Source organism: Cetorhinus maximus, chromosome 11 (assembly GCF_964194155.1).
Source record: "Cetorhinus maximus chromosome 11, sCetMax3.hap1.1, whole genome shotgun sequence".
NCBI classification, from domain to species: domain Eukaryota; kingdom Metazoa; phylum Chordata; class Chondrichthyes; order Lamniformes; family Cetorhinidae; genus Cetorhinus; species Cetorhinus maximus.
Genome location: NC_135889.1, coordinates 14,985,230 through 15,129,408, shown reverse-complemented (window position 1 = coordinate 15,129,408; position 144,179 = coordinate 14,985,230). Strand labels below are relative to the sequence as shown.

The 144,179-nt window shown below is 44.9% G+C and overlaps 1 protein-coding gene across 1 annotated transcript; it reads right to left on the bottom strand.

Moving 5' to 3' along the window:
• Nucleotides 1-83,447: 83,447 nt before the first annotated feature.
• Nucleotides 83,448-142,953, bottom strand: LOC144686254 (melanoregulin-like). Its single transcript, XM_078551347.1, has 5 exons — nucleotides 142,677-142,953; nucleotides 122,323-122,485; nucleotides 116,554-116,644; nucleotides 102,853-103,013; nucleotides 83,448-83,915 (listed from the first exon to the last, which is right to left on the bottom strand). The coding sequence occupies exons 1-5, from the start codon at nucleotides 142,760-142,762 to the stop codon at nucleotides 83,838-83,840; spliced, it is 579 nt and encodes a 192-aa protein (XP_078407473.1). The 5' UTR covers nucleotides 142,763-142,953; the 3' UTR covers nucleotides 83,448-83,837.
• Nucleotides 142,954-144,179: the final 1,226 nt, after the last annotated feature.

Here is a 144,179-nt window from a genome sequence, read left to right as displayed (position 1 = left end):
TTCTACAATTCATGTTTGAATAGGCCTGAATTAAATAATTAAACAGTTGCATAATGAAACTCTGGCCATGCTAAAGACTAATGATTCTAAATGTCACATCATTTGAAATAAATTGCCCACTGGCACTGATATTTTCCACTTAATACGGGTGTTTGGGGACTCAAATGATGAATACATGGGAAGGCAACATCATAGTCGTTTTAGAAATGATATGGCCTACACATTTTCTCACAGCTCCTGCACCTCAAAATTTGTCACTACACACCGATGAATACTCATTAAAAACCCAGCTCACCTGAAATATAACCACCCCCCCACCCCCACCCCTCCCAATCAACTGGCATGCCAGCGGCTAATTATTCCGTTGTGAATCATGACCAGATATAACAGATGTTTACATTGCGGACTGCACTTCACTCGTGACCTTGAGATGCGTGTGCGTGTGCGTGTGTGTGTGCGTGTGTGCGCGCGTGTGCGTGTGTGTGTGTGCACTGCTTGCCCACCTTTCATTGCAGTGTGTTTGCGGCTCCCCCGTGCCAAGGCTGCTCAGGCAAGACCAGCAGGAGGGGGGTGGTGGGGGGGTGAGGGGGCTGGGAGGCAATGCCTTTACTCTGGGGAGGTCAGGCAAGACAGGGGAAAGGGAACGAGCTGGAAAACAAAGTCTTGACAGGGGTGGGAGGCATGGGGACTGGTGCAGGGTCTTGAATGGAGGCCAGGGGGTGGGTTAGGGGAGAACAGATGCACATGACTTGGGGGGGAACGATTGGGGAAAGAGTGGACAGTAACACATGACTGGGGGGAAGGGGGCAATTATTCAGGATCAGAAAGGGGATGCAGTCCTGGGCCATTGCACACCATGTTGCAAGGCTGTGCTTGGCACGCATGTCCGGGTCCCAGACCATGGAGGCGGAAAGCCTGCTTGTCCTGTGTCAGTTGTGCACAGCACGGTGCACAGGGCGTCGTCAGCCCCTCGGTCCTGGGGGCTGTTGGCTTGGTACTGGGCCGCAGGTGGCACGGACACAGTCAGGGGAGGCACCTCCAGCCTGTAGATGGGGAACAGGTAATACAGCGGGGAGCACTCGATGGTCTCATGGGGGGTGGGTGGAGGTGGTGGTGTTCTCGGTATGTGACTGTGCATTGGGCTTCAAGGTGGGGAGGGGTCAGGTCGACATGGGGCATTGGGACATCCACAGAACAGGGATATCTACAATAATCAGGATAGACTCCAGGATTAGAGGGGGTGGAAGGAGAGTAATCGGAGGGAGGGAAGCCTGAGCATGATGCTCCTCCAGCACGACAGGGTGGACTTGGATGGTCACAGGTCCCGGGGTTGGGAGCTGGTCTCATAACAGAAGCAGAGAACCACCATTTTGTCAGTCAATGGAATGACACGGTTGAAAAATAACCTGGGGGAAAAAATTCGCCTTGCGAGGGGAAGGGCTTGCGGGACGAGTCAGCCAGTGCCCTTTTGAAGGACCACCCTAATAACTTCCACTTCAGGACATGGAGAGCAAGGCTTAGCTGAGACATGTTAGGTAGACTCAAATGCCAATTGAATGATTTGGGCATCTTAACTCATGGTGTGCATTCTTGCTAGAATCCATTCCGACTTGGGGTCAAACGTTGACTGGGTTTGAGAGACCATTGGTCCCTCTCAGAGGAATGCACAAAGGTCAGAGAGATCCAAATGTAAAAGGGCAATGGCTAAAGTGCATATGCAAAATCCTCCAAAGGCCCCTACACATTGCAGCTGAGAGGTTCAGGCTTTACACACCCAAACGATTATGGTTGTTACATTAGTGCAAGGCCGGGCTCTGGTCTACTCCAAAGGAGTCAGCCTGACAGTGCCCCGGACTAAGGCCAAGCAGCTTCTGGAGCATGTGACCATTCTGTAGTGGGATAAGAACTCCACCAGCGCACACCATGCAGTCTTTTCAAGCATTGCTGTGACATTTCACTGCCTATGGCAGCCTTCAAGAGGCAGGAGCAGTACTCATGGCAGTCTGCCCGGAGTTTTGCAAGGTGCCTCAAGGAGGATAATCACCAATCACTGGTTATCGTGTGAATGTCTGAGGACTGATCTGAACCCGGACTGCGGCATGTATCCACAGGCCATCCCTTACGCAAGAATAACGTTCTGGCCACATCCTCATACTGAGTGATCTGTCACTCTCAGTCATGCGAGCCAGCGAGTTAGGTCACCTTTGTGTGCACGGAGAGAGCTTCAGCAGCACCATCGCCTGATCATTGACAAGCACTCACGACCCAGCCTCCATAAGGAGCTTCCTATGTTTGTGACCAGCTTTTCCTTGGATCCATGGCCCAGAAAATGTCGACACTGCATTTGGGCATTGCTTAGTAACTTCGCTGATAATAAAAAGCACACATCAGGTGCAGTGCAGCTTCACTCTGATCCCCTTTAAAGCCTCCACGTTTAATTCCAGCATTTCAAATAAACGCAAGGAAACCTGGCACACTGATGGTATTGTGACGATCAGATTACCATGTCCATCTGAAAGCTAGCTCAGGGATTCTGCCAAGCCATCCGAGCCAGACCTTCAGGTCCACAGCTGCATCCTCAAATTTAATAGTCCGGCATCTGGAGCCTCGACACACACCTCTGATCTCACAGAGTCATTGCCAGCGAGCAGGCATCCCGGAGCCACCAAGTCCTACCTAGGTCCATAGTTCAGCATCATGCAGGTGGAGATTGGGAACTATTATAGGGGTGATGTCTGGCTGTACACACGGTCACGAAGTCATGCTACAGGCTGCCAAGAGCGCCAAAGATCCCCGACTATTACTTGAAATGTAACCCACTCTCAAGCCTGACACACATTACATAGAAGCCATTGAAAGATGCACCGAGTTAGATTGACTCCAACGCGGGTCACCATTAAAACCTGCAAGTTCCACACAGACCAGTCTTCAGTACAGCAGCATCAGGAGAATAAATCAGACTGCAAAACCTGTACTCATGAGGCAACATGACATGATCCTCTGACACAAGTCTAAGAAATGCATTGCCCAAACATCACGTCGACAGAGCTACTGGCTTTGCTCATGTTGCTGCTGTGGAGAGAAAGGTGACTCACTGTATTGAGATTGTGCGTGGCACCATAGGCCTGAGGCACATGATGGGAGATGAATGAGGAGGGGGAGGGTATCTGTTAACACTTTTATGGCCTTAAACATTACATCAGATAGAAGAGTCATTCACGAGATGAGAATTTCAGATAAGCAAAATATATTAACAGAAGTGCAAAGTATAAACAGTGAGTAAAACCTCTGCCACCTTTGTGCTTTCAATATTTCTTAATTTTTCTTACTCTACCGTTACGTCTAGGTGCTTCCCTGACATCTGCAACAGAGGTGGAGGCAGCCTGCTGACTGCTAAGCCCTGTCTGTGATGACCTGGGTGGGTGTCCTCTAGAGGGCCGAGGCTGGAGGGCCCCGGCCTGCTTTGGGTGTCCTGCTGTGGGGCAGGTGTGCCTTCCCCAGCCAGAGGAACTGGAGTTGCTGGGGTTACAGGCAGGGGGGGACTTGGTGTGGCTGTATAGCCCAGGAGACTCCTGGGTGGATTATCCAAGGCTGTCCAGCTGACGCTGCTCCTCCCTGTGGGTGACTGAGGGCTCCTCGCTGACTCCTTAAGGAGAAGGGGCTCCTGGAGGGTGAACAAGGTGTCCCATTCCCCACCTTGCCTAGTCACTGTTGGAAAGTTTTCATGCCTATAGCGATGGTGCACAGGTCCAAGCACATAGCCGGCACAAACTGCTGGGCCAAGGTCTCCATGGATGTTGTCACCTTTCCAATGGTGCCCTCGGTGCGTTGGCATGTTGGTGCCATGACACCAGGCAGAACACAGACTGACTCCTCCATTCTCTGTTCTAATCTGCTGATGGCTTCTGACAACTCTGCTTTGTGTGCCCCTGACTGTCTTTGGAGCTCCCACATCTCTCTGAGGTCCGATTCCAGAGGCTCATTATCAGACTCGGACTCAGCAGGAGCCTGGCCTCCAGCAGTCCTCCGAGTGTCGGTGACCTTGGATGTCACTGCCTCCGCCTGCTGTGGACCCGAATCTGTGCGGCGCTCACCGGAGAGTGACACCGAGCCTGCTCTAGAACTAGGTCCCACTGAGGTGTGTGTCTCTGGGTGAACTCAGTGATGGATCGACATCTAGTGGGTCCTCAGCATACGTATCTGAGGTGGTCTGGGGGCTGGGGCTGATGGGCTGGCTGGCACTATGCCTCCTTCTTTTCTTGCTGGTGCCTGTCTGGGATCTCTCCCTGTTGCTGCGGGCGATCTTTCCCTGCGTAAAGACAAGTGAACTGGCTGTGAGCAGAACGGATGCCAGTGCAGATGATAAACATACTTGCCTTCTGTGTGTGCTGACTGGACCTCTGTAAGGGCTGAGGATGCAACTTGTGCAGATGTGACAAGAGTTGAGGTTGTGAAAGCGTGTGTGAGAGAATTAGTGGTGATGTCCCTTGTGTTGGCAATGTGTGAGATCCCTGTGGACTGTAACCTAGCGAATGTCTGTTGGCCTTATGAGAGTGTGAGTAGAGAGTGAGGAGACTGGCTTGCCCTGGAGGTGTGGTTGAAATCATTCATCCTTTTTCTGCACTGGATAGCGGTTCTCTTGTGGAGAGCATTGGTACTGACTGCCTTGGCATCCTCCCAAGCCTTCGTTGTCCTCCAGCCCCCATCACGGGGGAATAGTATCAACCGCTTGGAGGAATGCGGCCAGTTCATTGTAGCTGAGCTTTGGCGCACAGTACTTGTCTCTTCTCAGGGCCATCCTGGTGTTTGCCACGACAAGTCCTGGACTGCAGACAGTGAATGTGTGTGTGGGTGCCCTTTAAATATGGTAATGGGAATAGGAGCCAATGAGGTAAGGGTGGGTGGATGAACCCCAGCTTGCCCACCACGAGATATATGCATACATAATGAGCTTAAAAAGTGAACAGTCCGGCATGGCAACTCACCACACCAGCCGGTGGGAGCCACACTGCCTTTCTCACCTGCCACCACCCTATGTCTGTAACAGGTTTTATTTACAGTGCTTTAAAATATCTGCTCCACGCTTCAGGTTAGACCTCCGTTCTTTCTACAGTTTTGTTTACTTGTCAGAGTCCACACCCAGGCTTAATCAATCAAGCATTGTGAGCATGGATCAATTACCAGAGTCACATAGTCAAACATAGAACAATTGAACACTACGCTGACAGTCCAGTGTAGTACTGCAGGAGAGTTCTCCCTTGTGTCCTGACCAAGATTTATCCCTTAATCAATACCACTGAAACAGATTATGTGGTCACTGTCACATTGCTCTTTGTAGGAGTTTGCGGAGCACAAGTCAGCTGTCACTTTACTTACATTACATCAGTGACTACATTTCGTAAGCATTTAATTGGCTAAAAACGCCCTGAGGCCATGAAAGGTGCTATAGAAATGCAAGTCTTTATTTCTTTTTACTGGACACTTCGGAGTTCTATCTTTCAGGATGAGGTGTTAATCACAGCGTTGTCTGCCCTCTCAGGTGCATGTGAAATATCCCAGCACATTGTTTTGAAGAGGAGCACGGGAGACTTCCCCAGCGTCCCAGCCAATATTTATCCCTCAGCTGAAACCCCTGAATACGGATTATCACATCGTTGCAGCTGTATGCAAACAGAGGGGACTGGGGTGGCCACTTTCTCCACAGCAAAATCCCACCAACTCCACCAAAAGTGGATTCAGCGATCATTCGCCCCACTGCGACTTGTGGGTTATCTCGTACGCCAAATGGCTGCCATGGCCCCCTCCAAAACAACAGAACAATCACGCGCAGTTCTAAATAACTAATTGTCTGTGAAGTACTTTGAACAGTTCCTGAGGGCATAGGAGAGGTGCAGATATGTCAGCTTTTCTTTCCTTTACCACACTCGACTCGACTGCAACAGCAGAGGTATTTGTTAAAAATATAGTGGGTTAACTAACTGGCTCATATCCTCAGGAGGCTTAAAAACAGATGTGTTAATCCCAAGTAGCAACAAGTTTGGAATGAAGATGACCACAGCCTTTAGGAAGCTGGAACAGACAAAACATAACGTCCCCATTTGAATCAAGTGGTGTCCAATACTAACAAAAGCCTTTGGCAATTGTTACCCGATTTCTCCTTTTTTGTCAATGAGTTGCCAAATGAACCCACGCAACAAATGGATAGTGTCAGCCCAGGCTCGGTGGGTAGCTTGTCACTCTGAGTTGTAGGCTCAAGTCCAAGCCCACAGATTTGAGCACAGAATCTAGGCTGACACTGCAGTGCAGCACTGAGGGAGCACTGCACTGTCGGAGATGCCGTCTTTTGGATCAGACGTTAAACGGAAGGCCTGCCTGGCCGCTCAGGTGGATGTAAAAAAATCCCAGGCACCATTTCGAAGAAGAGCAGGGGAGTTCTCCCCAGTTTTCTGGTCAATATTTATCCCTCAACCAACAGATTATCTAATTGCTGTTTGTGGGACATTGCTGTGCACAAATTGACTGAAGCATTCCACTACATTACAACTGTAACAAGACTTCAGAAGTACTTGCTTTGCTATGAAGCACTTTGGGACATCCTGAGGTCATTTATGGTTCATATAAACACAAGTTCTTTCTTTTCCTTAATTTGCAGTTGTCTGAAAACGTCACTCAATGTCTAGAAATCCAGATGTAGCTCTCTTGTAAAACAGCATGCCACCACAGCCCAGCTGTCACATAGGGTGTTTGTCAGGATGGATGCCTTGTTAATGCTGTGTCATTAAACACTATTATACCTCATTTGCTTTGCCTCGGACGCAAAAGCTGGCCCCGTGCCAACTGAACAAAGGATTAGAGGGAGGCTATTGATTCCCTTGAGCCTGTTCCACCATTCAATTAGGTCATGGCTGATCTGTATCTTAACTCTATCTACCTGCCTTGGTTCAGTAACCCTTAAATAGTCTTAACTAATAAAAAAAACCTATCCAACTTGGGTTTGAAATGCTCATTGATGCCCCAGCCTCAACAGCTTTTTGGGGAAGAAAGTTCCAGTTTTCCACCATCCTTTCTGTGAGGGAATACTTCCTGACATCATGAGAGGAGGTTGTGAGATGAGGACCCCGAGCCAGGCAGTCAGCAGCACCTAGAGGAGAGTGTGAGAGGAGGTCCTTGGGACAGGCAGTCAGCAGCACCTAGAGGAAAATGCGAGAGGAGGACTCTGGGACTCTCCTCTAGGTGCTGCTGACTTTTTTTTTATTGTAAAAATATACTTTATTCATAAAAAATCTTCAATCACATTCAAAACCATTTCAAAAACAACATTACAAGGGTACAATCCAGGTTAAACTTTTACAAAATGTATCACCAGGTGCATCAGTACAAACCATATTACAATCATTTACAGCCTTTCATTTTGATCTGTACAGCCCGAGGGGCTCTAAACAGTTCCCAGTCTCTCGGTGCGCTGTGGTAGAAAGGTCTTAGACAGCGACCCTTCCCCATTGCGCCTTTGCGGCAGCTGCCCCAAGCTTTAGTGCGTCCCTCAGCACGTAGTCCTGGACTTTGGATTGTGCCAGTCCGCAACAATCGGTCGGGGACAACTCTTTGTGCTGGAAGACCAACAAGTTTCGGGCAGACCAAAGCGCCTCTTTCACCGAGTTGATGATCCTCCAGCTGCAGTCGATGTTTGTCTCGGTGTGTGTCCCTGGGAACAGCCCGTAGAGCACAGAGTCCTGTGTCACAGAACTGCTCGGGATGAACCTCGACAGCAACCACTGCATCTCTCTCCAGACTTTCTTTGCAAAGGCACAATCCACAAGGAGGTGAACAACGGTCTCTTCCCCACCACAGCCACCTCGAGGGCAACGTGCAGAGGGGGTGAGACTCCTGGCGTGTAGGAAGGATCTGACGGGGAGGGCCTTTCTCACCACCAGCCAAGCTACGTCTTGGTGCTTGTTGGAAAGTTCTGGCGATGAGGCATTCTGCCAAATGACTTTGACAGTCTGCTCGGGGAACCATCCCACAGGGTCCACCCTCTCCTTTTCCCTCAGGGCCTCTAGGACGTTACGTGCTGACCACTGCCTGATGGACTTGTGGTCAAAGGTGTTTTTCTGCATAAATTTTTCCACCAGGGACAGGTGGTACGGCACGGTCCAACTACTTGGAGCGTTCCGCGGCAGCGTGGCCAGACCCATCCTTCGCAACACCGGGGACAGGTAGAACCTCAGCACGTAGTGACACTTGGTGTTTGCGTACTGAGGGTCTACGCACCGCTTGATGCAGCCGCACACAAAGGTGGCCATCAGTATGAGGGCGATGTTGGGCACGTTTTTTCCCCCTTTATCTAGAGGCTTGTACATCGCGTCCCTGCGGACACGATCCATTTTCGACCTCCAGATAAAGCGGAAGATGGCTCGAGTGATCGCCATCGCGCAGGAGTGTGGAATGGGCCAGACCTGCGCCACGTACAGCAACAGCGAGAGTACCTCGCACCTGATGACCAGGTTCTTACCCGCAATGGAGAGGGAGCGTCGCTCCCACATGCCCAGTTTCCTTTTCACCATAGCCACTCGCTCCTTCCAGTTTCTAACGCATGCCCCGGTCCCTCCGAACCATATCCCCAGCACCTTCAGGCCGTCAGCCCTGACAGTGAAGGGGACAAAGGATCGGTCAGCCCAGTTCCCAAAGAACATGGCCTCGCTCTTCCCACGATTTACCTTGGCTCCCGAGGCCAGTTCGAACTGGTCGCAGACGTGCATCAGTCTGCGCACCGACAGCGGATCCGAGCAGAAGACGGCGACGTCGTCCATGTACAGGGAGGCTTTTACCTGAGTGCCTCCACTGCCTGGGATCGTCACTCCTCTTATGCCCGGATCCTTCCTGATGGACTCGGCAAAGGGTTCTATGCAGCACACAAAAAGGACAGGCGAGAGAGGGCAGCCCTGCCTGACTCCAGATTTAATCGGAAAGCTATCTGTTTCCCACCCATTGATTGAGACTGCGCTACTGATGTTAGTGTAGAGCAGTTGGATCCAATTTCGAATTCCCTCCCCAAAGCCCATTTTGGAGAGCACATCCCCCATGTAGGTGTGCGATATTCTGTCAAAGGCCTTCTCCTGATCCAAGCTGATGAGGCAGGTATCCACACCCCTGTCCTGTACATAGGCAATCGTATCCCTGAGCAGCGCCAGGCTGTCAGAGATCTTCCTGCCTGGCACAGAGCAGGTCTGGTCAGGGTGAATCACCAATTCCAGAGCGGATTTGACCCGGTTGGCGATGACCTTGGACAGAATCTTATAGTCCATATTCAACAGTGAAATGGGTCGCCAATTTCTAATTTCCTCCCTTTCCCCCTTGTGCTTGTAGATGAGGGTGATGATGCCTTTCCTCATGGATTCTGACATGCTGCCGGCCAGGAGCATACTCTCGTACACTTCTAGCAGGTCTGGGCCGATCAAGTCCCACAGAGCCGAATACAACTCCGCCGGCAGGCCGTCGCTTCCGGGGGTTTTACTCTTCTCGAAGGACTCGAGGGCCTTAGTCAGTTCGTCAGGAGTTAGCGGTTTGTCTAGGCTCTCCCGCGTACTGTGGTCTAGGACCTCCGTGATAGAGGACAGGAAGGACTGGGAGGCCGTGCTGTCTGTGGGCTTCACGTCATACAGTCCGGCATAAAAGGATTTGCTGATCCTCAGAATGTCGGACCGTGATGACTTTACTGAGCCGTCTTCTTCCTTCAGGCTGCTGATCACAGAGCGCTCTCTGTGTACCTTTTGGAAGAAGAAACGTGAGCACGTCTCATCCTGCTCCACGGAGCGGACTCTGGAACGGAAGATGATCTTGGAGGCCTCCGAGGCAAAGTGCGAGGCTTGCTGGCCCTTCACCTCTTGGAGCTCCTCCTTGACATCGACCCCCATCGACTGCAGCCGGAGCAGATTCTGCATCTTTTCCTGGAGTCGGGACATTTCCCTCTGTTCCTTTCTAGCTTTCTGGGTGCCTTTGAGGATGAAAAACCTCTTGATGCTTCCCTTGATCACTTCCCACCAGTGTGTCAGGGACTCAAAGAGGGGTTTCACGGTTCTCCAACCTTTGTAATCCCTCTTGAGCTCCTCAATGTTCTCTGGGGTCAGCAGTTGCACGTTTAGCTTCCATGCCCCCCTGCCCACCCTCAGGTCTTCCTCCAAGTGGCAGTCCGCCAGTAGGAGGCAGTGGTCAGAGAAGAACACCGGCTTGACGTCGGTGGATCTGACTGTGAATGCACGGGACACAAACAGGAAGTCTATCCTGGAACGAATGGACCCGTCTGGCCGCGACCAGGTGTATCTACGCTGCGCTCCGTCTGCAGGGTTGCTGAAGACGTCGTGCAGCTTGGCATCCTTAACTGTTTCCATCAGGGATCTGGACGTAGCGTCCAATCTGCTTCCGGCCCTGCCGGATCGTCCAGCCGCATCGATGATGCAGTTGAAGTCCCCGCCCAGAATGACCGGCCTGGAGGTCGCCAGCAGCAGTGGGAGCTGCTGAAAAACCTCCAGCCGCTCAGCCCCTTGTGCCGGGCCGTACACGTTAATTAACCGGAGTGGAGCGTTCTTGTACATTACGTCTGCTACCAGGAGTCGCCCGCCCACCACCTCCTTGACCTCGGAGACGGTGAAGTTGCCTCCCCGCAGCAGAATACCCAGGCCGGAGGAACGAGAGTCGTTTCCGCCCGACCAGATCGATGGCCCGTGGGACCACCATCGTGACCATTGCCTGTAGGAGCTGAGGTGCGGTATCGCACACTCCTGCAGAAACAACAGGTCAGCTTTGACCTTGGCTAGGTAGTCCAAGGTCGCAACACATCGCGTAGTAGATTTAATGCTACGCACATTTATGGATACAATCTTTAAACCCATATTAAAGCATTTATTCTCCTACCAAACCCACTGTCTCTGAGAGTCCCAGACCTTTAGTCTGCTCCTTCATACCCGTAGTGAGCTCAAATTCCTTCACTTTGGATGGGCTGAGGTAGATCTCCTTGGCCGTGTTCTGCTCCAGTGGCATCTGGAGGTTCACGTGGTGAGCGGGTTTTGAGATGACCTTTGCTGGAGAAGCTTCTCCAAAACTCACCCCCTCCGGGGGGTTGCTGTTCCCGGCTTCCTGGAGCTGGGGTGCGATGATTGCCTCACTGCTCCCAGATTCCAGGGGCTGTGGTGCACTGGCCTCCTCAGGTTGCAGGCAAAGTTGGGGTGTGTTGGTCTCCTTGTTGTCTCCAATTTTCTGGAGCTCGGGTGTCTCGTCCTCCAACGCCCTGGAGCTTTGCCGCCTCTTCTGTCGGTGCCGCTCTGGCACTTCATCATCCGAAGAGCTGCTGCCCTTGTCATCCGTGTCGGATGGGAGACGCCTCTTGCCGCTTCTCTGGGAAACGCCTTTGCTTCTTCTTCGCTCCCTCTTACTTTTCTTGTTCTTCACCGTCCGCCACTCCCCCTGCTGCTTTCCCACTGCTGCCTCCTCCTCCATTGATTCGCTGTCCTGAGGGCTGGAAGGTTCAGGGGGTAGTGCTGTTGATTGGCTCTCTGTTGCCTCAATCTCTTTCTCCACCTTGTCTCTCTCTGTGTCCTCCTTTGTCCCGTTGAGCTCCCTGGGGGCCTTGGTGGTTGGAGTGACACGGAACCTTTCTTCTGCTTCCCCCTGGTCGGCTTTGGCTGCCTGTGCGTAAGTACGGCAGCGTTTGGGGCAGGTCCTGTAGAGGTGACTTGCCTCGCCACACAGGTTGCAGCACTTGGCCTGTTTGCAGTCTTTTGTCTGGTGCCCTTCCTGTTTGCAGATCTTGCAGAGGGAGGCGCTGCAGTTGGCCGCCACATGGCCAGCCTTGCCGCATGAGCGACAATGCTTGGGTTGCCCAGCGTAGACCAGGTAGCCACGGTTTCCCCCGATTGCGAAACTGGAAGGAGGGTGGAAAATGGCTCCCTTACCATCGGTCTTTAGCGTGACCTTAAACAGGCGTTTGCCTGTCCAGATCCCCAAGTCGTCTCGAATCTCGGTGCCGCTCCCCACCTTATCGAAGTACCTGGTGAGGAAGGTGACCACGTCGGCGACAGGGACGAAGGGGTTGTACACATGCACCATCACCTCACGTTCCCGTTGCAACGGCAGAGAGAAGTGCGGCTCCGCCGTCAGGATCTTCATCTCCGGCAGGTCTCTCTTCTCCTCGAACACCCTCAGGAGCCGGACGCAGTCTGCCACTTGCTTGAAAGTCACGTCGAAATAACCACCTTTGCGGGAGTCGTGCAGGGTGAAGATCTCCGTAGCTTGGAAGCCGCACGCCTTCAACAGGATCCTCCTGGTGAAGAAGCCCCGATCCATAGGTGATCCTCCTTCGTCACTGTGGTTCACCGTGACTCGGACGGTGATAGGTAACCCACGGTATAGATTTGGATTGCGATTGGTTATCGCCCTTCCATCCCGACCTTGCCATGGCAGGACCATGGTGTCGCCCCTGCAACACTACACTTGATCTTAGCCAAGAGGCCGAGAAGGTGCTGCTGACTGCCTAACCCAGGGTCCTCCTCTCACACTCTCCTCTAGGTGCTGCTGACTGCCTAACCCAGGGTCCTCCTCTCACACTCTCCTCTAGGTGCTGCTGACTGCCTAACCCAGGGTCCTCCTCTCACACTCTCCTCTAGGTGCTGCTGATTTGCTGTCAGCTGCAAAAACTTGAGCTCCAGGTTTCAGAGCTTGAGCGGCGGCTGGAGTCACTGTGGCACATCCACGAGGCTGAGAGCTACATGGAAGAGGTGGTCACACCGCAGCTTAAGGGCCTGGAGACAGAGAGGGAATGCGTGACCACCAGGCAGTCCAAGAGAAGTAGGCAGGTAGTGCAGGAGACCCCTGGGGTCCCACTCACAAATCAGTTTCCCGTTTTGGAAGCTAGTGAGGGCGCTGGTTCCTCAGAGCCAAGTTTGTGGCACCACGAGCGGCTCAGCTGTACAGGTGGGGAGGAAGAAGAAAGAGCAATTGTGATAGGGGATTCATTGTTTAGGGGAGCAGACAGACGCTTTTGTGGCTGTGCACGTAACTTCAGGATGGTATGTTGCCTCCCTGGTGCCAGGGTCAAGGATGTCAGAGTAGCTGCAGGACATTCTTCTGGGGGAGGGCAGACTGGGTGTTAAATATTCCCGGGTACAAGGTGTTCAGAAAAGATAGGAAAGGAGGAGGGGTGGCAGTATTGGTTAAGGAGAGCATTGCAGTGCTGGAGAAAGAGGGTGTCCCAGAGGGTTCAAGGACAGAATCAATTTGGCTAGAGCTAAGGAACAAAAAGGGTACAATTACATTGCTCGGTGTAGTCTATAGATGGCTAACTAGTGAGAAGGATATAGAGGAACAAATCTGCAGGGAAATTACAGAGAGATGCAGACATTATAGAGTAGTTATAATGGCGGACTTTAATTAACCGAATGTAGATTGGGGCAGTGGTAGTGTAAAGGGTGGAGAGAGGCAAAAGTTCCAAGATTATGTTCAGGAAAATTTTCTACAGCAGTATGTGTCCAGTCCAACAAGAAAGAACGCACTGCTAGATCTGGCTCTTAGAAATGAGGTGGGCCAAGTAGATCAAGTGTCAGTGGGGGAACATTTGGGAGACAGCAATCATTGTATTGTATGTTTTTGGATGATGATAGAAAAAGGACGCCAAGTAATCCAGAGTAAGAATAATTAACTGGACGAGAGCCGACTTCGATGGGGCAAGAATGGAGCTGGGCCAGATAGACTGGAATGGAAGATTGGCGGGAAAAACTGTAGCTGAACAATGGGCTACTTTCAAAAAAGAATCAGTTTGGGCACAGTCAAGATATATTCCATCGAAAGGGAAAGGTAGGGCAAACAAATCCAGAGCTCCCTGGATGAAAAAGGAGATCGAAATTAAGATAAAAAAGATGACAGGTGTCAGGTAGAAGATACAATTGAGAACCAAAAGGAATACAGAAGGTTCACAGGGGAGGTGAAAAAGCATATTAGAGAAGCAAAGAGGGATTATTTTCCCATCAGTGAGCGGGGGGCAGGGCTCACTCGCCAACGCATAAAATGACATGCGGTGATGTCGGATGGGCGTCCTGACGTCACCACATGTCATGGCTGTGCGCCTGCTGAACTGTCAAAGGCCTATTAAGGCCTATTGAAAAGTAATTAAAGTAATTAACTGAGCTGCCCATCCAACCTTAAGGTTAGTGGGTGGGCGAAGAGCCCAGGCGGACTTCGCATTTTTCATGAAACCTCATCCATGGGCGGGTTGAGGTTTCATGAAGTGTTTATTATTTAAATAAAATTTTTTGAAATAAATAATGGACATGTCCCAGCTCATGTGACAGTTTCACATGAGGGGACATGTCCTTAAATTTTTTTCCCACCTTTATTCAAATTTCCATAAATTAAACAAAGCTCCCTGAGGCACAGAGGTGCCTCATGGAGATCTCTGCCCTCTTTCGCGTGCACAGGGAGCGCTCAGTGCTTAATTGGCCCACCCACGTAAAATAGCGATGTGGACCCGATTGGAGGCACCAATCGGGTTCACGCCTGCCTCTACCCGCCCCCGCACAACTCCCCCCCCTCGCCCCTCCCACCAACCCCGATGGCGGGAAATTTCTGGTCCATTAGAAACGACTGACAGCCAACGTAAATGGGAATCCCAAAGTCTTCTAAATGCCTATAAATAGTAAAAGTGTGGTAAAAGGAGTAGGGCCGATTAGAGGCCTAGAAGGGAATTTACACATAGACGAAGGGGCCATGGCTGAGGTATTAAATGAATACTTTGCATCTGTCTTTGCGAAGGAAGTAGATGCTACCCAGGCCATGGTGACAGATGAGGAAACTAGGACGGTTCAAAATTGATAAGGAGGAAGTGTTGAATAGACTGTTGGTACTTAAAGTTGACAAGGTACTGGGACCAGACGAGATGCATCCAAGAATATTGAGGGAAGTGAGAGTAGAAATTGCAGGGGCACTGGCCAAATTTTTTTCAGTCTTCCTAGACTCAGGGAGGTGCCAGAGGACTGGAGAATTGCAAACCTGTTCAAAAAAGGTTGTAAGGATAAGTCCAGCAATTACAGACCAGTCAATTTAACTTCAGTGGTGGGCAAGGTTCTAGAAACAATTATTTGGGATAGAATTAGTCATCACATGGAAAAATATGGGTTGATTAGGAAGAAACAGCATGGATTTCTAAAGGGGAAATCATGTTTAACTAACTTGCTGGAGTTTTTTGAAGAGGTAACAGAAAAGGTCAATGAGGGTAATGCTGTTGATGTGGTATACGTGGACTTTCAAAAGGCATTTGATACAGTGCCACACAACAGACTTGTGAGAAAAGTTATTGCTGATGGAATAAAAGGGATGCAAAATTGGCTGAGTAATAGGAAACAGAGGGTAATGGTCAATGGATAGTTTTTGGGCTGGAGGAAGGTTTGTAATGGAGTTCCCCAGGGGTCAGAACTAGGACTCTTGCTTTTCCTGATATATATTAATGATCTAGACCTTGATGTGCAGGGCACAATTTCAAAGTTTGCAGATGATATGAAGCTTGGGAGTTTTGTAAACACTCTGAACAGTACAATTCTAATTTTAGGATTATGCCCCCTTGTTCAAGACTTCCCCACCAGAAAGAATAGTTTCTCTCTATCTACCCTATCAAATCCTTTAATCATCTTAAATAATTAGATCACCCCCTTAACTCATAATATTCAAGCCTAGCCTGTGCAACCTGTACTCAAAAACCAACCCTTTTAGCCCCAGTATAATTCTGGTGAATCTGAGCACGAGCCCTGCCAGGGCCAATATATTCTTCCTGAGGTGCTGTGCCTTGAACTGAAAGCTCCAGATGAGGCAACTATATCTCCGTCCCTCCCTTATTTCTAGCGAATTGGCTCTGGAGTTTGCTGAAACAGTTCTCAGGAGGTGGCCTTAGGCTGTATATCTCTGTTAGCTGGGCATGGATGGTTAGCTGGATGCTCTAAGCCTGTCTACATAGGCCCATGTCATAGTTTCCCACTGAGGATCTGCTACCGGCAAATGCAGTTGTTTTTTTTTCTAGAAACATCATCCGCATCGGAATACAAAAACCTCACAGGCTCAAGATGGCTTATCTCCCCATGATGCCTGGAGCAGCCTTGGAATACAGTCCTTGTCCAAGCACTGCCAGGATTCTACCTAACTTGGGCTGGGAGGTCAATCAGTGAATCTTCCACCCACACTCCCCAGCCTTGGAAGGGAGCTTTCTGGGCAGAGTCCCTGAGCTTGCCTGGAAAATTCATCGTTTTAGGCCATTAAAAGGGCTGTGTTGAATTCACACTGGCATAAAATCCCTTCAGACCTTCTATAAGCCGCAGCCCTACACAAGGTGAAGGCAAGGTTGACAACTCAAGTTGGACATAAATCTGGAGGTTATATCACATGACCACCAGCCAAGGCCCAGGAGAGGGGGGTGCACAAGGGGTAAAACGCAGGGGCCCGTGCTCTGGGGAGCCCAGGCTCACTGCCAGGTCAACAGCAATCATTGGCCCAGTAGCCTGTCAATCGGGTTGGTGTATGCGCCAGGTTGGCTGCTTTGGACACAGCCAGAATAACATCAATCATTGGCCGAGTCGGACGTGCCAGATTTCCCCAGTCCCTCCTTTCTTGACTGTCTCGTGTGAGGAGGAGAGTTCTGTTTTGGGTGTTAGTCGCGAGTTTTTTTTGTATTAGAGGTGGAGGGCACTTTCTTCAGACCTGGCGTGCAAGGTAAACGAGGTAAAGAGTTCAGTGAACTGCAGCCACAGCCTTTAGGAAACTGTAAGGGATGGTGGTTGTGCTGAGGCATCATGTGGCCTTACTTTTAAACATTGTTGGTGAGCTGGTTAACCAAGTGATTGCACAATTGAGTGGCTCAGGCATAGCACACTGAGGATGTAGCTCCTGCAGGGTCCAATTGTGCAACTCTAAGCCTTTCTGAACACTGATAGCCATTTTACATACAAAAATCTACAAGTGGATCCCACTAAAGAAAAAACTCATACACAACTCAAAGGTTACACTGAGCATTTAATCAGCAAGGCATTGTACTGAAAAACCCAGAATGTATTACTAGGGCTAGGGGAAAGCAATTAATGTGGTACAATATCCTGCAATGCTCACCTCAGAATACAGGTGCTCTGCTATTCAATGTTTTAATATTAATCCATGCTGTTTTAAAATGCTTGTGTTCCTCCTCTCTCACTCTTCTCAATCTGCTAGAAACTTCCTTTGATGTTAGGCAGGTCGAGGGGGGCGGAACACAGGCATTTTACAACATGCTGCGAATCAAAGACAAACTGCAAATTAAATGTGTAATTATACACAGAAGGATAATAACTAATGTTCTTCCCATTGGCAAACCAATTCTTGGTAATGATACAAGACTCTAATTATAAGAAAGTGGTACAGATAATCTGAACAATTATGAGTAAGAGTTCAGATATACAGACATTCCTTTTCAATCCATGTCCTAAGTATAGCCAGTGTTCAAGTTATTTTTCCCAGAATTAATACAGTTGCTCAGTTGAATACCTTATCGATGTCACTCGATTTGAAGTTGGTACTGTATTTATATAACCTGTTAGATACTTAGCTTACTTTGGTGTCCAAGTGTGTTCTGTAGAAGTTATAAATGACCTTGCATTTATAGAGTGCATGTCACAACTTCACGAAAATACTTTGCAGCTATTGAAGTACTTTTGTAGTCAATGTTGGAATTCTGACGCCCAATATGCACTCAAGATTCACAAAGGGTGGAGGAAGGGGACGGAAACAGGAGAAGCACCAGGGCCCATGATCTCTCTCCCTGGCCTTGCCAACCAGTCTCCAACCGCCCCACACCCACGCTGACAGATCCATCCTTGACCAGAACCAATTGGGAAATGAAGAGGCTCTTCGTTACCCAATTGGAGATTCTTGACTCTCAGTCAAACAATTTTTCCTCCCCCTTTCCAATATTTTATAACTAACAAATCAAAGTGTTCAAAAAATGGGGAGAAATTGACCATCTTTTTTAATAGCGCTATGATTTTTCTCTCTAGTTGTTCTGTCCTAGATATAAGTCCTCAATTAACTTCAGGTCAATCCTGATGAGTTGGCAAAGGTATCTGATCTTGGAGAGCATTGATTTCCTTCTACGGTTGGAATGACTGCAGTGGAAGGCCCAAGTCCTCCAAAAGGCCTCAGGAACTATCCACTCCACCTTACAAAGGCCAAACTTAGGGTGATAAAGAGAAGTCCCGGACATTTCCAGAGCTGTGTTGTGAACATGACCCTGTAGATCAGTAACTGGGGGGATCTGATTAAACGCAAATTTAAGTATTTAAAGATATGTGGAGTCAGAACCGATAAGCAGAAGCACCTTCAAAGGAAAGAAATACTAGGAAGGATACCTTGATAGACCAGAGAGTGGAAAATGCGAACCTACAAACATCTGAATTATGAGCAGAAGTCGGCCATTCAGTCCCTTGAGCCTGCTCTGCAATTCAATAAGATTATGGCTGACCTGTTTGTGTTTTGAATTCCACATTCCCATCGACTCCCGATAACCTTTGATTCTCTTGCCTAACAAGATCTATCTACCTCTTGCCTTAAATATATTCAGTGGCCTGGCCTGCACCGCCTTCTGAGGCAGAGAGCTCCAAAGTCACACAACTCTGAGAGAAAACAATTCTCCTCATCTCTGCCCTAAAAGGGAAACCCCTACTTTAAAACAGTGCCCCCTTGTTCTGGACTCACCCACAAGAGGAAACATCCTTTCCACGTTCACCTTGTCAATACTATTCAGGGTCTTATATACTTCGATCAAATCGCCTCTCACTCTTCTAAACTCTAAAGTGGAAACAAGCTCAGGGTGTCTAACCTTCCCTCATAAGACAACCCACTCATTCCAGATATCTATCTAGTAAACCTCTGAGCTGCCTCCAATGTACTTACATCCATCCTTAAATAAAGAGAACAAAACTGCACATAATATTTGAGCTGTGGAATCACCAATGCCCTGTATAACTGAAGGATAACACCCTTACTTTTATGTTCAATTCCTCTTGTAATAGAGGATAGCATTTCACTAGCCTTCTTAATTACTTGCTGTACCTGCATACTAACTTTTTGTGACTCATGTACGAGAACACCTAGATCCCTCTCCAGCGTGGAATTCTGCAGCCATTCTCTGTTTAAGTAATACTCTGCTTTCTTATTCTTCCTGCCAAAGGGAACAATTTCATATTTTCCCACATTATACCCTATCTGCCAGGTTTTTGCCCACTCATTCAACCCATCTATATCCATCTGCAACCTCCTTGTGTCCTCTTCACAACATACCTTCCTACCTATTTTCGTGTTGTCTGCAAATTTAGCTACCATGCCTTCATTCTACTCATCTAAGTCATTGATATAAATTGTATAGAGTTGAGTCCCCAGCACAGACCCCTACGGGACTCCACTCATCACATTCAGCCAATTGGACAAAGACCCCATTTAGGCATAATCTGTTTTCTGCCAGCCATGCTAATATATTACCCCCTACACCATACTTCTTTTTCCCTAATAACCTTTGATGTGGCACCTTATCAAATGCTTTCTGGAAATCCAAGTACAGCACATCTACAGGCTCCCCTTTATCCACAGCACATGTTACTCCTTCAAAGAACTCCAATAAACTGGTTAAACATGATTTCCCTTTCACAAAACCATGCTGACTCTTCCCAATTACCTTGTGTTTTTCTAAGTGCCTCCTTAATGATTGATCCTGACACTTACCCCATGACAGACATCAAGCTAACTGACCTAAAGTTTCCTGTTTTCTGCCTCCCTCCTTTCTTGAATAGGCGGGTTACATTTGCTCCTTTCCAGTCTGATTGAACCTTTCCAGAATCTAGAGAATTTTGGAAAATTAACACCAATGCATCCACGACCTCATTAGTCACCTCTTTTAAGACCCTAAGATGAAGTTCATCTGGACCCAGAGACTTGTCAGCCTGCAGCTCCATCAGTTTGCTCAGTACCGCTTCCCTAGTGATTGTAATTTCACCAAGTTCCTCTCTCCCTTCCACCTCCTGATTTGCAGCTATTACTGGAATGTTTTTTGTATCCTCTATAGTGAACACAGAAGCAAAATATTTGTTCATTTCATTCACCATTTCCTTATTATTTACTATTAACTCCCCACTGTCACTCTCTAGAGGAGCAACACTCATTTTACTTACTCTTTTCCTTTTTAAATACCTGAAGAAACTCTTGCTATTTATTTTTACATTTCTAGGTAGCTTTTTCTCATAGTTTAATTTCTTTCTCCTGATAAACCTTTTAGTCATTCTCTGCTGTTCTTTATATTCTGACCAATTATCTGACCTGCCATTCATCTTTGCGCAGTTATATGCTTTTTCCTTAAGTCTGATGCTTTACTTAACTTCTTTAGTTAGCTACGGATGGTTGGTCTTCCCCTTAGAATTTTTCTTTATAATAGGAATATACTTATTCTGAATATTCTGAAATATCCCCTTAAATGCCTGCCACTGCTTCTCTACTGATCTATCCTCTAGTCTAGTATCCCAGTTCACTTCAGCTATCTCAGCTTAGTTGCCCTTATTTAAGTTTAAAATACAAGTCTTCTTCTCCCATTCTTCTCTCTTTCAAACTGGATGTAAAATTCAATCATATTGTAGTCACTGCCACCTAGGCGTGACTTTACTCTGAGGCAATTAATTAATCCTGCCACATTACACAATACCAAGTCTAATATATGCTGGTCTCTGGTTGGTTCATACTGCTCTAAGAAACTATCTCAAAAGATTCTATGAACTGCTCATCCAGGCTACTAATGCCAATCTGATTTTTCTAGTTTATATGTAGATTAGAGTCACCCATGATTATTGCTGTCCCTTTATCACAAGCACCCTATATTTCTTCTTGTATACTTTGCCCTGGGAAGACCAGGTCCTGTCTGCCATGGACATTCTCAACCTTTATAAGGCAAACGCAATAGAAATAAGAAAGATGCATTTATATACAAGTTACATAACCTCAGGGCACCCTAAAGTACTTTTTTGAACAACTAAGTACTTCTTGAAGTTAACTAATTCTTTATAATCTGAAAGTGTACATAGTGGGATTCCTGCAGTATTGGCAAAGCCCATCCTCGCTAAAATCACAAAAAATTCCTGTCATGGGCAGACCTGGAGTGGTAGGATAGAGGAGTCATTTTTTACCCTTCCTCATGTGGTTGTAACAAAAGTAACGCTGAAAGTGGCACACAATCCTGGGGAATTTTCCCCAAATCTCTGCCCTCCGTCCATCATCCAGCCTGGCAATAAAGAAATCAAAATCCTTCACTTCATTTCAATGGGTTTGATACAAAAGATAACCAGGACATTGAGAAGTGAGGTAAGTGAACGTTCATTAAGTGGGACAGAAAGGCTGTGAGTGGGGTGATATTTGTTTCTGTCACAGCAACAAAGGTGTTGCCCTTGAATGGTGGCTCAGTTGAAAGGTCTGAGTTGATTGGTCCTTAAGCAGGATTTATGGAGCTTTTCAAATTCACCAGATAAGTCAACTGACTCCTTTACATCCTTTGGAGTCAACTTTCCTTTGGATTCTTCCCATAGCTCATGGTGGACAGACATTACCCACTTGTTATAAAATATGACATGACCTATAATTACACAAATTAAGAATAAGCAGCTTGTCCGGAGCCTCACAGTCGGAGAAACATGTTGTAATATGAAATTATGATTCTGGCAGATGCTACTTGGAAATAATAATACTTATTTTCCCTCTTTATCAAAAAATGGTAACAGATGTTGTACATGGATCCCAATTTTGCATTAACTCTGGTGCAACCACTATTTTTTGATATGAAAGGTTACTCCTACCTGGTGTAGGATTAACTAGGAAAATCCAGTGCAGTGCAATAGTTGGTGAGTGGTTAAGCCTATATAAGTGTTTCGCTCTTTCCATACATGAGGCTGAATTTGATCCCCTACCTCCTAGCTGGGTGGTGAGGAAGTGAGTGAAATGTTCAATGTAGTGATGCATCCTGTATTTAAACGTAGGAATGTAGGACGTGGGAGCAGGGGTAGGCCATTCAGCCCTCACTCTGCTCTCCATTCAATAAGATCATGGCTGATCTGATTGTGGGCTCAACTCCACTTGCCTGTCTACCCGCCATAACCCTTGACTATCAAAAATCTGTCTAGCTCTGCACTGAATAAATTCAATGACCCAGCCTCCACTAGGGGAAGAGAATTCCACATACTAATGACACTCTTGAGAGGAAAATATTATCCTCATCTCCGTCTTCAAAGGGAGACCTCTCATTCTTAAACTGCTTCCCCTAGTTCTAGTAATATCATCCACACTATCAAGTCGCCTCAGGATCTCGTGGGCGGAATTTTACGTTGACAGGATTTTAAGGTCCCGCCAAAGTCAATGAACGTTTGAATGGCTCGCTGCGTTTTACGGCCCCGCTCCCGCCATGACGGGGCTGTAAAACTCCACCCCTGCCTGCTAACTTTTTGCGATTCATGTACCAGGACACCCAGATCCCTCTGTACAGGTTTTGTTCCCTCAGCATAACCATACTGAGGATCAAGCTCCAACACCTCTACATCCATTCCGTATCCCCATCCTCTGTGTTGCTCATAGGGGACTCCAAAACTAGGGGCCATAAATATAAGAGTCACCCTATGTAGAGATAAGGCTCCATCAAAAGCAGTCTATTGTCTTCAGGAGCCGAGGTGACAAACCTCCAGGATCATGTGGATGACTTAATGAAATGTGGGTACTAAGATTTTTGTGAATGAGATAATGGATAGAAATCCATTTGTTTTACAGGATTCCTACTAGGAACCCATAGCTGAGCTTCAAAGTAAGGGTAATAGTCTCCAGGCTCATACTAGTCATGTCCAGATCACAGGAGAGGAGCATCCAAATTACAGGTTCAACATCTGTCTTCAGGAACTTTGTAAAATGAAGAAGTTGCACTTTGTTGACAATTGGGAAGTATTCACTGGATGAGGTGGGTTGTTGAGAAAGGTTAAGGAGACAGGATAATCAACTGGGGTATCATGTCTAATTGTGGGCATTGCACTTTAGGAAGGATATGAATGCTTTAGAGTGGATGCAGAAAAGATTTACTAGAATGGTTCCAGGGATGAGGAATTTCAGTTAAGCGGTTATTTTGGAGACTGGAGAAGCTAGGATTGTTCTCCTTAGAGAAGAGAAGCTTGAGAGGAGAGTTGATAGGGGTGTTCAAGATCATGAGGGATCTAGGCAGAATAGATAGGAAGAATCTGTTCCGAATGGAGGAAAGGTCAAGAACCAGAGGACACCAATGTAAGATGCTTGGCAAAAGAACCAAAAGCAACATGAGGAAACACTTTTTTACGCAGCGATTAGATTGATCTGGAATGCATTGGCTGAGAGTGTGGTTGAGGCAAATTAAAGTAGCTTTCAAATAAATAAGGGAAAAAGGAATGACAGACTATGAGGAAGGAGCCAGGGAGTGGGGCTAGGTAATAAAAACAATAAATGCTGGAAAAACTCAGCAGGTCTGGCAGCATTTGTAGAGATAAACATCGTTAACGTTTTGATCCTGTAGGACTCCATTTCAGAACTAAAGAGCATTAGAAATGTGATGGATTTTATATTGTTTAAGAGGGTGTGGAGCAAGACAGAAGGTCAGGGATAGGTGGGAGCTAAGGAGAGATTGAAAAAGATGTCATGGAGTCAAGACAAAGGGAGTGTTAATGGTAGTGTTAAAGACGAAAGAAGGTGCTGATCATGACGTAAAGGTAATATAGCAGAATGTGTTAATAGCAGAACAAGGGTCAGTGCTCTGTGAAAGCACAACATAAGAACAAGTGGCAGGTAGCCTGGTTGGCAGGTGGCCTGGTTGGGGAAAAAGAATTTTTAAAAAATGAATAAATAAATAAATAAAAATAAATCAATGAATAGTTACACTAGAATTAAAAAAAATACAATTGGATTAAAAAAGGGGTGAGGATGGAGGAGAGAGTTCATGGTCTGAAGTTGTTGAACTCAATGTTAAGTCCGGAAGGCTGTAAAGTGCCTAGTCGGAAGATGAGGTGCTGTTCCTCCAGTTTGCATTGAGCTTCACTGGAACAATGCAGCAGGCCAAGGACGGACATGTGGGCATGAGAGCAGGGTGGAGTGTTGAAATGGCAAGCGACAGGGAGGTCTGGGTCATGCTTGCAGACTGAGTGAAGGTGTTCCGCAAAACGGTCACCCAGTCTGCGTTTAGTCTCCCCAGTGTAGAGGAGACCTCATTGGGAGCAGCGAATACAGTAGACCAAATTAAAGGAGGGGCAAGTGAAGTGCTGCTTCACCTGAAAGGAGTGTTTTGGGCCTTGGATGGTGAGGAAGGAGGAGGTAAGAGTGCTGGCATTGCACCTTCTGCGATTGCATGGGAAGGTGCCAAGGGAAGGGGATGAGGTGTTAAGGGTGATGGAGGAGTGGACCAGAGTGTCCCGGAGGGAACAGTTCCTATGGAATGCTGACAGTGAGGGATGGGTGAGGAGAATTTGTGTTTGGTGGTGGCATTATGCTGGAGTTGGGGAAAATAGCGGAGGATGATCCTTTGAATATGGAGGCTGGTGGGATGAAGAGTGAGGACAAGGGGGACCCTATCATGGTTCTGGGAGGGAGGGGAAGGGGTGAGGGCAGAGGTGCGAGAAATTTGTCAGATATGGTTGAGGGCCCTGTCAACCATTGTGGAAGGACACCTCGGTTAAGGGAAAAAGAAGACATTTCAGACACACTGTTTTGGAAGGTAGCATCATGTGAACAGATGCGGCGGAGGCGAAGGAACTGAGAGAATGGGATGGTGTCTTTATAGGAAGCAGGGTGTGAGGAGCTCTAGTCGAGGTAGCTGTGGGAGTCTGTGGACTTGTAATGAATTTTGGTGGACAGTCTATCACCAGAAATGGGGACATAGAGGTCAAGGAAGGGAAGGGAAGTGTCAGAGATGGACCATGTGAAGGTAAGAAAGGGGTAGAAATTGGAATGATACATTTTTCTAGGTAGAAACAAGAGCATGAAGCATCACCGATACAGTCATCGATGTACTGAAGTAAGAGTTGTGGCAGGAGGACTGAGTAGGTCTAGAACAAGGAATGTTCCATATATCCCACAAAAAGACAGCCATAACTGGGACCCGTGCGGGTACCCATAGCCACACCTTTTATTTGGAGGAAGTGAGACAAATTTAAGGAGAAATTGTTCAGAGAGAGAACAAGCTCAGCCAGACGGAGGAGAGTGGTGGTGAATGGGGCTTGTTCGGGCCTCTGTTCAAGGAAGAAGCAGAGAACCCTCAGATCATCATGGTGGGGGATGGAGGTGTAGAAGGATTGGGCATCCACGGTGAAGAGGAGGCGGTTGGGGCCAGGGAACTGAAAATTGTTGATATGATGTAGAGCATCAGAGGAATCGCGGATGTAGGTGGGAAGAGACTGGACAAGGGGAGAGAGAATGGAGTAAAGATAGCCAGAAATGAGTTCCGTGGGGCAGGAACAGGCTGACAAGATCAGTCTGCCGGGGCAGTCCTGTTTGTGGATTTTGGGGAGGAGGTAGAAGTGGGTTTGAGGTTGGTAGACTATGTGATTGGAAGCTGTGGCGGGAAGATCTCCAGAAGAGATGAGGTCAGTGACAGTCCTGGAAACAATGGCTTGATGTTCGGTGGTGGGGTCATGGTGCAGGGGGAGGTAGGAGGAAGTGTCTGAGAGTTGGCGCTCAGCCTCTGCGAGGTAGAGGTCAGTACACCAGACAACAACAGCACCACCCTTGTTGGGAGGTTTGATAATAAAGTCTGCGTTGGACCTGAGAGAACGGAGTGCAGCAAGTTCAGAGGGAGACAGGTTAGAGTGGGTGAGAGGAGCAGAGAAATTGAGACGGCCGATGTCACCCCGACAGTTCTCAATGAAAAGATCAAGAGCAGGTATGAGGCCAAAGGGAGAAGTCCAGGTGGAGGGAGAATACTGGAGGCGGTGAAAAGTTCCATTGAACAGGGGGAAGACTCCTGGCCAAAGAAGCGAGCACGGAGACGAAGGTGGCAGAAGAAGAGTTCAGCATCGTGCCGAGCCCGGAATTCATTGAGGTGAGGGCACAAGGGTATGAAAGTGAGTCCTTTGCTGCGTACAGAACATTCAGCATCAGAGAGGGGAAGGTCAGAGGATATGGTGAATACACAGCAAGGACTGGGAGTAGAAGATGGGCTGGGGTCAGAGAGACGGGAAGGGGTGGAGGGTCCTGGATGGGCGTTGGTATTAATGAGTTGTTGGAGGTTGCATTCCTTAACACCTGATAGGAAGAGAAAATGTTTCTTGTTAAGGCATCAGATGAGACGAAGAATGAAATGAAACTGGGGACAAGGACAGTTTGAAGCTAGGGTGAGCCAGTGCTGCTGGAGGGAGAGGTCGAGTGTGTACATATGGCGGCGCTTGGCACTGAGTGTGGATCTCAAGATGCGGTAAGAACAGCAGTCCGAGGATTGTTGTATGTCCCGGAGATACCTGTAATCCTGGGTGGGTTCGAAACATGAGGGATGGAACTTCAGTTGGAATCCATGTGGGGTAAGTCAGAGATGGAGACAGTCACTGAGGAAGGAAATGTGGCTGTGAAAGCGGGTTTTGGTAAACACCTTGTCAAACACCAGGAGAGCAGTTGAAAGCATTGACCCTTGTTCTGCTATTAACACATTCTGCTCTTACCTTTATGCCACTATCAGCACCTTCTTTAGTTTTTACCACTATCATTAACACTCCCTTTGTCTTGAGTAAAAGCAAAATACTGCGGATGCTGGAAATCTAGAACAAAAACAAAAATAGCTGGAAAAACTCAGCAGGTCTGACAGCATCTGCAGAGAGGGATACAGTTGATGTTTCAAGTCCGTATGTTCTGATGAAGGGTCATATGGACTTGAAACGTCAACTGCATCCCTCTCCACAGATGCTGTCAGACCTGCTGAGTTTTTCCAGCTATTTTTGTCTTTGTCTTGAGTCCTTGACATCTTTGTCAATCTCTCCTGAGCTCCCACCTATCCCCGGCCTTCCAACTTGCTCCACCTCTTCTTAAACAGAATAAAATCCATCACATTCCTACTTCTCTTTAGCTCTGAAGAAGAGTCATATGGACTCAAAACATTAACTCTGTTTCTCTCTCCACAGATGCTGATAGACCTGCTGAGTTTTTCCAGCATTTTTTGTTTTATTTCAGATTCCCAGAATCCGCAGTATTTTGCTTTCATCTTAGTGGGGCAAGGTAAATTGCTTTTGTAGAGAACTGGCACAGACTCGAAGGGTCGAATGGCCTCCTCTGGAGCTGTAACCAGTCTATGATTCAATGAAAATTGATCAAAGGAGGTGGGGCTGTTATCTTTATCAGTGAGAAAATACCTGGAAGAGAGAGACTTGATTTTGCCTCATTCAGTACAGCTGAGGTTAACTGGACCGAGTTTATAGCAGCAACTAATTATTGGTAATTGTTTATAAAAGCCCGTTCAGATGCCTGAACATGATCAGTTACAATTGAAACGGATTTCTGCCTCTTTTATATTTAACCAATTGAATGTTTCTACTAATAAAAAGATAATTAGCACCGCCTTCTTAAAGGGGCACCACTAATAAATTGCAACAAAAAGCACCATAACTTTAAAAAGCAAACTAAACAAACAAAAGCAAACAAATTAAAATGGCATTCCCAGACATGACAATGCACCCCAGTACCCATGGTCACAGGCGGACTCTGCATGCTGGCAGACACCATGTGCTCCTTTAACAAGGACATACAGGTGCTGATGTAGCCAAGTCCTGAAATGAGTGGGTTGTCTTATGAGGAAAGGTTAGTCAGACTGGGCTTGTTTCCATTGGAGTTTAGAAGAGTGCGGGGTGACTTGTTTGAAGTATAGAAGATCCTGAATGGTGCTGACAAGGCAGACGTGGAAAGGATGTATCCCGTTGTGGGTGAGTCTGGGACTAGGGTTCACTTTTTAAAATTAGCGGTAGCCCTTTTAGGACAGAGATGAGGAGAAATTATTTCTCTCAGAATTGTGCCTCAGGAGTCGGTGGAGGTGGGGCTATTGAATATTTTTAAGGCGGAGGGAGATAGATTCTTGTCAGGCAAGGGAATCAAAGGTTATCAGGGGTTGATGGGAATGTGGAAATCGAAACACAAGCAGATCACCCATGATCTTATTGAATGGTGGAGCAGACTAGGGGGCCAAATGGCCCACTTCTGCTCCTATTTTGTATGTATGTTTACATATTTGTTTCATCCCCTCCATCACTCACTGTCTGACCTATGGATGGGCACCTCGGTCTGATCCAAGACCATAAGACCATAAGAAATAGGAACAGGAGTAGACCATTCGGCCCCTTGAGCCTGCTCCGCCATTCAATAAGATCATAGCTGATCTTCTTGTGTTTCGATTTCCACATTCCCATCCAACCCCGATAACCTTTGATTCCCTTGCCTAAGAATCTATCTACCTCTACCTTAAAAATATTCAATGACCCCGCTTCCACCACCTTCTGAGGCAGAGAATTCCAAAGTCGCACAACTCTCTGAGAGAAAAAAATTCTCCTCGTCTCTGTCCTAAAAGGGTGACCCCTGATTTTAAAACAGTGGCCCCTAGTTCTGGACTCACCCACAAGAGGAAACATCCTTTCCACGTCCACCTTGTCAAGGCCATTCAGGATCTGTATTCTTCAATCAAGTCACCCTCAATCTTCTAAACTCCAGTGGAAACAGACTCAGTGTGTCCAACCTTTCCTCATAATGCAACCCACTCATTCAAGGTATCAATCTAGTAAACCTCCTCTGAACCGCCTCCAATGCATTTATATCCTTCCTTAAATAAGGAGACCAAAACTGCACACAGTATTTGAGGTGCAGTCTCACCAATGCTTTGTATAACTGAAGCATGACATCCTTACTTTTATGTTCAACCTTCTCATAATGAAGGATAACATTCCATTAGCCTTCTTAATTACTTGCTGTACCTGCATACTAACTTTTTGTGACTCATGTACTAGAACACTGAGATCCCTCTGCATCTCAGAATTATGCAGCCGTTCTCCATTTAATTAATACTCTGCTTTTTTATTTTTCCTGCCAAAGTGAACAACTTCACATTTTACCATATTCAACTCCATTTGCCAGTTCTTTGCCCACTCACTCAACCTATCTATACCCATCTGCAACATCCTCATGTCCTCTTCACAACATATTTTCCTACCCAATCTTTGTGTCATCTGCAAATTTAGCTACCATGTCTTCACTCCCCTCATCTAAATCATTGATGTAAATCATAAAAAGTTGAGGCCCCAGCACAGACCCCTGTGGGACTCTACTCGTCACATCCTGCCAATCAGAAAAAAGACCCATGTATGCATACTCTCTGTTTTCTGCCAGCCAGCCAATATTCTAGCCATGCTAATATATTACCCCCTACACCATACTTCTTTTTCCCTAATAACCTTTGATGTGGCACCTTATCAAATGCTTTCTGGAAATCCAAGTACAATATGTCTGCAGGCTTCCCTTTATCCACAGCGAATGCTACTCCTCCAAAAGACTCCAATAAATTGGTTAAACATGATTTTCCTTTCTCAAAACTATGCTGACTCCGATTACCTTGAGCTCTTCTAAGTGCCCAGCTATAACCTCCTTAATGATCGATTCGAACAACATCCCCATGACAGGTGTCAAGCTAACTGGCCTGTAGCTTCCTGCTTTCTGCCTCCCTTCTTGAATAGAGAGGTTACATTTGCTATTTTCCAGTCTGATGGAACCTTTCCAGAATCTAGTGTATTTAAGAAAATTAACATCAGTGAATTGACTACCTCATTAGCCACCACTTTTAAGACCCTAGGATGTAGTCCATCGGGACCCAGAGAGTTGCCAGCCTGCAACTCCATCAATTTGCACAGTACTGTTTCCCTAGCGATTTCAATTTCACCAAGTTCCTTTCTCCTGTTCACCTCCTGATTTGCAGCTATTACTGGAATAGAGTCATAGAGTCATAGAGGTCTACAGCACAGAAAAAGGCCCTTTGGCCCATCGAGTCTGTGCCGGTCAAACAAGTACCTAACTATTCTAATCCCATTTTCCAGCACTAGGCCCATAGCCATGTATGCCATGGCATTGCAAGTGCACATCCAAATACTTCTTAAACGTTATGAGGATTTCTGCCTCTACCACCCTTTCAGGCAGTGAGTTCTAGATTCCCACCACCCTCTGGGTGAAAAAATTCTTCTTCACATCCCCTCTAAGCCTCCTGCCCCCTACCTTAAACCTATGCCCCCTGGTTATTGATTTCTCCACCAAGGGGAAAAGTTCCTTCCTGTCTACCCTATCTATGCCCCTCATAATTATATACACCTCAATCATGTCCCCCCTCAATCTCCTCTGCTCCAGGGAAAATAACCCCAGTCTATCCAATCGCTCCTCATAACTAAAACTCTCCAGCCCAGGCAACATCCTGGTAAATCTCCTCTGCACTCTCTCTAGTGCAATCGCATCCTTCCTATAATGCGGATTCCAGAACTGCACGTAATACTCTAGCTGCGGCCTAACCAGCGTTTAGGTTCCAGCATAACCTCCTTGCTCTTATATTCTATGCCTCGGCTAATAAAGGCGAGTATCCCATATGCCTCCTTAACCACCTTATTGACCTGTCCTGCTACCTTAAGGGACCGGTGGACATGCACACCAGGTCCCTCTGATCCTCGGTATTTCCCAGGGTCCGACCATTCATTGTGTATTCCTGTGCCTTTTTTGTCCTGCCCAAGTGCATCACCTCACACTTATCCAGATTAAACTCTATTTGCCATTGATCAGCCCATCTGACCAGCCCATCTATATCCTCCTGTAATCTAAGGCTATCCTCCTCACTATTTATCACCCCACCAATTTTCGTGTCATCCGCAAACTTACTGATCAACCCTCCTACGTTTATGTCTAAATCGTTTATATATACCACAAACAGCAAGGGACCCAACACTGATCCCTGTGGAACCCTACTGGACACAGGCATCCAGTCACAAAAACACCCCTCGACCATCACTCTCTGCTTCCTGCCACTCAGCCAATTCTGGATCCAATTTGCCAAATTGCCATGGATCCCTTGGATCCCCTTGGAATATTTTTTGTATCCTCCATATGAACACAGAAGCACAATATTTGTTCATATCTTCCATCATTTCCTTATGATCTACTATTAACACCCCACTGTCACTCTCTAGAGGACCAACACTCACTTTACTTACTCTTTTCCTTTTTAAATATCTGTGGACACTCTTGCTATCTGTCTTTACATTTCTAGCTAGTTTACTCACATACTCTAATTTCTTTCTCCTGGTTAATCCTTCAGTCATTCTCTGCCGTTCTTTATATTCTGTTCAATCATCTGCCCTGCTATTCATCCTGGCGGAGTTGTTTGCTTTTTCCTTAAGTTTGATGCTTTCCTTAACATCTTTAATTTATCACAGATGGTGGGTCCTTCCCTTAGAATTTTTCTTTATAATAGGAATGTACTTATTCTAAATATTTTTAAATATCCCCTTAAATGTTTGCACTGCAACTCTATTGATCTATCCTCTAGTCTAGTTTCCCAGTTCACTTCAGCTAGCTCAGCTTTCATCCCCACATAGTTGCCCTTATTTAGGTTTAAGATACTAGTCTTAGACCTACTCTTCTCCCTTCAAGATCAGCCCCATCAAATCATGAAAGATGGGCTGCAACCCCTTGGATTCCGTGGAGATGTGGAACACAAACTCAGCCAGGCTGCACAAGTTACAGGAAGTCTGGGAGTCCATGGAAAACAGACTTGTAACACTTCAAACCACCTTTGTTTGCTGGGTGACTTTAATTTTCCAGGCATTTGAGTGGCATGATGATTTACTCACTGTTGTGATGCAGCTGGTAAGTTTGTTGAGAATAGACTGTTTCTTGACTCAACATGTCAGTAAAGTCACCAGGAAGGATTATATGTTCAATCTAGTATTTTAGCTGTGAGCCTTACTTCATAGCTGCAGGCCTTCATGTGGGGGAGCACCTGGGCAACAGTGACCACAACATTATATGCTTTCAATTAGCTGGCAGAGCTAAAGGTACTGAAAGTCTACAACTCATACCGAATTTCAGAAGGGCAAACTTCACTAAAATAGCAGCTGAGCCAACTAAAATGGAACAGGTTAATTAGATAACCTGACTGGATGATGAATGTGACTGATGTCAAACACAAATGGAAAGTTTTCAAGAACAGGAGAGCAAAAATATATGGAAATCAAATATGTACCCAAGAAGGGAGTGTGCTGAGGGAAAACCAAGGTGGCTGACTAGTTATGTACAAGGTCAAGATATAAACAAAAATGTTTCCATAAATTAAAGGCACCTAATATTCCATTAAATAGAGTTAAGTGCAAGGAATAGCTAAAGAAAATGAAGGCTGCTGTTAGTCTCGCTAAAAGTGTTAGTCGTGGCTCATTTGGTAGCACCATCACCTCTGATTCACAAGGTTCTGGGTTCAAGTCCCGCTTCAGGGCTTGAGCACAAAAATCTATGCTGACATTGCAGTACTGAGGGGTGTTGAATTGTCAGAAGTGCTGTCTTTCAGATGAAATGTTAAATTGAGGCCTCCATCTGCCTTCTTGGGTGGATGTGAAAGGTTCCCTGGCACTATCTGGGAGGAAAATAGTAGAGTTGTCCTCTGTGTCCTGGTTATCAATCAACATCACAAAGCAGATTAACTAGGCATGATCACATTTCTGTTTGTGGAAGCTTGCTGTGCACACATTAGCACATAATGCTTTCTACATTACATCACTTCATTGGCTGTAAAATGCTTTGAGAGTTCAGATGGTTGTGAAAAGCACTACATTAGAAAACTGTCTTTAAAAGGATATTCTTCATGAGGGTTTTGGGAGTAATGGGAAAAGCTTTTTCAGTTATGTGAAGAATCCGAGAACTGTCAAGGATTGCATTGGGCCATAGAAGTTCAAAGACAGGTTACAAATACATAAGGAGTATGATGGGAATGCTAAATGTGTCGTTTGCATCAGTCTTCACTCTTGAAGATAATGCTCGACTGTTAAAATTCAATGATAATTTTAATAATAAAGCTGGTAATATTAATATATTGTTTTTGATAGAACCCTGAACCTGAACATGGATAGAACAGCTGGGTTGGGTAATAGGCGCCTGAGCATCCTCAGGGAGATGGGCTACATGCTGGGTGAGCACTTCGTCCACATTTTTAATGACTGGCTGCACTCAGGAACTGCTCCCAAAGACTGCAAGGAGGTTAATGTGGCCCCACCTTTAAAAAGGTAACAAGAGAGATCTGGCTGCCTAGAGAGCCATTAGTTTAACATCAGTAATAGGAAAGATACATGAAGGAATCATTAAGGATTGCTCAACAAGGCTTTGTAAAAAAAAAAAGGTCATGTCTTACAAATCTGATTGAGGGAAGCCCAGTAGAGGTTGCCTGCTTAGACTTTCAAGTGATGTTATGCATGTGGTTGGGGCTCACATGCATACACCCTTCAGGGAAAAGCATTAAAGAAGATGGCGAAAGTAAGAGATTTGGAGGCTTTGGTGGACACATCGCTAAAGGTGCATGAGCAATGTTGTGAAGATATAACTGGAGCGAGTAGGGTATTGGGGTGTATTCATAGAACAATTGAGTATAAAACAAGATATATCATTTTGTCCCTGTGCATCACCTTGGTCAGGCCTCATTTGATAGTGTGAAGAGGAGGACTACTGGACTAATTCCATCTCTAAAACATCTTAGTCACCAAGATAGGTTAAAAGAGTTGGGATCCTACACATTAGAGAAGCATAGGCTTTGGAGCGATCTGATCAAGGTTTATATGATAATGAAGGGAATTGGTGCTGTTCCATTTGATATTTGTTCCAATCAAATAGATTAAGGAGGATCAGGGCCATAATTAAGGTGTATAAGGTCAGGTTTAGATTAGATATCAGGAGGTGTTTGACTCATGGAACAGGTTGCCATCTTCTTCAGTGAAGACTCTTGTTCTCTGAATTTCTTCAAGTGAGAGCTGGGCCTCTTTCTCTCTGGGTTGGAGTTCACCTATTACAAAAGATCGGCACTGTAAGGGAATTATCAGGGCTGGGATAACCTCCTTCTCTAGTTTCTTGATTTTTTTCCCTAACTGGATATATATATATATATATATATAATATATATATATATTATATATCTATAGTGAGAGGAAAGGTATCACTGGTGTGTGGGACATGCTGAATGGACAAAGAATCTTTTCCTGACTCTCATTGTTTATACGTTTGTAAATCCAAAGGGAGTTCAGGAGCAATTTCTTTATCCAGAGAATGGCAAGAATTTGGAACTCACTGCCAAGTGAAGTAGGTGTGAATAGCATAGATGCATTTAAGGGAAAGCCCAATGAGAGGAATTTGATAGCAATGTTCAAATGGATGGTGGAGGTGCGGGGGGGAAAGGGTGGTGGGTAGCGGGGGGCGGGTTGGGGTTGGTGGGGTCTGGACAGAATAGATAGGGAGGAACTATTCCCATTGGTGGAAGGGTCAAGAACCAGGGGGCACCAATTTAAGGTGATTGGCAAAAGAAGCAAAGGCGGCATGAGAAAAAAACTTTGTTACGCAACGAGTGGTTAGGATCTGGAGTGCGCTGCCTGAGAGTGTGGAGGACGCTGATTCAATTGTGGCCTTCAAAAGGGAATAATAATTATCTGAAGAGAAAAGATTTGCAGAGCTACCCAGGAAAAGGTGGGGGAGTGGGACTGACTGAGTTGCTCTTGCAAAGAGCTAGCACAGACATGGCCTCCTCCCGTACTATAACAACTCTCTGATTCTAAGCATATGAGGGACAAAGAAATAGAAGGGTATGCAGAGGGGGTGAGATGAAGGTGGGTGGAGGCTTGAAGAGAGCATAGATTGTTGGGCTGAATGGCCTATTTTTTGTGCTGTATATTCTGGGTAATCCTATGTGACGTTTGCTTTGACCAATCCATGGATTAACATTAGAAGCAGTACTGTAGCTTGCTTACACAGGTGCTTAACACACCCAAAACTTGGCCACCCATTATACATGTCAGGCAGTTAGACCACAGGTACAAGTGACTCATGTCAGCCCTAAGATTTAGTAATTGCATGGTCTAATAAATAATGCAATCTGTTTGAGACAGGATATTATGTCATTACACTTGGCACTAGGGTTACACATGAACAAAGACTTCACTAGTCATCAAGCCAACAAGTGTTACCAGGCTGTCTCCGAAAGGTTAAGCCATAGGGTGGAGGGCTGATGAGAGCACTGTTGCTGTTCCAATCAATGTCGCAGAATCTTGGGGGAGGCCCATCATGCCTATTTGAAAGCGTTCTCCAATTACTCTCACTCCTCTTTTCTCAAAGCTCTGCAGCAGTCTCCTTTTTAAGTATATATGCAACTCCCTTTCAGGAGCTACTATTGATGGTGTTGAGGAACTGGACTAAGATCTTTAAGCTAGGCACAAAAAAACCCTCCACAGATTCCTCGGCTAATTATGATTGCATATCCTAAAGCCACAAATGTTACTAGGCCAAATACTTCAGTTGTCCAAGGAAGCTTAGTCATTCGAGTTGAAAGGGTGGCACAAACGCTGGGATGAAAACATGTTTCCATTGGCTTTGGGAAAAGTTGGGAGTTAATGTACACTCTCAGCTCTGAGAGCAACTCCCTTTCCACACAAACAAGAAGTCAGCTGAGGATTTTTTGCTTTGTTCTTTTTTCAATGTTCTCCCCTCCTTGCTGGGGTAGTGTATCAGGTGGCAGCAACCCTTTAATACAGCAGACATACTTACTGCATCACCCTAGTTAATGGCCGGAATTTTCCGGCCCAGCTGATGTTGGGTGTCATGGTGGACAGGGGGGACGACAATTTGGTGAGAAGGCCAAAAATCGGCGATACACCATTGTGAAACCAGTTTGCAATCATCTGCTCCATGCGTCAATGGCAGGCCACATTTACCACCATTGAGAATGTAATTTTAATTCATTTGCATCTAATTATAAGCCCTGCTCACCGGAATCATCCCCCCAAGTTGGGTCATCTGGGCGCATTGGCGTGATTGAACACCGACATGTTCCACAACTGAACACAAGCGACGTGCACTTGGCGGGCTGCACTTTGCTCGGGACTTCAAGGTTTGTTTGCCTACGTTGCTCCAGTCAGCACTCACAGTCATCAGCGCCAGACTTCACAGACAGCACCACATCACTTTTAGGGGGGCTCACGGACAGGTCTCTACCTAGCAGACCAGCCGTGAGGTGGGGGTGGCTTTTCAATAGCTGCAGGGCTGGGGCTTGCTGGGGAAGGGAGAGAAGTGGCCTCAGGCAAGGGAAGAGCCTGCAGGGCGAGGGCTGTACTGGGGAAGGAGGGTATCCCAGAGTGTGGGGCGGCACATGTTGAACTGTGTAAGTGGCCTTAAGATGGTAAGGGCTGAGGAGGCAGTCTCCAGAGGAGATGAGGCCAGATGGAGATATGAGAGTGTGTGTGAGAGAGTGAGTGGTGATGTCCCTTGAGCTGGCAGTGAGTGAGATGCCAATGAATGTGTGATTGGCTTGTGAGTGTGTGAGTTTAGAGTGATAAGATCATTCACCTGTTTTCTGCACTGGATGGCCAATCTCTTGTGTGCAGTGTTGGCATTGACCACCTCTGCCACCGCCTCCCATGCCGGAGTGGTGAGACTGCTGAGCCTCACCTCGCCTAACAGCCAACTGGGCCCATCCCCAAAGTTCTTCGCGAGGACCACATCTCTCACCGTGAAAGTTCTTTCGCAACCGTGACCATCAGACCTCGTCTTCTGCACCTCTTGGCTTTTCTCCACCTTCCCCCTAAATTCGGCTGGGTAAGGGTCAGGCGGGTGGAGAGACATCTCTTCATTAGTAGTTCTGCAGGGGCAATGCCAGTTGTTGTGTGTGGCATGGTCTAGTATGTGAACAAGAACCAGGACAATCTTGTGCCTTCCATCTTTTTCATCCCAGATTTAAAGGTTTGGGCTGCTCGGTCAGCCATGCTGTTCGATGCTGGGTGGTAGGGCGAGGTTTTGATATGGGTAATGCTGTCAAGGGTCGTGAACCTGTGGAACTCTCCGCTGGTAAAAGTGGTCCCATTGTCAGACACGGAGACCTCCGGCAACTCTTGCACTGCAAAACTCTGCCACAAATGGTCTATGGTGGCAGCTAACGTGGGCGACCGGACTTCATAGACTTCCATCCATTTGGAGTGGGAGTCAATCAGTAAAAGGAACATTGTGCCCAAGAAGGGTCCCACCTGGGCCATTCCCATGGATGCAATGGAGCTAAGGGGGGGAGCTTTTGCACCTACTGGTGTTGAGAACAGCTTTTGACCAAGGTTTCTAAATCCAAGTCCATGTCTGGCCACCACAAATAGCTGCATGCGAGCATCTTCATTCTGCTAATGACTGGGTGAGTGCTATGTAGCACGGCTAATTACGGTCTTTGCCCCCTCGGGGGCACGATAACCCTTGCTCCCCAGTGTAATATGCCATCCTGGCAGGAGAGTTCATATTTGTGATCAAAACAGGACTTCAGCTGCTCAGATTTAGATCCATCTGACCAACCATTCAAGTCCTGCTCCCGGATGTTAGACAATAGTGGGTCTCGGCTTGGCCACTCGTGGATTTGTCTGCTCTGAACAGGGGAGGAATCCAGAAAATTTAGCACTAAGACCAGATCCTGGGGAATCGGAGCCTCCCTGTTATTAGCTGGCAGGGGAAGGCGGCTTAGTGCGTAAGCATGTGTGATTTGAGTTCCCGACTGGTGAACAAAAGTGTATTCGTAGGCAGATAATATTCGTGCCCATCTCTGGGTGCGAGCTGATGTGATGGGGGGTATCGCTTTATCTTCTCCAAATAATCCCAGTAGGGGTTTGTGGTTGCTTATAACATGGAAATGGTGACCGTGGCGATATTGATGGAACTTCTGGACACGGAGCACATTAGATAAGCCCTCTTTCTCAATCTGGGAATATCGTCGCACTGCAACACTGTGTGTGTGAGATGTATAACCAATGGGTTGTTCAGAGCCATCCACCATCCGATGTGAAAGGACAGCCCCTATTCCACAAGGGGGCACATCACATGTTAAAATTAATTCCTTCTTGGGGTCAAAGTGGACCAACAAGGCCGACGATCTTAACAATCGCTTCACTTTCAGGAAGGCATCCTGTCGCAGGGCTTGCCAACTCCATTGCTGGTTCTTAAGCAGGCTGTACAATGGGGCCAGTACCGTCGGGAAACTTTGGAAGAATCGGCTTTGGTAGTTTACCATGCCTAAGAAGGCCTTAAGCTCTGTGGTATTTCTCAGGGCAGGTGCCTCATGAATGGCCTGGTCTTTTTCTTCCACAGGATGCAGGCCCTGCGCTTCAACCTTATGGCCCAAGTAAACTACCTCCTTAGCTTGGAACACTTCTCTCATTTTAAATATACTCCCACTTGTGCGAAGCGTTTGAGCACCTCTTCTAGATTTGCTAAGTGTTCGTCGTCGGTCAGTCCCATGATCAATACATCATCCAAGCAAACAATAATATGAGGCAATCCTTAGAGCAAGTTTTCCATCATTCTTTGGAAAATAGCACACGCTGAGGAGACCCCAAAGTGTAGACGTGTGTATTGATACAGTCCTTGGTGCGTATTAATGGTGACGAATTCCCTAGAGTCCTTTTCCAACTCAACCTGCTGGTAGGCATGGTTCATGTCTAATTTCCAATATGTGGTGCCCCCTGCCAACTTCAAATACAATTCCTCAATCTTGGGTATCAGGTGTCTATCAAGTTTGGCCACCTTATTGGCAGTTAGCTTATAGTCACTGCACAAACGCACGCTTTGGTCCGGCTTCAGTACAGGTACGATGGGTGCTGCCCACTCAGAAAATTGCACTGGTTGTAGGATGCACAATTTTTCCAGTCTGTCCAGTTCGGTTTCAACTTTGTCCCATAGAGCATAAGGGACTGGTCTGGCTCTTATAAATCTGAGGGTTGCGTTTGGGTCTACATGGATCCTGGCCTGTAGCCTTTGAATCCTTCCTAACTCATCGTTGAAAATGGAAGCATACTTTTGCAACAATTCCTGTAAGTTTTTCGTGGTAATTTGAAAAATTTCGGCCCATTTCAATTTAATCTTTTGGAGCCAGTTGCGGCCTATTAAGCTGGGCCCTCTCCAGCTACCACTAACAAGGGCAACCTTTCAGATTAATCTCCATACGTCACCGAGACTTGACATAACCCTTTCAGTCTTATTTCTTCACCCGTGAATGTTCTCAGTTTAGTGTCCAAAACTTCCAATCTTAAAGGATGGGTTCCTCTATTTAAGTATCTGAATGTATGCTCTCCAATGGCAGCCATCAATGCTCCAGTATCAACTTCCATCTTAATGGGTTGTCCATTGACTATAATGGCTACTTGGATTGGCTCGGTTATTCCCATTTTGAGGTTATATAATGAATGGATGTCTGATTCTATTTCTTCTGGTTCTTCCATGAGACATATGTCATAATTTTTCCCTTTCCCTTTAAAATGCTCTCTCAGCTTATCTCTGTAGTGCCACCTTAAGTGACCATAGCGGTGGCAGAAAAAGCATTGGACTTGTTTGAATTGTCAATCGCCCATTGGATGCCTGGATGCATTTCTCTCATTAATTTGTGGGTTTTCACTGTAGTACTGCTGTTATTTTTTTACTGATCTGTAGATAGGGGCATTTCCTGCCTTTCTGTGGGGTCTGATGTTTTTGTGCCTTTGTTGCTGGTCTGTCCCACCCTACCAGATGGACGGCGCCATTTTGTGCATCTCTTATAGCTTCCGAATTTCTAACAGCATATTCATGACTGTGGCTAATTCTAATGCCTTATTGAAATCTAAATTAGCTTTGGCTAGCAAATGCCTTTGGATAGTATCATCTCCAATCTTACATATCAGTCAGTCTCTCAACATTTTACTAATGGATGTTCCAAATTTGCAATATTCATTTAATGCCTTTAAAACGGCCACATAGTCAGCTATTGTCTCCCCTGGAAGCCTGTTCCTTGAATTAAACTTGAAGCGCTGCATAGTAACTGAGGACTTTGGTCTCAGGTGGCTCTGTACAATTTTTACTAACTCGTCGCAAGTCTTCGAGTCAGGGGTGTTAGGTGACATGAGGCTGCGGATCAGCTCATACATTTTGCTCCCACATGTGGACAAAAGAATCGCCCTCCTCTTCTCCTCCCCCATGATGTCATTAGCGGTAAAAAAAGAATGCTAGACATTCAACATACTGAGACCAGTCATCTGAAATGGGGTCGAATGGATTGACACAACCGAACTGCGGCATCATGAACGACTGCAAGGGGACTGTGCTTCTAATAGGCTTCCCAGTTAATGACTAATTCAGGTGTTTGGCTTACTCTGGCTTTCTTGACTGCTATCAATCGATTCATGTTTTGCCTTCCACAGAGTTGCCTTCTCTCTGGGGTCTCTTAAAGTTTTCTGTCCATGGTCGTTTTTCTTGCATGTAGCCTTTTAAATGTATGGTCACTTTAAGAGCAGTCACTGTGTCTTTTCAACTCTGTCTCTGCAGCTGTCAGCTTTACGGTGCTGGGTTTTGTGCTCTTTTTGAGTTTTGGCAGGATCCCCACGATCGCAATTCTGCAGGTTTTTTTCTTTTCTCTTTTTTAAAACTTTAAAACGGCAGCACTGCCTCCTGCTCTGACCGCTGTCTATTTTACAACATAAGTACAGATTTTCTTGTTAATGTTTTGCTCACTCATCTTGTGGATCCTCACCTAAGGTGCTATTTTCTGCTTTTTTTCCCTCATCACCAGTTTTATGTCTTGAGTCTATGAGTTCGCTAGATAAGTAAACTCGAATTGCACACCTTCATATGCACTTGTTAGTTGATGTTTGCTATCGATAATGGAGAGACACTGACATAAGAATAAACTGTGATTGTTTATTGCAACGGAAGGCACAGCACTAAATCCTTGCATGCTGTCACAATCACTTCTAGCTCTAGACTAACAGTTAACTAGTAGCCCATGCTGTACATTGATTGGTCAGTACTGGTTAGTCCACTTGCATTCTCTTAAAGGTACGCAGTACTCCACTTTATCACACACATGATTGAGGCTGACACTCCAGTGTAGTACTGAGGATGAACTGCAATACCTGTTGTGCCACAATTCATGTGAGATGGTAAACAGAGGTCCTCCTGTCCTCTCGGTTGATGTGAAAGATTCAAATGCACTATTTCGAAGAAGGACAAGGGAATTCTTCTCAGTGTCCTGGCCAATATTTATCATTCAACCAACATCACTAAAAGAGATGATCAGGTCATTTAGCACACTGAATCCAGTGAACTCGAATCATCAGGTGCACATTAGAGGAGAATTGAAAGTTTGTTTTTAAATGGTGAAAAGTCTCGGGACATAGGGGACTTTGTGCCAGATCATGTGCATTATCTTTATTTTGTCCGCATGGCCAGTTCCATTTGCGTTAACGCTGCCGGCCCTCCGAGGTGCTGCCTCCTCTCTTCAGCAAGGCAGTGGCGGGCTTCATCATGGCTGCTGTTTGTTTTTGCTGCTGTCATGCTGCAGGCAGCTCCTTTCTTTGGAGACTGCAATTGGGTGCTGAGCTTATCTCCTGCACAATTAGGGCATTACCTTTTCAAAAGACAGGAAGTGGTGGCAAAATGTTGGGACCCAAAAATTATCTAGGCTTTTGATTCCCATCCTGCTTTAAAAATCTGGTCCCTGGGCTTCAACCCAAATTGTCATTAGGTTCGGTATTTAACTGTAAATAATATAAAATCAAACATTATATAAAAATGAGGAAAGAATTATGGCTTTAAAATGAGCACTGAACTATGTCCTTACTCTCATATCGGATTAATCCTTGGTCTATAACCCAACTTCACCTGAAAACTACACTCATTTTGACTCACCATGTTTATTGGCAAACCAACTCCATTAGTGGTTCTGTTTCTTTCTTGATTTTGTTTTATTCATTCCCCTTGAGAAATTAAAGGTGAGTTGCCTTCTTGATATCCATATACTGTAAGCACACCCACTAAGCTGTTAGGTAGGGAGTTTAAGGATTTTGACCCAGCGACAGTAAAGGGACGATGAAGGAACAGAGTGCAGCTCAGGAAAATGAATGCAGATTTGGAGTTCGGTGAATAGGGGAGTTTTAAGTGTTAATTTTGTTCTTAAGTTTTGCTCTTAAAATCTAATCTAGTTTGTAATTTGCAGTAATTGGAAAGTACTGTGTAAGCAGGCTAAGTTCTTTCTTTCTTGCAGTTTAAACAGGATAAACTCAGTCTTAGCTGTGGGAGCTGAGTAGCTAATTAGCTAACCGGTTGAATCTGGTTACTGTAGTCCCAGTTCAGTTGACTGTAAATTCAGGGTTCTTTAGTGCAGCCAAGGCAAACAGAGTGCAGCTGAGGAAACTGAGTGCAGATTTGGAGTTTGGTGAGTGGGGGAGTTCAGTGAAGGGGGAGGTAGGTGTCCATTTCTTTTTTCTATCTTTCTCACCCTGTAGGAATTGATTCATGCTCTACTACAGGGAAAGGAGCTAGCTATTTGGTGAGTATCTAGTAAATGGGTAATTTCTATTCTCCCCCTAGGGTTTAAAATAATACACAAATTGGCGGTAAAGTTAATAAAATATATAAAAAAAAACATAAATAAATAATTCATATAATTAAATAATTATTTAAAACACATTAAGGATGGCAGGACAGATGATGTGTCAAGGCTGCAACATATGGGACCTCCTGGATAACATTGTGATCCAGGGCAAACACGTCTGCAGTAAGTGTTTGTGGCTTGAGGAACTTCGGCTCGTTGAGCTGGAGGCTGCACTGCAGACTCTGCGACAGATCAGGGAGGGGGAAAGTTACCCGTATGCTTTGTACCAAGAGGCAGTCACACCACTTTGGATGGGGTTTTCTGATTTGGTCAGTGGTTAGGGACAGGAGGGTTTGACTGCCAGTAAGGCAGGGCCCAGAGGGCAGGAGTATGAGCCTCTGCAATTGTCCAATAGGTTTGAGGTTCTCTCCACTTGCTTGGACGAGAGTGGGTGCTGCAGGGTGGATGAACAAACTGACCACGGCACTGTGGTACAGGAAACCATTCAAGTTGGGGAGCAACAAGGAACATAATGGTAGTAGGGGGCAGTATAGTGAGGGGAAACAAAAACAAAGATACCTGGAAAAACTCGGCAGGTCTGACAGCATCTGCGGAGAGGAATACAGTTGATGTTTCGAGTCCATATGACTCTTCATCAGAACTAAGGAAATAGAGAAATGAGGTGAAATATAAGCTAGATAGGGGGCCAGTGATAGGTGGAGGCAAAGAAGAGATTGCCAAAGATGTCGTAGACAAAAGGACAAAGGGGTGTCTTTGGCAATCTCTTCTTTGCCTCCACCTATCACTGGCCCCCTATCCAGCTCTACCTGTCCCACCCCCCTCTACCAGTTTATATTCCACCTCATTTCTCTATTTCCTTAGTTCTGATGAAGAGTCAATATGGACTCGAAACATCAACTGTATTCATCTCCGCAGATGCTGTCAGACCTGCTGAATTTTTCCAGGTATCTTTGTTTTTGTTTCAGATTTCCAGCATCCGCAGTATTTTGCTTTTAATATAGTGAGGGGGATCGACACTGTTCTCTGCGACAAAGAGCACCAGCCCAGATGGCTGTGTTGCCTGCCCAGTGCCAGGGTTCGAGACATCTGCTCAGGACTGGAGAGGACCTTCTGCTGGGAGGAGAAGGATCCAGTTGTCGTGGTCCATGTAGGTACCAATGACATAGGTAGAACTAGGAAAGAGGTTCTGCATAGAGAATATGAGGAGCTAGGCACTAAATTGAAAAGCAGAATCTCAAAGGTTATAATCTCTGGATTATTAGCTGAACCACGTGCAAATTGGCATAGGACAAATCAGATTAGAGAGATGAATACGTGGCTCAGATACTGGTGTGGGAGAAGTGGGTTCTGGTTTTGGGGCACTGGCACCAGTACTGGGAAAAGTGGGAGCTGCACTGTTGACAGCCTGCACCTGAACCGTGCTGGGATCAGTGTTCTTATCAACCACATAACTAAGGAAGTAGAGTGGAGTTCAAACTAAATAGTGGGGGAAGTGGATCAAATGTGGAAAGATGTGGTATATCAAAGAGTAGAGACAAGGCGAGGGAGGAAATTAGTAATATGGGAAATGAGGGTCGGAGAATGACAGGAAGGGACAGAAAGAACAAAACCTAACAATGCACAAACACTTAAGACTAGATGTTACAAAGATAACAAATGACTAAACTAAAGGCTCTGTTTCTGACTGTGCGTAGCATTCATAACAAAGTAAATGAATTGATAGCACACATTGAAATAAATAAATATGATCTGACAGCGATTACAGAGACCTGGCTGCAAGATGACAAGGATTGGGTGCTGAATATCAAGGGGCATATGACTTTCAAGAAGACTAGGAAGCTAGATAAAAGTGGAGAGGGTAGCACTGTTAATCAAAGCTGGCATTTGTGCAATAGTTAGAGATGACCTTGATTCAGGAGATCAGGATCTGGAATCGATTTGGTTGGAGATGAGGAATAGTAGGAAAAAGAAGTCACTAGAGGGAGTGGTGTGCAGGTCTCCTAACAGTAACCACGATGTAGGACAAAGTATACAAGAAGAAATATTGGGCGCTTGTGATAAAGGGATGGCAATAATCATGGGTGACTTTAATCAATATATAAACTGGAAAAATCAGATTGGCAGTATTAGCCTGGATGAGCATTCAAAGAATGCTTTTGAGATAGCTTCTTAGAGCAGCACATTCTAGAACCAACCAGAGAGCAGGTTATATTAGACATGATATTGTGTAGTGTGACAGGATTAATTAATGACCTCAGAGTAAAGGCCTAGATAGCAGCAACCACAATATGATTGAATTTTACATCCAGTTTGAAAGGGAGAAGAGCGGGTCTAAGACTAGTATTTTAAACTTAAATAAAGGCAACTATGTGGGCATGAAAGCTGAGCTAGCTGAAGTTAACTGGGATACCAGGTGAGGGGATAGATCAATAGAGAAGTAGTGGCAGACATTTAAAGGGATATTTCAGAATACTCAGAATAAGTATATTCCTACTATACAGAAAAATTCTAAAGATAAGACCCACCATCCATGGTTAACTAAAGAAGTTAGGGGACGCATCAAACTTAAGGAAAAAGCATATCACTGTGCAAAGATGAGTGGCAGGTCAGATGGTTGCTCAAAATATATAGAACAGCAAAGAATGATAAAAAGGTTAATCAGGAGAAATAAATTAAACTATGAGAGAAAGCTACCTAGAAATGTAAAAATGGATAGCAAGAGATTCTACAGGTATTTAAACAGGAAAAGAGTAAGTAAAGTGAGTGTTGGTCCTCTAGAGAGTGAGAATATGGAGTTAATAGTAAATAATAAGGAAATTGCAGATGAAATGAACAAATGTTTTGCTTCTGTCTTCACTATAGAAGACAGAATAGCTGTAAATCAGGAGGTGGAGGGGAGAGAGGAACTTGCTGAAATTACAATAGCTAGGGAAACTGAGCAAACTGATGGAGCTGTGGGCTGACAAGTCTCTGGGTCCAGATGGACTTCATCCCAGGGTCTTAAAAGAGGTGGCTAATAAAGTCATAGATGCGTTGGAGTTAATTTTGCAAAATTCGTTAAATTGTGGAAAGGTTCCATCAGACTGGATAATAGCAAATATAATCCCTCTATTCAAGAAGGGAGGGAGGCAGAAAATAAGAAACTATAAACCATTTAGCTTGACATATGCCATGGGGAAGGTGTTAAAATCGATCATTAAAGAGGTTAGAGCTGGCACTTAGGAAAACTGAAAGTAATCAGGAAGAGTCAGCATGGTTTTATGAAAGGGAAATCATGTTTAACCAATTTATTAGAGTTCTCTGAAGGAGTAACATGTGCTGTGGATAAAGGGGAGTCTGTAGACGTACTGTACTTGGATTTCCAGAAGGTAATTAATAAGGTGCCAAATCAAAGGTTATTACAGAAAATAAAAACTCATGGTGTAGGGGGTACTATATTAGCATGAATAGAAGATTGGCTGGCTGGCAGAAAACAGAGAGTATGCATAAATGGGTCTTTGTCTGATTGGCAGAATGTGACAGGTGGAGTTCCGTAGGGGTCTGTGCTGGGACCTCAGCTTTTTACAATTTACATCAGGGAAGCAGAAACACTGGCTGCCACATCCAGGAACTCACTACAACACCTTCAAACACACTCCACAATACTTCCAGACTCTGTGGAATTGCTGAACTTCTTCAAAATTGCCATACCTGCTTTTTAAATAACATTATTGCTGGGTCCCTCTTGTGGCTGAACCTTTTTATCTTTGATGAGTAATGTGCAACTTCATTGAAGGAACCTACATTGTCCAAATCAGGCAGTTGGAGTGCAATGTCAAGATAGGACCAGGTCAGTTCTTACCTGTGTTTGTAAGGGAAATGTAGTAATTGAAGGTATAGCCTTTCCTAATGCCTATCAGAGGTCACATGATTGTTCTTGGAGACTCCGACCTATGAGGCCTAAGCGCAGGTAATCCGGGGCGGTCATGGCTTTCTAGTCGAGGACTTGGTTCAAGCATGTAGCTTCTGAAAAGCTCTCTGTAATAAGGTTTATCTGTCCGTCAAGTCATTACATTTGGTGACGAGACTAAATAGCTCCAACGCTGCACCTCGCCTTTTTACTGTGAGTACATCAGATCTTAAGAAAAAAAGAAAAGACTACTGACCAGCCATGCCACTCTTCAGCAGAATAGATCCTTACGATGCGACTATGGAAGACTGGAGCCAGTACGTAGAGCGCCTAGGTTTTTATTTTGTGGTGAATGAAATTACCACAAAGGAGTAGCAGAAAGCAATCCTTTTGAGTGCATGTGGTAGCAAGACATACAATCTCACCTGCAGCCTGACAGCCCTGAACGCGCCCAATTCTAATTCTTTTAATGAATTAGTAGACCTCATGAAGAAGCATTTTCAGCCAAAGTCATCCATAATAATGCAGAGGTTTAAATTTAACTCTAGAGTAAGGGCTCCAGGAGAGTCCATCGCAGCCTATATAACGAAGTTGAAGCAGTTGACAGAACACTGTGACTTCAGCACCGTTTACTTGCAGAAGTCAACATCAGCTTGAAGCCAGCCCCGGAGATAGCACTAGCCATGGAAGAGAGACTCACTGGCTTTATAGAATGTACAACATGGCTCTGTTCTTCATGTGGGGAGGGAACCTACCACTGGGCATGGCGCAAAAACCAGAGACACAGCAGCGATGCGAGAGGCAACGTCTGCTGTTAGAAACACAAAAAGGCCAAGTAGAAACACTTCAGCAGCAACTCCAAGGTTAATCTGTTATAGATGTGGGGGTTACCACGTCCTGGACACCTGCAGATTCAACCAGGCAGAATGCCATTACTGCCATAAGAAAGGTCCTGTAGTAAAGCGCTGCAGGACTAAATCGAAACAGCCCATAAAGCAGCAGACCAAAATGATTGAAGTGAATAATATAAGAGAACCTGAAGCTGCCGATGCCAACACCTATTCCCTGTGCAATGTCACAGCTGTAAAAACTGAACCTATCACTGTCACAATCCAAGTTAATGGGAAGCCACTAATAATAGAGGTAGATACAGGAGCCTCAACCACAGTGTGGGAAAACACACATCTAAATACCTAAATGAAGGTACCCAGCCATCTGGAGCAAACAACGGCTCAATTGAAGACATAGACTGGAGAATCCATACAGGTAAAGGGCATCGCCACAATATTTGTGTCCTATAGGCAACAGATAGCCCAGCTTCCATTGATCATAGTGAAAGGTGAAGCACCTAATCTTCTGGGCTGAGACTGGTTACAAAAAATCAACTTTGATTGGTCTGAAATATTTCACTTGAGAACAGGAGGAGATCCTGAACTGCTAAGAAAACATGACAGTGTATTTCGTGATGAATTAGGAAAGTTAAAAGGCTTGCAAGTAAAAATATATGTGGATCCTCAGGCGATACCACGCTTCCTTAAGGCCAGAACTGTGCCTTATGCGTTGAAGGAGAAGCTGGATGCAGAACTGTGCCAGTTAGAAAAGCTGGACATCATCCAACCTGTCCAATTCTTAGAATGGGCAGCACCCATAGTTCCAGTGATGAAACCTGACCAAACTATATGCATTTGTGGAAACTATAAATTGACCGTGAACAAGGCAGCCAAACTAGATAAGTACCCTATCCTGAGGATAGATGACTTTTATGCAAAGCTAGCTGGAGACAAACCCTATACCAAACTGGACATGAGCCATGCTTACCAACAGCTAGAGCTGGCCTGTATCAATATACTTGCCTACCCTTTGGAGTATCGTCTGCATGTGCCATCTTCCAAAGGACAATGGAGAGTCTTTTGCAAGGACTTCCCTGAGTGGTAGTATACTTAGATGATGTTCTGATCACAGGGTCAACTGAAGCTGAACATTTGGCCAACACGGAAGAGGCGCTAAGAAGATTCTTGGAAACTGGTGTATGATTAAAGAAAGAGAAATGTACATTCCAAGCACCACAAGTTATTTACCTGGGTCACCAGGTGGATGTCATGGGTTTGCATCCGGTAGAAGAGAAAGTTAGGGCAATCAAAGAGGCCATTATAACTGAGCTCAAGTCTTTTCTGGGCATGATCAATTATTACGGCCACTTCTTGCCAAACTTGTCAACTGAGTTAGCACCATTACACTTGTTAAAAAAGGATCATAGCTGGTCATGAAATTTGCAACAAGAAGAAGCCTTTGTGAAAGTTAAGAAGCTATTACATCCATCATGTTTACTGGTACATTATGAGCCTTCGAAAGAATTGGTATTAACATGTGACACACCTCCTTATGGTGCGGGAGCTGTGTCATCACACAGAATGGAAGATGAATCAGAAAGACCAATTGGCTATGTCTCCAGAACCCACTCTGCAGCCGAGAAGGGTTATTCTCAACTTAAAAAGGTGGTTTATCAGTAATATTTGGAGTGAAGAAATTTCACCAGCATCTGCATGGAAGACATTTCACCATTGTGTCGGACCATAAACCATTAATGGGTTTATCCAGTGAGGATAAGACCATTTCTCCAATAGCATCAGCAGGAATACAACGTTGGGCTTTGATATTATCAGCATATCAGTTTACTTTTATGCACCGTCCTGGCTTACATAATGCAAATGCAGACGTCCTCAGTCGTCTCCTGTTACCAGACATCATTGTACATGCTCCAGTGCTACAAGAAGTTGTGCTTGTTTTGAATTTCTTGGATTTTTCGGCTGTGTGTGCGTAGCAAATTAGGAATTGGACGAACAGAGATCCAATTTTTTTGGAAGTCTGAGACCTTGTGTTGCAAAGGTGGTTAAGTTCACCAGTGCCTGAAGAGTTGAGACCATTCCATGCCCGAAAATCAGAGTTAAGTTGTCAAGATGGAATCTTGTTGTGGGGATCAAGAGTACACAATGCACATCCAGGCATATCAAAGATGAAGATGCTTGCACAAAGCTATGTCTGGTGGCCAGGCATTGACAGTGACATTGAAAACATGGTCAAGCAGTGTCTCCATTGTCAGCAACAGCAGAAGTTGCCTGTTTCAGCTCCACTGCACCCGTGGGAGTGGCTTGGTCGACCCTGGGTTAGGCTACATATTTATTATGTAAGACCATTTTTAGGTACCATGTTTTTATTGATCGTAGATGCACATTCTAAATGGGTGAAGTCAGATCACCGACATCGAGTGAAACTATTGAGAAGCTGCGTCAATGTTGTGGTATGCATGGCCTACTGGAAGCCATCATTTCGGATAACGGTACAGTCTTTACTAGTACAGAGTTTCAGAGATTAATGAGCTTAAATGGAATCAAATATACTGAAACAGCACCATATCATCCCTTATCAAATGGCTTATCTGAAAGAGCTGTGCAAACTTTCAAATCTGGAATGAAGAGGTTATACGAAGGTGATCTAGAAACTCAACTTTCCCACTTTCTTCCCAGTTATCGTACAACACCTCATTCAACTACAGGTTCAATGCCGTCTGAATTATTGATGAAACGCTGCCTATGTACAAGATTGAGTCTGGTGTTTCCAAACTTAGAGGGGAAGGTAGAGAAGAATCAGAGTAATCAAAAATTGAATCACGATATTCATAGCCAAGCTTGAAGATTTACTGTAGGAGATATAGTTTTCATGTGGAATTATGAAAGTGGACCTTGTTGGGTTTCTGGTACAATTGACTCAGAAACTGGTCCCTTGTCCTTCCAGGTGGAAGTGGAAGAGCAAATTGTTCAAAAACATGAAGATCATCTTAGGAATAGAGAGACATTCCAGCAACCAGCTAGTCCACCTGTGATTAACGTTGAACCATTAATTCCTGAGGTGACAGGTTGACTTAGAATAGACATGCCCAATGTCCCTGTGGAGTTGCCTAACCCTAAACTGCCACTTTCTAATGATGTATCTGATGCTGCAGTTCCTGATCATGTCGATCCAGTGGAAAAACCTCAAGTGGTAGAGCTATGCCAAATAAGGGAACTATCTCAGAGACTTAATTTTAATCACCTGACTTGTATATATGTATATGTTGAGGGTTATTCAAATGTTCTCTGTAAATAGAAACTGTAAAAAAACTAAAGGGAGAGGAAATGTAGTAATTGAAGGTATAGCCTTTCCTACTGCCTGTTGGGGTCATGTGATTGTTCTTGGAGACTCCGACCTATGAGCCCTAAGTGTGGGTAATTTGGGGGCCGTGGCTTTCTAGTCGTGGACCTGGTTCAAGCATGTAGCTTCTGAAAAGCTCTCTGTAATAAAGTTATCTGTTTCATGTAGAAACTTGTCCAGTATGTCAAGTCTTCACAGGATGCCTGTGCGATTGCTCTTCTCAAGATGTCACAAAGTGCAGGCTATGCTGGAAGTGGGTGTTGACGGAGCGCACATTCCCCAGATGGAGATAGGATTCACTCGGTCTCCAGCGGGGCTACTGATCCAAAATTCAGATCCATGCCCTCTGGAGAAGGCCAATCTCTTTATTGTAATCCAGGTAGAGTACCTCAGATCCAGCAACTTCAGGACTGAGTTCCCTGCCGGATTTCAGAACTTGCCAGTTTTCGGCAATAAAATCGGAACGCCTTCAAATCTAATACTTTTTTGCCTGCACAGTGTATCATTATCAAGACTTCTATTTTCACAGAGCTATCCATTTCATTAGCCATTGGGGTCGGGTCGGGATGATCAACCCGAGCTGGGTCAAGGTTCACTGGAGCGCGGGAAAATAATTCCCTGTTTTTGGACACTGCTGCTTTTTGGGTAGCCGGATTTGAGGTACTCTACCTATAATTTATCAAGAGAGATGCTATCTAGTCTTTTAATTATTTTATAGCCTTCTATCAGATCACCTCTATGTCTATGCTGCTCCCACATAAACAGACCAATGTTCTCATTGCTTGACAATCTACTGGAATTTTTCGAGGATGTAACCAGTAGAGTTGATGAGGGGGAGCCAGTGGATGTGGTTTATTTGGACATTCAAAAGGCTTTCGACAAAGTCCCACATAAGAGATTAACGTGTAAAATTAAAGCGCATGGGATTGGGGGTAGTGTATTGAGATGGATAGAAAACTGGTTGGCAGACAGGAAACAAAGAGTAGGAATAAACGGGTCTTTTTCCGAATGGCAGGCAGTGACTAGTGGGGTACCGCAGGGATCGGTGCTGGGACCCCAGCTGTTCACAATATATATTAATGATTTAGATGAGGGAATTAAATATAGTATCTCCAAATTTGCAGATGACACAAAGCTGGGTGGGAGGGTGAGCTGTGAGGAGGATGTAGAGATGCTTCAGTGTGATTTGGACAAGCTGAGTGAGCAGGCAAATGCATGGCAGATGCAGTATAATGTGGATAAATGTGAGGTTTTCCACTTTGGTAGCAAAAACAGGAAAGCAGATTATTATCCGAATGACTATAAATTGAGAGAGGAGAATGTGCAATGAGACCTGGGTGTCCTTGTACACCAGTCACTGAAGATAAGCATGTAGGTGCAGCAGGCGGTAAAGAAGGCAAATGGTATGTTGGCCTTCATAGCCAGAGGATTCGAGTACAGGAACAGGGATGTCTTGCTGAAATTGTACAGGGCCGTGGTGAGACCACACCTGGAATGTTGTGTGCAGTTTTGGTCTCCTTATCTGAGGAAGGATGTTCTTGCTAAAGAGGGAGTGCAGCAAAGGTTTACCCGACTGATTCCTGGGATGGCGGCACTGACATATGAGTAGAGATTGAGTCAATTAGGATTATATTTGCTGGAGTTCAGAAGAATGAGGGGGGATCTCATTGAAACCTATAAAATTCTAACAGGACTAGACAGGGTAGGTGCAGGAAGGATGTTCCCGATGGTGGGGGAGTCCAGAACCAGGGGTCACAGTCTGAGGATATGGGATAGATCATTTAGAACTGAGATGGGGAGAAATTTCTTCACCTAGAGTGGTGAGCCTGTGAAATTCGTTACCAGAGAAAGTAATTGAGACCAAAACATTGTATGTTTTCAACAAGGAGTTAGATATAGCTCTTGGGGTGAAAGGGATCAAAGGGTATGGGGAGAAAGAGGGAGCAGGCTATTGAGTTGGATGATCAGCCATGACCATAATGAATGGCGGAGCAGGCTCGAAGGGCTGAATGGCCTACTCTTGCTCCTAGTTTCTATGACTATGTTTCTCAAGACTATCTGAATAGCTGAGGTTCTTTGAGTAGGAATCATTTTTAAGAATTTCAGCAAATGTAGGGGACCAAAACTGGGCCTAGTCCTCTAGGTGCAGTCGACCAGCTGAGCTGTGTTAAAATGGTGTCCCTTGATTTATGCTGAATGGTAATGCAAACCAATACTTTGTTAGCTTTAGCTACTGTTTCTCTATGTTGAACCTTTAGTGATCCGTACACAATAACACCTCAATCTTTTTCTCTCTCAGCCATTTTCAATATTGTTCCCTGAAAATGACATGTGCATTCAGTGCTATCCTGACCAACAAGCATGTCATCACATTCATCTAAATGAACTACTTTTTACCATTGTGTGGCCCGATCTCCTAACATACCTAGATCTTTTTGCATTCATGGGGAGGTGGTGGTGGCATAGTGATATTGTCATTGGACTGGTAATGCAGAGACCAGGGTTTGAAGCCCACACAGTGGAATTTGAATTCAATATATTAAAAAAAATATGGAGTTAAAAGTTTAATGATGACCATAAAACCATCGTCAATTGTTAAAAAACCCATCTGGTTCACTTATGGCCTTTAGGAGAGGAAACCTGCTGTCCTTACCTGGTCTGGCCTACCTGTGACTCCAGACCCAGAGCCAGTGACTCTCAAAATGCCCTCTGAACAATGGCAACTAGGGATGGGCAATAAATGCTGGCCTAGCCAGCAATGCCCTCATCCCATGATCAAATTGAAAGAAAATTATAGCATTTGCATTGTCACCTGCCCAAACTTACTGACTATACTCCCAACACTGCTGGCCTGGTCATTAATAAAGACAATGCAGAACCAATCCTTGGGGGACACTGTTGGTAACAGGCCTCTGAGCTGAACCACATCTATTCACTACAGCTTTCTGACAGCACATTTGAGCTAATTCCTAACCTCCTGCTTCAAATTTCTACTGACACCACCAGATTCCATCTTGAGGTACCTTATCAAAAGCTTTCTGAAAGGCCAGATAGACAATCTCTACCAGATTATCCCCATCCTTGTGATATCCTCAAAAAGGGTTGGTTAGCTCAGTTGGCTGGATGGTTACAGTGCGGTGCAGACTGTTGCTAACAATGTGGGTTCATGGAGACTTGCTTCATGTTTGATGTGGCATGGTGCCTCTCAACTTGTAGAACCACTTGTCTCCCTCTAACAGCGAGAGATGCCAAAAGTCCCTTGTTACCATTACTATCTATCCTCAAAAAACTTTTGCAAATTTGTCAGGTGTGACTTATTCTTTCAGAAGTGCATTGCAAATTTGTATTTGCCCCTTCCTTTCTCCAGAGATGATGGAGGGAATCCCTTATCATTCATTCTAGCGTCTTACTGATGCTATAGGCTGGTGTAGTTACTTTGGCTCTGATTTGTCCTCTTTTTAAAAAAAAATAGGAACTAGGTGAGTTAGTTTTTAGTCTAAGGGAACCATCCCTGACTCTATTGAATTATTGAAGATATGGGCAAGGGACTCACAGAGCCCTTGTCCCATCTGACTAACCATCCCTAGATGGTCGCGGGCAGGGGAGAGGGAATGGGGAAATTAGCAGTTGCTTTGTTCAGTTGGTGGCAATTTCACTTCTTAAAAGCTCCTTATGCTCCTCAGTCGTCCCCCTTCAATCTGCAGCTCCATGGTTTCAGTTTAACTGGCATCCTGCATGACTGACCCAGACCTCACTTTCTCAAGCAAGAGGTATCTTAATCGGATAAGGAACCTTACCATACTTATTATTATGACAGAATTATCATTAACTTCAAAAGGCAGGGAAGTGAAAAGGGGGACTCTGCCAGTGAAAACATAACTGGTCACTAGAGACCATTTTGTTTTCATTTAAACAGTGTTGCCTTGGCAACGTTACCTGTACCTCAGGACTGCAAATCATGCTGGAAAGTCATTATTAGTTTGAGGCCCTCTGGAGGCTTGCCTCCACCTGTAAAGAATTTCAGACATAGGGTAAGGAATATCTTGTTGATCTCTGTGCTTTTTGTTTTCTCTTTCTTTCCTTCTCCCTCAGGTCATGGGAGAGTTGCTAGAAGGAGGTGCAGGGAAGGAGAGGGACTGAGCGAGCATAGGCTGGAAGCATAAGCATAAACATAAACAGTTTAGTGGTTGCTAAATTCTAGACGAGACCCAGGCAACGGGTGCAACTTAAAATTTGTTGGTGTAGCAATTAATCAAGGCTTTAATAGTTATTCAAAGGTCAGCTTGGGAGAGTTGATGTTAGGAGTAAAATGATTAAACAAGTTTAATTTTGAAAAAAATCCCACCCCACCCCATAGCTTTCTAATGTCTCTCAGTTTCTTTTTCCCTCTCCGCCCTTCATATTTTTCCTTGCTTTTTTTTTCTCAGAGATGCTGAAATGCAAGTTCCATTTTTGGTTATCCACACAGTTGACATCAAGGCCACAATGTTATTTGGATCAAGTCTACTTTGTGAAACTTGTGATATGCTATAAGCCAAAGTTTAATTAGTTGTTACATTATAAAGCTCGTCATATCCTTGGTACAGAAAGCTGTAACTGTAGTGCCAAGAAAACATACACTGGTGATGAAATCAGCAGTCATGAATCATTGAACTTGAGAGATTTAGAGAGCCCCCTCATTACTAATGGGAAAGTAATCTGTTCTGTTATTTTAAGCAACTGTTGAGTTTCAGTACTCAGGAACATAGAATGCTAGACAACAGCTGGCATTGATATAGTGGCCTGGAGTTTCCACTGGTTTGCACTGTTTATATTAGCACAGTCAGTCTGTAATTGTCTGAACCAGTGCAAAAGATTGTGGTAACTCAAGTGTAAATTGAGTTTCATTGATCGTTAACGCTGCTTTAAGAAACATCGGCAAAATCTTCCAGTCTCTGGATCGTCAGAGATCAGACGTACGACCGAAGATGTACATCAGGGCCTTGTGGAAGCTCTGACACACTGACCTCCATGGGAATTGCCTGAGCACCCCCTCAACCCAAATACACCCCTGACCCGACTACCCTTCCTGACCTGACCAGGACTACCCCCTGACCCAGACCTGATCACCCTCCTGACCTGAACATCTCCCAACCTGGCCACCCTCCCAACCCGACTAGATCCCCAACCCCGACCAGACCTAACTACCACCCGACTTACCTACTACCTAGCCACCTACCAGCTCACCCCCAAACCCACCTAACCCCTCACCCACCTGCCAATTCACCCACCTACCCCCTCACCCACCTACCACCTCACCCACCTACCCCCTCACCCACCTACCATATCACCCACATACCACCTCACCCACATACCCCCTCACCCACCTACCTCCCACCCATCTACCCCCTCACCCACATACCCCCTCACCCACCTACCCCCCACCCACCTACCACCTCACCCACCTACCCCCTCACCCACCTACCACATCACCCACATACCACCTCACCCACATACCCCCTCACCCACCTACCCCCTCACCCACCTACCACATCACCCACATACCACCTCACCCACATACCCCCTCACCCACCTACCCTCACCCACCTACCACCTCACCCACCTATCCCCTCACCCACCTACCCCTTACCTACCTACCCCCTCACCCACCTACCACCTCACCCACCTACCCCCTCACCCACCGACCACCTCACCCACCGACCACCTCACCCACCTACCACCTCACCCACCTGCCATCTCACCTACCTGCCATCTCACTCACCTCACCCACCTACCCATTTGACACACCTACCCCCTCAACCACCTACCACCTCACCCACCTCATCCACCTACCCATTTCACCTACCGACCCACCTCACCCACTTACCCACCTACCCAACTACCACACTCCCCTCTCACCCACCTACCCGCCCTACCCACCTACCCATTCATTCACCCACTCGGTAACATTCAGGTCGGACATTTAAACTTACCAAACGGCAGCTATTGCCATTTAAAAGGAGCGTGTCCTGTCTTCTCCCCCCCACCCCGCCGACTCTATTCGGCTCTGACAGATCTCTCCGAGGAATGTTGCGCTGCGCATTTCTGTGGAAGCCGGGATTGGAGGGGCCAGTAGAAATGCGCAGCAGGGTTACGTCGGCGGACGTTTTGAGTAAAGTGGCAATCGGACCATCATTGCCGCTGCTCGGAAGACCTGAGAGTGTGGGAAGAGTGCGGGAAGTCGGCCCTGCCCGCAATGCTGGCCCTCTGCCAAGATCAAAATTGTTTTCCCAGTGCATGGGTACTTGGCGTGTGTTCCAAAAAGATTTTATGTGTTAAAAAATATTTAATTTACCAAGAATCAGACTCGGGTGCCCCAAATAAAACGTGTAAGATGTTCAATCTTGTTTTCTTTTTGAGTGATTTTCAGTAAGTTAAAATCAGGTCACACAGGTAGTGGACTAGACACTATTATTAAATTTGTGATAAACTCACTTTCAGCTGTATAAATAAAACTGCACCAAGTTACCACTCTTAAATACATCCAGGAATGTTCTTCAATGGAATTCCAAAAAGCAAGCTCAACGGTCTGATGAGGTTCCTGAGGCAGAGAGAGAAATGTAAGGCAGTGGGTGGGTGTTGGGGAGAAAAGACATTTCACAGATAAGACAGTGTATGGTGAGGCTGGCAGTCAGAATGTTTTCGTTGCTTGTAGTCACAGCAATAATATTTTGTCCATTTGAACTAGTCTGTTTGCAACCTCGTTGTCACATTCGACCCCAAGATGAGCTTCTGACCTCATATTCATGCCATCATTAAGGCTGTCAACTCCCACCTCAGTAACGTCACCCAACTTCACCCATGTCTCAGCTCATTGGCTCTTGAACCCTCATCCATGCCTTTACCTCCAGGCTCCACTTTTCTGACACACACCTGGCTGGTCTTCCACACTCTGCACTAAGTAAACTTGAGGTCATCCAAAATTCTACTGCCCGTGTCTTAACTCACAGTAAAGCCCCATTCCCCTATCCTTGCTGGGGTCGCTGTGCTCCTGGTCAAGCAATGTCTTGATCTTAAAATTCTCATCCTTATTTTCAAATCCCTCCACGGCCTCGCCCCTCCCTATCTCTGTAATCTCCTTCAGCCTCACAGCCCTTCGAGAGATCGGTGCACCTCTAACTCTGATCTCTTCTGCAACCCCAATTTTAATCACTCCACAATTGGTGGCCGCATCTTCAGTTAGGCCCCAAACTCTAGAATTCCTTTCCTACACCTGTCTGCCCCTCTAACTCCTTAAAACCCAACTCTCTGACCAAGCTTTGATCATCTGACTTGCTGGGCGGAATCGTCCAAAAATTTGCACTAAGTGCAGTAGCGGGCGGGAAAAGTGACATTTTACCTACCGGTTGCAAAGGTGGCTTCCCACGTTGTATCGTCCTAATCCCGCCACATTAATTATGTATTCCTGGGAAACATGTCATTTCCATGGCAGGTGGGCTCTCATTTGCCCACCACGCTGTTACCTCGCCGCTTCATCATGCTGGGTGCCTTATTTAAAGTGCAGCCGCGTGCACACAGCTCTGAGTGCTTCTAGCCCATGACTGCTGCACAGAAGACATGGCCCTGAAAGGCAAGAAGACTGCAGCACCCCAGCTTAATGGCGCGTCCCTCAAGCACCTTTTGGACACAGAGGGGGCCCGCTGTTTTGTCCTCTACCCCTGTTCTGACTGCAAGATGGGAGGCAGTGGCAGCGGTGGTCAGCGCCATTGCTCTGCAAAAGAGGACAGACACCCAGTGCCGCTACAGGATGAATGGTCTCATCTGTTCCTTCAAGGTAATTCACTCCTCTCATCACTCTCAGCTCTCACACTCACAAACCCATCACACATCCAGAGGGATCTCACACCTCAAGGGACAACAGCACTAACTCCCACACACACTCTCACATCTCCATCAGGCTCATATCCTCTGGAGTTCGCGTCCTCATCCCGTCCTTGGCTCCGCTCACCACACAAACATTCTATGCAGTGTCATGTGTCCTGCTCACACTCTCTCCATCTGTTTTTATGCAGGAGAAGCCTGCTTACATCAGCAGGGAGAGGTCCCAGACCGGGGGGTGAAGTGGCCCACATTAGGCACTTCACTCACTTTGAGGAACATGCCATCACCCTGACTGGTGAGGGTGTGGACTGTGCCTATGGCGATGGTGAGGTTGGTAGCAAACAACCACGTGAGGATCCTGCACCACATCTCCCAAACTCAACGTGTTGACATCTTCATTTACCCCTGCACCCCAATCACACCCCATCCTGATACCTCTTCCTCTCCCAGTCGATCCTAGACCTTCCGCTCCCACCCCCCGGTACATCTTCCTCCCCCAAACACAGTTGGACCTTCCTCTCCACCCCTTCGACCATCGTCCGTTGTGAACAGACCCACAACGGTGACTTTCTAGCTTCCGTGAGCTGCTTTGCAGCAGAGCCATGTCCATGAGAATCCACCCAGCATGTCATGGACGTTCCTCCAGCGTGCCATTACTGTCGGTCTCCAGCATCTTCTGCTCCTCGGATGTCTGCGATGTGAGCAAGGCCCTGGCAGGTAAGTCCCGACTTCTACACGTCACACTTGTCAAGACGTGGTCTGCACCGGTGTGTTTTCCCGCTGATGTGGGCGGATGATCCAGCGGGAGGTGTTGAGTCCTGCGGGCTGGCCTTATAATGATATGCAGGTGGATTACAATGAGGCTCCTGACGTCTGAAGGTGGGAAATGCGGCCGCCATCGATGGGCAGAGCAGATGATTGCAAACTGGTTTCCCAACGTCGTGAAACCGATTTTTGGCCTTCTCGCCATATTGTCCACTCACGTCACAGAACACGCCCGACACCAGCGGGCACAGAAAATACCACCCGATACCTCCTTATGTGGCTTGTTTTCATATTTCAATTTATAATGCTCCTGTGAAGTGTTTTAATGTTTCATTATCGTGAAAGACATATATAAATATAAGGTATTGCTCTAAAGGTGGTTCCTGAAGATTATAGATAAATCAATAAGTTACAATTTTAGTCAGTGTCTTTTTCTCAATTTTACTGCATTTCAAAATGTTCTTTTTGGCTTTTTATAGTGAGTCTGAATTGGACTAATAATGTTTTGGGTGACCTGCCAGATCTCAGATCATGAATAACGCGTGAACTTGAGTTTCCTATCCTCATTTTTTTGAACAAAAGCATCCCTCTTCACATTGGTCACTCTCAAAGCTGTTTGAGACCACCCACATCTTAGCTACCATTCCATCGCTACCAGGCTATCACCTGTCTCTGGTCCCTGTCTCAGCTCATCCGCCGCTGAACTTCTCACAGCCATCTTTGTTAACTTCGGGCTTGACTATTCCAGTCCTCTCTGGCCGACCTCCCATCTCCCCTCATTCGGAAACTTGAGCTCATCCAAAACTCGGCCCAAATCCTGTTTTTCCTATCATCCCTGTACATGCTCATCGGGAAAGAGCCTTGATTTTAACATTCTCGTCTTTATATTCAAATCCCTCCATGTCCTCACTATTTGAGATCTCTACAATTTTGAACTCTTGGACAACTTTGATTTTAATCACCCCACCACTGGCGGATGTGTCTTCAGCTGCCTAGGCCCTAAACTCTGAAGTGCCCTCCCTGCGCTTCTCCAGCTCCCTATCCCTCTTTAAGATGCATCTTAACACCAACAACCGTGACCACGTTTTTGATCACTTGCCCTAATATCTCTTAATATCACTACTGTCCTTGAGGGGAGGAAATCTGCTGTCCTTACCTGGTCTGGCCTACATGTGACTCCAGACCCATAGCAATGTGGTTGACTCTAAAATGCCCTCTGAAAAAGGTCAATTAGGGATGGACAATAAATGCTGGCCCAGCCAGCGACGCCCACATCCCATGAACGAATAAACCAAAACTTGGCTTGCTGTCAATTTTTGCCTTTTAGGCTTTGGTGAAACACCTGAGGACATTTTTGGTATATTAAAGGCACAGTACAAAATGGCACTTGTTGTGGCTCTTGGAGCCCTAAGCACTGTTTTGTCTTTCCCCGATCATCCCCTCATCTCCATAGTAGAATTGGTTTTGGGTTTGAAAGTATTGCCCAAATAGACCAGATGGCTGGTGTTACTCAGTGGCTAGTTCCTAGCTGAGCTTGGTTTCCAAGCTATCAGTGTAAGATTGGACATCAACACCTAACAGAATCCTCCAACATTGCTGTCTGCTCAGGAATGAGTGCCAGGATTCTGTCGATGGTAAATCCAATATCTGCTCTTCCTAAGTATATTTCAAGGCCCTTGTAAAACACTTGAGCCTTATTAAAGTGCAAGTCATTAGAGGGTAACTTCTACAACAATCGCTCCTTCTATAACCATGGTGTTTGCAGTGGCTGATTGGACAGCACTCACACTCTGTAAGATGTTGGTGCAAGTCTCAATTCAGAGATTTGGACATGAAGTCTAGGCCTCATAATCCATGGTATGGAGAGCTGCCATCTTTTCGATGAGATGTCTGCCCCCTCAGGTGGTATTATTTCGAAGAAGAACAGAGGAGGTTTTCCTGGTGTTCTGGCCAATATTTGTCCTTCAGTCAACATTGGTAAAAAGTCGATGGTTTGGGCGTTACCACACTGCCTTTCGTTTGCTGCCGGGTTTCCTACACTACATAGGTGACTGCATGTTAAACCTTTGCTGTAAAGCATATCAGTGTGTCCGGCAATTGTGTGTAGAAATGCAAGTCTCTCCCATCAAGTTCTTTCTTTTCACCTTGTCCCACTTTGCAAGAGGTGGATTAGTCTGACTGCCGCTCATTGCAGTACAAATTACACCTCCTGATCACTCTTTGAGTCTTTCCCTGTCTCAGCACATTTCTACTTTATCAGTCCCAGCCTTGTTGACTCCTTCATGTCACCACCTAACTGCATGCCCTGCTCTGTCTCCAAAAAGCTGCATTCTTTCACCTAATCAGACAGCCACAATATCCTCACACAACTTTTCCTGACAAGTATTTTCTTCTGCTCTTTGTTTAGTGTTATCATTTCCTTTGTTAATGGCATGTTGAAGTCACGATCAGCTCCCTACAGGAGAGGAGTGAAGCAGTTTGCCCAGCATAGGCTCCTCTTTCCCTTCATTACTGCATATTCCCTTCTCTTTCCTCCCCCTCCTCTCCGGCTGGAGCCCATCTCCAGGCCTGCTGCAGCACATTGCCCGAGTAAGCTACTCTCCACGTGGGAGCAGCAGCAGAAAGCCATTCGCCAGTGGAAGGCATCACAGTTGTGTATATTCCTCCTCTCACTCTGCAGGGATAATTCCATGATTCTGTCCCCCAGGTAACTGCCGATTGGAGGTAAGGCATACAACACTATGGCTCGCATTCTCAAACCCAGGTTGCCTCCCTCTTGCACTGTAGAATCGCAGGTTTATTCCTATAACACCACACACACATACATACACACATATATGCACACACTAACAAACACATACAAACACTCACACACACACACGCACACACACAAACAAGCATACTCGTGCATACATGCACGCACCCCCCCCACCCCCCCCACACCACCCCCCCCACCCCCACCCCCCCAGCCCCCCCCCCCATCATTTGGGTGTTATTCAATTGCAGTCAGGAACTGGAACACACCAATCAAATGACAACGACTGATAAAACAATGATGTGGGTTCTTTATTATGGGATAAGACTATATACAGATAATGTTAACCATTAGAGGCCATGAGGCACATCTGACCTTGAGTACTGCTGCTGCATCCTCTGTTCAGGATCATTGGACTATTACATCACATCCTGGGTGGAATCGTCCGTGCCCGCTGGCGTCGGGCGTGCTTGGCGACGTGAGTGGACACTATGGCAAGAAGGCCAAAAATCAGCTTTACAATGTCGTGAAACCAGACTGCGATCACCCACCCAGCCTATCGATGCTGGGCCGTGTTCCCCACGCATATCATTCTAAGGCCAGCCCGCTGGAATCATCCTCCCAGCTGGATCGTCCGCCCAGTCACGCCGACATGTTTCACAACAGCACATAAGTGAGGTGTACTTGGTGGGCTGCACTTCTCTCGGGACTTCAAGGTTTGTTTGCCTACCTTGCTTCAGTCAGCACTCGCAGTCATTAGCGCCATCCTCACAGACAGCACCACATCACTTTTAGGGGGACTCACGGGTAGGTTTCTACCTACCAGCTTTGTACGACTATAGGGCTAGGGCCTGCTTGGGGAAGGCAGGGGAAGTGGCCCCAGGTAATGGGAGAGGCTGCAGGATGAAAATTTACTGGGGAAGGAGGGTATCCCAGGGTGTGTGTGGGGGCACCTGTTGATCTGTGCAAGTAGCGTCAAGATGATGAGGGCTGAGGAGGCAGTCTCCAGAGGAGATGAGGCTAGATGGACAAGTGAGGGTATGTGTGTGAGAATGGGTGGCGATGTCCCTTGAGTTGGCAGTGAGTGAGATGCCAGTGAATGTGTGATGGGCTTGAGTGTGTGAGTTTAGAGTGATGAGATAGTTGCCTCACCCTGGCTGCACAGATGAGATCATTCATCCTCTATTTGCATTGAATGGCCAACCTCTTCTGTGCAGCATTGGCACTGATCACCGCTATCATCGCCTACCAAGCTGAAGTCTTAATGTTGCTGCCCCTCCTGTGTCCAGAGCAGGGGTAGAGGACATCATGGCGTGCCTCCACAGCATCCAAAAGGTGCTCAAGGAACACGTCACTAAACCAGAGGGCTGCAGTCTTCTTGCCTTTCGGGGTCATGTCTTATTTGCAGCAGTCCTGGGCTGGAAGCATTGAGAGCTGTGCACACAGCTGCACTTTAAATGTGGCGGCTGGCGTGATGAAGCAGCACGGTGTGGGCGTGGCAGGCGAATCAGAGTCCACTCGCCATGGAAACGGCATGTTTCCTGGGAATGCATAATTAATGTGGCGGCTTTGGGATGATACAGTGTGAGAAACCCCTTTGAGGCTGATGGGTAAAACGTCGTTTCACCCGCCCACTATCACTAGTGCAAATCTGGGATGATTCTGCCCTGTCTCAGTGATAGCGATTGACACCAGTTTAAGCAACACCTTAAAGGTACATGTACATCATATCACAACAGAACCCCGGCTGACATTCCAATTGTTAGCCCCAGCTAACCCACTTGTTTATTTGTCCTGTAAGATTGTCCTCTGGTTCAATGTAATGTTACCAAGACCAGGTTATGACCAGATATTCCATGAAAACTCTCGTTCAATGTTTCCCACTACTTTTGGACAAAGTGTATTCTCTCTCCTCGCCAAACCAGTGACTAAAAATCACAGTTGTCTGTGGATTAGTACGTGTGTAGACAGGGTACAAAAGTGGTCATGCCAAGTTCCTCCCAAAGCGATAGTAAAAGTTGCCTTCCCTGTCACTCGAACCCCGGCCCCTGAATTTTCTCACCCTTTTCTCTCATCCTGTCCCCAGATGAGAATAGAATTTGGCTAGACTTGAGATACCCTGTCCCCACAGTCAATGACCCTGCCCACACTCACTGTCTGGCCTCACACGTGAATGGTGACCATCTGAGAGGGTACACCCCAGCATGAGAGCCTCAGAAAGGAAGGGAATCGTCAGGGTCAAGGACTGATTCTGACATGAGCAGAAGCTGTCAAACTCCAGGTAGTAAACAATCGAGCAGAAACCGCTTATCTATGGGTCAGTTTCCTCTACATTGGAGAGACCAAACGAAGACTGGGTGACCGCTTTGCAGAACACCTTTGGTCTGTCCGCAAGTATTACCCAGACCTTCCTGTCGCTTGCCATTTCAACACTCCATCCGGCTCTCATGCCCACATGTCCGTCCTTGGCCTGCTGCATTGTTCCAGTGAAGCTCAACGCAAACGGGAGGAACAGCACCTCATCTTCCGACTAGGCACTTTACAGCCTTCCGGACTGAATATTGAGTTCAACAATTTTAGATCATGAACTCTCTCCTCCATCCCCACCCCCTTTCCGATTTTCCCCCTCCTTTTTGTTTTTTCCAATAATTTATATAGATTTTTCTTTTCCCACCTACTTCCATTATTTTTAAGTGTATTTCCATCCATTGTTTTATCTCTACCTTTTAGTCTATTTCGATCCCTTCCCCCCACCCCACCCCCACTAGGGCTATCTGTACCTTGCTTGTCCTGCTTTCTACCCATAATTAGCACGTTCCTTAGATAATATCACCACCTTCAACACCTCTTTGTCCTTTTGTCTATGACATCTTTTGGTTATCTCCACCTATCACTGGCCCTCTATCCAGCTCTACTTGTCCCACCACCACCCCCACCTCTTAAACCAGCTTATATTTCACCTCTCTTCTATTTTGACTTAGTTCTGTTGAAGGGTCTCGAAACGTTAACTGTGTTCCTATCCGCAGATGCTGCCAGACCTGCTGAGTTTTTCCAGGTATTTTTGTTTTTGTAATCTATGGGTCAGCTCTGAATTCAGACCTGTTTCCTGTTGTTACTAGTTCCTTTGTATTAACCAGTTTCTGTTACCAACTTGATCTTAAATTTAATGGGTTTGACTTTTGCTTCCTCTGCCTGATGTTAATGAGCTCAAAATGGGATCTGAAACCCGACCTTCATCTCCCTTCATGTGCCACCATCTCACCCTCTCACCACACACACTGTTAACACTGGCAGCATGGCCATCGCCATTTTGCAAGGGGCCTATCATCTGCTATCCAAAGCTTCTGCTCATTGCTGGAAGGTTCCGTCCTGTTGAGGTATTGCGTGCTTAACCCTGTCTCAATTACTCATAACATGTTGAAACGATGCGGAGGGATAGTGTCGTAGAAAGGGAATTCTACTTTAACGAAGCACAGAACAAACGGAGATGTCGGAACAAAGATATACCTTTTAACTGTTGCCTTTTAACCCGTGCAGCCCATGAGGTTGCCCACTGCAAACCCAGGGTCAAACAATTGGCCTGGCTCAGAGATCTGGGGTACTCAGCTTGCGAATCCCACCTTTCCCTTCATTTTTAACCAAGAGAAAAAATAACTAAGGAGCTTAATCCATCACCCTCTTTTCTCCATCAAGCCCATTCTAAATTCAGTGGAGGTCAATTGGATTGACTGCACCCAATATATCTCTTGAGGTAGCCCCTCTCTTGCTGAGGAATTCTGGATATTTTGCAGTCTTGACTGTTTCGCATAACTAGCTATTTGCTCTGCTCCACTTCCTGGCTGACCCTTCAACTTTGCCCTTGATCACTGAAGGCCTCAAATTTAAGGCTTTTACCCTTGTGTTCTTGTGTTTAAATCCCTTCATAACCTTGACCTCCCCTGCCCCCTCCACCACCCTTATCCCTGTAGCCTCCTTCAGCCCTGCTATCCCACAGGCTAAAGCAAGCCCTAACCTGACTTATCAAACCTGGGGTTGTCTCCTCATGCAAATCAGACAGAAACAAGGCTCTATGTTTGGGGAGCTTGAGGAGCAGTGTGTCAATGTGTCAATATTGATGCTTATGTTGCATTATCCATGTCGCTCAGCCATGTGGAATGCTCCTCCTAGTCAGGGACACTTCCAATGTCCAAGGTGTCCATGTGCAAAGGAAGTGTCTCCAGCTGCAGCTACGCGAAATCCACATTTCAGAGCTGGAGTATCTGCAAGGCTGGGGTCTTCGTGGATAGCATATACAGTGAGGCGGTCATTCTGCAGGTAAAGAGTCAACATGCAGAAAGGGAATGGGTGACCATCAGAAAGAGTAAAAGCACCAGGCGGGTAGTGCAGGAGTCCCCTGTGTCCGTCTCCCTTTCCAATAGATTTTCCGTTTTGGATACTGCTGAGGGAGATGGTTTTTCAGGGGAATGCAGCAAGAGCCAAGTCCGTGGCACCATGAGGGGAGTGGGGGCAGAAATAGTGGGAGAGCAATAGTGATAGGGGGCTCTATCATAAGGAGAATAGGTAGGCGTTTCTGCGGCAGCAGATGTGATACCAGGATGGTATGTTGCCTCCCTGGTGCCAGGATCAAGGATGTCACTGGGCAGCTGCAGGACATTCTGGAAGGGGGAGGGTGAACAACCAGAGATAGTGGTCCATATTGGTATCAACGACATAGGTAAAAAGAGGGATGAGGTCCTGAAAGCAGACTATAGGGAGCCAGGAAATAAATTAAAAAGCAGGACATCAAAGGTAGTAATCTCAGGATTACTCCCAGTGCCATGTCCTAGCGAGATCAGGGATAGGAGAATAGATCGGGCGAATTTGTGGCTGGGGAGATGGTGTAGGAGGAAGGGATATACATTCCTGAGGCATTGGGACCGATTCTGGGGAAGATGGGGCCTGCACAAGCTGGACAGGTTGCACCCCAGCAGGACTGGGACCAATATCCTAGCAGGAGTATTTGCTAGTTCTGTGGGAGATCGTTTAAACCAGAGTGGCAGGGGGATGGGGAGCTGAGCGGGGAGACAGGCAATAAAGGAAAAGGAGATGGTGTGGCATTGTTACGTTAAGGATGAAATCAGTGAGAGGGGATTTTGGCTCAGAAAATCTAGATGTAGAATCTTTCTGGGTGGAGCTAAGAAGCAACAAGGGGTGGAAAACATTAGTGGGAGTTGTCTCTAGGCCTCAATGGTAGTGCTAAGGTAGGGGGCGGTATTAAACAGGAAATTAGGGGTGCATGTAACATGGGTGCGACAGTAATAAAAACAAAAATTGCTGGAAAAACTCAGCAGGTCTGACAGCGTCTGTGCAGAGAAAGACAGAATTAACATTTCGAGTTCGTATGACTCTTCATCAGAGCAGTGCTGCAGTAATCATGGGTAACTTTAATCCACATCTAGACTGGGCAAACCAAATTAGCAATAATACTGTGGTGGATGAGTTCCCTGGAGAGTGTACGAGATGGGTTTTTTAAGCCAATACATCAAGGAACCAACTAGGCTATCCTAGAGTTGGTATTGTGCAATGAGAAGGTGTTAATTAATAATCTTGTTGTGCGGGGTCATTTAGGGAACAATGACCATAACATGATAGAATTCTTCATTTGTGTGGAAAGTGAAGTAGTCCGATCTGAAACTAGGGTCCTAAATCTAAACAAAGGAAACTATGAAGGCATGAGGTGTGAGTTGGCTAAGACAGATTGGGGGAGTTCATTAAAAGGCATGACAGTGCATAGGCAATGACTAATATATAAGGAACGAATGCATGCATTGAAACAATTATACATTCCTTTCTGGCACAAAACACAACGGGAAAAGCGGCCCAATCATGGCTAACAAAAGAAATAACAAAAGATTAGTGAAGACAAATGTAGGTCCCTTACAGTCCAAAATGGGAGAATTTATAATGGAGAACAAGTAAATGGCAGAGTAATTAAACAACTACTTTATTTCTGTCTTCACGGAGGAAGACACAAGTAACTTCCCAGAAATACTAGGGAACCAAGGGTTTAGTGAGAAGGAGGAATTGAAAGAAATTAGTATTACTAAAAAAAGAAGTCCTGGAGAAATTAATGGGACTGAAAGCCAATGAATCCCTAGGGCCTAAATCTACATCCCAGGGCACTAAAGGAGGTGGCCATGGAAATAGTGGATGCGTTGGTTGTCATCTTCCAAAATCCTGTAGGCTCAGGAACAGTCCAGGCAGATTGGAGGGTGGCAAATGTAACCCCACTATTTAAAAAAGGAGGGGAGAAAATAGGGAATTACAGACTGGTTATCCTAACATCAGTGGTAGGGAAGATGCTAGAGTCTACTATAAAAGATGTGATAACAGGACACTTCGAAAATATCAACAGGATTAGACAAAGTCAACTTGGATATATGAAAGGGAAATCATGTTTGACAAACCTGGTGGAGTTTTTTGAGGACGTAACTAGCAGAATAGATAAGGGAGAACCAGTGGATGTGGTGTATTTGGATTTTCAGAAAGATTTTGATAAAGTCCCACATAAGAGGTTAGTGTGTAAAATTAAAGCACATGGGATTGGGGGCATGGATTGAGAATTGGTTAGCAGACAGGAAACAGAGAGCAATAATAAATGGGTTTTTTTTGGAGTGGCAGGCGGTGACTAGTTGGGTACCGCAGGGATCAATGCTTGGGCCCCAGCTATTCACAATATATATCAACGATTTGGATGAGGGAACCAAATGTAATATTTCCAAGTTTGTTGATGATACGAAACTTGGTGGGAATGTGAGTGGGGAGGAGAATGTTAAGAGGCTTCAAGGCAATTTAGACAAGTTGAGTGAGTGAGCAAATACATGGCAGATGCAGTATAACACGGATAAGTGTGAAGTTAGCCACTTTGGTGGGAAACACAGAATGGCGGAGTATTAGTTAAATGGTTATAGATTGGGAAATGTTGATGTACAAGGGGACCTGAGTGTCCTTGTACACCAATCATGTAAAGCAAGCATGCTGGTGCAGCAAGCAGTTAAGAAGGAAAATGGTCTTTTGACCTTCATAGCAAAAGGACTTGAGTACAGGAGCAAGAATGTTTTACTGTAGCTGCACTGAACCTTGGTGAGACCACATCTGGAGTATTCTGTGCAGTTTTGGTCTCCTTACCTAAGAAAGGATACACTTGCCATAGAGAGAGTGCAGCGGAGGTTCATCAGACTGATCCCAGGGATGGGAGGATTGTCATATGAGGAAAGATTGGGCCAACTAGACCTGTATTCACTGGAGTTTAGAAGAATGAGAAGGAATCTCATTGAAACGTATAAAATTCTGACAGGGCTGGACAGACTGGATGCAGGGATGATGTTCCCCCTGGCTGTGGTGGGGGTGGGGGGGTCTTGAACAAGGGGTCACAGTCTCCAGATATGGGATAGGGTAGGCCTTTTAGGACTGAGATGAGGGGAAACTTCTTCACTCGGAAGGTGGTGAACCTGTGGAACTCTCTACCACAGAAGGCTGTGGAGGCTAAGACACTGAATATACTTAAGAAGGTAATAGATAGATTTCTAGACTCTAAAAGTGTCAAGGGATATGTGGAGAGAACGGGAGTATGGCACTAACAGAGGATCAGCCATGATCATATTGAATGGTGCAGCAGGCTCAAAGAGCTGAATGACCTACTCCTGCTCCTGTTTTCTATGTTTCTATTGATACTAAGATAGGTAGGAAAGTATGTTGTGAAGAGGGAATAAGGAGGTTGCAGATGGATATAGATAGGTTGAGTGAGTGGGCAAAAATCTGGCAAATGGAGTATAATGTAGAAAAATGCAAAGCTGTAAACTTTGGTAGGAAGAATATGAAAGCAGAGTATTACTTAAACAGAGAATGGTTTAGGATTCCGAGGTGCAGAGGGATCTGAGTGTTCTAGTACATGAGTCACAAAAGGTTAGAATGCAGGTGTAGCAAGTAATTAAGAAGGCTAATGGAATGGTAGTCTTTATTACAAGAGAAATTGAACATAAAAGTAAGCATGTTATGCTTCAGTCATACAGGGCATTGGTGAGACCGCACCTCGAATACTGTGTGCAATTTTGGTCTCCTTATTTGAGGAAGGATTGTAAATGCATTGGAGGCAGTTCAAAGGAGGTTTACTAGATTGATACCTGGAATGATAGGGTTGTCTTATGAAGATAGGTAGACAGACTGGGCTTGTTTCCACTGGAGTTGAGAAGAGTGAGAGGTGACTTGATTGAAGTATACAAGATCCTGAATGGTCTTGACAAAGATGAACATGGAAAGGATGTTTCCTCTTGTCAGAGAGTCCAGAGCTAGGTGGCACTGTTTTAAAAGTAGGGGTTTCCCTTTGAGGACAGAGATGAGGAGAATTGTTTCTTTCAGAGATTTGCGCGACTTTGGAATTCTCTACCTCTGAAGGTTGTGGAGGCGGAGCCATTGAATATTTTTAAGACAGAGGTAGATAAAATCTTGTTAGGCAAGGGAATCAAAGATTATCGGGGTTAGATGAGAATGTGGAATTTGAAACACAAACAGATCAGCCATGATTTTATTGAATAGCGGGGAACAGGCTTGAGGGGCCGAATGGCCTACTCCCCCTATTTTGTATGTTCATATGTTCGTTGTTTGTCACTGCAAGACTGGTGACTACACCACCTGCTCCCAGGCACGGGGATTATAGTTATACTTCCCCTTGAGCTGCAGCGACAGAGGGCGGTAGAGCAGAGGGAGGAGAAGGATGGGCCTCTCCCACCTAGGGTCCTCAAGGGAACACTTTTACCCGCACCTAGACCCAGGAGGAACCTGCACTTTACCAAGGAAATGGTCCCAGGACTCTGCCATGTCTTGGAGCCAGAGCTGCAGCCTCAGGGCAGGGTGAGGACAGCACTAGCAGCGCCATGGTAACCGTGGCCCTGAGCTTTCTTCACCTGCAATGGCGACATGAAGAAAAACCTCTTTACACAAGTGGTTGGGATCTAGAATGCACTACCTGAGAGTGTGGTGGAGATTTGGATCATTATCTGAAGAGGAAAAATTTCAGGACTACGGAGAAAAGGCTGGAGAGTGGCACGAGTTACAGAGAGCCGGCACAGACACGACACTGCACTCTCAGGCAGTCCATCCCATATCCTCACCACTTGCTGCGTCAAAACATTTTTCCTCATGTCACTATTCCTCCTTTTGCCAATGGCCTTAATTCACTGCCCTCTGGTTCTCAATCTTTCCACCAATGGGAACAGATTCTCCCTATCTACTCTGTCCAGACCCCTCATGATTTTGAATACTTCTATCAAATCCCCTCTCAACCTTCTCTTTTCCAAATTCTCTCCCAAATTCTCCAATCTATCTATATAACTGAAGTTCCTCAGCCCTGAAACCATTCTCATGGATCTTTTCTGCACCCTCTCTGATGCCATCACATCCTTCATAAAGTGTGGTGTACAGAACTGGACACAATACTCCAGCTCAGGCCAGACCAGTGTTTTATACTGGCTGGTTTTGTACTCCATGCCACTACTGATAAAGCCCAGGATGCCATATGCTTTATTAGCCATGCTCTCAACCTGTGCTGCCACCTTCAATGATTTATGCACATGTACATCCAGGTCCCTCTGCTCCTGCACCACCTATAGAATTGTACCCTTGATTTTATTGTCTCTCTGCACTCTTCCAACCAAAATGAATCACTCCACGTTTCTGTGCATTAAATTTCATCTGCCACTTGTCCATCCATTCCACCAATCCATGTCCTTTTGAAGTTCCATGTTATCAACCTCTTGTTCTCAATACTTCCAAGTTTCATATTGTCTGCAAATTTTGAAATTGTGTGTAGTACACCAAGGTCTAGGTCATTAATATGTATCAAGGAGAGCAGAGGTCCTAGTACTGACCCCTGGGGAACTCCACTAAACCTTTCTCCAACTTGAAAAAAAACTGTTCACTATTGCTCTTTGCTTCCATATCCATATTGCTATTGTCCTTTTTATTCCATGAGCCATAACTTTGCTCACAAGTCTGTTGTGTGGCACTGTGTCAAACGCCTTTTGGAAGTCCATGTACACCACATCAACAACATTACCCTCTGTTACCTCTTCAAAAAACTCCAGGAAGTCAGTTAAACACAATTTTCCCTTAACAAATCCGTGCTAGTTTTCCTTAATTAGCCTGCATTTATCCTGGACTATCATTTCCAAAAACATCCACATCACTGAGGTTAAACTGATTGGCTTGTAGTGTTGGGCTGATCTTTACACTTTTCTTGAACAAGGGTGTAACCTTTTCAGTTCTCCAGTCCTCTGGTCCCATCCCTGAGTCTTAGCAAGATTGGAAAGTTATGGCCAGTGCCTCTGCAATTTTCACTCTCACTTCCCTGAGTATCCTTGGATACATCTGATCCGGTCCTGGTGCCTTATTTACTTTAAGTACAAACAGCTTATCCAATACTTCCTCCTTATCAATTTTAAACCCTTCCAAGTGTCCGAACTATCTCCTTTTTCACCACGACCAGCACAGCATCTTCTTCCTTGGTAAGGACAGATCCAAAGTATTAATTTAATACCTCAGCCATGCTCCCTGCCTCCATACAAAAATCCCCTTTTGGGTTCCAAATCGGCCCCACTTGTCCTGTTACCATCCGTTTACTATTTATGTGCCTATTGTCAGACATTCATAGTTGAGAGGAACATGTTCTTGGCAATCCAGTGTGTTAAGGCATTAAGCAGCGTGGCAGCAGGCCAAAGCTTCCAGTCCGACTGTGCTGAATTAGCTGTTCTCAGTTGTGGAAGCTGCCAAGGAGGAAATCAGCCAGTTTTGTCTGCCTATCAATCTCAGCAATTCTTCCATATTACATAGTGTAGTAATTTCTGAAACAGCAATGCTGGGAGCTGACAGCAAGGCTGGGGGGCTAGTGAACAGAGAGGCACCCAAAGAGGGAGGGGGAGACGGTACCTTTATACAGGGTGAAAGTGTGCGTAGGTGGGTGTCTGTGGATTCTGAATGAGAATGGGATCTCTTTCAGCCCTGCCACACTCCACAGGGATAACACACCAAGCCTCCGCTCACATGTGAAGATGGACCACTCGGGTGAGGATGATCCTGAGGGGCTTGACAGGGTAGATGCTGAGAAGATGTTTCCCCTTGTGGGGGAGTCTAGAGCTAGGAGTCATCAGGGCCAGGGAGAGAAATCATGGGCCCCAGTTCTCATCCAGTTTCTAGGTCCCTTATCCCCTCCCCGCCTTTAACCGCCCTCCCCTACAGTCGTACATTTTCCCCATTCAAGATTCACCAGTCAATTCACCAAACAACCACAGAAAGATCCGGGTTAAATGATAACTCACGCTGTTGGCACCTGGTTACAAATATCGTCCAATATATATACATATGGGTCATTAAGATTAAGAACAGTGTCGATATAATGCAGTGTTAGTTTGTGTACACCCTATAGGTGATCACACCGTGGCTATTAAACAGACCGTATAAATTTTAGTTTAACAGCATTGTCCGATATTGTTATTTTGACAGGAAAATGCCCCATTAGTTATTTATAACACTGCGGACAGTAACACTAATTTCATTGACTGCCTCATTAACATGCTATGTACACTGCACTAAGACAGTGACAATGACTGTAAATTCAAACTCAGTACTTGCAACCCAGATTGCAAGAAAACCTCTGAGGTTTTGTTTGACATATTTTGACAACTTGTTCTGTATAGAAAAGAAAGATTGTCTCCATTCTGCAGCTCACATTGTTTCATTGTTGGAGAGTTGTAGAAGGAAAACAGGGAGGGAGTGAATGGAGGGAGAAGGTAAGGGGATGGTCCCATTCACTTGCTGCTGTATAAACTCCCTCCTCCCTCCCCAAACTGACACAGCACTCACTCAAGATAACTCAATATCCCTTGAAGCAAAGTTCCAGTTCCCTGGGAGTGGCTCGTGCTATGGACGTGGTTGACAGCTGGGTCCAGCTTGGCACAAGCCTGAGATCCCCTGGGCCTGCTCTGACCTCATTATCAAGACTCCCTGCTGTTCTTAGATTTTTCTGCTTCTTCTCCTTGGCCTCCTGGAAGATGTCTTCACTAATTGTTCAGTGCAGCTGAAAAGCTCCTGCATGGTGGCCTTAACCTTTTAGGCCCATGAATTAGATGCTGCGGAAAATCTTGATGATTTATAATAGTGTACAAACAAATACTTACACCAACAGAAAAGCCATTCTGCGGATCTCCCCTGGCACTGGTCCCTCAATTTATTTTAATGTATCTTTAAGTTCAAAAATGCAAATATTTATCTGATTCCATTGAAACCATAAGCAGACAGGTTTCCATTGAAACTTCAGACTAGTTCTGATGAAGAGTCATACGGACTCGAAGCGCAGATGCTGTCAGACCTGCTGAGTTTTTCCAGCTATTTTTGTTTTTGTTTCAGATTTCCAGCATCCGCAGTATTTTGCTTTTATCTTCGTTTTGATTCCAGCTGTTTTAACCACCTTCCTCCCCAAAGGATACTTGCAAAATCTGAGAGCACAAGAAATCTTTGCTGCTTTGCCTCCCATCCCTGCACGCATTTCCATATTAATTTTTATCCACCTCTAGCTTCTCATGTTGATGTGATGATAGACAGAAGCTTTATTCCAACCCTCCCTCTTGCTCTTTCTCTATCCATTCCATCCCGCTCTCCCCCGGCCTTACCATCTTGAAATGCACATCCTTTTATGATCACCCTTGTTTCCTTTTCTCCCATGGATTAAATTTATAAATCCTAGAGCAATTGATTTAAAGAAATAAATAATCTATATTTACTGAAGGTTATTGGAAGAATTTTGGAGGCCAGTGCAGGAGTGAGAGAAGCAGGATCTGTCATTGGCCTGCTGCTCATCCAATCACTGCTCTGCTGTCATTTGGACTGTTGGGCAGCTTTGTGGTTGACTGGCTTAAAAAATATCAGAACCACGAAGCTGCCCAAAGCTCAAACTGACACCAGAGCAGCAACTCATTGAGACAGAGCTGAAAAAGCAGCTTAAAAAAAATCACAACTGTCAGGATGATGGTTCCGATTTTCTTTTAAAGCCAGTCTTTCAGATCTGCAGCTCTGCCTCTGGCTGCTCAGGGTGGACAAGCTCCATTTACAACAGCAAGCCTGAGCCCACCTAGCCCCAGGCCCCAGTGTTTCGTACCAGCTGCAGCCCCCTCTCCTGGGCCCTGGGAGACACAGTTTTAAAATAAAAGGCCTCCCTTTTAAGGCAGAGACGAGGAGAAATTGTTTCCCTCGAGGGTGTCATTAGTCTGTAGAATTCTCCCCCCCCAGAAAGCGGTGGAGGAGGATGGGTCATTGAATATGTTCAAGGCCGAGTCAGGTAGATTTTTGATCAACAAGGGAGTCAAGAGTTATGGGGGCAGTGGGATTGGCAGACCGGGGCGTGGAGGCTATGGTTAGATCAGACATGACCTTATTGAATGTCGGAACAGGCTCTGGGGGCTAAGTGGCCTACTCCTGTTCCTAATTACTGTGTTCTTGTGAAGGACTGGATAGTGGTGAGCATAGCCACAGCAAGAGTGAGTAGATAAAAGCCCCACCCCCTCCCCCCCTAAAACAATAATGTGCTTTAGTTGAATGAAACTCAGCCAAGTGGTCAGAATAATGTGCTTCTGTGCTTATCCCCAGTGGGCCACTGATACGCAGCTTGCTGCCTGCAGGTCTCATTAGTTTTGCTCAGGCCTAGTTCTCCAACGGGAGGAGTCCCAGGTGGAAGGTATTATTTTCTTTCCCACAATAGCATAATGAGACTCAAGGAAGAAAGGAATTCCTATTCCATCACTACACAACTCAAACCAGTTGGCAGAAAGATTTAAGAGTAAATCAAAAGTTCAAACCGGTCTCATTTCAAAACAATGTCGCGATCCCCTTAACGATTTCCACATTGGTGCTGCTGAGTCAGTAACGCTATCAACTTCAGGCCTTGGCTTTCACATTCTCTCCTCGGACTGCTGCTCATTCCCATGAGCATTCTGACAGTCTTTCCATTCAGGAGTGTGCCCATCCTCTCCAATATCTAATCCTCATATAGAGTAACATGGGGGTATACAACCCCACCCCACCGTTCTGTAATCTCAAATTAATATTTTACCTCTCTGAAGATGAACTTAGGAAAAGTCATATTGGGATGAGGCCAGACATGAATAGTTATGCTGTTTTATTTTATCGACAAGAGGTTTACAGGCCTGGAGCTTTTCCTCCCTACAGAAATATAGAATCTGGGCATTAGCCAATTCCATTGCTCGAAAGATCACAACATTTTGGACGTGAGTTAAACGTCTAATTATAATCCACCCAAGGCTTCTTCAACATTTATATTCATCCATCAAAACCCTTATTCCCGTGCACCTTGAGATGCTTTACTGTGTGAAAGGTGCTTTATAAATGCAAGTTGCTGGCATCCTCGGTTATCATGCCAAACCCTAGCCAAAGAGTAATGGATGGGCACTTGGCAAGTCCCAGGCCTCTGGAGCAGGCCAGAAAAGATGGTCGCATTGTTCGGAGCACATTTCCAGAGCTAGGTTATGTCTTATGGCCTTTAATGCGGAGGTGCATGGAACAAGAACTGAGGAACACCGAGATAGGAATTATCAAGAGACCTTTCCCAGAAAAGAACACAGATGGCAGCCTGTGTTAGTTCAGAGCCAACAACAATGGTGGGGTTGGGTGGGGGGGGGGAGGGGGAATGGGAATTCATTCGGCCTCATCATCACTGTGGAGCTGACAGCCAGGAGTTTGCTACAACTAATGCAATGGGCTTCCAAATGCCTTCGGTAAGGTCTCATGACTAAGATCAGAACACGTAGAGGTCAGGGGACAGGTAACAGAATGGAGAGCAAGCTGGTTGCAGGACAGAAAGTGGGGAGTAGAATTTTAAGGTGGTTACTCAGGAAGGCCGAAGGCGGAAAGTAGTTTACCACAAAGGTGGGCACTGGCACCACGGTTATTCACAGCTACACAAACCAGCAAACAGAATCCCACAAACAAAATTTTCAGATGACACCAAATGTAGCTAAGATAGAAGAGGGCTGCATCAAAACACAAGAAGACTATTACGGACAGGAGCGGGGGCGGGGTTTAATTTAAACAGCCCTGGTTTCTCCTCTCACCGCCCGTCCGTAAACAAAAAGATGTTTTTGATTTTTAATTTCCCACTTTATGGGCTGAGTTTTGCCGTCAGTGAGCAGGGGGCGGGGCCCGCTCGCCAACGTGTAAAATGATGCGGGATGACATCAGGCGGAACCCCCGATTTAAATCTTCAGGAAGGCGGGGTCACAGCAAAATCAGCTGCGGGCCCGCCAACCTGTCAATGGCCAATTGAGGCCATTGACAGGATAATTAAAACAATGAAAGGACCTGCCGTCCAACTTTAAGGCTGGTGGGCAGGCCAGGAGCCCCGGAGGGGATCAGAAAAAACATGAAACCTCATCCACCGGCAGGGTTTAAAAAAGTGTAATAAAGTTTTAGTGAAATTTATGAACATGTCCCATCTCGTGTGACATTGTCACATGAGGGGGACATGTTAAGGATTTTTTTATTTTTCTCCCTGAGGCAGCACTTAGCCTCAGGGAGATGTGCACTCTTTCATGCGCATGTGCGAAAGAGCGCACTCTCACATTTGGAGATTCCCTCCCCCCCGCCTGCACAGGAAGCGCATAGCGCTTCCCGCCGGGCATCACGCTGGGTGGGCCTTAATTGGCCCGCCCACTTAAAATGGCGGCGGGGCCCGCTCCTCCCCGCGGGGATCATCTCGCTGCCCTCCGGAGATTGGGTTGGGCCCGCCCACCTGGTAGGCAGAAAATTCTGCCCTATATGCCGTGGCACATTTTCCCAACACCTCAGTTTTGGTGTGATCCAATTCTCTATTAATAGCCCCCACAGCAAACTCAAGATAGGGCGAACTAAAAGGGTTAGTTTATTTTTGCACACACACTCAAAACACAGGGAGGGGGGGGGGAATGTTGCTACGTAGCTCTCATTACATTCACACAATAAAAGAGGGATAAGGGAAAGAAAGAGGTATTGGGCAAAGACCACAGAGAAGATAAGAATTATTATTTCACATGAGTGCAGAGTCTAGGATCAAAGTCCAATGGTGGGTTCATCCATAGAGTTGGCAGGTTGAAGACTAATGCTGGATAATCCACTTTTCCAGTGGTGGTGAATTCCACGATGGGCGAGGCACATAGGGAGATGAATTAGTCTTGTAGCGCAGGTACAGAAGTTCAGGAGTTCCAGTAGAAAACAGTATAGGTGGAGAGCCAGGTATTCAAAAACCGGGACAGAGCCCTTTTCCACTGCTGCCTGCTAGATGGAAAATAGCAACCTGCCTCTTTCAGCTCCACAAGGCGATATTAAATTACAGGTTCTAGCAGCTTTGGGGTGAGGGGAAGGGTGGGGGGGGGGGGGGGGGGGGGAGGGGGTTGTGGTGGGAGGGGGGGATGTCATGTGGCATGACTCCCACTTTTTTACCTTAGTTTGGACAAATGATATATATTCCTTGTCTGGGTTCATGAGGTGGATAAAGTTATAACCATTAATAAGTTCAACAGAGGTTTCCAGGTTCTTTTGTCCTTACAGACAGATCATCTCCATTGGTCAAGGCCTGGCCTTAGAAAGGGGCTTTGTACAATTCCTTGGGATTTAATCAGGGGCCGTTAGTGCCTCTTTAGAGATAGCGAGGTTGCTGCTGTCCTGAAGTCCAGAAATTGCTTTGGTGTGAGTCATAGCCAGTCATGGCTTCAGTCAGTTTAAAGCCTTTGTCCAGTTTTTAAAAAATGCTTTTATAGATTAGCCAGGGTGATATATATATATTTTATAAAAATATAGAGTGAGGTCTTAGCCCTCTGACAAGATGTTAACAATCTTGCAGAATGGGCGCATACATGGCAAATGAATTTCAACATAGATAAATGAAGCATGTATTTTTTGGTAGCAGGGATATGAAGTACATACTCCCTGACAATTAAGAGTGTAAATGGGGTAGAGGGCAAAGGGACTTAGGGGTATAGATTCTGAAATCATGAAATTTAGCAATGCAATTACACAAGGTCATTAAAAAGTGCAAAGAAAGCACTGGGGTTAGTTTCTAGAGGGATAGAATTGAAAAACAGAGAAGTTATGTTAAACTTGTGTAGAAGCTTGGTGAGACCACACTTGGAGCACCAAACACGGTTTTGGTCTCCATGGGCAGAATATTAAGCTTGGCGAGTGGGCACGTGCCCGCCCGACTGAGGGTAAAATGACGCACGATGGGGTCGGGCGAGCGTCCCAACGTCATTGCCACAGTCCTGTGATATTTTGTCATCGTGTGCCCGCCGACAATTAAAAGGCCGATTAAGGCCATTGGAAAGGTAATTAAATGCAAATTTATACTGACCGTCCAACCTCACGGTCGACGGGCCGGTGGAAAGGCCAAGCGGCCTTAGCACTTTTTAGGAAACCTCACCCACGGACGGGATGGAGGCTTCCTAAAGCAAATAAAAACCAAATAAACATTTTACACCTGAATTGAAAACATGTCCCCGCTCACGTGACAGAGTCACTTGAGGCGACATGTTTTTTTTGACATTTTTCTGTTCTTTATTCATTTTTTTCAATATCTTCTTTGTCTCCCTGGGACAGCTCCATGCCTCGGGGAGATTATTCAGCGCTCTTTCGCATGCATGCGCGAAGTTCAGCTTAGGCCTGCCCGCCCTCCAGTACAGGCAGCGCTCAGCGCCCAGCGCTGCTCCTCGCGTATCATGCTGGCCGGGCCTTCGGGACATCAAGGTGCACCACCGATCACGGGCGGCGGTCAGCTTCCCGAGCCCCTCTGCCTACCCCCACACCCCGAGGGCAAAAACTCTGCCCCATCTTACAAAGAGGACGTAGAAGAACTGGAGGAAGGGCGAAACAGATTTACTAGGGTGGTACCAGAACTAAAGAAGTTCAATAGGCTAAACGCGGAGAAGACGTTTCCACATTGTGTGGGGAGTCCAAAACAAGGGGTCATAAATATAAGATAGTTACAAATAAAACCAAGGAGGAATTCAAGAGAAACTTCTTTACCCGGAGAAAGGTGAGATGAATAGCAGAGATGCATTTAAAGGGAGGCTAGTTAAGTACTCAAACACCTGTTTGAGGCCCTCTCAACCAAGTTGGGTTGTTCTGATGCTGGGGTTATAGCAGTTCTTAAAGGGACAGTTGCAGAGCGCAGCCACAAGTTTTATATCAACAACATCTACTTGAACGTGGAGCAGGGATGTGCTCTATATAGATGTAAGGTCATTATTTCAATTCTCCTCTTGTTTCTTTGGCTGCAGTATCCTGGGCTTCCTTAATACAGGCATAGAGTACAAGAGCAAGGAGGTTGTGTTGAACTTGTATAGGACATTAGTTTGGCCTCAGCTGGAGTATTGTGTCCAGCTCGGGGCCCCGCTCGTTAGGAGGGATGTGAAGGCACCAGAGAGGGTGCAGAGAAACTTCATGAGAATGGTTCCAGGGATGAGGAACTTCAGTTATATAGGCAGATTGGAGAAGTTGGGGCTGTTTTCCTTGGAGAAGAGAAGGCTGAGGGAAGGTCTGATAGAGGTATTCAAAATCATGAGGGTTCTGCACTGGGTAGATAGGGAGAAACTGTTCCCACTCATGAATGGATTGAGAGCCAGAGGGTACAGGTTTAAAATAATTAGTCAAAGAAGCGAAGGCGGCAAGAGGAGAAACTTTTCCACACAGCGAGTGGTTAGGGTCTGGATGCACTGCCTGAGAGTGTGGTGGAGACAGGTTCAACTGAAGCATTCAAAAAGGAAATAGGCTGTTACCTAGAAAGGAAGAATGTGCAGGATTACAGGGAGAAGGTGGGGGAATGGTATTAGGTGAGTTACTCATTCGGAGAGCCAGTGCAGACATGATGGGCCAAATGGCCTCCTTCTGCAATAAAACAATGCTGTGATTTTGTGATTCTATGATACTTTGTGTTGATGTGTATTGTATTCAGTGTGTAATTGAGAAGTATGCTCATTGTAAATAATTTCCTCTTGTAAGTACTATCTGCCTTCCTTTCAGATAAAGCATCATTGCTCCCTGCTCAAAAACTCATCCTCCAACCCTCTGTTCTCACTAACTACCGTCCCATCTCCAACCTCCATTTCTTCCCCAAAATCCTTAAATGCGCCAGTGTCAGCCTCAGCTCCATGCTTGAATCACTCCAGTTAGGTTTCTTCCCCTCCCACGGAAGTAGCCCAATCCAACGTCAGTGACTATGGTGGACTGTCCTCATCGTTCTCCACCTCCTTCTCTCCGACACAGTTAACCACACCATCCTCTTCTCATTCCACTCCTCCATTGGCCAACTGAGTGTACCAATGTTTGTTTGCTCTACTTATCCATCCAGTCAGAGCCAGAAAACCTCTTCCTGCTCCCACACCATCACCTCAGGAGTCCCCCCAAGGATCTGTCCTTGCCCTCCCCCGGCCCCAATTCCTAATCTTGGCTGCTGACATGGTTGTTAGCTTCTACACATGTAATGAACCCCTCCCTGCTCTACCGCCCTCAACTCTTCAGTTACCTCTGCGGTGTCGTGTTGCTTTTTCAACATTCAGTCTTGGATGAGCCACATTTTCCTCCAGGTAAAACACTGGGAATCTTCTCCCCTCGCTATTGATCCCATCCCTCTCCCTGGTCTCTGGCTGGCCTCCCACCTCCATAAACGTGAGCTTACCCAAAACTCTGCTGCCCATACCTGATTTCACCTCAAGACCCATTCAGCCATCGCCCTGGTGCTCATTGACCTGCCTTGGGTGCCAGTCCCGCAACCATTTCAGTTTTAAAATTCTCATCCTCGCTTTCAAGTGCCTTCATGGCCTTGCCCTTCCCTATCTCCGTAATCTCCTCCAATCCTCTGATATAGCTGCGTTCCTCCAGTCCTGGCCCCTTTAGCATCCCCCGATTTTCACTGCTCCCCCATTGACGGCCGTGTCTTCAGCCAACTAGGACCCAAGCTCTGGAATTCCTTCTCTAAACCTCCCAACCCCAACCCCACTCTCTCCTCCTCTAAGACACTTCTTAAAAACTTAGCTCTTTGACCAAGCTTCTGCTCATCTGTCCTAATTTCTCCTTCCTTGGTTCAGTGTCAGTTTTTTGTCTGATTAGGCTCTTGTGAAGCACCTTGGGGGGGATGTTTTACTGAATTAAATACAGATGCAAGTCGTGGCTGTTCGTTGTTGTACTGTTCAGCAATTGTCAGTGGAATGGTCACCTACCGCCACCTTGTGGCTATATGCTGTTATTGCACTTTGAAATAAATGGTTTCTCCAGGGAATCTAATGAAGCTAACTTGTACATTACGAAAATGATGACTTGCATTTATCGGGCATCATTCACAATGTCACAAGCGCTTTGCTGTCAATGAAGGACTTTTGGAAGTATAATCACTGTTATAATGTGGGGAACACGGCAGGCAATGTTACACAGTAAGATCCCACAAGCAGCAATGGGTTAATGACCAGATAACATGGTTCAGTGGGGATCATCCCAAAAAATGGCACCTCCAGCCACGTGGTTTGCATTAGAGTGTCAGCATGGATTACGTGCTCAAGTCTCTGGAGTGGGACTTGAACTCGCAACCTCCTGGCTGCAAGGAGAGTGGTCTCCACTGAGCCACAGCTGACGCCGAAGGATCAGGTCAGGGTGTCAGTTCTTAAATTGGTGGCAGACTGGATGGAAGTCCCAGGATATCTGGCCTCATCCCCCCCTCCTCCCACTCACCCCTCCAAATCAATACCTGGATGTAAGTGGGAGCTGGGGGAGGGGTGGCGACTGAGGCGCTAGACTCACTCCTTTTCTATTTGTTCAAAGGAGGTGGGCATCTCTAGCTGGGCCAGCATTTATTGCCCATCCCTAATTACTCTTGAGAAGTTGGTGGTGAGCTGCCTTCTTGAACCGCTCCAGTCCATGTGGTGTAGGTGTAGGGAGGGAGTTCCAGGATTTTGACCCAGCGACAGTGAAGAAATGGCGATATATTTCCAAGTCAGGATGTTGAGTGACTTGGGGGTGAACTTCCAGGCGGTGGTGTTCCCATCTATCTGCTGCCCTTGTCCTTCCCTGTGGAAACGCAGGACGGGTGTGAGTCCAAATTCAAAGGGAAATTCCTCCCAGCTTGGACCTGCGACCAAACCTTTAGGTTCAGTATTTAATGAGAAGGGAGGTGGCAGCAACGAGATCCAGGTCACACAGAGAGAGAGAGAGAGAGACAAACATTCAAAAAACAGTGGTAAAGATGAGTAAACCAGCGTCATGGTCTTTCACTTTGGAATGGTTTACAGGTTCAAAGCAATGGTCAAACAGCCGCTGAAAGGTCATTGACTTAAAACGTTAACTTTGTTTCCCTCTTCACAGGTGCTGCCATACCTGCTGAGTATTTCTAGCATTTTCTGTCTGTGATTCAGATTTCTAGCATCCTGAAGTATTTTAATTTGTATCCGGCCAGTTGGTGTTTGTTATGACCGTCCTGTTGAGCACTTGGCCAGGCGGGACCAGGCGTACCTTAACTCAAGCAGAGAGGTAGCTTCCCTCGAACGCACCTTGGAAAGTCAGGCAGTTGTGCGGCCCACAATTTCTGGCGTATCCGCAGGGAGGGTCTATCCATCGTTCTTGGGATATCTCTGTCTAGCCTTCCTGAAGAAGTCTTCGGCAGCATCGAGGGCCAGCAGCCGGTCCTGTGGATAGTAACACACTTTATTAACTTACGGTTTTCCTTGGGTTACATTCATAGTTCAGCAGTCCCACGGACACTGTGTGACCTCCACTGAGTGCCTGCACTTTTGACCTAACCTAACAAAAAAATAACTTGCCTTTTTAAAAAATTTATTATTTTATAGGATGTGGGCATCGCTGGCAAGGCAAACATTTGTTGCGCATCCCTAATTACCCTGAACTGAGAGGCTTGCTCGGCCATTTCAGAGGGCAGTTAAGAGTCAACCACATCGCTGTGGGTCTGGAGTCACATGTAGGCCAGACCAGGTAAGGAGGGTAGATTTCCTTCCCTAAAGGGGATTAGTGAACCAGATGGGTTTTTATGACAGTCAAGGATAGTTGTCGTGGTCACCATTTCTGAGACTCACTTCCAATTCCAGATTCTTTCTATTAATTGAAAATAAAATCCACCAGCTGCCATGGTGGGATTTGAACCCATGTCCCCAGAGCAGTAGTCTGGGCTTCTGGGTCACTTGTCCAGTGACATTACCAATACACTACTGTCTCTTCCTATAATATATTTATAAAAATATCAATTCCAAAGCACTTTACAGGCAGTTAGGTCTGTTTGAAGTGTAGTTGCTTTGGTAATGTAGAAAACATGACAGCCAATGTACCCACAGAAAGATCCCACACACAGCAATGAAGTAATGATACAGAGAATAAATCATTTTAGTAAGGGCACTGAGCCCCTTGCTCTTCTTCAGAATAGCACCATCAGATCATTTCTGTTTGCCTGGACCGAGACCAGGTATAACATAATCCCAGAAGGATAAAGACACAAGAGGGCGATTTGCCTGGTGGCGCTCTCAAACCTACTTAAGAATCAAAAATGGCTCAATGCTCATAACTTGGCCAAGGCCAACAAGTCCCACCAGAACCAGGGGGCAGATGAGGAGAATTAATTTACTCAGCGAGTTGTCCTGATCTGGTACATGCTGCCTGAAAGAGTGATGGAAGCAGATTCAATAGTAACTTTCAAAAGGTAAATGAGATATATATATTTGAAAAAACAAGGCATTTTGCAGGAGTATGGAGTGTAGTATAAAGGGTTAATAATTTATATGCTAATAGTAAATAAACACCATCAGATTATGCGTCTCTACAACTCAGAGAGAGAGATGGTTCTGGAAGGAGCCACATGCTTATACCTGTACATAGATGTAAATAGTTAATAAACGTTTAGAAGTTGCTGGATGCCTTGTTTCCAGTAGCCTCTGTTAAACACCATCCCCCCACCCGGTCCCTTTCTGATGTTACTTCACAGGGAGAAAGAGAGAAGAAAAGGCTTGCATTTACATAGGGCCATTCATGGCCACAGAGCATCCCAAAGCATTTTTCAGCCAATAAAATACTTTTGATGAGTCGTCACTGCTGTAATTGAGGGAATCTGATAGCCTATTTATGCAAAGCAAGTTCCATTAACAGCAATGTGATAATGACAAGAAAATCTGTTTTTACTGATTTAGCCGAAGGGATAATCAGTTATTACTGATGTAGATTGAGGGATAATCAGTTATTACTGATGTAGATTGAGGGATAATCAGTTTATACTGATGTAGATTGAGGGATAATCAGTTTTTACCGATGTAGATTCAGGGATAATCACTGTTTACCGATGTAGATTGAGGGATAATCAGTTTTTAATGATGTAGATTGAGGGATAATCAGTTATTACTGATGTAAATTGAGGGATAATCAGTTTATACTGATGTAGATTGAGGGATAATCAGTTTTTACTGATGTAGATTGAGGGATAATCAGTTTTTACTGATGTAAATTGAGGGATAATCAGTTTATACTGATATAGATTGAGGGATAATCAGTTTTTACTGATGTAGATTGAGGGATAATCAGTTTTTACTGATGTAAATTGAGGGATAATCAGTTTTTAATGATGTAGATTGAGGGATAATCTGTTTATCCTGATGTAGATTGAGGGATAATCAGTTTTAATTGATGTAGATTGAGGGATAATCACTTTTAATTGATGTAGATTGAGGGATAATCAGTTTTTACTGATGTAGATTGAGGGATAATCAGTTTTACTGATGTAGATTGAGGGATAATCACTTTTTAATGATGCAGATTGAAGGATAATCAGTTTTTACTGATATAGATTGAGGGATAAACACTTTTTACTGATGTAGATTGAGGGGTAATCAGTTTTTAACGACGCAGGTTGAGGGATAATCAGTTTTTACTGGTGTAAATTGAGGTATAATCAGTTTTTACTGATGTAGATTGAGGGATAAACAGATTTTACTGATGTAGATTGAGGGATAATCAGTTGTAATTGATGTAGATTGAGGGATAATCAGTTTTTGCTGATGTAAATTGAGGGATAATCAGTTTTTACTGATGTAAATTGAGGGATAATCAGTTTTTACTGATGTAGATTGAGGGATAATCAGTTTTTTCTGATGTAGATTGAGGGATAATCAGTTTTACTGATGTAGATTGAGGGATAATCACTTTTTAATGATGCAGATTGAAGGATAATCAGTTTTTACTGATATAGATTGAGGGATAAACACTTTTTACTGATGTAGATTGAGGGGTAATCAGTTTTTCCTGATGTAGATTCAGGGATAATCACTTTTTACTGATGTAAATTGGGGGAAAATCAGTTTTTACTGATGTAGATTGAGGGATAATCAGTTTTACTGATGTAGATTGAGGGATAATCACTTTTTAATGATGCAGATTGAAGGATAATCACTTTTTACTGATGTAGTTTGAGGGATAATCATTTTTACTGATGTAGATTGAGGGATAATCAGTTTTTACTGATGTAAATTGAAGGGTAATCTGTTTTTACTGATGTAGATTGAGGGATAATCTGTTTTTACTGATGTAGATCGAGGGATAATCAGCTTTTACTGATGTAGATTGAGGGATAATCAGTTATTACGGATGCAAATTGAAGGATAATCAGTTTTACTGATGTAAATTGAGGGATAATCCGTTTTTACTGATGTAAATTGAAGGATAATCCGTTTTTACTGATGTAAATTGAAGGATAATCCGTTTTTACTGATATAGATTGAGGGATAATCAGTTTTTATTGATATAGATTGAGGGATAATCAGTTTTTACTGATATAGATTGAGGTATAATCCGTTTTTACTGATGTAGATTGAGGGATAATCAGTTTTTACTAATGTAGATTGAGGGATAATCAGTTTTTACTCATGAACTTTGAGGGATAATCAGTTTTAACCGATGTAAATTGAGGGGTAATCAGTTATTACTGATGTAGATTGAGGGATAAACAGTTTTTATTGATGTAGATTGAGGAATGATCAGTTTTTAAGAATGTAAATTGAGGAATGATCAGTTTTTACTGATGTAAATTGGGGGCTAATCAGTTATTACGGTGGCAATTTGAAGGATAATCAGTTTTACTGATGTAGATTGAGGGATAATCAGTTTTTACTGATGTAAATTGAGGGATAAACAGTTTTTACTGATGTAAATTGAGGGATAATCAGTTTTTACTGATGTAAATTGAGGGATAATCAGTTTGTACTAATGTAGATTGAGGGATGATCAGTTTTTACTGATGTAGATTGAGGGATAATCACTTTTTACTGATGTTGATTGAGGGATAATCAGTTTTTACTGATGTAAATTGAGGGATAATCAGTTTTTACTCCTGAACTTTGAGGGATAATCAGTTTTTACTGAAGGAGATTGTGGGGTAATCAGTTATTACTCATTTAGAAAAAGGGATAATCAGTATTTACTGAAGTAGATTGAGGGATAATCAGTTTTTACTGATGTAGATTGAGGGATAATCAGTTTTTACTGATGTAGATTGAGGGATAATCACTTTTTACTGACGTAGATTGAGGGATAATCAGTTTTGAATGATGTAAATTGAGGGATTATCAGTTTTTACTGATGTAAATTGAGGGATAATCACTTTTTACTGATTTAGATTGAGGGATAAACAGATTTTACTGATGTAGATTGAGGGATAATCAGTTTTTATTGATGTAGATTGAGGGATAATCAGTTTTCACTGATGTAGATTGAGGGATAATCAGTTTTTACTCATGAACTTTGAGGGATAATCAGTTTTTAATGATGTAGATTGAGGGATAATCTGTTTATCCTGATGTAGATTGAGGGATAATCAGTTTTAATTGATGTAGATTGAGGGATAATCAGTTTTTACTGATGTAGATTGAGGGATAATCAGTTTTACTGATGTAGATTGAGGGATAATCACTTTTTAATGATGCAGATTGAAGGATAATCAGTTTTTACTGATATAGATTGAGGGATAAACACTTTTTACTGATGTAGATTGAGGGGTAATCAGTTTTTCCTGATGTAGATTCAGGGATAATCACTTTTTACTGATGTAAATTGGGGGAAAATCAGTTTTTACTGATGTAGATTGAGGGATAATCAGTTTTTAACGACGCAGGTTGAGGGATAATCAGTTTTTCCTGATGTAGCTTCAGGGATAATCACTTTTTACTGATGTAAATTGGGGGAAAATCAGTTTTTACTGATGTAGATTGAGGGATAATCAGTTTTACTGATGTAGATTGAGGGATAATCACTTTTTAATGATGCAGATTGAAGGATAATCATTTTTTACTGATGTAGATTGAGGGATAATCATTTTTACTGATGTAGATTGAGGGATAATCAGTTTTTACTGATGTAAATTGAAGGGTAATCTGTTTTTACTGATGTAGATTGAGGGATAATCTGTTTTTACTGATGTAGATCGAGGGATAATCAGCTTTTACTGATGTAGATTGAGGGATAATCAGTTATTACGGATGCAGATTGAGGGATAATCAGTTTTTACTGATATAGATTGAGGTATAATCCGTTTTTACTGATGTAGATTGAGGGATAATCAGTTTTTACTAATGTAGATTGAGGGATAATCAGTTTTTACTCATGAACTTTGAGGGATAATCAGTTTTAACCGATGTAAATTGAGGGGTAATCAGTTATTACTGATGTAGATTGAGGGATAAACAGTTTTTATTGATGTAGATTGAGGAATGATCAGTTTTTAAGAATGTAAATTGAGGAATGATCAGTTTTTACTGATGTAAATTGGGGGCTAATCAGTTATTACGGTGGCAATTTGAAGGATAATCAGTTTTACTGATGTAGATTGAGGGATAATCAGTTTTTACTGATGTAAATTGAGGGATAAACAGTTTTTACTGATGTAAATTGAGGGATAATCAGTTTGTACTAATGTAGATTGAGGGATGATCAGTTTTTACTGATGTAGATTGAGGGATAATCACTTTTTACTGATGTTGATTGAGGGATAATCAGTTTTTACTGATGTAAATTGAGGGATAATCAGTTTTTACTCCTGAACTTTGAGGGATAATCAGTTTTTACTGAAGGAGATTGTGGGGTAATCAGTTATTACTCATTTAGAAAAAGGGATAATCAGTATTTACTGAAGTAGATTGAGGGATAATCAGTTTTTACTGATGTAGATTGAGGGATAATCAGTTTTTACTGATGTAGATTGAGGGATAATCACTTTTTACTGACGTAGATTGAGGGATAATCAGTTTTGAATGATGTAAATTGAGGGATTATCAGTTTTTACTGATGTAAATTGAGGGATAATCACTTTTTACTGATTTAGATTGAGGGATAAACAGATTTTACTGATGTAGATTGAGGGATAATCAGTTTTTATTGATGTAGATTGAGGGATAATCAGTTTTCACTGATGTAGATTGAGGGATAATCAGTTTTTACTCATGAACTTTGAGGGATAATCAGTTTTCACTGATGTTGATTGAGGGATAATCCGTTTTTACTAATGTAGATTGAGGGATAATCAGTTTTTACTGATGTAGATTGAGGGATAATCAGTTTTTATTGATGTAGATTAAGGGATAATCAGTTTTCACTGATGTAGATTGAGGGATAATCAGTTTTTACTCATGAACTTTGAGGGATAATCAGTTATTACTGAAGGAGATTGAGGGGTAATCAGTTTTAACCGATTTAAATTGAGGGATAATCAGTTTTTACTGATGTAAATTGAGGGATAATCAGTTTTTACTGATGTAGATAGAGGGATAATCAGTTATTACGGATGCAAATTGAAGGATAATCAGTTTTACTGATGTAAATTGAGGGATAGTCCGTTTTTACTGATGTAGATTGAGGGGTAAACAGATTTTACTGATGCAGATAGAGGGATAATTAGTTTTTACTGATGTAAATTGAGGGGTAATCAGTTTTTACAGATGTAAATTGAGGGATAATCAGTTTTTACTGATGTAGATTGAGGGATAATCACTTTTTACTGATGTAGATTGAGGGATAATCAGTTTTTACTGATGTAGATTGAGGGATAATCACTTTTTACTGATGTAGATTGAGGGATAATCAGTTGTTACTAATGTAGATTGAGGGATAATCACTTTTTACTGATGTAGATTGAGGGATAATCTGTTTTTACTGATGTAGATTGAGGGATAATCAGTTTTTACTGATGTAGATTGAGGGATAATCTGTTTTTACTGATGTAAATTGAAGGATAATCAGTTTTGCTGATGTAGATTGAGGGATAATCAGTTTTAATTGATGTAGATTGAGGGATAATCAGTTTTAATTGATATAGATTGAGGGATAATCAGTTTTAATTGATATAGATTGAGGGATAATCAGTTCTTACTGATATAGATTGAGGGATAATCAGTTTTTACTGATGTAGATTGAGGGATAATCAGTTTTTAATGATGTAAATTGAGGGATAATCAGTTTTTACTAATGTAGATTGAGGGATAATCAGTTCTTACTAATGTAGATTGAGGGATAATCTGTTTTTACTGATGTAGATTGAGGGATAATCAGTTTTTACTGATGTAGATTGAGGGATAATCAGTTTTTGCTCATGTAGATTGAGGGATAATCAGTTAATACGGATGTAAATTGAAGGATAATCAGTTTTGCTGATGTAAATTGAGGGGTAATCCGTTATTCCTGATGTAGATTGAGGGATAAACAGTTTTTACTGATGTAGATTGAGGGACAATCAGCTTTTACTGATGCAGATTGAGGGATAATCAGTTATTACTGATGTAGATTGACTGATAAACAGTTTTTACTGATGTAGATTGAGGGGTAAACAGATTTTACTGATGCAGATAGAGGGATAATTAGTTTTTGCTGATGTAAATTGAGGGATAATCCGTTTTTATTGATATAGATTGAGGGATAATCAGTTTTTACTGATATAGATTGAGGTATAATCCGTTTTTACTGATGTAGATTGAGGGATAATCAGTTTTTAATGATGTAACTTGAGGTATAATCAGTTTTTACTAATGTAGATTGAGGGATAATCAGTTTTTACTGATGTAGATTGAGGGATAATCAGTTTTTACTCATGAACTTTGAGGGATAATCAGTTTTTACTGAAGGAGATGGAGGGGTAATCAGTTTTTACTTATTTAGATAAAGGGATAATCAGTATTTACTGAAGTAGATTGAGAGATAATCAGTTTTTACTGATGTAAATTGAGGGATAATCAGTTTTTACTCATGAACTTTGAGGGATAATCAGTTTTTACTGAAGGAGATTGAGGGGTAATCAGTTTTTACTTATTTAGATAAAGGGATAATCAGTATTTACTGAAGTAGATTGAGGGATAATCAGTTTTAACCGATGTAAATTGAGGTGTAATCAGTTATTACTGATGTAAATTGAGGGATAATCAGTTTTTACTCATGAACTTTGAGGGCTAATCAGTTTTTACTGAAGTAGATTGAGGGATAATCAGTTTTAACCGATGTAAATTGAGGTGTAATCAGTTATTACTGATGTAGATTGAAGGATAATCACTTTTTACTGATGTAGATTGAGGGATAATCAGTTTTTACTGATGTAAATTGAGGGATAATCAGTTTTTACTGATGTAAATTGAGGGATAATCTGTTTTTACTGATGTGGATTGAGGGATAATCAGCTTTTACTGATGTAGATTGAGGGATAATCAGTTTTTACTGATGTAGATTGAGGGATAATCAGTTTTTACTGATGTAGATTGAGGGATAATCAGCTTTTACTGATGTAGATTGCGGGATAATCAGTTATTACGGATGCAAATTGAAGGATAATCAGTTTTACTGATGTAAATTGACGGATAATCCGTTTTTACTGATGTAGATTGAGGGATAATCAGTTTTTATTGACATAGATTGAGGGATAATCAGTTTTTAATGATGTAAATTGAGGGATAATCAGCTTTTATTGATGTAGATTGAGGGATAATCAGTTTTTACTGATGTAGATCGAGAGATAATCAATTTTTACTGATGTAGATTGAGGGATAATCCGTTTTTAATGATGTAAATTGAGGAATAATCAGTTTTTACTGATGTAGATTGAGGGATAATCCGTTTTTAACGACGCAGGTTGAGGGATAATCAGTTTTTACTGGTGTAAATTGAGGGATAATCAGTTTTTACTGATGTAGATTGAGGGATAAACAGATTTTACTGATGTAGATTGAGGGATAATCAGTTGTAATTGATGTAGATTGAGGGATAATCAGTTTTTGCTGATGTAAATTGAGGGATAATCAGTTTTTACTGATGTAAATTGAGGGATAATCAGTTTTTACTGATGTAGATTGAGGGATAATCAGTTTTTTCTGATGTAGATTGAGGGATAATCAGTTTTACTGATGTAGATTGAGGGATAATCACTTTTTAATGATGCAGATTGAAGGATAATCAGTTTTTACTGATATAGATTGAGGGATAAACACTTTTTACTGATGTAGATTGAGGGGTAATCAGTTTTTCCTGATGTAGATTCAGGGATAATCACTTTTTACTGATGTAAATTGGGGGAAAATCAGTTTTTACTGATGTAGATTGAGGGATAATCAGTTTTACTGATGTAGATTGAGGGATAATCACTTTTTAATGATGCAGATTGAAGGATAATCACTTTTTACTGATGTAGATTGAGGGATAATCATTTTTACTGATGTAGATTGAGGGATAATCAGTTTTTACTGATGTAAATTGAAGGGTAATCTGTTTTTACTGATGTAGATTGAGGGATAATCTGTTTTTACTGATGTAGATCGAGGGATAATCAGCTTTTACTGATGTAGATTGAGGGATAATCAGTTATTACGGATGCAAATTGAAGGATAATCAGTTTTACTGATGTAAATTGAGGGATAATCCGTTTTTACTGATGTAAATTGAAGGATAATCCGTTTTTACTGATATAGATTGAGGGATAATCAGTTTTTATTGATATAGATTGAGTGATAACCAGTTTTTACTGATATAGATTGAGGTATAATCCGTTTTTACTGATGTAGATTGAGGGATAATCAGTTTTTACTAATGTAGATTGAGGGATAATCAGTTTTTACTCATGAACTTTGAGGGATAATCAGTTTTAACCGATGTAAATTGAGGGGTAATCAGTTATTACTGATGTAGATTGAGGGATAAACAGTTTTTATTGATGTAGATTGAGGAATGATCAGTTTTTAAGAATGTAAATTGAGGAATGATCAGTTTTTACTGATGTAAATTGGGGGCTAATCAGTTATTACGGTGGCAATTTGAAGGATAATCAGTTTTACTGATGTAGATTGAGGGATAATCAGTTTTTACTGATGTAAATTGAGGGATAAACAGTTTTTACTGATGTAAATTGAGGGATAATCAGTTTTTACTAATGTAGATTGAGGGATGATCAGTTTTTACTGATGTAGATTGAGGGATAATCACTTTTTACTGATGTTGATTGAGGGATAATCAGTTTTTACTGATGTAAATTGAGGGATAATCAGTTTTTATTGATGTAGATTGAGGGATAATCAGTTTTCACTGATGTAGATTGAGGGATAATCAGTTTTTACTCATGAACTTTGAGGGATAATCAGTTTTCACTGATGTTGATTGAGGGATAATCCGTTTTTACTAATGTAGATTGAGGGATAATCAGTTTTTACTGATGTAGATTGAGGGATAATCAGTTTTTATTGAAGTAGATTAAGGGATAATCAGTTTTCACTGATGTAGATTGAGGGATAATCAGTTTTTACTCATGAACTTTGAGGGATAATCAGTTATTACTGAAGGAGATTGAGGGGTAATCAGTTTTAACCGATTTAAATTGAGGGATAATCAGTTTTTACTGATGTAAATTGAGGGATAATCAGTTTTTACTGATGTAGATAGAGGGATAATCAGTTATTACGGATGCAAATTGAAGGATAATCAGTTTTACTGATGTAAATTGAGGGATAGTCCGTTTTTACTGATGTAGATTGAGGGGTAAACAGATTTTACTGATGCAGATAGAGGGATAATTAGTTTTTACTGATGTAAATTGAGGGGTAATCAGTTTTTACAGATGTAAATTGAGGGATAATCAGTTTTTACTGATGTAGATTGAGGGATAATCACTTTTTACTGATGTAGATTGAGGGATAATCAGTTTTTACTGATGTAGATTGAGGGATAATCACTTTTTACTGATGTAGATTGAGGGATAATCAGTTTTAATTGATATAGATTGAGGGATAATCAGTTTTAATTGATATAGATTGAGGGATAATCAGTTCTTACTGATATAGATTGAGGGATAATCAGTTTTTACTGATGTAGATTGAGGGATAATCAGTTTTTAATGATGTAAATTGAGGGATAATCAGTTTTTACTAATGTAGATTGAGGGATAATCAGTTCTTACTAATGTAGATTGAGGGATAATCTGTTTTTACTGATGTAGATTGAGGGATAATCAGTTTTTACTGATGTAGATTGAGGGATAATCAGTTTTTACTGATGTAGATTGAGGGATAATCACTTTTTACTGATGTAGATTGAGGGATAATCAGTTGTTACTAATGTAGATTGAGGGATAATCACTTTTTACTGATGTAGATTGAGGGATAATCTGTTTTTACTGATGTAGATTGAGGGATAATCAGTTTTTACTGATGTAGATTGAGGGATAATCTGTTTTTACTGATGTAAATTGAAGGATAATCAGTTTTGCTGATGTAGATTGAGGGATAATCAGTTTTAATTGATGTAGATTGAGGGATAATCAGTTTTAATTGATATAGATTGAGGGATAATCAGTTTTAATTGATATAGATTGAGGGATAATCAGTTCTTACTGATATAGATTGAGGGATAATCAGTTTTTACTGATGTAGATTGAGGGATAATCAGTTTTTAATGATGTAAATTGAGGGATAATCAGTTTTTACTAATGTAGATTGAGGGATAATCAGTTCTTACTAATGTAGATTGAGGGATAATCTGTTTTTACTGATGTAGATTGAGGGATAATCAGTTTTTACTGATGTAGATTGAGGGATAATCAGTTTTTGCTCATGTAGATTGAGGGATAATCAGTTAATACGGATGTAAATTGAAGGATAATCAGTTTTGCTGATGTAAATTGAGGGGTAATCCGTTATTCCTGATGTAGATTGAGGGATAAACAGTTTTTACTGATGTAGATTGAGGGACAATCAGCTTTTACTGATGCAGATTGAGGGATAATCAGTTATTACTGATGTAGATTGACTGATAAACAGTTTTTACTGATGTAGATTGAGGGGTAAACAGATTTTACTGATGCAGATAGAGGGATAATTAGTTTTTGCTGATGTAAATTGAGGGATAATCCGTTTTTATTGATATAGATTGAGGGATAATCAGTTTTTACTGATATAGATTGAGGTATAATCCGTTTTTGCTGATGTAGATTGAGGGATAATCAGTTTTTAATGATGTAACTTGAGGTATAATCAGTTTTTACTAATGTAGATTGAGGGATAATCAGTTTTTACTGATGTAGATTGAGGGATAATCAGTTTTTACTCATGAACTTTGAGGGATAATCAGTTTTTACTGAAGGAGATGGAGGGGTAATCAGTTTTTACTTATTTAGATAAAGGGATAATCAGTATTTACTGAAGTAGATTGAGAGATAATCAGTTTTTACTGATGTAAATTGAGGGATAATCAGTTTTTACTCATGAACTTTGAGGGATAATCAGTTTTTACTGAAGGAGATTGAGGGGTAATCAGTTTTTACTTATTTAGATAAAGGGATAATCAGTATTTACTGAAGTAGATTGAGGGATAATCTGTTTTTACTGATCTAGATTGAGGGATAATCAGTTTTTAATGATGTAGATTGAGGGATAATCAGTTTTTGCTCATGTAGATTGAGGGATAATCAGTTAATACGGATGTAAATTGAAGGATAATCAGTTTTGCTGATGTAAATTGAGGGGTAATCCGTTATTCCTGATGTAGATTGAGGGATAATCAGTTTTAATTGATGTAGATTAAGGGATAATCAATTTTTACTGATGTAGATTGAGGGATAAACAGATTTTACTGATGTAGATTGAGGGGGAATCCGTGTTTCCTGATGTAGATTGAGGGATAATCAGTTTTTACTGATGTAAATTGAGGGATAATCAGTTTTTACTGATTTAGATTGAGGGATAATCAGTTTTTATTGATATAGATTGAGGGATAAACAGTTTTTACTGATATAGATTGAGGGATAATCAGTTTTTACTGATGTAGATTGAGGGATAATCACTTTTTACTGATGCAAATTGAGGGATAATCAGTTTTTGTTGATACAAATTGAGGGATAATCAGTTTTTATTGATATAGATTGAGGGATAAACAGTTTTTACTGATATAGATTGAGGGATAATCAGTTTTTACTGATGTAGATTGAGGGATAATCGGTTTTTAATGATGTAAATTGAGGGATAATCAGTTTTGACTAATGTAGATTGAGGGATGATCACTTTCTACTGATGTAGATTGAGGGATAATCACTTTCTACTGATGTAGATTGAGGAATAATCAGTTTTTCCTGATGTAGATTGAGGGATAATCAGTTTTAATTGATGTAGATTGAGGGATAATCAGCTTTTGCCGATGTAGATTGAGGGATAATCAGTTTTTACTGATGTAGTTTGAGGGATAATCACTTATTACTGATGTAGGTTGAGGGATAATCAGTTTTTACTGATGCTGATTGAGGGATAATCATTTTTTACTGTTGTAATTTGGGGGGTAATCAGTTTTTACTGATGTAGATTGAGGGATAATCACTTTTTACTGATGTAAATTGGGGATAATCAGTTTTTACTGTTGTAGGTTGAGGGGTAATCAGTATTTAGTGATGTAAATTGGGGGATAATCAGTTTTTACTGATGTAGATTGAGGGATAATCAGTTTTTACTGATGTAAATTGGGGGATAATCAGTTTTTACTGATGTACATTGAGGGATAATCAGTTTTTACTGATGTAGGTTGAGGGATAATCAGTTTTACTGATGTAAATTGAGGGATAATCAGATTTTACTGATGCAGGTTGAGGGATAATCAGTTTTTACTCCTGAACTTTGAGGGATAATCAGTTTTTACTGAAGGAGATTGTGGGGTAATCAGTTTTTACTGATGTAAATTGAGAGATAATCAGTTTTTACTGATGTAGATTGAGGGATAATCACTTTTTACTGATGTAGATTGAGGGATGATCAGTTTTTACTGATGTAGATTGAGGGATAATCACTTTTTACTGATGTAGATTGAGGGATAATCAGTTTTGAATGATGTAAATTGAGGGATAAGTAGTGTTTACTGATGTAAATTGAGGGATAATCAGTTTTTACTCATGAACTTTGAGGGATAATCAGTTTTTACTGAAGGAGATTGAGGGGTAATCAGTTTTTACTCATTTAGATAAAGGGATAATCAGTATTTACTGAAGTAGATTGAGGGATAATCAGTTTTAACCGATGTAAATTGAGGGGTAATCAGTTATTACTGATGTAAATTGAGGGATAATCTATTTTTAATGATGTAGATTGAGGGATAATCAGTTTTTACTGATGTAGATTGAGGGTTAATCAGTTTTTACCTATGTAAATTGAGGGATAATCAGTTTTTACTGATGTAAATTGAGGCATAATCTGTTTTTACTGATGTAGATTGAGGGATAATCAGTTTTCACTGATGTAGATTGAGGGATAATCAGTTATTACGGATGCAAATTGAAGGATAATCAGTTTTACTGATGTAAATTGAGGGACAATCAGTTTTTACTGATTTAGATTGAGGGATAAACAGATTTTACTGATGCAGATTGAGGGATAATCAGTTTTTACTGATGTAAATTGAGGGATAATCAGTTTTTACTAATGTAGATTGAGGGATAATCTGTTTTTACTGATCTAGATTGAGGGATAATCAGTTTTTAATGATGTAGATTGAGGGATAATCAGTTTTTGCTCATGTAGATTGAGGGATAATCAGTTAATACGGATGTAAATTGAAGGATAATCAGTTTTGCTGATGTAAATTGAGTGGTAATCCGTTATTACTGATGTAGATTGAGGGATAATCAGTTTTAATTGATGTAGATTAAGGGATAATCAATTTTTACTAATGTAGATTGAGGGATAAACAGATTTTACTGATGTAGATTGAGGGGGAATCCGTGTTTCCTGATGTAGATTGAGGGATAATCAGTTTTTACTGATGTAAATTGAGGGATAATCTGTTTTTACTGATATAGATTGAGGGATAATCAGTTTTTAATGATGTAAATTGAGGGATAATCAGTTTTGACTAATGTAGATTGAGGGATAATCAGTTTTTACTGATGTAGATTTAGGGATAATCACTTTTTACTGATGTAGATTGAGGGATAATCACTTTTTACTGATGCAAATTGAGGGATAATCAGTTTTTGTTGATACAAATTGAGGGATAATCAGTTTTTATTGATATAGATTGAGGGATAAACAGTTTTTACTGATATAGATTGAGGGATAATCAGTTTTTACTGATGTAGATTGAGGGATAATCGGTTTTTAATGATGTAAATTGAGGGATAATCAGTTTTGACTAATGTAGATTGAGGGATGATCAGTTACTACTGATGTAGATTGACTGATAAACACTTTTTACTGATGTAGATTGAGGGATAATCAATTTTTACTGATGCAAATTGAGGGATAATCAGTTATTGCTGATTTAGATTGAGGGATATTCAGTTTTTACTGATGTAAATTGAGGGATAATCAGTTTTTGTTCCTGAACTTTGAGGAAAAATCAGTTTTTACTGAAGGAGATTGAGGGGTAATCACTTATTACTCATTTAGAAAAAAGGGATAATCAGTATTTACTGAAGTAGATTGAGGGATTATCAGTTTTTACTGATGTATATTGAGGGGTAATCAGTTTTGACTGATGTAGATTGAGGGATAATCAGTTTTTAGTGATGTAGATTGAGGGATAATCACTTTTTACTAATGTAGATTGAGGGATGATCAGTTTTTACTGATGTAGATTGAGGGATAATCACTTTTTACTGATGTAGATTGTTGGATAATAAGTTTTTACTCATGAACTTTGAGGGATAATCAGTTTTTACTGAAGGAGATTGAGGGGTAATCAGTTTTTACTGAAGGAGATTGAGGGGTAATCAGTTTTTACTCATTTTGATAAAGGGATAATTAGTATTTACTGAAGTAGGTTGATGGATAATCAGTTTTTACTGATGTAAATTGAGGGACAATCAGGTTTTACTCATGAACCTTGAGGGATAATCAGTTTTTACTGAAGGAGATTGAGGGGTAATCTGTTTTTACGCATTTAGATAAAGGGATAATCAGTATTTACTGAAGTAGATTGAGGGATAATCAGTTTTTACTGATGTAAATTGAGGGATAATCAGTTTTTACTGATGTAAATTGAGGAATAATCAGTTTTTACTGATGTAAATTGAGGGATAATCACTTTTTACTGATGTAGATTGAGGGATAATCACTTTCTACTGATGTAGATTGAGGGATAATCAATTTTTACTGATGTAGATTGAGGGATAATCAGTTTTTACTGATGTAGTTTGAGGGATAATCAATTTTTACTGATGTAGTTTGAGGGATAACCAGATTTTACTGATGTAAATTGATAGGTAATCCGTTTTTCCTGATGTAGATTGAGGGATAATCAGTTTTAATTGATGTAGATTGAGGGATAATCAGCTTTTGCCGATGTAGATTGAGGGATAATCAGTTTTTACTGATGTAGTTTGAGGGATAATCACTTATTACTGATGTAGGTTGAGGGATAATCAGTTTTTACTGATGCTGATTGAGGGATAATCACTTTTTACTGTTGTAATTTGGGGGGTAATCAGTTTTTACTGATGTAGATTGAGGGATAATCACTTTTTACTGATGTAAATTGGGGATAATCAGTTTTTACTGTTGTAGGTTGAGGGGTAATCAGTATTTAGTGATGTAAATTGGGGGATAATCAGTTTTTACTGATGTAGATTGAGGGATAATCAGTTTTTACTGATGTAAATTGGGGGATAATCAGTTTTTACTGATGTACATTGAGGGATAATCAGTTTTTACTGATGTAGGTTGAGGGATAATCAGTTTTACTGATGTAAATTGAGGGATAATCAGATTTTACTGATGCAGGTTGAGGGATAATCAGTTTTTACTGATGTAAATTGAGGGATAATCAGTTTTTACTGATGTAAATTGAGGGATAATCAGTTTTTACTGATGTAGATTGAGGGATAATCAGTTTTTACTGTTGTAAATTGAGGGATAATCAGTTTTTACTGATGTAGGTTGAGGGATAATCAGCTTTACTGATGTAAATTGAGGGATAATCAGTTTTTACTGATGCAGGTTGAGGGATAATCAGTTTTTACTCATGTAAATTGAGGGATAATCAGTTTTACTGATGTAACTTAAGGGATAATCAGTATTATTGATGTAAATTGAGGGGTAATCAGTTTTTACTGATGTAGATTGAAGGATAATCAGTTTTTACTGATGTAGTTTGAGGGATGATCTGTTTTTAATGACGTAGATTGAGGGATGATCTGTTTTTTCTCATGTTGGTTGAGGAAACATGGATGCCCAGTCAAAAAAGCAGACTTGGTTGTGTGGTGACCTAAAATGTGGCAGAGAGTTAGATTCAAAGAAGGTGCGCATGGGGGAATAAGTCTCATGCTCTACCTTGACATATTGTTGTGAGTTGTTCACATGCATTTGATAGGCTTCCTTCACTACAGCATGCTCTCACGTGTAACTATATTGGTCAGTAAACTAGAAGGTTCACTCAGGGCCTCATTCAAAATTCAGCACCTCTGACAGTGCAGCACCGCATGAGTACTGCACTGAACGGTCAGCCTATACTTTGTTCTCAAGCCCTGGAGTGGGACTTAAACCCACAAACTTCAGACTCAGCAGCACCTGTGTTAACTAACTGAGCCTAAGGTGGAGGGTGGGCTGAATTGGATAGCTCTATCAAAGAGCCAGAGGCACAATGAGCTGAATGGCCACCTTCTGTACAAAACGATTCTATGGCGTACATAAACTAACCAGCTTCAGATATTGGAATCAGCACAAACTAACAATCTAGACAGGTCGATATTACTGCATTGAAAAGACAGAAGTGTCCCACATGATTCTCCATAGCAGTTGGATTTGGTGAGTTATTAAGGAACTTGTCCCCTCCATTCACTACCTCAGCATCCTGTTCAGCCCCAACCTGAGTTTCTGATGCCATTGCCCCCTCCATCACAAAGAGTAACCACTTTTACCTCTGTAGCATCACCTGGCTCCCCTCTTCCTCTCTCACACCTTCAACTCTCTCCTCTTCTTTGAACATCTTTCTACGAATCTAACTGTTTGCCACATTTTTGGTCACCGACACCTCCAAGTTCTCTTTCTTCAACTGGTCTTCCACCTCTCGGAAGTACTTTGGACATTTGAATGTCAGCTGTTTGCTGTTCTGTTATGCCAAATAACCAGAGAAGGAATCTTCACTACTACATGCTTTCACATATAACCATATTTGTCAATAAACCAGAAGGTTTACCCAACTCATTCCTGGGATGAGGGGCTTATCCTATGAGGACAGGTTGGACAGGATGGTCCCATAGCCATTGGAGTTTAGAAGAATGAGAGGTGATCTTATTGAAACATATAAGATCCTGAGGGGATTTAATAGGGTAGATACCAGGAGGATGTTTCGACTTATGGGAGAGACTAGAACCAGGAGATACAGTTTAAGAACAAGAGGTCACCCATTTAAGATGGCGATGAAGAGAAATTCTTTCTCTCAGAGGGTCATTAGTCTGCGGGATTCTCTTTCCCAGAGAGCAGTGGAGGCTGGGTCATTGAATATATTCAAGGCTGAGTTAGACGGATTATTGTTGACAAGGGAGCCAATGGTTATGGGGGCAGACAGGAAAGTGGGATCGAGGCCACAACCAGATCAGCCATGATCTTACTGAATGGTGGAGCGGTCTGGATGGACCGAATGGCCTCCTCCTGCTCCTAAGTCCTTTGCTCCTATATTCCTATAAACTAAGGGTTAACTGATAACTCTTTGCAAGCAAGAAACATTACCCTGAATCATCATCGCACTGTTGTCAGATCAACGATTTCCAAATCAATCTTTCATTTCCCCTTCAGCGAATGACTTCCAATTATTTAGAGAAAGAGGAATAGAAAGAACAAACTTGTGTTTATATAGCACCCTTAGAGTCACAAGACATCCTAAAGCGCTTTGCAGCCGATAAAGTACTCAAAATGCAGTCACTGTCGTAATGTAGGAAACCTGGTGGGCAATTTGTACACAGCAAGGTCCCACAAACAGCGATGTGATAATGACCAGACCCTGGAGCAGGACTCGAACTCACAAGCTTCTGAGGTGGAGGAAAGGGGTCGACCCATCCAGACATGGCTGATGGCGGAGAAACTATAGGTTTGAGTAGCTCTCGGTCTACCTTTTTCAAACAAGTTAACCATAACAAGCACTTACCAGTACAAAGAGATACCTCTCTGGCACTTGACCTTCATTGGGGAAAATGCTGGTTTCTTCTGTCAGTCTTTGTAACATCCCTTGGGCTGTGTACAGGTTCTGAGTGTGGATTGTACTCGATTCGGTCACAGAAAGCAAAATATCCACTTCATTCTGAAAACCTGAAGAAACAATTGACTCAAACACAGAGACAGGAGGACTCCATTTAGGCCCCTGAGCCTGTTAATTCTGCCATTCAATTTGATCATGACTGATCTTTAACATAACTCCATCTACCTGCCTTGGTTCCGAATCCCTTAATACCCTTACCGAACAAAAATCTATCAATATAAAAGCAAACTACTGCAGATGCTGGAAATCTGAAATAAAAACAAAAATTGCTGGAAAAACTCAGCAGGTCTGACAGGATCTGTGGAGAGAAAGACAGAGTTAACGTTTCGAGTCCGCATGAATTTTCTTCAGAACTAAAGAGAAGTTAAAATTTGGTGAAATATATACTGTTTAAGGGGGGGTGGGATGGGTGAAGCTGGATAGAAGGCCAGAGATAAGTGGAGGCAAGGAAGAGATTGCAAAAGATGTCATAAACAAAAAGTCAAAGGGTTGTTGAAGGGGGTGATACTGGCTAAAGGACATGCTAATGGTGACATTAAGGGTAGAAGTCAGGATGAGCAAGTGACAGACGGCCCTAGTGGGTGTGGGGTGGGGGGAGGGGATGGTGTGGGAGAAAAGATCAAAATCGGTTAAAAGGTGGGGATGAAACAATGAATGGAAATAAATTTTTATAAAATAATAATAGAAATAGGTGGGGAAAATATATATATATAAAAATTTAAAAATAAATATTTGAAAAAAGGGGATCAAAAAGGAGTGAGAATGGAGGAGAGAGGTCATGGTCTGAAGTTGTTGAACTCAATGTTAAGTCCGGAAGGCTGTAAAGTGCCTAGTCGGAAGATGAGGTGCTGTTCCTCCAATTTGCGTTGAGCTTCACTGGAACAATGCAGCAGGCCAAGGACGGACATATGGGCATGAGAGTGTTGAAATGGCAAGCGACAGGGAGGTCTGGGTAACCATCACTCTCCTCTGTCTGGCTGAGCTTGTTCTCACACTGAACAATTTCTCCTTAAACTCGTCTCACTTCCTCCAAATAAAAGGTGTGGCTATGGGTACCCGCACGGGCCCCAGTTATGCCTGTCTCTTTATGGGGTATGTGGAACATTCCTTGTTCCTGTCCTACTTAGGCCCCCTCCCACAATTCTTTCTCCAGTACATCGATGATTGCTTCGGTGCTGCTTCATGCTCTTGTCTGGACCTGGAAAAATTTATTAATTTTGCTTCCAATTTCCACCCCTCCTTCACTTTCACATGGTCCATCTCTCACACTTCCCTTCCCTTCCTTGACCTCTCTGTCTCAATTTCTGGTGGTCACTGTCCACCAATATTCATTACAACCCCACCGACTCCCACAGCTATCTCGACTACAGCTCCTCACACCCTGCTTCCTGTAAGGACTCCATCCCATTCTCTCAGTTCCTTCACCTCCGTCGCATCTGTTCTGATGATGCCACTTTCCAAAACAGTGCTTCTGACATGTCTTCCTTCTTCCTTAACCAAGGTTTCCCACCCACGGTGGTTGACAGGGCCCTCAACCGTGTCCGACTCATCTCCCGCGCATCCGCCCTCACACCTCCCTCCCAGAACCATGATAGGGTCCCCCTTGTCCTCACTTTCACCTCACTAGCCTCTGCATTCAAAGGATCATCCTCCACCATTTCCGCCAACTCCAGCATGATGCTACCACAAAACACATCTTCCTTTTACCCCCCCTGTTGATATTCCGTAGGGATCGTTCCCTCCGGGACACCCTAGTCTACTCCTCCATCACCCCCAACACCTCAACCCCCTCCCATGGCACCTTCCCATGCAATCACAGAAGGTGCAACACCTGCCCCTTTAGTTTCCCCCTCCTCACCGTCCAAGGGCCCAAACACTCCTTTCAAGTGAAGCAGCGCTTCACTTGCACTTCCCTCAATTTGGTCTACTGCATTCACTGCTCCCAATGCAGTTTCCTCTACATTGGAGAGACCAAACGCAGGCTGGGTGACCGCTTTGCGGAACACCTTCGGTCTGTCCGCAAGTATGACCCAGACCTTCCTGTCGCTTGCCATTTCAACACACCGCCCTGCTCTAATTGCCACATGTTCGAGCTTGGCCTGCTGCAATGTTCCAGTGAAGCTCAACGCAAACTAGAGGAACAGCACCTCATCTTCCGACTAGGTACTTTACAGCCTTCCGGACTGAATATTGGGTTCAACAACTTCAGATCGTGAACCCTCTCCTCAATCCTCACTCCATTCTGATCCCCTTTTATCAAATATTTATTTTTAAACTTTTATATATATTTTTTTTTTCCCACCTATTTTTATTATTATTCTTATTTTTAAAATTTATTTCCATTCATTGTTTTATCCCTACCTGTTAGCCTATTTTGATCTTTTCTCCCACACCATCCCCTCCTCCCCCCACCCCACCCCCACTAGGGCCGCCTGTCACTTGCTCATCCTGCTTTCTACTCTTAATGTCACCATTAGCACCTCCTTTAGCCAGTATCACCACCATCAACACCCCTTCGACCTTTTGTTTTTGACATCTTTCACAATCTCTCCTTTGCCTCCACCTATCACTGGCCTTCTATCCAGCTTCACCTGTTCCACCCCCCCCCTTAAACAGCATATATTTCACCACATTTTTACTTCTCTTTAGTTCTGAAGAAGAGTCATACGGACTCAAAACATTCGCTCTGTCTTTCTCTTCACAAATGCTGTGGAGAGCATCCCACTGCTCAGTTTTTCCAACAATTTTTGTTTTTTTCCAAAATCTATCAATCTCAGTTTTGAAAAGTTTAATTGATCTGGCCTAAAGAACGTTTTGAGGGAGAGAGATCCAGAGAGTTCTAGATCTCTGAAAGGTTCAGCTCTAATTTTCAGGTAATGCCACATGTTCGTGACTCCCCAGCCAGAAGAAATAGCTTCTCTCAATTTTACATTGAATTGTGAATTTCGGCGACCAGTTTTTCAGTGCTAGGGGTGTCATTTTGTCTTCAAAATGGCCTCAGTGGTGCAGGTGCACACTTCTGGTGTTAGCTGTGCCAGTCACCATTTTGGTGAGAGTATTAGATCACAATACAGGGAAGGATGCGGAGTAGGCAGATCGTGACATCAATCAGTGCGTAATGCTGATTTGATACCAGTGCTTCCATTTTGGAGCTTAACATCTAGGTGACTCCCTTTCCTTACCTCACACAGCTGAACACACCTTCAGCAGCAGGAAGGACCCTCCACCAATCCTTTTTAAAGGGATCATCGACTACTTACAGGCTAGTTGCTGATTGATTTCTACTGCTGTTGCTGAGTTTCTAGAAGTGTTTAATGGTTTTTAGAGTTGTTTCAAGTTGCTATAGTCTCCTGACTTCAAGGATTCTGCACAAACCATTTATTCCCATACATGGGTACAGCAGTAAGCATTCCCTTTGGACTACAGCATGACAGGGTGAGTGAGCAGAGGTAACACAGAGCAGGACAAGCTGCTAGAAGAGGGAGGAGGAGGAAGGGGAGAAGGGCTCTTAGCAGGAGGCCACATCCACCTAGACTGTTCAGGAAATAATTCACCTACCTGAACCTCAGTAAGGAACAACGTATTAGATATTTACACTTCACTAAGGGCAAACTTACTGATATCTGCTACCTGCTGCACCCTCAAAGCAGGGCAAGGATGACATCGCCAGTGTCTATGAAAGTGACTGTGGCCATGAACGTTTATGTGTCTGGTCCCTCCAGACTGGAGCTGACAATATTTGCAACATCTTGCAGTTTGCCATCCATTTACATAAGGGCGGTAGATCATTGGCATTGGCACTCTGTGAATACATTTCATCCTCTCTTGCCAACGAGAAGCAGGTGGCGTGAGCATGTGACTTCATAAGGATTACAGGAGTTGCCATGTTCAGGGTGCTATCGAACGCATACATAATCGCTCTGCGGGCGTTAGCGTGTCAACTCTAAGAAGTAACCCAACCAAAAGTGAGTACACTCTCTCAATGGCCGACTGGTGGGCAGCCATAAACAGTGTATCATGCAGGTCAATGACCAACAGCCTGGCAGCAGTCATGATGCTTTCATTCTGCAGCAGTCCACTGTCCTCAATGTTGGGGGGGAGGGAGGCTGCTATTACATTGTGCATATCCACCAGCCTTCTTCTATAGGCTGCCCCATTGAGGGTCTCATCTGAGTCCTCTGCAGCAAAACCCATGTGTGAACTCGCCCTTGGGGGAGCTGACAGCTGTATCACCCTTGTACCCTGTCCTGGCCATCAGTCATTCATGCCTGGTGTGATACTACACCCAGATCCCTCCTCTAAGCTATCCTCTAAAGTATACATAACTAAGCTAGTGGCTGCAAGTATGAGAGAGAGTGACAGTCTTTCTTCATCTTAGTCTCTCCTCCCTCTCGTATCTCTGTCTGGCCAGGTGGTGGTTCTTGGGTATCTGAAAGAAAGGCGCAAGGGGCAGGATTGTGGAGAGGCCAGGGAAGAAAATAAGAAGTGTCTGCCTACACCGTCTGCAGCTTGTAAATCAGAAGAGATTGTGTGATGAGGGGGAAAGTGGGGACTGGGATATGAGAGGAAGGTTCGGTGTAAGGATACCGTCAGCTTTGATGGTTTCACCCTGGCCACGGGCTACTGACTCAGCGATGGCCACTCCAAAAACTTCATCAGGATGAAGACATGCAGCCGAGCCTTTCCCCACCGCTGGTTAGCACCAGCTGCTTTTGGTGCCGCATCACCTTGTGCTGCAAGAGAGGGAAGTGTATCAGTGAGTACAATGTGTTTGGATGATGTCTCTGTCATGGTTGAATAGCTGGCAGTGTATGCTAGCTGTGAGGTGTGACTGCGAGGCTTACGGCAGTATTAAGTGCCAGAGGGTGAGAAGAAGCTACGAATGTTAGGCATGAGTCCTGATTGATAGTGTGTTGGTAGGTATGTGATGGGGGTGTGGTGCATTGAGGAATGTCTGAGGTTCGTGGTGCAGTTGGTGGGATAAGGCATTTGAAGATGCATTCACTGACCTTGAGCACTCGTGTGAGGTCATTGAATTTCTTGCGGCACTACAATGGGGGCTTGACTTTTGGCAATGACTGTCACGACAATCAGTCTCACTCCTTTCACAGTTTGGCTGGAGTGTCTCCTGGCCCCCTGTGGATACAGTATGTCACTCGTCCTCTGCACTTCCATAAGCAAGGCTACCAGTGCAGCATCAGAAAATCTTGGAACCCATTTTCTCTTTTGGTTCTGCCTTTCCCAGGTCAGAATCAGTTGCAGAATGACTTCCAGCTCCTGCTCCGACCACAATGCACCTTCACTTCAAGAGGGACACTGGTTTTAAGCAGCACAGTCCAGTTTTAACTCGTGCTAGTCTCTCATGATTTTGCACACCACTTCTTAGGCGTGCAATTCAAGAGCACTCTTAGCTCTGGCTAAAATCATCTGAATTAGCAGGCAACATGAAGTTTACCTGCTGCCAACTGTAGTGGTTAATCGGACACCATGAGCCTGTTGAGGGTTATCGAATGATGCAGCAAAGAGTTCACTGCACAGAAATCAGCCATTCAGCCAAACTGGTCAGTGCCAGTGTCTATGCTCCATATAAGCCTCCTCCCATCCCTCTTGACCTAACCCTATCATACCACCTTCTATTCATTTCTCTCTCATGTGTTTATCTAGCTTCCTCTTAAATGCATCTATGCAATTGCTCCATGTGGTAGTGATACACACATTCTCATCACTCTGAATAAAGAAGTTTCTCCTGAATTCCCTATTGCATTTATTACTGGCCATCTTCTATTTATGGCCTTTCATTTTTGACTCTCCCCTGACAAGTGGCAATATTTTTTGTAGGTCCACCCTATCTTTCTTTATCTCCAATCGACCAGGTCACCCATCAGTCATCTCCTTTTCAGAGAAAAGGATCCCAGCCTGTCCAACCTTTCCAACTAGTTTTAACCTCTCTATTCTGGTCTCATCTTTGTGAATTTTTTTGCTGTTGCATTTTTGCTTGCACCTCTCCAGCTTTATCATAATATAAACACCAGAATTGTTCACAGTCCACTTCAAGTGTGGCCCAACCAAGAGTCTATACAAGTTCAATATAATATCCCTGCTTTACAATTCCATCCCAGTGTTTGGTTTGCTATTTTAAAAATGGACTTGTTAATCTGCCTTGTTATTTTTTAGTGATTTGTGTGTCTGTCCCCCTCCTTTGTCCGAACAATACCTACCAATTTGATGTCGCCTGCAAAGTTTGAAACAGTGCTTCTGATTCCAGAGTCCCACTCCTTTGGGAAAATGGTGAACAGCAGTGGCCCCAGCACAGATCCTTGATGAACATCATTTCCCACCTTCAGCCAGTCTGAAGGCGGAATCATCCCAGATTTGCACTGAGTGCGGTAGTGGGCAGGAGAAAGAATGTTTTACCTACCGGCTGCAATGGCGGCTTTTCACGCTGTATCATCCCAATCCCACCTCATTAATCACGCATTCCCAGGAAACACACCATTTCGCTGGCAGGTGGACTCTCATTCGCTTGCCACCCCATCACCTCGCCACTACAGCGTGCCGGGAGCCATGTTTAAAGTGCAGCCGTGCGCACACTTCTCAGTGCGTCCAGCCCAGGACTGCTGCACGGAAGACATGACCCTGAAAGGCAAGAAGACTGCAGCCCCCTGATTCAGTGTTACGTCCCTGGAATGCCTTTTGGATGCTGTGGAGGCTCGCCATGATGTCCTCTACCCCTGCTCTGGGCGAAGGCCAGCATGCAAGGTGACAAATCCAGCATGGGAGGCAGTGGCAGTGGTGGTCAGCACCACCCAGTGCCAAAAGAGGATGAGTGATCTCTGTTCCACCAGGTTAAGTCACTCTTCTCATCACTCTCAACTCACACACTCACAAACCCATCACACTTCCACAGGGGCCACACATCTCAAGGGACAACAGCACTAACTCTCACACACACTCTCACATCTCCATCAGGCTCATATCCTCTGGAGCTCATGTCCCCATCCCGTCCATGGCTCCACACAAACATTCCACGCAGTGTCATGCATCCTGCTCACACTCTCTCCATCTGTTTTCATGCAGGAGAAGCCTGCTCACATCAGCAGGGAGAGCTCCTAGACCGGGGGTGGAGTGGCCCACATTAGGCCCCTCACTCACTTTGAGAAGTGTGCCATCGTGCTGTCTGGTGAGGATGTGGACCGTGCCTGCTGTGACGGTGAGGGTGGCGACGATCACCTACCTAAGGATCCTGCACCACATCACCCCTCTCTCAACGCAACTGTGAGTGCTCTCCCTCCTGCTTTTGACTCTGCTGCCCTGCACTAATTATCTCTACTTTGGTTCACAGGGAGCTCTGCCAAGCGACTGACACCCTCAGCCAGCCAGTCCCTCAGCTCCATCCAGGTCCTCACCTCCAGCCAGGAGGACACCTCCTTCACTGAAGAGCTGGAAATAAGCAGCGTGCAAGACCCATCACAGCGCTTACCCTCACCCTCCACCAGCGCAGAGACATACATCTTGGTGGGACCTAGATCTAGAGCAGGCTCAGGTTCATAATCTGGTGGTCACCGCATGGACACATGTTCACTGTAGGAGGCAGGATCAGCTAAGCTCCCCGACACTCGGAGGACTGCTGGGCAAAAGGCATCTGTGAGGTCCGAGTCAGATGACGAGCTTCTGAATTCGGCCTTCAACTCATCCTGGAGAGTCAGCAGAAGGCAGGGGAACATCACGCAGAGCTGTTGGAAGCCCTCAACAGAGTGGTAGGCGAGTCGGAGGAGTGTGTCCGCCTGCTCTCTGATGAAGTGGTGCCCACATTTGTGTGCATGGAGGTCTCCATTGGATGGGTGGTGGACACAATGGAGACTCTGGTCCAGCAGAACACCAGGTTGCACACAGATCTGCATTCCTTCACGGTAACCATGGCTGACTTGTTGCAGTGGCAACACGAGAGGGAAATGGGGCACCTCGACGTTCCTCCCGATGCCCCTTCCCCTCAAGGAGTCAGGTCAGGGCCCTTGGGCACCAGAAGTGAGGAGGAGCGGCAGCTGGACACTCCTGGGTCATCCACTCAGGAATCTCAGAGCCTCTGCTCCCCCTCTGAGTCCCCTTTGCCCATGACCCTCTCAACCTCATCCTCTGTCACCGCAGAGGGGGCAGCTGGCCCTTAGGAGGACAGCCAAAGCAAGTGGGACCCCCCAAGGCCTCGGCTCTCCAGAGGACCCACGCCAAAGTCATCAGAGACAACAAGGCCAACCATGGCATAGGCTGTCTCCACCCCTGCTACAGATGTCAGGGCAGCACCTAGAAGTGTTAGGCCTAGAAAAGTTAAGAAATTCTGATCATCTTTGGTTGCCCAGGTGATCACATTTTGTCACTTTATAATCTGAAAATATTTTCTCTTTCACTGAATAATGTGTAATGGTGTCTTTCAGTTTCATTGACAGTCCACCCACTGTATCCGCGCCCCCCCCTTCCCCCCTCCACTAGCAGTTCAGCTGCACGCAGCTGGACCATGAATGATTCAGGAAGAGGAAGTTTGTGCGTGGCAGGGTCTTTCCAAGCCTTGTGCAAGCATTCTCCCACGCACACGGAGCCTTCCCGTAACACACTCATCTCAATGTCCTGAGCATTTTCAATGCTGCCTGCTGGGGTTCAGTTGTCTATCTGAGCTGCCCTGCATCTCTGCCCAACCCACTGATCACACTCCAATGCAGCACCTGTTCCCGCCCAACACAAGGCTCCTCTCACTTTCGGTTTTAGAAGCATGGTGTGTGCAACATTTGTCTTTTGCTCCTCCGTCCTTTACCCCATCACTGTCAACCCCACTGGTATCACCTTCCACCTCCCCACCGTCACCTACCAGCTACAACCCCTTTCTTTCATGGATGTCCAGGTGGACGTGTACATTCCCTACCTTCCCAAAATTCCCACCCCCATCCACATTCACCTCCCCAATCTCCTCATTCCCACCTCCAGGGTCCGTGTCTGCCTCCGGGTTCCCACCAACCACTCTCGCCAATCCTTCTACCGATACCATTGAACCCTTACCCTCCCACCCTACTGCCTTTCTCTGCCCTCTGTCATTCTCACTATTACCTCCTACCATGCCCACCCTCATCTTGCTTTCCAGGAGACAGTCATTGACTCCACAGGCACCTTCCTTGCACAGTCACCTGGACATCATGGCCTTACTCCTTCCTGTCCCCAGACTCCTTCCTCTCCCTGGACTCCTTCTTCATCCTCTTACTCCTTTCTCCCCTGCTCCAAACTCCTTCCCCTCTCTGAGCTCCTTCCCTTACACCTTCCTCCCCAGTTGCCGCATTCTCCCATTATCCATCCTCCTCCTGTACTCTCTCCCCCCTCTCAACCTTAACCCCCGACACCTTCGTTCCCCCACAACCTCACCCCCAACACCTTTGTTGCCCCTCTCCCAACCTAACACTTCATTCCCCCCACTCCTAACCTCACACCCCAACATCTTTGTCCCCCGCCTCCCGGCCTCGACCCCCCCCACCCCCAACACACCTTTTTCTCCCAGTCAGACCTACACCTTCCCCTCCACCCCCTCAACAATCATCCATAGCAGGCCATGGCCAAGTCCCGAAGCAGACCCTCAGCAGTGACCATCCACCTTCTGTGAGCTGCTTCGTGGTGGAGCCATGTCCATATAAACCCACCCAGCATGCGATGTATGTGTTCCTCTAGGGCTTGGTAACTGTAGGGCTCCAGCACCTTCTGCTCCCCGGATGTCTGCAATGTGAGCATGGCCCTAATGGTAAGTCCCGACTTCTACACGTTACACTTGTCAAGACGTGTTCTGCAGCGCTGTGCTTTCCTGCCAATGTGGGTGGTAAATTTGACGTGGGGAGTGGGGGATGATCCAGGCGAGCTGGGCTTATAATAATATGCAGATGTATTAAAATGACGCCCATGCAGCAGCAGGAAAGACGGCCTACCATTGAAAGGTGGAGCAGCCGATCGCAAACTGGTTTCACAATGGCGTGAAACCAATTTTTAGCCTTCCCGCCATATTGTCCACTCACACCCGCCGTGACGCCCAACGCCAGCGGGCACGGAAAATTCTGCCCTGAGTAACTGGCCTTAAACTCTCCTCTCTGACTTCTGTTGTGTGAGCCCGCTTGCTATCTAATCTGTGACTTTTCCCCTGACTTCACAAGTTCCGACCTTAGTCATGAGTCTATCATGTGGCCTTTCCAAAATACAAATATATCTGCCCTATAGAATCCCATAATCACTGTAAACATCTTAATTAGATCAGCCTTTAATCTTCAATGCGTGAAGGAATGCAAGTCTCGCCTTTCAACATGACTTCATAATTTAACCTTTTAAGCCCCAGTGTAATGCTGGTGAATATGCACAGTCCCCACTTCCTGAGGAGCAATGCAGAGAGCTCAGTGCAATCCTCCATATGGGATCTAACCAGCCTTTATATAACTGTAGTGTAACCTTCACCTCCTTTCTGCTTCAGTCCTCCGAACTAAAGCCTAACACTCCCCGAGCAAGGAATTCTAAAAGAGGCTCAAAGACCATCAGCTTTTCCTATCGAAGAGTAAACTCACCATGACAACATGAGGTCAAATAAGAACATAAGAAATAGGAACAGGAGTAGACCATTCAGCCCCTCGAGCCTGCTCTGCCATTCAATAAGACCATGGCTGATCTTGCGTTTCAATTTCCACATTCCCATCTAACCCCGATAACACTTGCCGAACAAGGACCCAGCCTTTATCATCCTGCAGCCAGGTCTTTGTAACTGCTATCAGATCATATTTATTTACTTCAATGTGGGCCATCAATTCATTTACTTTGTTATGAATGCTACGTGCATTCAGACAGAGAGCCTTCAATTTTGTCTTTTTGTTACCTTTGTAACATCTAGTCTTGACTGTTGATGAGTTCTTAGGTTTTTTTTCTCACTGTCTCTTTCTGCCATTCTCTGACTCTCATTTCTCATATTACTATTTTGCTCTCTTGTCTTGACCCTACACCTTGAATTGCTACATCTACCCAAACTTGATCCCTCACCCCTCTTGTTTAGTTTAAAGTCCTCTCTACTTCCCTAGTTATGCTACATGTGAGGACACTCGTCCCAGCATGGTTTAGGTGTAAACCATCCCAACGGTACAGCCCCCACTTTCCCCAATACTGATGCCAGTGCCCCACAAACCGGAACCAACTTCTCCAGCCTTTGAGCCATGCATTTGTCTCTCTAATCTTATTTGACCTATGCCAATTTGCACATGGCTCAGGTAATAATCCAGAGATTTGAGGTCCTTTGAGGTTCTGCTTCATAATTTGGTACCTAGCTCCTCATACTGACTTTGCTGAACCTCTTTCCTAGTTCTACCTATGTCATTGGTACCTATATGGATCATAAAAACTGGATCCTGCCCCTCACACTGCAAGCTCCTCTCCACTGACAGCTAAGGTTATATGCTTCTTAACTATAAAGTATGTTGTCATGCTCTTTAATCCTGTGTCTCTGCTCTCCTCGCGCTCCTTAATCCTGTGTCTCTGCTCTCCTCACACTCTTTAATCCTGTGTCTCCGCTCTCCTCACACTCTTTAATCCTGTGTCTCTGCTCTCCTCACGCTCTTTAATCCTGTGTCTCTGCTCTCCTCACACTCTTTAATCCTGTGTCTCTGCTCTCCTCACACTCTTTAATCCTGTGTCTCCACTCTCCTCACACTCTTTAATCCTGTGTCTCCGCTCTCCTCGCGCTCTTTAATCCTGTGTCTCTGCTCTCCTCACACTCTTTAATCCTGTGTCTCTGATCTCCTCACGCTCTTTAATCCTGTGTCTCCGCTCTCCTCGCGCTCTTTAATCCTGTGTCTCTGCTCTCCTCACACTCTTTAATCCTGTGTCTCCGCTCTCCTCGCGCTCTTTAATCCTGTGTCTCCACTCTCCTTGTCATCTTTTATCCTGTGTTCCCGCTCTCCTCACACTCTTTAATCCTGTGTCTCCGCTCTCCTCGCACTCTTTAATCCTGTGTCTCCACTCTCCTTGTCATCTTTTATCCTGTGTTCCCGCTCTCCTCATGCTCTTTTATCCTATGTCTCCACTCTCCTCCTGACCTTTTATCCTGTGTCTCTGCTGTCTTCACATTCTTTTATCCTGTGTCTCCGCCGCTCTCCTCACGCTCTTTTATCCTGTACCATGAGGTGAAGCGGCAGATGTGTTTAAAACAATGAGGCATTCGGCCGTTGGAGTTTAGTGGGAAAGATTTGTTTCCACTGGTCTGAGCGGGTTGGTAACTAGACGATGTCAATTTAAAATCGCGGAAGGAAGCGGATCCAGCAATTCTTTTAAAAACGGATGTGGGGAGATAATTTGAAATCAAAAGTTTAAAAAGCATGATGGGGAAATGTCAGGTGAATGGGACCGGGACCCAGTGGAGAGCTCTTTCAGGAAGATGATGGGCTGAATGGTTTCCTCCTGCACTGCCAAATACCAATCCCTGTTTTTATTTGCAGCAGCCAGGAGATATCTGAAGATGATCTTTCTGAAGATGTAGGGTAAGGGCTGCTGTCACATCTTGGTCTCCTCATTTCCTCACCACACACTGGACAATCACTTTTTGCCAGTTCTAAAGGATAACAAGAGTGGAATGCTGGTGCCACCAGTGCTCACTACTTGCTGTGGCACACCTAAAATAATCTGTGGCTTCATGCCAATGAATCTGCTGTTATCACAAGGGCACATGGATTGGTTTTGTAGCGTAATGATACATGCCATGCTTCCTCTGGGAATGACATGAATGCAGAAGGCTGAGCTGCAATACCGATCAGGCACTGTATGGGGGAGCGGGGTCCTCCAGTGTGGGTCTTTTTGTTTTCTATCTGAGGAAGGTGGAGCTTGGGGGCGGGGGAGGGGGTGCCTGGATGATGAATGCTAATAAGTCATTCAACCAATGGAGGGATGGGACTATCACAGCTGATCCCAATCTGCACGCTGGACACCGGACCGGTCCGCACTAAATACTACGTTAATTGGATGCAATGTGCTGTACAGGCCAGGAGGGCCTCAGCTTTGATTCTACCAAGAGGTGCCAGTGCCTCTGTTAAATTCACCACCCCAAACCTCCTGGCTCATGCCCCAGTTACTCAGTGTTTCCACCCAGCAAGATGAGAATAGGTTTGGGTTGGGTTGAGCTGTGGTGCCCCCCAACCAACACCCACCCACCCCCCCCTCCCCTCCCCCACCATGGTGGACCTGCCCACTGAAACCCGCTGTTCAGGCTCCCACATGAAAGGTGGGCTTTGGGGCTCAGGTAAGGTCCAGGGATGGTTTATGGAGGTAACAGAATGAGCTTCAGCGAGGGTCGGCAGAGGAAGAGAGGGAAGGAACGGAAAGCAGAGTGAAGACTAAAGAGAAAGCGGTGGGGTCGGGGTTGGGGGTGCATGGGAACATTGTAATTGAGGAAGAGCCCAGAGGCAGGCCTGAGGTGGGCTTCCTTTAGATCAATGTCTCCATAGCAGGAGTGCAGCACAGTACAAGGTGAATGGGGCTTCAGCAGCCGTTTATGGAATAACCCAGCCACAAGAGACTTATACACAGCACCAAGGGCCTTACCTAAATCTTCCAAGATCTGTTTCCAGCGATTTCTCAGCTGTCGTCGAGCCTGCCGTGAAGTGTGTATGTCATAGTTAAGTTTCTGCCACTCCTGCTTAAGAGAAAATGGGAATGGTTAGCAACGACGTAGCCATACATCCAGTGAATGAACTATCCTCCATTCGTCAGTAAGGAGAGGAATATCACCCCCTACGCTGAACAGACTGTTCTTGTTAGGTCATTGCCCCAGTTCAGAGTCAAATCAACTAGGAAATCACCTCAGAATAGTGCCATCAACCATGGAGAGCAGCATAGTCTCATCCGATCCCCACACAATACCTAGGCCCGCACCTCCTCACTTCTCCAGTTTTCATGTCTCCCTTCACCTCTTCTGACAGCCACCTCATACCTCATCTGAGACCAAGTGGCCATTGTCCATGTGTGAGTCTGGATGATGAGCATGGATGAGGCCAATCAACCATGGGTGCCATCACAGCCCAGCAGAATCCTCTCTTTATCCCATATCAAATGCTTCCAAGAAGGAGGAGGGAAGCGTCACTGGTAACCAGGAGTGGGAACCCTAAACTTCTCCCCACTCGGGGAAGGAGGTTAATCATAACACCCTAAACACTGAGACTGGGGAATGAGCTAAGGCCCACCTGGTCCAGTTAGTGCTCAGTGATACAGCAAGTAGTCAGTAGAAGAACCAAGCCACCATTAGATAGAATTTAATATAGATTAGTGCACTATAATATAATTCACAATTGTTTATCGGAGGCATCTAATGGTGGAATTACATTAATGCCTTATCTTAGATTACCCATGATCTAATTGAATGGCAGAAGAGGTTGGGGTTAAGTGGCCTCCTCCATGTGACTAACAAAAATGGTGGATGGGGAAGGGGCAACAAGATTGGGGGGGCAGTGGTGCTTGGTAATCTGAACATCAATTCTAACCTAACGGTTTATTATCATAGATGGGAGAAAATGAGAAAGTGATTAGGGATAAAAGCAGGCAGTTATTTGCGGGTGACTCTTACATGTCATGGTTTTCCCCACTTTTAGGTGCTACTGAAGTTTAGATCTAGACTTTGGTGTCAGGTGTGATGCAGTGGGTTGCACTCTTGTTTCTGCCCCAGAAGGTTGTGTGTGTTCCAGTTACATGATGGATACTTGAGCATTAAATCTGGGCTGACGTTCCAGTGCAGTACTGAGAGGGGAGCTGTATTGTTGTTGGTGCTGCCTTCCTGATGAATTGAAGCCCTGCCCTCTCAGATGGATGTGGCACTGTTTGGAGAAGAGCACGGGACATCTCTCCAGTGCCCTCAATCAATATCCACCTTTGAACCAACATCATTAAAACAGATCATCTGATCATTGTCACATTGATGCTTGTGGGATCTTGCTATGCACAAATTATCAGCTGTGTTTCCTACAGTACAACAGTGGCTACATGTCAAAAAAAAATGCTCCATTTGGCTGGATCTGGGGATGTCCAGAAAAGGGCTACATAAATGCAATTTGTTTTTTTCTCTGTTTTTTTAGTGGTGTTTAAGAGGCAGCTTGACAAATACATGAATAGGATGGGAATAGAGGGATACGGACCCCAGAAGTGCAAAATGTTTTAGTTGACGGGCAATATGATTGGCGCAGGCTTGGAGGGCCGAAAGGCCTGTTCCTGTGCTGTACTTTTCTTTGTTCTTTGTTCTTTGAGCTTGCTGCTTAGCAGATGGTGAAGGCTGTACACACGCAACACTTGCCAAATTTATGAAACAGAACTGCACACAGATGCATTTTCTTAGGGACAATTACATACCCTTGAGAAGCTGCATGTGACCTGTTGCTATGGAAACCAAATTCCTTAGCTCATGATTTCCCACCCAATAATGGAGAAAAGTACTACACACTGAAACCAGCCTTTAAAATGGAGTCATCCCTTCCTGTGATGGAAGTAGGGGGTTTGGAGAGGAGATTCCTGCTTTTTCCAGAACTTTAGTGTTTTTATTTCAGATTCCTACCCGCTAAGTGTCCTCCGTACTTGTCCTTCTGATGGTTCTACAAATAGCAAACTGAAGACTTCATCTCCCATCTGATGCAGGTGGCTCAGTAGCACTCCTGCCCCAAGGTCAGAGGCTGTGGGTTCAAATCCCACTCCAGCAGCTTGTGCATGTAATCCAGGCTGAGTGCAGTAGTGAGTGAGTGCTGCATTGTCAGCGGTGCTATCTTTTGGATGAAACGTTAAACTGAGGTTCTGTCTGCTCTCACAGGTGGATATGTAAAATCGAATGGTGCTATTCCAAAGAAGAGCAGGCGAGTTCTCCACAGTATCTTGGGCAACATGTAGCCCTCAATCAACATCACTAAAACAAACTGCCTAGTCATTAGCACATTGCTGTTTGTGGGATCATGCTGTGTGCAAACTGGCTGCCGAGTTGCAATAGTGACTATCCTTCAAAAGTACTTCATCCGATGTAAAGCACTTTAGGACGTCCTGGCTGTGAAAGGTGCTATATAAATGCAAGTGTTACTTTCTTTTTCATCAAGACCACCCATTCCCGCCCATGAAAAATTGTGAGCCCAGGGTCCAACACTCAAATCCTTATCCATTAGGGCGACCAGATTTTCAAAAGTCAAAAATGGGACACATTGAAAAGCCTTCAGAAGGCAGGGCTCCGAGATGATTGACATGTTGGGTGGCCAATGGCAGGAGTCTGTGGGAGGGGAAGTTGAAGGTAGGAAGTCATGTGAGGACATCTCCCGGAGTATGTCCAGCCAGAGTAGGGAATCCGACGAATATACCTAATTATTGAAGACAACAGTTACAACCCACACACTTTTGTTAGTGACCTTTCTGCCCCATTTTCTTAAAAAATCTGAACCAAGGCTTTGTTTGTAACAAGATCTCAGAATCCTCTATTCCACTCAAACTTTTTACTGTGTAACACACAAATAACAAGACCATCCAGTTAAAATCCTTGTTTATTTTCATTTGCAGATTGGGTTCTAAGAATAGGTGTTTCCAGCTAGAAGCTGGATTTTAAAATAGCAAACGTACCTCAAGTGTGGGAGTTTTTGTTTGCACTGAGAGCCGCAAGAAGGAAAGCAATCAATTTTTCAATGAGAAGTTCGACTAAATGTGCCACAGTTCAACCAAACTTGCCCACCACCTTCCTCAGCACTGATTGGTGGTTTACCAATGGGTGCCGTCCGACTACCTCATCAAGTGTGGTTTTCGGTTGGTGGACGCTGCTGTCAATCTTCTGTCATCACCTGGAGCCTGAATCCCTCCCAGATCCCAGGTGGTCATGGGGTTCATTTATAGGTCATTGGGGTAAATTAACCCCAGTGTCTCCTATAAATAAGTGCCTCTCCCACTGGCCTCCACCTCTCCCGTGTTCTCCCAATCTGGCCTCTGTTCCTCCCATGTTCTCCCAATCTGGCCTCTGCCTCTCCCACGCTCTCCCCCGCTGGTCTCTGCCTCTCCCACGCTCTCCCCCGCTGGTCTCTACCTCTCCCACGCTCTCCCCCGCTGGTCTCTGCCTCTCCCACGCTCTCCCCCGCTGGTCTCCGCCTCTCCCACGCTCTCCCTCGCTGGTCTCTGCCTCTCCCACGCTCTCCCTCGCTGGTCTCCGCCTCTCCCACGCTCTCCCCCGCTGGTCTCCGCCTCTCCCACGCTCTCCCCCGCTGGTCTCCGCCTCTCCCACGCTCTCCCCCGCTGGTCTCCGCCTCTCCCACGCTCGCCCCCGCTGGTCTCCGCCACTCCCACGCTCTCCCCCGCTGGTCTCCGCCACTCCCACGCTCTCCCCCGCTGGTCTCCGCCTCTCCCACGCTCTCCCCCGCTGGTCTCCGCCTCTCCCACGCTCTCCCCCGCTGGTCTCCGCCTCTTCCACGCTCTCCCCCGCTGGTCTCCGCCTCTCCCACGCTCTCCCCCGCTGGTCTCCGCCTCTCCCACGCTCTCCCCCGCTGGTCTCCGCCTCTCCCACGCTCTCCCCCTCTGGTCTCCGCCTCTCCCACGCTCTCCTCCGCTGGTCTCCGCCTCTCCCACGCTCTCCCCCGCTGGTCTCCGCCTCTCCCACGCTCTCCCCCGCTGGTCTCCGCCTCTCCCACGCTCTCCCCCGCTGGTCTCCGCCTCTCCCACGCTCTCCCCCGCTGGTCTCCGCCTCTCCCACGCTCTCCCCCGCTGGTCTCCGCCTCTCCCACGCTCGCCCCCGCTGGTCTCCGCCTCTCCCACACTCTCCCCCGCTGGTCTCCTCCATGGAATCCCTGTTTGGTCAATTGGAGCATTCTGACAGAGTGACCAATCAGATCACTGAAAGGTGAAGCAACCAGGGCGGCAAAAAGTTGTTCCATTGAAAACCAGTCTGGTTCTGGCTCTGGATGCTGGTGCGAAGGATTTCTGTGCATTTGGGAGTGTTGCACCCCAGCTGTCTAATGGTCAGCACCCCGATTTGCAGCGTGCAGCTGGGAGGGTTCTTTCTGGGTTTGCTGACAGTAAATGGAATGTGAGATGAAGAAGAGGGAAGAGGGAGTGAAGAGGAGAGCCACTGATGCTGTGTGAAAAGGTGAAGTGCTGACGGAGATCTCTGATATGGGTTATGTAAAGAGGGAAAAGCTGCAAACTGGAACATTGAGCAATTTTGAACAAATTGTTGGGACGTTGAGACATTTAATGAAAAACTGGTAGTGTCCCGACAAAACTGGGGTGTTTGATCACTATTTCATCCTTACCTCTGCCACCTCCCAGATGCCAGTATTCTAATGCCCTCTTTTCTAACCTCCCACTCTGCATTCAGCGCAAACGACAGCTTTTGCCATATGCAGCCACCTCTATCCTTTCCTGCTCATCCAGCACCCCAGCCTGACAGGCCCACAATGGCTCTCACGTCCCCTTCGCACACCGGAAGCCATTTCAGCTTTTGTCCATCGTGTAAAATGGGTTTATACGATATGACTGCACATGAAACATCTCTCAATGGGAAGGAGTTACCTACAGATCAAGCAGTTCGTACTACACATGAGCCTCCTCCCACTCTGATCAATTAAAATCATGAAAGTTGGTATCTGGTCATTGTAGTTTGTGGGACCTTGTTGTTTGCAAACTGGTTACCATGTTTCCCAAAAATGACAACAGTGACTGCATTTCAAATGTACCTGACTGGCTGTAAGGTGCTTCGGGACATCCTGAGGTTGTCAGCGGTGCAATATAAATGTAAGTCTTTCTTTCAGAAATACAACGTCCGTGTCTCTCTTTATTTGTTTCTATGTGAGACGGAGGGGGCATTGCATTTGATGCTGACATCTTTCACATCTTGGCTCCCCTTTCAATGTTCCTTTACACCATCATTCCCTTTGCCATTCAGTCTCTCCTGCCTTCCACACTATCACAGACCTGCCCTTGTGTCCTTTCCACCCCTCCTGTCTTCCCACCGGCCTCTGTAGTTCTTTAAAACCTGTTACGCCTTTAACATTTCCCAGTTCTGATGAAAGATCATCAGCCTGAAGTGTTAACCCTGTTTCTTTCTCTGCACAGTTGCTGCCTGACATGCTGCTCAGCATTTCCAACATTTTACGGCCATTTATCCAATTGCTGTTTGTGGGATCTTGCTGTGCATAAATTGGCGGCTGCATTTCCTACATTACGACAGTGCCTATGTTGTAAAAACACCTCATTGGCTGTAAAGTGCTTCAGGACATTGGGTGTGACAATAACATTCGCATACTGAGGTCTGCTAATAATTTATGACTGGCTGCCATTTCCTTTTTTACACCAGGGTTAGTGTAGCACACGTACCTCTGAATCTTTGTCTGCTAGCTTTCTTTTTGTAAGCAGATTAAACAGTTCCCAATCATCATCTGCTTTTGTGTGAGATGAGTCACGTGGAGAACTCCATAAATTCCTTTCATGGTCGCTGGTACTTGTCAGTGTGCTGTACACTATCTTCTTTCTGTCATACCTGTGTGTAAAAAAAATGTGCACCTTGTGAGAGGACTCCGGGAGAACAGTTCTCATCATGTTCTAGTGTACCTTCTGCACATGAGTAACATTAGTGGTGGTGCGTGGAAGATGTCCCGATGGAGTAACTGCAACATTCTCCAAACCAGATAATAAGGGCTAATATTCCCAAACCCACCTCCTGTGGGCAGGCATCTCATTTGCCACCAGCTCTATCAGGTTATGGGATCACTGCTCAGGATTTTCCCTCCATATAATTCATGACCTGCCTCTTCTTTCTTGTCCGTTCCTTGGTCTCTCTCATTGTGCCCCACTGAGAGATAGGTTTGCCTTACGAATGGCCCACAGCCCCTTCCATACCCATGACCTCTACCACCTAGGAGGACAAGGGCAGCAGACACATGGGAACACCACCGCCTGCAAGTTCCCCTCCAAGCCACTCATCATCCTGATTGGAACTATATCGCTGTTCCTTCACTGTGACTGGGTCAAAAATCCTGGAACTCGTTCCCTAACAGCACTGTGGGTGTACCTACACCACATGGACTGCAGTGGTTCAAGAAGGCAGCTCACCACCACCTTCTCAAGGGCAACTAGGGATGGGCAATAAATGCTGGCCCAGCCAGTGATGCCCACATCCCATGAAATAATTTTTAAAAATCCCATTTGATCTCATTCTCACAAAATACCATCACCTGCTGTCTTCCCATTTGGCCAGCTATTTGTTTCTTAAATGAGACACTTGCCCTAGCCTCAACTGCCTTCCCAACACCAACTGACCTCCCTTCAGCATGGAGAAACACATCAAAACATCTATTCTAAATCAGGCCATTGCAATCCCAAACCTGTCCCCTCTTGCCTTTCTGCCCTGGGACATTTGAATGTATTGCTTCATGCTTATTTGTTCAATCCTGTAAAATATGTGCCTTAATAGCCGTTATGAGATATCTCTTTTTTGGGGTTTGAATTATTAACTCTGTGCTTACAGTTTTCCTCTGGTAATTGAAGATTGGCATCATTGTCCTCCTATGTCTTCACTCTGTGGCCTGGATGGCCCCCTTAATGCACCACAAGTCGAATTGTACCCAGTAACCAAGTTAGAGTCTAAGAACTGTACAGTCTCTGTATGTCCTCTGGGCGATTGAAACTCAACTGATTTGATAATCTAGCTTCCATTCTGCTTTGTTTAGTGCACCATTATATTGCTCAGACTTGTGGCTCAGCTGGTAGACTTTTGCCTGTAAGCCAGAAGGTTTTTGATTCAAGTCCCACTCTAGAAACTTGAATGTATAATCCAGGCTGACACTAGAGTGTGGCACTGAGAGAGCATCATAGTGTAGGCGATACTGTCTTTTGGATGGGACATTAACCTGAGGCCCTGCTTGATCTCTTCGGTAGATGCAAAAGAATCTCTTGCCATTATTTGAAGAAAAGCAGGCGAGTTCTCCCTGGTGTCTTAGTCAATATTCATTCCTCAACCAGCATCACTATAACAGATGCTCTGGCCAGCATCAGATTGCTGTCCTTGGGATCTGGTGGTAGTTAAATTAGCCGCTGAGATTCCTACATTACAACAATGAATGCACTTCACAAAGGATTGTAAAGCACTTTTGGACATCCAAAGGTGCTAAAGAAATACAAGTTCCTTTCTTTATGTGAGTGGATTAGTGAACAAACAGCCATGGGCCTATTTCAACTTCGGTCTTAAGAACCCCCAGTCCCCATCACTTATACCACCCAATGTGATGGAGGTGGGTGTAACACTGGCCAACTAGCAGTAGCCATTTGCCATTCCCATAGATGTCATTACAAAGTAGCTGCTTATAATGAGGTAAAAAACTCCAGTTATTTCAGGCAAACACAGGTCTTCAAGCTGATGTTCAATCAGCTCGTCACACTTCATTAAGGTGCATACTTACATCTGTTAATTAGCCCCAAGAGCAAGATTGCCTTTTACAATGACCGAGATTGTGAGTACAATATAAAATACTCTGAATGCAGTTAGTACACTAAATGACAGCATCATGCAACCTATTAGGGTTTTAGCGCCCACCTCATATAGCATACAAAACATATTGGCACAAAAGCCCCCAGTATAACTGGTAGGGGCTGTTAATAAAGCTACTTATAAGCTTGCAGAATGGGCATGGAATGGGAAAATGAATTTCAATATAGTCAGGAGCAAGATGTTACATTTAGGTAGGATCAAGGAGGAGACTCGTGGAGCATAAACACTGGCACAGACCATATGGGCCAAATGGCCTATTTCTGTGCCATGTATTCTATGCAAACCCATATAATTATATGAGCACATGCCACTCTTCTACTTTTAACATCACATTTGTACATTTTGAACTATGTTTGCACTGGTCAGCCCAGGTATGAACTCTGTTGAGCTTTCTTTGTGAGATCTTGGCCATCTTTTCCAAGGTTATTGTTACTAACTTGTTAGGTTAGGTTAAGTTAGGTTACTAACTTGGTCCAGCTGCAACTTTAGTTGTAAAATAGGGAGGGATCACAGTTTAGACCCCAGAGTACCCCAATTAATTAACAATTAACAATGCAATAATGCAGTTTAAGCCAAAATCATATAATGAATTGGGTCAGCGCCCAAACTCTAAACCCTATTCCCAATGGATGGCAATAGGAGTAATTAATTTGCAAAGAATCAATCTAGCGCAATGACTTCAATGGAACTTTAGCTGATGCTACAGAAAATTAGAAGGCTAAGTGAATACAAATTGCTAATCCCAGTTGAATTCCTTATTAAATGTGAAAGTGACATATTCCAATCCAAACAAAGCCAGTTACATAGGGTGCCACACAAAAGGTTAATATGCAAATAAGGGCTCAGGAATTGGGGGTAATAAATTAGCATGGATGGAGGATTGGTTAGTGAACAGGAAGCAAAGAGTAGGAATACCTTGGGCATTTTCAAGTTGACAGGCTGTGACATGTGGAGTGCCACAAGGATCAGTGCTGTGACCTCAGCTATTGCAAATCTATATTAGTAACTTAGGCAAAGTGACAGAGAATAATGTACTTAAGTTTGCTGATGATACAAAGCTAGGTGAGAATGTAAGCCATGAAGAGGATGCAAAGAGGCTGTAAAGTGACATGGACAGGTTAAGTGAGTGGACAGCAAGGTGACAGATGGGGTGTAATGCCAGAAGTGTGGAGTTATTCACTTTGGTTGTAAGAATAGAAATGCAGAATATTTTGCAGAAGGTGTGAAACTTGCAACTGTTGCTGTTCAGATGGAGTTAGATGCACTTCTACAAGGAACCCAGTAAATTAGCATACAGATACAGAAAGCAATTAGGAAGGCAAATAGCATGCTGGCTTTATTGTAAGGCATTGGAGTACAAGAATCAGGAAGCCTTGCTTCAATTGTACAGGACTTTGGGGTGAACACACATAGGTCAGAATTTTCCACTCGGCATGTGGGCGCGCACCCGACCCACTCGAGCGTGAAATAACACATGATGACAGCGCAAGCATCCCAACGTCATCGCACACTCGCACCGATATTTCAGTCAGTGGTCACACGCACGAGTTGGCAGTGCACCCGCCGATAATTAAGAGGCCTATTAAGGCCATTAACGAAGTAACCAACGGTGATTTTTCGTTGCCTGTCCAACGTTACAGTTGCTCTCTCAGGGAATCAAGAGATAGGGAGAAAGTGGGGCCAAAAATCAGTCATGATTGTATTGACTAGCGGAGCAGGCTTAAGGGGCTGTAAGATCTACTCCTGTTCCTATTTCTTACGTTCTGATGCTAACTTAGTACCTCTTACCCCTATTGCAACCATGCTCCTCTTTCACCAATTGCAGCTTAGCCCTTCATTCCCCCCATTGTGACCAATTTACTCTTTCCCCCATTCCCACCTAGTTACCCTTTATCTCACTGTGACCTAGTCACCTAGACCACATAGGCAGCAGTTTGGTTAACATCCCATCCACCACCTTAAATGTTCACTCCCTCATCACCAACACACAGTGGCAGCAGTGTGTACTACATATACGATGCGCTCAACAACTTACTAAGTTTCCCTCGACAGTACCTGCCAAACCCTCAACCTCCACCACCTAGCAGGACAAGGGCATCAGACAGATGGGAACACCACCAACTGGAAGTTCCCCTCCAAGCCACTCACCATCCTGACTTGTAAATATATCATCGTTCCTTCACTGTCGCTGGGTCAAAATCCTGGAACTCCCTCCCTAACAGCACGGTGGGCGTACCTACACCACAGGGACTGCAGCGGTTCACCGGGCAGCTCACCACCACCTTCTCAAGGGCAATTAGGGAAGGGAAATAAATGCTGGCTTAGCCAGCAACAACCACATCCCAATCAAATTTTAAAAAAACCTAGTTTATCTGTCCCTCATTGTGACGCCATTTCTCTTTCTCTTATTGTGACCAAGTAACTCTTTCCCTCATTTTAACTTTGCTGTTCTTTCCCATATTTCACTCCCCAATGTTTCCTTCCCTTTAGCCAGTCCTTACATCACAGTCTATAAATCTTCCCAGGACTACATCTTTCAGCGGTGCAACTGGCTTACATCCATGTTCCTTCAGATTCCAACTCCCACAACTCTTCTCCATACATGCCAAATCCAATTGCTAATACTTCCAAAAATTTCCTCCCTACTGGCATCCATTCACCTGGCATCTCCTGAGGTAACCTGATATTGCTATTCATGGCCTGGAGTCTGCTGAATAGAATTCTGCTCTCAATGACATGGACCTTTTCCAACTGTGGCTAGAAGGCTTGCCACAAACCACAAAAACAGTTAGGCCAAAGGAAAAGCTTTGTAAAAATCATTGATCCTCGCTTACATCATTGCTAGAACAATGCAATTGAACGCCTTAAGCCAAAATCATATCATAGGTGGAATTGTTCCAGATTTGAACCAAGTGTGGTAGCGGGCGGGAAAAAAATCATTTTACCCGCCAGCCACAATGGTGGGTTTTCACGCTGTACTGTCCCCTTCCCGCCTCATAAATTATGGAGTCACAGGGGACACGATAGATTGCTTGTGGCAGGCCTCCGATTGGCCCGCCACACCGTTACCTCGCCGCTTCATCACGCCAGGCACCATGTTTAAAATGCAACCGGGCGCACACACTTCTCAACGCTTGCAGCCCTGGACTACTCCACTGAAAACATGGCCCTAAAAACCAGGAAGATTGCAGCCCCCGATTTAGTGACCTCTCTCTGGGATGACTTCTGGTCACTGTGGAGGTCCTCTACCCCCGCTCTGGCCGCAGGAGGCCCATCAGCCTCACTACTCCAGCTTGGGAGGCGGTGGCAGAGGTGCTCAGTGCTAACGCTGCACACAAGAGGTCAGTCATCCAATGCAGAAAACAGATGAATGGTCTCATCCATGACGCCAGGGTAAGGCGGCCATATCATCACTCTAAACGCACACACTCACAAGCCCATCACACATTCACTGGCATCTCACTCTGCCAGCTCAAGGGACATCACCACTCACTCTCTCACACACCCTCACATCTCCATCTGGCCTCATCTCCTCTGGAGGCTGCCTCCTCATCCCGTCCATGGCTCCACTCAGCACACTTGCACACCTGGCATCCTTCCCATTTGGCCTGGCATGCGCCTTGCTCACACTTTCCCCATCTGTCTTTATGCAGGACAAGATCGCGCACGATCACCAGGAGAGGTCCCAGACCGGGGGGTGGAGTGCCAGACATCAAGGTCCACACTCCATTCGAGAGTCGCCCGCTGGAGTTGGCCGGGGAGGACATGGACCATTCCTGAGGCGATGGTGAGGTCAGTGACAAACACCACGTGAGGATCCTGTACTATCCCTCTCTTAACACTACTCTGAATCCACTGTTCTGTGTTCAACACGGCTGCCCAGCACTAATAATCTCCACTTTTTGTCTTATGCACATCTGACACGTCACCCTCAGGGAACCTTGACCCCAATCCCAGCACCGAAAGCACCTCCGATGATAACCCTGAAGGCAGCAGCATTGAAGACCCATCACGACGCTCACCCACACCCTCCACCAGCGCAGCGACACACACCTCGGTGGGACCTAGATATACAGCAGCCTCGGGATCACAATCTGGTGAACACAGCACTCAGTCTGTTCCACAACAGGCAGAGGCAGGGACATCCTTGGTCGCCGGCACTCGCAGGACTGCTGAAGACAAGAAATCTGCTGACTCCGAGCCAAATGATGAGCTTCTGGACTCGATCCTCAATCAATTGTTGGAGCTGCAGAGACAATCACAGGAACACCAGGAAGGGATGTCCGCTGCACTCCTCAGATTGCAATGCACAATGGAAGAGTCCATCTGCCTTCAGGCTGAGGTGATAGCGCCGGCCTGTCAACACACCGAGGTCAACACTGGTCGGATGGCAGCCGTCATGCAGAGCTTGGTCTAGGACATCGCTCCTGCACTGCTGCACAGGCTCAACTCCATTGCTGACGCCATAGTTGGCCTCCAACAGTGTCAACATGAGAGGGGTGCAGGGCAGCTCGATCTCACTCCAGCTTCCCCTTCTCCTCAAGGAGTCAGCCAGAGACCCTCAGGCACCCATGGGGAGGAGGATCAGCAGGTGCACACCCCGGGGCCATTAACCAGGTGACTGCGGGAGATTCTGGCCTATTAAACTCCCCTCTTCCTCTGACCTCAGCAGCTCCAGCTCCACAGGTCAAGAAGGGTGCCACTGCCACACAGCAGGACCCCGAAAGCAGGCTGGGGCCCTCCAAGTCTCGGCACTCCAGAGGACGCCTGTCAAGTCATCATAGACAGGGCGTCACAGTCAGCAGGCTGCCTCCACCTCCACTGTGGATATCTGGAGAGCACCAAGATGTAGCACCAGGGTTAGGAAAGTTAAGAAGATGTAGTTGCACAGCCTGGGCACGGGTGTTGATCACTTGTACATAATGTTCACTTTGTTAATAAACTCCCAAGAATGTCTCCCTGCCTATGGTTCCTTGTTGTGATGAGCAGTGTTTGTGTCACTCAGATGTGAAACCTTGGTTCCTGCACAAGATAAAGGCAGGTGTCTCAGTCCACGGCCTCTTCCCTGTGCAGTGTGTGACCTACAGACTGAAGTGATGGTCTGGCCTCACACTCCTTGGAAACATTACTGATGCCTGCACCTCGACGGTGCTTGTCATTGCTGCCAGAATGTCGTGGGCAGGCATCACAGAGTTCGCTCATTCTCTCTGTGTGCTCTCAGCACCATTAAGGTGGGGCTGGCCCCCATCTCTTTAGCATCTGTGACCAGTGACACTGTGCTCCTGAAGGGGACAGGTGCTGAAGGCTGACAAAGGATAAGGTGCATTTAAAGTTTCATGGCTGTGGCTCCATGATATGACCCTGATCACAGAGCGCAAGTAAGCTGCCCTCAGCCAGACAGGAGTCAGACATTCTCAGGAGCAATGTGAAGATCTATGGAGTGTCCTCACTGCATGTCATCATCATCCCCCTGGAATCTAGCGACTATTAGGGCCTCCTCTGCGTCTCCATGACATGAGCCTGAGCACTGAGGGTATGTGCGCTGTCATCAGCCAACAGGAGTCAAACAATCACAGATACAAGGTGAGGATATCAGGACTGTCCTCACTGCATCTCGTCATCATGCTCCATGAATCTTGTGGCTATGAGGGGCTCTCGAGCACGCCTGCCTCGTCTGGCCAGTGCGATGGCCTCATCACTGGCATCCTCGCCTTCGAGGACCTCATCACAGTCATCGCCTATGATGTCCTCCTCTTCCATCACCTCCTCAGCCAGGTTCTCCCCCCGTTGCAGGGCCAAGTTATGGAGTGCGCAGCAAGTGATGATGATGGGCGATACCCTCGGCGAATTGTATTGTAGGGCTCCACCTGACCTGTCAATGCAACAGAACCTCATTTTCAAGATGCCTATTATTTGCTCCACCAACGTCCGGTTTGCGGTGTGAACCTCGTTGTACCGTCGCTCTGCTGCAGTCTGAGGCCGCCGCATGGCTGTCATCAGACACGTCTGCTATGGGTAGCCCTTGTCCCCAAGGAGCCTCTGTGGACCCTGGAAGATGTCAGGAATCTGCGACCTGCTAAGGATGTAGGAGTCACGGACACTCCCTGGGAATCATGCGCAGACCTGTAGAATGCATTTGTGGTGGTCACACATCAGCTGAACATTCAGCGAATGGAAGCCTTTGCAGTTGATGTAGTTGACTGCTTGTTGCCACAGAGATCTAAGCACCATGTGAGGGCAGTCAATGGCACCCTGCACCTGTGGAAAACTTGAGATCTGGGCAAATCCCAGTGCTCTGGCTGTTCTGATTAAGGGCAAAATGCACAAAGTCCTGTGCTTTTTCAAAGATGGCGTCCGTGACCTCCTTGATACACTTGTGCATGGAGGCTTGCGAGACCCCACACAGGTCACCTATGGAGCCCTGGAAGGAACCACTGGCGTAAAATTTGAGCTTCGTGGTCACTTTGCATGGCCACTGGCAGTGGATGCCCTCCATGTCCCATTGGTGCCAAATCCTGCAATAGCTGGCAGATGTGACCGACCTGTTCCCTGGACATATGCAGTCTTCGACGACACAGCTTCTCAGTCACCTGCAGGAATGATGAGCGCCATCTGTAGACCCTGGATCCTGCAAGGCGCCTATGAGCAACGTCTGTCTGTGGATGTTCAGCTGCATGCACAGCAGGCCCTGCCACCCCTTCATCTTGAGGGAGGTTCTCCTCCCTTTGCCGAGCCAGGCGCCTCTGACATACTCTTCTTCTTCTTCTCTGCTCTCTGTAAGCAATGAGACACACTGTTAATCATCAGACCCCATGATCCTAATGCTGTCCTCCTGCAGGATCAAAGAGAGGTGTGTGGGTTAGCACATGTATCCTAAGAACCTCACTTGGTTATGTCTAAAGGCCCCTTCATGCATGCAGGAGAGTGCTGCCCACCACTTGGATGGCCAATATGTAGTGCGCTTCGTGGCTGTCAGAAACCCCGCCCACCTCCGCCCCACTCCACCTGACCAATTGGCAGCAGCTTTGCCCACTGGACTGCATGCTGTGCTCTCAGCTCAGGCACAGACATTCTGCTAACCCGCACTGCAAGGCTGCACGGTTAGCCTGAACCATGGGGAGACTGGTCCATGCTTTAATAAAGACATTGCAAGGGGCTTTGAGCACCTCCACCAGTGACTGTGCCATGGCCACCTTTCGCAAGGGCATCGTACAACTTGCCCAGTCGGCCAATTGTTCTGCTGCCCCCAAAAACACACATTAAGTTGCAGCCTGCGCCAAGAGGTGAAAAGTTTTGGAGCATTTGGTGGCACTTTCATGCTTTTGCGTTGCTTGAATGGACAGAAAAGCTTCAGAAGCACGACTACAAGCATGTCAGCTGCGGAAGAATGCTCATTTTTGACAAGCTTTTCCAAGTGTCTGGTCACTTCCCTCACCCCCACCCAACCTGGTATGTGCTTGTGTACTTCCTTCAGTCTGTGCTGCCATGTCCCCCATTCCCCGGCCTGACCTGCACTGGAGCCCTCGCCCCAGCACCACACTAAAAGCCAGTGACTTGCCTGTGCCCCCTGCGAATGCGCATCGCCTCTTCCTTGATGTCACACATGCTTGTGAGCGCTGCGCAACGTTGTGTGCATTCACCTCCGAGTTCCCCTCGAAGTTCAGGCCACCAGGTGCACGCCTTCTAAAGGCAGTCGTGAAGCACGCCGTTCTGAAATCACGCCATTCTGAAATCACGCCGTTCTGAAGTCACGCCGTTCTGAAGTCACGCCGTTCTGAAATCACGCCGTTCTGAAATCACGCCGTTCTGAAGCACACCGTTCTGAAGCACACCATTCTGAAATCACACCATTCTGAAGTCACAGCCGTTCTAAAATCACACCGTTCTGAAGTCACGCCGTTCTGAAGTCACGCTGTTCTGAAGTCACCGCCGTTCTAAAATCACGCCGTTCTAAAATCACGCCGTTCTGAAGTCACGCCGTTCTGAAGTCACGCCTTTCTGAAATCACGCCGTTCTGAAATCACGCCGTTCTGAAGTCACACCGTTCTGGTTCTGAAATCACGGCGTTCTGAAATCATGCCAACGTGGGCAGTAAATTTGATGTGCCGGGATGATTCCAGTGAGCAGGGCTTATAATGTGATGCTAAAGTATTGACATTAGGTTCTTGACGTGCGGCAGTGGGAAACAGAGCCCGCCTTTGACGGGTGACGTGGACAATCACAAACTGGTTTCACGATGGCATGAAACCAATTTTTGGCCTTCTTGCCATATTGTGTCCCCCCCGCCCACTGTGGTACCCAATGGGGCGAGGGTTTTCCACCCAATGAGTTGGGTCAGCGCCCAAACTCTAAACCCTATTCCTAATGGATGGCAAGAGGAGTGATTAATTTACAAAGAATCAATCTAGCATAATGACTTCAATGGAATTTTGGCTGATGCTCCAGAAAGTTACAAGGTTACATTAATGCAAAAATGCTAATGGCAGACATCAGGCAACCATATGAAGCGCTGCTCCTTGTTTTAAACAACTGCCCTTGTCTTTTATATTAACTAATTTTGAACAGTTCGTCATAGGTTTACCCTTCAAATATTCTTTTTCTGCCCATTTTCTTTCCTCTCCACTCCTCTTCTCCCCTCTCCTGAACACAGTGCCTCATTGCTGGGTGATGATTCCACGGGTGCTGGGGGGATTTCTGGAATCTCACTCCAGTGACCATTATTGAACAGTGTGTGAGCATAGACAGTAACTGCAGGTTATCCCATCAGCGAGTTATTACCCTGATCTGACCCTTGATTTCTGTACAAGAGCATTTCCAGCATTGGTGGGGCGGTAGAGGGTGTGGTGGGGGAGGGGCACAGGAATCAGAAAACCTCAACCATTGCTGCATTCCCCCCTTTCGAATTTGATGATAATGAGGCCAGTTGCAGTGGCTCTTTAACGGCTGCTCTGCCTGATATCAGTTAACTCAACGCTGACCAGTGATAGAATGTTAATATAAAGAAGATCAGTGCTGAGGACTGGATAAGATCACCATTAAGATAGGTGGATTGGGTGAATTATAGAGTTAAAATTTAACCTGTTGCTTAATAGTCTGTTTGCTGATAGATCTCTGCCACTCAAACCATGACAATAATTGGTATTGGAGATCCGCTTGATTTCAACACCGATTGAAAACCTTACTAAGATCTCAGTTCTAGAGAGAGACGATGGCATAGGGCGGGATTTTAACACCCTGTCACAGCAGGGGCGGGGCCAGAAAATGCAGCGAGACATTCAAAAGCCCATTGACTGCGGAAGGATTGAAAAATTCCTCCGATGGGATGGGTTGTAAAATTCCTCCCATGGCGGTAATGGCGCTGGGCTAGTACTCCAGAGGACCAGGTTAATACTCTGAAGACCTGTGTTCAAACCCCACCATGGCAGCTGGTGGAATTTAAATTCAATTAACAAAATATGGAGTTGAAAGCTAGTCTCAGTAACAGTGCCTGTGAAACTACCATGGATTATCGTAAAAACCCATCTGGTTCACTAAAGTCCCTTTAGGGAAGGAAATCTGCCATCCTTACCTGGTCTGGCCTACGTGTGACTCCAGACCCATAGCAATGTGGTTGACTCTTTTAACTGCCTGCTGAAATGGCCTAACATGCTAGTCAGTTCAAGGGCAATTAGGGATGGGCAATAAATACTGACCTTGCCAGTGACGCCTGCATCCCATGACAGAATAAATATAGTGCTCCGCACTATAACGAGGGTATTGAAACTTTAGAGGGGCAGCAGCACAGATTCACTCGGATGTTGCCTGGTTCATGCACGATTTGCCTGCTATATTGAATAGTTGGTATAATGGGCTAGTGCTGTAATATGGGCAACATGCACCGAGAAACAACTTGAACTCTCTCTCACATGCTCTCTCCAAGTATCAAGGAGTAGACTGTCTGCCACCAGCAGTTCAAGGGCTGGAAATATGGAATGGCCCCCAACTGGGCCTGCCGGCAAAATGCCTTTACAGATGTTTGGAAGCACTTGTTGCTCAATATTGTCCCCGTTCCTAATCCGGGCGCACTTAATTGTTTGCGACCTGGTTCCACGTGACATCTCACTCACTACAGTAGTAACCTCCTCTCGTTTGACATTGCCCCTTAAACTTTAGTTGGAAGAATGCTAATTGAGAAAATTACCATTGTGCACTAGCTTTGAGTGGCAGAAATTTCTCAACAAAGGAACAACTGGACAAACTGGTTAAATTTAAAATCTAATTCACTGAATCCTTTTGATAAATTATGAGTTTAATTGCAATAAAGTTACACAGTGATCAGTGTAAAAAAGGAAGACTGCAATTCATTAAAGTGTCATTGACCCTTAATGCAGCTGTTTCCGCCTGAAATTAATAGAGCACTTAAGAAGTGACAACAGGCAACTTTGAAACTGACATTTCTTGGTCGATATAAACAACTGCCCATTTTAAAAGTGGATGTTTTAAGCGCTGGGAACTGTATGAGGAAATACAAATCTAAAAGAGAGACTGGGCAAAGTGGAATTATTTTGTTAGAGCAAGCCAGATTCAGGGGAGGTACGATACAAGTGTTTAACATGAAGCAGACTGCTTCCAGTAGTGCAGGCGCCTAGAAAGGGGTTACAATGACACAATGTTGAGTGTATGAGATTCAGAACAGAGAACATAAGAACATAAGGACATAAGAACTAGGAGCAGTAGGCGGCAATTCAGCCCCTCGAGCCTGCCCCGCCATTCATTACGATCATGGCTGATCTCATTTTGGCCTCAACTCCAATTTCCTGCCCTCTCCCCATACCCTTTCAACCCATTACTAATTAAAAATCTGGCTATCTCCTCCTTAAATTTATTCAGCGTCCCGGCATCCCCTGCACTCTGAGGTAGTGAATTCCACAGATTCACGACCCTTTGAGAGAAGTAATTCCTCCTCATCTCTGATTTAAATCTACCACCTCTTAGCCTAAAACTATGGCCTCTCATTCTAAAATGCCCCACAAGGGGAAACATCCGCTCCACGTCTACTTAGTCTATCCGCTTTAGCATCTTATATACCTCAATTAGATCTCCTCTCATCCTTCTAAACTCTAGCAAGTATAGGCCTAAACTGCTCAATCTCTCCTCATAAGACAAGCCCCGCATCTCTGGAATCAATCCAGTGAACCTCCTCTAACCGCCTCCAATGCAACTACATCCTTCTTCAAGTAAGGGGACCAAAACTGTGCACAGTATTCCAGGTGCGGTCTCACCAATGCCTTGTATAGTTGCAACAACACTTCCCTATTTTTATACTTTATTCCTTTAGCAATAAATGCCAAAATTCCATTTGCCTTTCTTATTACCTGCTGTACCTGCATACTAGCTTTCAGCGATTCATGCACGAGGACACCCAGATCCCTCTGCACCGAAGCATTCTGAAGTTTCTCTCCATTTAAATAATAAGTTGTCTTTTTATTCTTCCGACCAAAATGGATAACCTCACACTTATCCACGTTAAACTCCATCTGCCAAATTTTGGCCCATTCACCTAACCTGTTCATATCCATTTGTAAATTTCTTATTGCTTCATTGCAACTTATTTTCCCACCTATTTTGGTGTCACCTGCAAATTTAGCTATAGCACCTTCTATCCCCGAATCCAAGTCATTAATATAGATTGTAAATAGTTGGGGCCCAAGGACCGAACCCTGTGGCACCCCACTAATTACAGCTTGCCATCCAGAAAAAGACCCATTTATCCCGACTGTCTGCTTTCTGTTGGTTAGCCAATCCTCTATCCAAGCTAATATATTACCCAAATTCCGTGTGATTTTATCTTGTATATTAATCTTTTGTGCGACACCTTATCAAAGGCCTTCTTGAAGTCCGGATATACTACACCTACAGGATCCCCATTATCCACTTTGCTTGTCACATCTTCAAAGAACTCTAGCAAATTAGTCAAACACAATTTACTCTTCATGAAACCATGCTGATTCTGATGGATTGCATTATGACTTTCCAAGTGCCCCATTACCTTAATTCCTTAATTATGGATTCCAACAATTTCCCAAAGACAGATGTTAAACTAACTGATCTATAGTTTCCTACTTTCTGCCTTCCCGACTTTTAGAATAAGGGCGTTATATTAGCATTTTTCCAATCCACTGGAACCTTTCCCGAATCCAGGGAATTTTGGAATTTTATAGCCAATGCATCCACTATCTCTGCTGCCACTTCCTTTAAGACCCTGGGATATAGGCCATCAGGTCCTGGGGACTTGTCATCCTTTAATCCCAATAGATTGCACAGTACTTTTTCTCTAGTGATGGTGATTGTTCTAAGTTCCTCCTTTTCTATACCCTATAAGAGGGCAGGAGAAAGCTGAGAGGCTCTAGAATTTAGGATTAGATTCGACATGTGGATGAAGGAAAGAGGGACGAAAGGGATCAAGTAGGGTAAATATGATTGGGGCTATATGCTGATGAGGAGAGTAAATTCCAACGTGGACTGGTTGGGCAGAATGCCTGTTTTATTGTTATACCGTTTATGTATTTCTACGACACATAGATTATCCATTGATCTCCATGTATGTTCATTTGCCATGAGATGGCAGCCCAATGTGATTGAGAAAAACTCAGCTGCAGATGGGAGAAGCTATTTACTCTGCTCTTGGCACTCAACTAGGCATTTCTGAGATCTTGTACTCCACATTTCAACTCATACCCTCTCTGGCACCTCTGCTGTTTTACATTACTTCTAGCTAATATGGCAACAGACATTTACAGAAATATTTATTTAACAACTCATGGATGACATGAAACAAAGTGATCAGGTTATGAGGGTTGAGTTACAATAAGTTATTTCACCTATTCCTGCAACAGGCTTGTTCGAACATTCTTTCATTCCTCTTGCTGCTATCTGCAATATGCATTTCCACTACCCTGTGCCTCTCATAACCCTCCTTGATGACCTCTAAGAAGGAATATAGTTCCATTGTAACAATTAAAATTAGATTAGAACATGGAAACCAAACAATAATCCATCTCAGTTGCTAACTGGGTTGCTACAGCTTAGTTTAACAGAACTAATGTCCCATCATATAGCTTCCCAGGTAATAGGATTAACTGTAAAGCTTTCAATTATGAGATACCCATGCCATTTTATACTGAAATTTCAATAAAACACAAAACAAACCAAATCAACCTTTTATATTATAAACAGGGGTAGTTGGAAGACAGTTGGATCTTGGCCATATTCCTCCAAACAGTTCAGCTCCTTTTAGTCAGCTTCACAAGAAGCTTAAACTCTAATTCAAATAATAGTGCAACATTCTCATTTATACCCGCATTATTCATTAATACCCGCAAGTTAAGGTGACATACACCATTCCAATGATCTGCAATGGGCTTACACCCATTGGAGTTTTGAAGCATGGGAGGTGACCTTATTGAAACATGTAAGATCTTGAGAGGGCTTTATAGAGTGGATACCCGGAGGATGTTTCTCCTTGTGGGGGAGACTAGAACTCATGGACATAGTTTAAGAACAAGAGATTTTTTAAGACAGGGATGAGGATTTTTTTTTTCTCTCAGAGGTTGTTAGTCTGTGAAATTCTCTTCCACAGAAAGCAGTAGAGACTGGTCTTTAACTTTATTCAAGGCTGAGTCAGGCCGATTGTTGACAGACAAGGGAGTCAGGAAGGATAGACAAGGCAGACAGGAAAGTGGAGCTGAGACCACAATCAGATCTGCCATGATCTTATCAAATGGCAGAGCAGGCTCAAAGGGCTGAATGGCCTACTGCTGCTTCTAAGTCCTATGTTCCTATGTTCCTGTGATACTGCTTCATAGAAAAGGTGTTGGTATTTACAATCTGAATAACACTTCCAACACTGAGAATCATAGAATCGTAAGAGCGCAGAGGAGGCCATTTGGCCCATCATTCTTGTGGTGGCTCTTTGAAAGAGCTACCCAATTAGTTCCACTCCCTGCTCTTTCCACATAGCTCCACATATGTTTCTTTTCAAGTAAGTATCCAATTTCCCTTTGAAGGTTCCTATTGAATCTACTCCTATTACCCTTTCAGGTAGTGTGTTCCAGATCAGAACAACTCTGCTTAAAAAATTCTCCTCATCCAATGAAAGATCATCAACCTTGAAACATTAACTTTTTTCTCCTGTCACAGATGCTGTCCAACTCATTGAGCAATTGCAGCACTTTCTGTTTTTATTTCCACCCCCCTTGTTCTTCCGCCAATTATTGTAAATCCATTGACCATCCTGCCGGTGGAAACAGCTTCTCCCTATCTACTCTATCAAAACCCCTCATAATTTTGAACATCTCAATTAAATCTCCCCTAACCTTCTCTGCTCTAAGGAGAATGGCCCCTGCTTCCCTAGCCTGCCCACATAACTGAAGTCCCTCATAGATGGTACCCATTCTGGTAAACTCCTCTGCACCCTCTCCAAGGCCTTGAATTCTAAAATGTGGTGCCTGGAACTAATTACGCTAGCTGAGAACTAACTAGTGATTTATAAAGATATCGAACAACTTGCTTGTATCAAATTATATCAACACTTACGATAACTGAGGATTTTCATGTCTGACAAGATTGTTGGAAAAATCCTGCACATTCCAAATGATGAATGATAAGATAAGAGAATGATAAGCACCAGAGATCTCTACCAATATAGCAGTCCTTTCAAGTGATGGATGTACTGAATAGCTGAGCATTATGTGCTGGGAAGGTGCCAGCTTCCAATGCCAGTCTGAGCTGGTTAGCTGACCCTGGGCCAGTGAAGGGACCAACATATTTGGTCACTGTGCACCTCTGCTGGGGGAAGAGAAAAGCTAATAAGGTTTGCTACCCTGCAATTTACAACATACGAATTAGGAGCAGGTGTAGGCCATTTGACCCCTTGAGCCTGCTCTGCCGTTCAATAAGATCATGGCTGAACTGATTGTGGTCCCAACTCCACATTCCTGCCTGTCCCCGATAACGTTCGCTGGAATCTTTGCTGGAAGTGCCAGCATGGGCTTGGGGCGAGGACAGGACGAGGCTCGGGTGTATTCAACAACATGGTTCAATGTCCAAACTCACATGTATGTAATGACCACTTGATTGTGAGACTGGAGAATAACAATTTCTTGTGGGATCGCAGTCCAATGGTTAGGGCCTTGGAGGACATATGTGCAAAATCAAATAATTTGTAATAAGCCAGAAACTAAAATATTATTGCAGGCTAGAAGTTCAGTTTCAAGATAATGAGCTTCTCCATTCGGTTCATCCCCCCCAGACATTTTCCTGCTGATTGCTCAGTTACTTTGCTACTCATTTCATATACAAACATATAAAATTTAAGGCAGGGAAAGATCAGATAGTTTACTAAGCCTGCCCCTCACCGTGATGCCTAGACCATTCTCACTGAACACTTAATTCCTGCTCCACCTCCCCTCACAGCTATGTAATCTCCAGGGAGAGGCAAAAAACAGAGAAACCTAGGACCAATCCCATGACATCTACTGTCTAGAAGGACAAGGGCAGCAGACACATGGGAACCCCACCACCTGGAAGTTCCCCTCTAAATCACTCACCATCCTGACTTGGAAATATATTGCTGTTCCTTCACTGTCGCTGGGTCAAAATCCTGGAACTCTGTCCCTAATAGTACTATGGGTGTACCTACACCACATGGACTGTAGCGGCTCAAGAAGGCAGCTCACCACAACCTTCTCAAGGGATGGTTAATAAATTCTAGGCCTTGCCAGTGATGCTGTTTTTTTTACATTAATTCGTGGGATGTGGGCATCGCTGGCTAGCCCAGTATTTGTTGCCCATCCCTAATTGCCCTTGAGGAGGTGGTGGCGAGATAGGGTGTTGGATATGATATGAGGTAGGGTGTGAGATCAGATGTGAAATTAAGATAACATGAAGTGTGAGATAGGGTTGAAGCCAGGGGTTAGTTTTCCCCTTCCTCAAGCAACATGAACAACTAGATTTCTCTATAGAGTTGGAATTGGCCTTGCTTTCTGGCCACTGGCAATGCTGAGTAACCTCAGCTGACCTACACAGGCCATGAAGCAATTCTGTACTGCCCTGTCACTCCTCCAGTCACACGGGGAGGTAGAGTGGCCTCAGACAGAGTTAGAAACCAGGACTCAAGGTGAACAAATGCATGGTGAAGTTTGCACATGCACAGTTATTTTGGCATTGTTCTAGCCGCTGTCCAGTTCACCCTGCAGTGTAAGGAAGGCAGTTTTTACAGGATTCTGGATTTGAGCCGGTATGCACCCCTTTGCTGAAGGCAGCTTGGCAATTTGAAACCTGCCATTAATGACTACTGTTCACAATACCAAAAAGAAGAGAGCCTGTCATTTCTAAAGAGCTTTTCACAACCTCAGGGTGTTCCAAAACTCTTTACAGTCAATAAAGTACTTTGTAGAAAAGGTGGCAGTCAGTTTGTGCACAGTGAGATCCCACAAACGACAATGTGTCAATGGCCAAGGTATAAATATTAGCCATGACACTGGGGAGAATTCCCCTGGTCTGCTTTGAAATAGTGCCATGGAATCTTTATAAAGCCACCCGAGAGGGCAGACAGGGGCTTCGGATTAATGGCTTATTTAACAGACAGCAGCTCCAACTGTACAGCACCCCCTCAGTCCTGGCACTGGGAATGTCAGTCTAGAATATGTACTCAGATCCCCAGAGCAGCAGCTTAGAGGTAAGAGAGCTACACAACTAGGCCATGTTGGACAGTTATGTGACACGGTGATATATGATTTAATTGAGGATGGAGTGATTACAATGACAGTGACCTGGGCTTACTTTCTGATGTTCCCTGATATCGACAATATCAATCCCTGTCATCCTGATTGTCCATTGTCAAGGTCCCTCTTTTATCAGAAACAGAGTGTAAATTTAGAACTAAACGTAAAACACACTCAGCAGACAGTGCAATTTAACTGAACCCAATTGAAAAGTCAGCTTTGTATCCAGTAGCACAGCTGATTAATGCAATTAGGAAGCTAGTGCAGAAATAGCCAGGATTTCAGTGTGCGCTGTTGTCCTGATCTGGAATGCATGGCCTGAACGTTTGGCGGAAGCAGATTCAACAGTAACACTCAGAAGGGAATCTAGAGTCATTTGCGGCACAGGAGGAGGCCATTTGGCCCATCGAATGCATTCCAGCTCCCTGCAGAGCAATCCAGTCAACCCCACTCCCCCACTCTATCCCTGTGACCCTCCAAGTTTTTTCCACCAAGTGCCCATCCCATTTCCTTTTGAAATCATCGATTATTTCTGCTTCCATCACCCTCGTCAGCAGCAAGTTCCACATCACTAGCGCTTGCTGTGTAAAAAAAAGTCCTTCCTCACACCGCCCTTCCCCCCCCCCCCCCCCTCCTTTATAGAGTCTCTTACCCAAAACCTTAAATCTCTGTCCCTTAATCCTTGTATGAACAGCTAATGGGAGCAGCTTTTCTTTATCTGCCTTATCGAAACCTGTCATCACCTTGTACAACTCGATCAAACCTCCCCTCAATCTCCTTCACTCCAAGGAGAACAGCCCCAGCTTCTCCTACCTAACCTTGTAGCTGATGAACCCTGTCCCCAGAGCCATCCTGGTAAATCTCCTCTGCACCCTCACAAGGATCCTCACATCCTTCCTAAAGCTGGGTGTCAGAACTGGACACTCGCTCTCGAATTTGATAAATACTTAAAGCAACATGTACAGGGCTAGGAAGAAAAGGCCAGTGGGACTAATGAGGTAGCTCTGTCACTGGGCTGGCACAGGCACGATGGGCCGAATGGCCACCTTTGGTGCTTTGATTCTGTGATGAGCATGAAATAAGTTCTTGCTGTCACTTCCATTGTCATTTTGTGAGAAGCAGAACTTTAATCTAGACCTTTAAAAGAAAACCACACTCAGCAAATACCCCAGGCAATCTAGCGGAACTCGATTTGAAAATCATCTTCGCACAATCCAACTGCACAACAGGCAGCTTCCAATCAAACACAACTGGGCAAATGAAAGTTAAAAATTAAATCGATTTTCCCGGACGGTAAGAGTTATTTTTTAATCAGGTGGCGGCACGCAGCGAAATGTTACTGGTCTTAGTGCCAGAGAGGGTATGCTGGCCCCATTAATATCACAGGCTGCTTTCAGACATTGGCTATCCCGTGACTGTACCTGGCCAGCGGTTGCTTTGCTCGTGTTTTCACGGCCCCGGTGCACTGGCAGCAGCAAACGGAGCACAGAAACTCTTTGAGTCCCATCGTCGCTACTGAATCCGAAATGACAATTGCCCCCCTTTCGAGCTCTGCACTCGCCAAGCCGGTGCCTCCCAGTAATTTGCCAGTGGCTGGTTCAGCTCAGGTCCAGGTTCTCGAGAGGACGGTCCGCCCCTGCCGCGGGAAGTCCAGGGGTCTCTGGAAAATAATGATTTCCCAGTGTCTTCGGCGTGAAAGTCCCCAGCACTGGCGGGTTTACAGTGTGCAATGTAACCCAGGCTGCTGCTGCTGCCGCTGCTGCTGCGGCGCTGTCAGTGGCCAGAAATGACAAGGGGAAATCAACCCGGAAAGCCCAGTTTGTGAAATTAATCAGCCAGTTGCGATTTTGTCTGAGAGCGGCCCAAACTGATGGGAGTGGAAATCTGTTGTGGTATCATTTGGAATAGTCCACCTTTATAAATCGCTCCGACCGGTCAGTTTAACCTCGGTGGTGGGAAAGGGTTAATCCAGGACAACATTAACAATCACTCGGACAAGTGTGGATTCATTAAGGAAAGCCAGCACGGGTTTGTTAAGTGCAAAGCAAATATGAGGAGAGATTGAGGCGGCTAGGATTATATTCGCTGGAGCCCAGGAGAATGAGGGGGGATCTCATAGAAACCTATAAAATTCTAACAGGACTAGACAGGGTAGATGCAGGAAGGGTGTTCCCGATGGTGGGGGAGTCCAGAACCAGGGGTCACAGTCTAAGGATACGAGGTAGACCATTTAGGACTGAGATGAGGAGAAATTTCTTCACCCAGAGAGTGGTGAGCCTGTGGAATTTGTTACCACAGAAAGTAGTTGAGGCCAAAACATTGTATGTTTTCACCAAGGAGTTAGATATAGCTCTTGGGGTGAAAGGGATCAAAGGATATGGTGAGAAAGTGGGAGCAGGCTATTGAGTTGGATGATCAGCCATGACCATAATGAATTCCGCTATAATTCCGCAGGCTTGAAGGGCCGAATGGCCTACTCCTGCTCCTATTTTCTATGTTTAAGCATGTCTAACTAATTTACTTGAACTTCTTGATGAGGTAACAGAGGGGGCTAACGAGGGTAATGCGATTGATGTGGTGCACATGAAGTCCTCAGTTAAAGTTGTTTCACTTAAAGTCACAATTTTCAGGAACAGGACTACATCTTTAAATGAATCGTGGGTTCCCACAGGAATCAATGTTAATGCCGGTTAGGTTCAAACTCAGGGCACTCCTGGACCTCTCTCTGCCTCTCTCCCAAAAGTAAATGCTGTAGGCCTCGCTCCCGGGGCTGTATTTATCCACTCCCGGCTGTGTATCTCCCGCAGGTCCTCTCCTCTCTCTGTCCCTCTCCCGAAGGTAGGTGGTCAATGTTGTTGATCTGGTGTACTTGGACTTCCAAAAGGCATTCAAGACAGTGCCACACTACGGACCCGTGAGCTAGC

Excerpts from the sequence above, each read along its gene's own strand:
- LOC144686254 (XM_078551347.1), bottom strand. The coding sequence starts at position 142,762 with ATGGGACTCAAAGAGTTTCTGTGCTCCGTTTGCTGCTGCCAGTGCACC. Across the intron at positions 116,645-122,322 it reads TAGCAGACAAAGATTCAGAG|GAGTGGCAGAAACTTAACTA; the intron begins GTACGTGTGCTA and ends TCTCTTAAGCAG. Across the intron at positions 83,916-102,852 it reads AGAGGTATCTCTTTGTACTG|GACCGGCTGCTGGCCCTCGA; the intron begins GTAAGTGCTTGT and ends TACTATCCACAG.